At 36.7% G+C, this 122,951-nt stretch overlaps 5 protein-coding genes and 1 long non-coding RNA gene across 16 annotated transcripts; 2 read left to right on the forward strand and 4 right to left on the reverse strand.

The window, feature by feature from the left end:
• Window positions 1–2,798: 2,798 nt before the first annotated feature.
• Window positions 2,799–11,774, reverse strand: stau1 (staufen double-stranded RNA binding protein 1). Of its 4 annotated transcripts, none has more exons than XM_058403643.1 (16): window positions 11,589–11,774; window positions 11,077–11,151; window positions 10,657–10,965; window positions 8,287–8,408; window positions 8,007–8,187; window positions 7,523–7,673; window positions 7,226–7,397; window positions 6,770–6,865; window positions 6,413–6,625; window positions 5,552–5,695; window positions 5,325–5,471; window positions 4,995–5,070; window positions 4,506–4,819; window positions 4,283–4,405; window positions 3,755–3,834; window positions 2,799–3,600 (listed from the first exon to the last, which is right to left on the reverse strand). In XM_058403643.1, the coding sequence occupies exons 3-16, from the start codon at window positions 10,844–10,846 to the stop codon at window positions 3,513–3,515; spliced, it is 2,097 nt and encodes a 698-aa protein (XP_058259626.1). In that variant the 5' UTR covers window positions 10,847–10,965; window positions 11,077–11,151; window positions 11,589–11,774; the 3' UTR covers window positions 2,799–3,512. The 4 variants fall into 4 exon arrangements, with proteins under 4 accessions (XP_058259626.1, XP_058259625.1, XP_058259624.1 ...); XM_058403642.1 differs by having other exon boundaries at window positions 11,072–11,151; XM_058403641.1 differs by lacking the exon at window positions 11,077–11,151.
• Window positions 11,775–12,265: 491 nt separating this feature from the next.
• On the reverse strand, window positions 12,266–25,530 carry pbrm1l (polybromo 1, like). 4 transcript variants are annotated; one of them, XM_058403207.1, is made up of 30 exons: window positions 25,040–25,202; window positions 24,589–24,731; window positions 23,513–23,610; window positions 23,194–23,341; window positions 22,906–23,055; window positions 22,644–22,760; window positions 22,490–22,558; window positions 22,289–22,387; window positions 22,070–22,155; window positions 21,729–21,808; window positions 21,356–21,572; window positions 20,902–21,043; window positions 20,646–20,737; window positions 20,260–20,539; window positions 19,928–20,033; window positions 19,116–19,779; window positions 18,441–18,652; window positions 17,520–17,702; window positions 17,071–17,228; window positions 16,703–16,954; window positions 16,458–16,603; window positions 16,209–16,366; window positions 15,788–15,971; window positions 15,440–15,647; window positions 15,050–15,251; window positions 14,668–14,844; window positions 14,061–14,225; window positions 13,421–13,488; window positions 13,114–13,327; window positions 12,266–13,039 (listed from the first exon to the last, which is right to left on the reverse strand). In XM_058403207.1, exons 2-30 carry the CDS (start codon window positions 24,718–24,720, stop codon window positions 12,876–12,878), a joined length of 4,971 nt encoding a protein of 1,656 aa, XP_058259190.1. In that variant the 5' UTR covers window positions 24,721–24,731; window positions 25,040–25,202; the 3' UTR covers window positions 12,266–12,875. The 4 variants fall into 4 exon arrangements, with proteins under 4 accessions (XP_058259190.1, XP_058259191.1, XP_058259188.1 ...); XM_058403208.1 differs by lacking the exon at window positions 25,040–25,202 and adding an exon at window positions 25,385–25,530 and having other exon boundaries at window positions 12,267–13,039; window positions 14,752–14,844; XM_058403205.1 differs by lacking the exon at window positions 25,040–25,202 and adding an exon at window positions 25,385–25,530 and having other exon boundaries at window positions 12,267–13,039.
• A 1,170-nt stretch (window positions 25,531–26,700) lies between these two features.
• camk1a (calcium/calmodulin-dependent protein kinase Ia) lies at window positions 26,701–46,927 on the forward strand. 2 transcript variants are annotated; one of them, XM_058402082.1, is made up of 13 exons: window positions 26,701–26,860; window positions 28,981–29,094; window positions 34,351–34,482; window positions 35,837–35,911; window positions 35,993–36,131; window positions 38,539–38,665; window positions 38,889–38,964; window positions 40,072–40,184; window positions 40,407–40,485; window positions 40,599–40,686; window positions 41,824–41,995; window positions 42,112–42,186; window positions 43,495–46,927. In XM_058402082.1, exons 2-12 carry the CDS (start codon window positions 29,012–29,014, stop codon window positions 42,162–42,164), a joined length of 1,137 nt encoding a protein of 378 aa, XP_058258065.1. In that variant the 5' UTR covers window positions 26,701–26,860; window positions 28,981–29,011; the 3' UTR covers window positions 42,165–42,186; window positions 43,495–46,927. The 2 variants fall into 2 exon arrangements, with proteins under 2 accessions (XP_058258065.1, XP_058258064.1); XM_058402081.1 differs by lacking the exon at window positions 42,112–42,186 and having other exon boundaries at window positions 43,495–46,924.
• Window positions 46,928–47,762: 835 nt separating this feature from the next.
• On the reverse strand, window positions 47,763–58,485 carry si:dkeyp-67f1.2 (uncharacterized protein LOC556106 homolog). 2 transcript variants are annotated; one of them, XM_058401875.1, is made up of 11 exons: window positions 58,260–58,482; window positions 58,051–58,151; window positions 57,235–57,301; window positions 55,170–57,148; window positions 55,033–55,071; window positions 54,723–54,846; window positions 53,104–53,162; window positions 52,736–52,786; window positions 52,489–52,564; window positions 52,277–52,403; window positions 47,763–51,884 (listed from the first exon to the last, which is right to left on the reverse strand). In XM_058401875.1, the coding sequence occupies exons 4-11, from the start codon at window positions 55,279–55,281 to the stop codon at window positions 51,798–51,800; spliced, it is 675 nt and encodes a 224-aa protein (XP_058257858.1). In that variant the 5' UTR covers window positions 55,282–57,148; window positions 57,235–57,301; window positions 58,051–58,151; window positions 58,260–58,482; the 3' UTR covers window positions 47,763–51,797. The 2 variants fall into 2 exon arrangements, with proteins under 2 accessions (XP_058257858.1, XP_058257859.1); XM_058401876.1 differs by lacking the exon at window positions 58,051–58,151 and having other exon boundaries at window positions 58,260–58,485.
• A 1,103-nt stretch (window positions 58,486–59,588) lies between these two features.
• cfap20dc (CFAP20 domain containing) lies at window positions 59,589–92,400 on the reverse strand. 2 transcript variants are annotated; one of them, XM_058402200.1, is made up of 17 exons: window positions 92,379–92,400; window positions 91,993–92,035; window positions 91,807–91,893; window positions 91,499–91,592; window positions 91,048–91,120; window positions 90,488–90,602; window positions 90,245–90,398; window positions 89,910–90,056; window positions 86,296–86,445; window positions 85,716–85,829; window positions 83,195–83,529; window positions 63,732–64,088; window positions 62,508–62,687; window positions 62,289–62,360; window positions 61,645–61,706; window positions 60,301–60,392; window positions 59,589–60,138 (listed from the first exon to the last, which is right to left on the reverse strand). In XM_058402200.1, exons 2-17 carry the CDS (start codon window positions 92,011–92,013, stop codon window positions 60,026–60,028), a joined length of 2,166 nt encoding a protein of 721 aa, XP_058258183.1. In that variant the 5' UTR covers window positions 92,014–92,035; window positions 92,379–92,400; the 3' UTR covers window positions 59,589–60,025. The 2 variants fall into 2 exon arrangements, with proteins under 2 accessions (XP_058258183.1, XP_058258184.1); XM_058402201.1 differs by lacking the exon at window positions 92,379–92,400 and having other exon boundaries at window positions 59,590–60,138; window positions 62,517–62,687; window positions 91,993–92,121.
• On the forward strand, window positions 88,281–92,005 carry LOC131361221 (uncharacterized). 2 transcript variants are annotated; one of them, XR_009205978.1, is made up of 4 exons: window positions 88,281–88,894; window positions 89,774–89,808; window positions 90,266–90,611; window positions 90,837–92,005. It is a non-coding gene; the product is annotated as an uncharacterized LOC131361221 (long non-coding RNA). The 2 variants fall into 2 exon arrangements; XR_009205979.1 differs by having other exon boundaries at window positions 90,266–90,377.
• Window positions 92,401–122,951: the final 30,551 nt, after the last annotated feature.

Here is a 122,951-nt window from a genome sequence, read left to right on the forward strand (position 1 = left end):
GGAGGAAACCAGAGAACCCAGAGGAAACCCATGTGGACACTGGGAGTATGTGCACAGAAATTAACCAGAGAATAGAATTGAATCAGGACCCTGGAGCTACCTGCTGTGTAACCACTATTATTATTATTCCACAAATGTAAATTTGTTTACACTTATTAGGTGTGATGTGTAACTTGTGTATTAGATAAAGAGAAAGCTGCATACTAGGGCACAAGGTGCAGAAATCTTGACAGAGAACATGTCTCCAAAAGCCTTCTGCACTGTGGGGTACTAACACTGCAGAGAGAAAACCTTCTAATAGAAGAAGGGAACATGTTTAATGCCTTTTAAATTCTAAGGAGCACTGTTACAAATATACAAAACCTTTCTCAAAGCAGTTTTAAGCTTTTCGTTACCCCGAAAACACTATTTCTTCTAACTTGTCAAAAAATTTTTTTGAAAATTATTAATCATACACAGTTTTTTTTAACTATTAATAATACAAATTAAAAATGTTCTATACAAAACATTCATTATAACTATTTGTAGTTTCATCAGTCAGTGACGAGAAGGAAAACAAGACGTATGTGAAAGGACTCTCTAGTGCTTCATTTTCATGTTTAATTTGGTTTTGATTTAACTTTTATGTTTTCATTAACAAGCCCTGCAAAGCCTTGGAGTGTGGAGTGATGTTCTAAACGGCATTTATAATCCACCAACAGCAGCAAATTAACCACTAAATAAACCACTTTTTTTTCCTGAAATGCAGGTTTGGATTTAAACCATATTTCCAACATGTGAGAGAATTGTCTTACTGTGCCCTCTAGTGGGTCATTGTATTTTCTTTCTTCACCAATTTAGACAATACACTATACACTCTGTCTTTATTATTAGGAACACCTATACACACACGCATTCAAGCAGTTATTAAAACAACCAGTCATATGACAGCATCACAATGCATAAAATCATACAGATACAGGTCAAAAGCTTCAAAAAACAAATATCAGGAAAGTGTGATCTCTGTGGCATGGTTGTTGGTGCCAGATGGGCTGGTTTGTGTATTTCAGAAACTGATGATCACACACAACAGTCTGTAGAGTTTGCACAGAATAGTGTGAAAAACAAACAAAAAACATCCTGTGAGCAGAGGGTCTGCAGACTGAAACATCTTGTTGATGAGAGAGATCAGAGAAGAATGACCTGACTGGTTGGAATCTACAGGAAGACTAGTATAGTAACACAGATATGTAAATCTTGAGGAGGATGTGCTACAACAGCAGAAAATCAGATCCAGTCAATAACAGGAATCTGAGGCCTTTACAGCCATAACCTTAGACAGTATCAAGACTGGAAAAAGACCAGGTGATATATTTTTGTTAATCTTCAACTGAACAGCTTGGGTGATTCTTTTTCTTAGCTGAAAACAATGTGATCTGCTGTTGTAGCCCATCCATCTCAAAGTTCAATGCTTTAGGCATGCTGAGATGCTTTTTGGCTCACAGTGGTCGTAAAGAGTTAATATATGAGTTACTGTATCATTCCTGGCCGCTCAAACCATTCTGGTTATTCTCCTTTGAGCACTCTTTTCAGCAAGGCAATTCCATAACAGTGGAACCCCAAAGTCACTCCCTTAATGCTTATTGTTTCTCACACAATTCTGTGAAAACTCCAGGGACTGCTGTGTGTGAAACTCTCAGATGATAAGCAGTTTCTGAAATATGCCGTCCTGAAGCAAAGGCAGCAAAGCAGTACCAAATCACAATACTGCCACCTCATGTGCCACAGTTGGGATGAGGTTCAAGGTTTGGCAGTGTTGTTTTCTTTCTGGTTTTGTTGTTCAGACAAATATAATTCTTTTTATTTAAGTAAAAAGTTTTATTTTGAATCCACCTGGCCACAGAACATTCATCCAATATGATTCTGGCTTATCCCATTGATGCTGAACAAATTTCAGACAGGCAGCAGTGAACTTTTTGGAGAGAAGTGGCTTCCTTTGTGCTATTCAGTACTTATTCAGTAATAAGTAAATACTTATTCAGTATTTGCCTGATGATGGCTGCATGAACAGTGAAATTACTCAATGCAAGAGTGGCCTATAGGGCCTCAGAGGTTACCCTGGGCTACTTTGGAACTTCTTGTAATATCATTTGCTGTGCCCTTGGAGTAGTATTTGCTTGACGATCACACCTTGGAAGATTAACAGTAGTACTGAATTTTCTTCCTGGCAGTAGACTGGAAACAGCCAACCACTTTAGACTTCTTCAGGAACCTCTTTTGATTGAGGCATGGCAAAAATTCCATTGACCTGTGTGATGAAGAACAGATTGTGGCCTCAAAGACCCAGCCAAACTCATGCCTGGTTGACTTTAATGAACCCTTTAAATGAACTCATACCTATAAAGCTTCATATACTTTTTCTGACATAGCTACTTAATGTTGGATAATTTTGCTCAATAAATATAACTATAGTGCTTTTGTGCCATTTGTTTAATTGGGTTCTCTTTATCTGGTTTTAAAATATAATTAATGATCTGATTAAATAACCTCTAGTATTCTGTGTAGCCTAAATGAGTATGTTGGGGTAAGTGAAGCATAACACTAGTGTGCCGCTATGGTAGAGTGACAAAATCTGATATTCTGAAAACCATAGGATTTCATGTTAATAGACTGAGACTGGGACACATAATGACAGGGTTATTGACAAGATTGACCAAAGGACTGCATCAAAACCTTGATGACCACACCAGATGTTTTTAAACAGAACACATTCACAATTTCCTCCTCATTTGTTCTTTCCTTTACTCATGAAAAGAGACCAATTTTAGAATAGAATTTTACTTGCATTCCATGAGGGAAAAATGGGAACCAACTGGCAGAAAAACATGTTTACACTGAAGGAGAGATTGCATGATTTTGACTGTAGTAGAGGGTTTTGAGTAGTGCTTTAACCGCAACAACTAACAACCCTCACATATACACACACACACATATATCTCTCACACACACACGCCACAGGACACCACCATACATCAAAACGGGGATTAAGAAATTACTTTCCCAGTTCTACATGGAGATGCAACTTAATGCTTTTATGGTGGCCACCTTAAAAGCACTGGAGAAAATCCAATATGACAGAGAGCTCTTGCCTTAGCTTCATCATATCCTAGCGTTTCATACTGCACATCACAACAGCTGCACATCCTCTATACGTGCTCCTAATGAAGCATTTAAAAAAAAAAAAGACATTAGAATGGCTTACTTTTTAACAAAGAAATAAGCTGTCTAAGTTACAGGTCACATTTTTTGAACCCCCCCCCAAAAAATAAATTGGATATGATGAAGCAAAACAACTATGATTACAATTAAACATCAAGTAGGAAAAATCTCTCAGTTAATCTTGTTTAACTGAAACTGCAACACTTTAGAAAGGTTAAAATTCAGTGTGAACAAGGCTTTTGAAAGCAGCCAATTAGAACTCTGCCCCTGTTTTTTCTCTAGTGTTTCCTAAATGGCACCACCAATTAGATATTCTAGACAGTGCCGTCCACAGTTTTTCCCATGGTGCTTGAGTTAGCCGGTTTGAGCAATGTGTCACCTTCAAGGTCCTGTTTGCCGCACCTATATATGGAAAAACAAGGATGAAAATCAGATTTGAAATATATATTCAACTGCTATTTTCAATAGTAGTAGTTCTATTATCTATATTATAAATGAACAACATAGTGCATGACATAGCTTTCTCACTGAAAACCTTACAACCCAACTGACTGACCCAGAAATTGGTCCGTTGGCTGGCCGTTCACTGGACTGTTGGTCCAACTCTGAGAGCAGCTTCAATATGTTGAATGCAGCCTGTGGAAGAAAGTAACACAATAAAGTTTAAAACAGTTACATGACTGCACCAAATGGGATGGATCTAATTTAAGAGCTTTTATATACAGTAGCTTTTTATTTAAGTGGATTTGCCTCCCTAGATACCAAGATAAGGTTCCTGGATTATCAACTCATGTGACTCTGAACTCAGGGAAACAAGCGGAAACAGACTGATGACCAGAAACTACAAGGCTATTAAATGACTACAACGCTTGAAAACATTTAAGTGAATAAAACTATTTGCTGCGTTTGGTGGATTTTTTTTATATATATAAAATGTAATTAATGAAGTTATTAAACATGATTCAAATAATGGGTTGTGTGCCTTCAGTCATTACATACTAAGGGGTTTTTCTCTGCAAAAATGATTGTAATACATCTTAAAAGAAAAATTTTGAAGCTGTGTGGCGTCTGGTGTCGTACTCACCATGTCATGACAGGACTCCACGTCCTTGCCAATACCATGACTTATAAGAGGCGGCTGAGAAGAGCAGTTGATGAGAGACACAAATTCGTTCTTGTTGTTTTTTGGAAAGTCCTTGTATTCTACCTGTGGTGAACAGAGTACAACAATGAGTATCTTTCTTTTTATAGACTGGTAGTCACCACTTATTTGAGAATGGGTATATATGCTGCAGTTAATGGAGTACCTGTAAGCCTTGCACAGTGGCCAGGTATCCAAGCTGTTCAGATGGTCTAGTGAAGGGACCATGGGGTCTCATTGATAGATTTTTACTTCCCTTCAGAATGCCTTCAGCTGTGGCAGAAGTACCAGCATACAGCAGCTCGTTGGCAATCGTTGCTGTCAGTGAAGCCATGGCCTGGTTGGGGCGGCCATAGTCCTTGGCATGGGGTCCCTGGCAGACACCAACTGCCTGTGCCACCTCAGGCACCATGGGTAAAATGCCAGCAGGAAGCTGCTGATGGCTGAGGAAGGGCACACGGAAATCCTCCTCCTTCTGGACTACAAAAAAAACAACAACAAAAAAAAAACACATCCAGATGAATTTTTAAGGATACTTTTAGAACAAAACAACAAATTTGGGCACCTTAATTATGAATGAATACGAATTTAACAAAATGAAACTGGAGCACATGTGGAAGCTTTACATCTTTGGACTTTATTGTATGACACTTACCCAGACCCCCATCCTCCACAGAGCTTGGCTCAAAAAAGGTCACTTTTCGTCCATCTCCAGGTTTTTTCAAAGGAGGCTTTACAATAGGTACAAAAGAGAAAACAGGTTTTATACAAAGTACAAAAGACTAACAAGACCACAACTAAAACACTCTACAAAGCAACACTGCTAAAAAATAGCCAGTGGGTAACAGGTGACTAAAACCTCTTTCTGTCCAAAACATCAGTGTTTTATCTGTAATATTTGCCCCATTCCTTGGCTTTGATAGTTCTTTATTAGAGATAGGAAGGAATCTCACACAAATAAAAACACATAAATGTTTGAGTGAACCTTCTCCTCTGTTTTCAGTGCTGGTTTGGGAGGCTGAGGTTGAGGCACTTTAAATCCCAAGAGCTCCAGCATCTTCTCTGCTGCATTCCTTTTGGCCACCTTTTTACTTGGACCCATACCTTCTGCAATCTGACCAATGACTGAGACCTGATCGAGACAGCCGGATTAATGATTCAATAGCATTAAATTAAAGGTTTTTATTACCAAAGAAGGATGGGCTGACAAACCTGCATGACAAATTCCCTGCGTCGAGGCAGTCCTCTCTCTGTCACTAGGATGTACTCTGGCTCTTTCTCTTTCTTAGCCTGCTGGATTTGTGCCAGTCTGCTGATTGGATTTATTCCTTGTCCATATTCTGGACTGGTCTGCAACTACAAACATGAGAGTCGTTTTAATTAACTTCTTGCATGTACAATAAACATGCTAACACCTATACATAATAGGTGGTCTTGTAATTAACTTTATAGCTCACAAACTACTGAGAATAGCCTGTAGTAACTTACACTAGTTAAATCCCTAATGTAAATGTATGAATGTTACATTTATTAAACCTAAATAAAAGTGTAAGCATTAATTGATAGTTATCTGTTTTATTCTGTAGCCATTCGTTTCAGTCCATAGGATACAACAAAAAGAATGATCACAAAACAAAATACTAATAGACTATTAACAGTTTTTAAATAATCTATAGTAGTTTTGCTGCTCAATAGTTTTGTATGTTATGCATGTTCTTTCATTAATACTAATAACACCCAGTGTATTAAAGAGTGTTTTAACTTTCGATTCTCCGAGCACACGATCCACCCACCAACACTTTTAATGACCTTTTCTGCAAATGGTTTTTCTGTTTAGAATCTGTTTTGTTTATATCAATATTATTCACAGTAGGTCTTGTCTCCCCTTAACTCTTAACTCGACTACTGACTGTTAACAGCTTGAGAATCTGTCATTAGACACTGTATAAATGAACTGTTGATTCAATCCATGCAACATCTGGGTGATGTTTTCAGTAGGAAAATACCATTAAATTAACACAAAATTCTGGTTTGTTGATACATAATATGCATATCCACAACAAACTACAATACCTTTATAATTGATTTGGTTTTCTTTTTAATACGAGGTGGCATCTTGTCTGTGACTGGTAGTTGAGGCAACTTCCGCAACTCCTCCAGAACAGCAACGGCAGCTAGCTTCTTGGCAATTTTCTTGCTCTTGCCCTCCCCTTCTCCAGTGAACTCTCCCACAGTCACTTTCACAACAAAGGTCTTCATATGAGGTGGTCCTGCCTCTTTCAGCACCTGATCAGAAATTCTGCTTCATTATTGTGCCAGGTAAAAACAGATGTGGATTTAATTTGGTGAAAATAGAAATGTGCTATATAGCTGACAATGTGATTTTTATAATTCTATACATTTCTGGGCAAATGCAAGGTTGTGCAATACCTCAAAGTTCACAGGCATGTTCCGCTTCAGTGCAATCTCAAACACTTGGCTGATCTCAGATTTGTTGAAGTTTTCTTCTTCTGGTTGTTTTTTCGTCTATACATAAAAAAAGGTGAACACAGTGCATATAAAGAAAAGAATTAAACATTACAGAGAATAGTCTATCTCTAATGACAGTTTTATGACAACTAATTGTTGACATATTATGTTACCCTTTGAAAAGCCACAAACACAGGATTCAGTCTACAGATGGTAGAATTTACATGGATAACAGGTAAGAAATGTCCATGATACATATCCTAAACATCCAGTTTAAGAGACAGCTTATAACATAGATTAGAAGATATATCCTAGCCTTCAAAAACCTTCAGTCACTGTACTACTAACCTAAGCAAAAGAGGAGAGCAACCAAATTCAGTATTTAATGCCCTACTCAACTAACATTTAATGACCTACCTCAACTAGCTGCTGTAACAGTGGCTCTTTTTGCAGCGATTTGATAGCTTTTGCAGCAGCATCATGTTTCGCTGCTTGCCGTGTGCGGCCCTTTCCATGAAACTGCTGCCCTCCAATGGATAGCTCCATATGATACAGCACCGGTGCCACCGGAGGAAACGGGTAGTAATACCTGGTCAGGTAAAAACCAGAGGTCAAATATATTCAGATTTATTTGTGTTTATCAAATTGTATTCTCTCAAAAAGCATAAGCCTTATGTTAAACATCTGTACAGTGATGGCGCTAGAGGAACATACTGTTGCATGGAGCGAGCATAAGGCCCTGGTGCTCTGATATTGTAGTTGAATGTGGGTCTCATTCCTTGGTATGGGTCTATAAGTTTATAGATTGGCTTCTTCCCCAACTTCATACAAAGTGCATTCAGCTCCACAGTGTGTGTCATGCTGTCTGTTAAAAGAAAAAATTGAGAATAATATACAGAGAACAGGACATATATATAATATACAGAGAAGAATATACAGAGAACAGGACATATATATATATATATATATATATATATATATATATATATATATATATATATATATATATATATATATATATATAGTGCATTAGGTGCAGAATATTGACCAATGAAAAGCTTAATATAAAGTCAAAATGAAAAGAAAACCATTTGAAATCAGCAGGATATTAGTCCATTTAAATGATTTTAAGATACTTGAAATTAAAAGGCATATACATATGTAATAAAAGGAGTTGTATGTAAGTATCAGAACATACACTCAGGGCCTCTGTAGAACCCACCTGGGTTCCTGCCTTGGTGTCGCGGGATTCTGTTATTGGGTTTGGGCAGTGTGGTCTGGGTGAGAGCACAGGCTGCTGCAGAGTGCTGAGCTTTCTTTATACTGGTGCCCTCTGCATCCCAGTGCTGCTCCCCCAGAGTCAACTGCACAGTAAATATCTAGATGCAGAGAAAGAAAGAGCGTGATAAATAAAACTTTAGCAAGGAGAAATGTGTGTACACTAAGGCAGAACGAACATAAAAAAGTCAAAAGTGTACCTTGGAATGGGCTGGTCCTTGTTCACTGAGTAGCTTGTACTCAGGCTGGATCTTATTGTAACGGGCTAACTCATTCACCAAACACATGGGGGTCTTCTCTTTAGGGTTTGCCATGTTAGAAGCTACAAATTAATATAAATATTTTTTAATTTACAGTTCAATAATATAATTATAACAATTATATAATAATAATATACAATTATTAAGCATACAGTACAATCATGTTTTTATTATTGTTACAATACTTACTATAAATGGATTTTTCAGGTTTTTTTAAATGTTATAAATGTTTGCAAAATACATTATTCTTATCTGCAATATTATTTCCCTATAGTACTTAATTATTAATGCTCAATTAAGGTGTTTTCAGACTTTGAATGAACATTAGACATGAGATTTCTGCCTATATAAAGCCCCACAGTTGACAGTGCGTGCCAGTGCAAAAAGTCATGAGGTCAAACAACTTTGAACAGATGTCCAAAACAGGATAATGTCAAAACACACACATTGGCAAAGGAAAATTTCTGCAGCTTTGAAGGTCCTGAAGAACACAATGCAATTATTTTTTACAGACATTCACATCCAGTGAGACTTCCAAGGGCTGGTTCATCCAGCAAATCTTTGCAAGCAAGGCACCAAGCTTGGTGCATGCTAAAAATCACCTAAAGGCCACAGAATGTAGGATTCTGACCAGCACTGAATGCTTTAGTCTGAATACCAGGTGTTATAACTGGTCGACATCCCTCTTCACCTTGCCCATTCCATTCCTATGGTGAAGCATGATGGTGGCAGCATCATGTTGTGAGGATGTTTGTCACTCATTTTAGATACCTCTTAAAACAACCTATTTTATACTACTATATTAACATACATTGATCAGGAATAACATTATGACCACCTGCCTAATATTGTGTTGGTCCCCCTTTTGCAGCCAAAACAGCCCTGACCCATTGAGGCATAGACTCCTCTAGATCTCTGAAGGTGTGCTGTGATATCTGGCACCAAGATGTTAGCAGCAGATCCTTTAAGTCCTGTAAGTTTCGAGGTGGGGCCTCCATGTATCGGAATTGTTTGTTCAGGACATACCACAGATGCTCAATTGGATTGAGATCTGGGAAATTTGGAGGCCAAGTCAACACCTCAAACGGTGTTGTGCACATCAAACCATTCCTCAAACATTTTTGCTTTGTGGCACAGTGAATTATCCTGCTTGAAAGAGGCCACAGATATCAGGGAATAGTGTTTCCATGAAAGGTGTACATGGTCTGCAACAATGCTTAGGTACATGTCAAAGTAACATCCACAAGGATGGCAGGACCCAAGGTTTCCCAGCAGGACATTGCCCGAAGCATGACACTGCCTCTGCTGGCTTGCCTTCTTCCCATAGTGCATCCTGGTGCCATGTGCTCCCCAGGTACGCGACGCACGTGCTCCCGGCCATCCATGTGACGTAAAAGAAAAACGTCATTCATCAGACCAGGCCACCTTCTTCCATTGCTCTGTGGTCCAGTTTTGATGCTCACTTTGTTGCCACTTTTGGTGGTGCACAGTGGTCAGCATGGGCACCCTGACTGGTCTGCGGCTATGCAGCCCCATACGTTAAAAAATGCGATACACTGTGTATTCTGACACCTTTCTATCAGAACCAGCATTAACTTCTTCAGCAATTTGAGCAACAGTAACTAGTCCGTTGGATCAGATCACACGGGCCAGCCTTCACTCCCCACATGCATCAATAAGCCTTGGCTGTCCATGACCCTGTCGCCGGTTCACCACTGTTCCTTCCTTGGAGCACTTTTGATAGATGTTGACCACTGCAGACCAGGAACACCCCACAAGAGCTGCAGTTTTGGAGATGCTCTGATCCAGTCGTCTAGCCATCACAATTTGTCCCTTTGTCAAACTCACTCAAATCCTTACGCTTGCCCATTTTTCCTGCTTCTAACACATCAACTTTGAGGACCAAATGTTCACTTGCTGCCTAATATATCCCACCCACTAACAGGTGCCATGATGAGGAGATCATCAGTGTTATTCACTTCACCTCTCACTGCTCATAATGTTATTGCTGATCAGTGTATAATTCAACATCGCTACAGAGAGCTGAAAACAGCAGTACAGCTACATTCTCTTCCAGCCTGACCAGGCTTGAGCGGCTATGGAAGTTGACTGCAAAATCCAGCTGTGCCAAGCTTATATAAGAAGGCTTAAGGCAGAAATAGCTGCAAAAGGTACAGAGCCTGAAAGCTTGTGTAAACATGAAATTGTTGCATCTCGTTATTGAACCCATTTTAATGTAAGGCTTTAGGGTAAAAAAAAAAAGAGTCAGTTATTCAAACTTTCTCAGAGTATTAGGTTACTTTCACCTACCTGTAGGGTTACAGAAAGGTGTAGCTGAGGCAGAGGGCAGGGCGGAACTTCGTAGCGGGTGACTGGCACTTTCTGAGGGTAAGGAGCCAGTAGCAGAAGGAATGCTGAAGCCAGGTTGGGGTTGTGCTAGCTGTAAAGGAGCAGAGCTGGGTACAGGGCTGCCGGGAGACTGGAACTGAAGCTGGGACATTCTGGCTTATGATTAGGAATACACTTTGCAGTCTGGGACAGGATTCTCACAGGACAGTGATGAGTGTTTGTAAAAGCAGAGTAGGTGTTTCAGAAAAGTAGTAGACTGCAAAGCTCTTCCTGCAAGGGAAAGAATTAAAACGTGTGAATTGCAAAACTCTTCATGGCCACATTTTCACAAAGAGGCCACTGAAAAATTACAACATGGAAAGAAATGTAAATTTACGTTACTGATAGTAGAAGGCTAAATCAAATGTTTTGACAGCTGACTTGAAGTGGAATCTTTTGAGTGCGACATGTACATTTCTGTAAGATAAACCACAATAATATCAAACAATCAATTATCGAAATTGATCTCTTTTAGCTAATGTGTACTGTGACAGCAGAGTAACAATAAACGTAGCTAATATAAAAAGTAAACCAAGTGTAGCCTCCGCGAGCTACTGTTAGCGTGTACCCCAGATGCAGTACAGGTCATCGTTAGTCATTGTTACACCTACACGGGTTTGAATAAAAAATGATCTGAAAAATAAATACAAGCGCGAAGGAGTGCATGTGTGACAGAAACGAAAAGACGCAGAACTAACACGTTTTATGATAGATGCAGTATGTGACATTTTATCATTGGGGCCAGAAGAGGATCAGAAGATAAAGCTAATGTTAACAGCTAACTGTCTCGCAGGCTAGCGTCAACTCTGTAAACCAGAGCAAAGCCTCCTTCTCTCCCCGCCACAGCACCTCACCTCGTTTTATTTAGCTCCGGTGGTAAATTACTCCATGAGAAAAGCACGTTAACATTAGCGTCCAATTTTAGGGGAGTGAGATGGTGGGGGTTTGAATTAAAATATAGGTGAGGTAGAGCAGAGAAAGTAGACAGGGCAAACACTAAAGAGAATCGCCTAATGGTCCAGCCACTCCCGGAAATTACACCACTTCCGGGGGAGGTTTCAGAGAGCTGGTTTATTACTTAGATTTACGAATATTACAAATTCTTAAGCAAGGGCTTCTCAAAAATCCTTTGAACCCTTTAACTGTTTAAACCAATTTAATAAAAAATAAAACACACAGACGCTTCTCTAAACATTAACATACTATTCTATATTTTAGGCTTATTATTTAAATAGGTATAATATTTTGCCTATTTATTTCAATTTATTCATGGGCTCTTTTATGTGACCAATCAAAAATATTCTTCTTCTTCTTCGTTTGAGATTTCTAGCAGTAAAAACAGCCTTAAACCAATGACATACCAGCAACAGCCATATTTATATTCATAATAGATTATTTTTTCCCTGGCATTATTCAGTTAGAAACAAAAAAAAATCCTATAACTTCATTTAAAACATCACCCAGGTGAGTAAAAATCAAATCCACAATATATCTTTTGAATATCAAAATTTATGAGACAATCGAAACACAAATACAAAGCAACACTTTTTTTTTTTTAATTTTACCAAACAAAATGCAAAAATATTAAATTGTCCATAAAATAAAGATAAACCAAGCTTATTCTGACACATTAAAAATATTGGTAACATACAACTGCGTGTTACAGCTTGTCCACCTGATGTAATATTGTACCATAAATAAGACCTAAAAGTGGTTAGCCAGACTCATTTCTCCATTATATCAGTGTTTGAGGTAATTCCTCTATACATCCATTAAACTGGGAAAATTGTAACAGATAAAAATCACATGTGGTTAATTAAGCTGTCCTGCATAACCATATTTCATCTAAACAGTCCTAAAACTTCAAACTGTCATCAGGAACATGATCCGTATGTCGATCCATGACGTCCATCATCAGTAGTTATAAGTTAGCTAATGCATTTGTGATAATTCCAGTGCATCAATTTGAAACCATGTAAATGACTAAAATCTTCTTCTTCATTTTTTATACAAAAATCTGACATTATTATTGCTGAGGAACATACTGAACAAATCAGCTGATTTACAATGATGCTAGATTTGGCTGAAGTATGGTCTTGCATAAATAAGTGTCCTGAGTGTCAGGGTTTAAAGCGTAAAGGTTAAAGGTTGTAAGCTTGTCGGATGCTGAGCGTGTCTCTCATCATTAAATCTCGCAGTCGCCACAACGCATCCACCATTGTGGTATGAGCACCTTTGCTCTTCAGCCAGTGAGAAGGAAGACGGCTCTCCTGCTCTCTACTGAGGCGAGAGTCTTTTCTTTGAGCTATAGAAAGAAATTAGAAATGTTAGAAAACAGAGTATCCATTTTGGAAACAAAGTTTTTTTCACCCATCTCACCCTTAAGGCTCTGGTCCCATTTGCTGATAGTGGGACAATCTGCACTGAGCCCTTCTATGTATTTCAGGTAGGCTTCTGAATGCAGGAGGCGCTGTGGCCTGGGAGGTGGTGCTATGAACATAGGTGTGCCCTGTGGTTGGTGAGCAGACTGACCCAGCTGACTCTGACCTGGGTATGGAGGCGGAGCCACCTGCCCTGGGCCATATGCACCCATCTACAGAGGAAACAATTAGGACATGAGGACTAGAGCTCTCAACACAACCTGAATCAGAAGTAGTGATGAACTATAATTAAACATGATTTTCACCTGAACACCATAAGGGTTTCCTGGACCAGGACTTCCAGCCATACCATTAATACCAGGTCCCATTCCACCTGTAGAGAGGAGGAAAAAAAACATAAGAATGAAAACATGTAGCTGATTAGCAGGGAGGCTGATTATGTAATCCACCTACAATAGGTTTATTGGATTTAGCTCATGGAAAATTGCTGATTGAAGAAGTACATTATGTATTTGATATAATAGTTGTAGTGCATTAGATATCATTATTCTTTGGAAGTATAACATTTGAATTAGTTTGAAGTATTGTTTAATGAACCCTTAACCTAGTCTTAATTAAAACAATAACAATTTAGCAACTAGCCATTGTGATTAATCATAGTGATTCAATTTCAAAATACATACAAGACAAAAATTTCATAATAATTCATATTAATCAATGTGAAATAAGAAATTATCGTGAAACATTCGTTCAGATGGAAAACTAGCAGCCATCTGCAATCTGCAGTAGGACTTAACATCACACAGACCTACCATTACATGCCATCAGTTCCACACCACCCACCAATTCAAATTTACCTTAGATCTGATTAAGAATTTTTCTTGCAAGTTAATAATTGTCTCTGGTTTCAGCTGGTGAAGTTGCACACACGTGGATGCTTCTTACCAGAAGGGGGCATACCGGGGTACCCAGCCATGCCTGATGTAAAGTAGTGTTGAGGTGGCAACGCGGGCACCCCCATGGGGTGAGGAGGTGTGCCACCCATACCCATCATGCCATCAGGAGGTCCCTGCATAGGCATGAAGGGTGGGCAATAATTTCCCATCATGCCTTGGGTGAAAAGGGAGAAACAACACAAAAAGTATCCATGCGTATGTGACATGCAGATGTGTTTGGTCATGCACTACAAAATAAGACACTGCAATCTCTACAGGAGCAAGTTAGAGAGCGTAACCTAGGTAAAAGTGTCAAAGTTATCAATGATGTCAGTAGTAGAACTTCCATGTGTGGATGTTAATAAAAATAGTAATCATGCAAATAAAACAATAGAACAAGCATTATCTATTAAAAACATACAACCAAGAAGCTACAGTTGTGAATATGAATAAGATCTCATGGGGCCCTTAAGTGGGTTAGACTACAGAGATTGGTGGGCTGATGAGAATGAGCTGGGGTACGGATGGGGTCAGTAGGTGATGGAAGCTTTGGAGGGTGCCCGGATGCTGCATCTTGACTGTCTTGAGGAGTGGGTATAAGGGGGATTTGGTGTTACCTGACATAGGTGGCATGGCTTGGTTTAGCATCCCCATAGAGCTTGGGGGAGGCACCACCCCCATCAGAGACCCGGCTGGGGTACCTGCTCTTGGGGAAGCTGCCGCCTGTTGCTGCTGCTGCTGCTGCTGGAGGGCCCTTTCTCGTTCCTGCTGTTCTACCAGTTTTGCTGCCCGCTCTGAAAAGACAGCAGTATACACACTATTAAAGACCCCACCTGATTAGGCAAATAATCTTTGTTCCTATCACAGATTCCAATTAAGTTTAGTTCATTAAAGACATACTGTAAGAACCCACTGTAATGTAACCAAGACAACTGCCAGATAAGCCAGTAAAGCCAAAATGTTTTACATTTTTATGACATGGTTTTCATGTGAATTTACCTTCATACTCTGACTTCCTAGTAGATTCCAGGTTCCTCCACTCTGTACCCACAAGACGACTCAGTTCTCCAAAGGAGTAATCTGGGTGTCGAGCCTTTATGACAGCTCGCATCTCACTGCTAAACAGAATGTAGCCACTCATGTTGATCTTGCGCTTGGCTCCTTCTTTCTTGGATATACCTTTAATCGCCTTTGGTGTGGACTGTGTAGAATAATCATAGGCAATGTGCAACAATCATAATCATGTTTGAATGGACTATTAACTTTATCAATCCTCAGCTGAAGCACAAGCTATAATTAGGTGTAGACAGTTATAACATGACAGTGTTTATGTGAAGGCTTAGTGTATATGTATCTTTATGAGGATGAGTACAAAAGTATAAAATATACCTGTAGAGGTATGTTAGGAAGGTCCATATCGCTAGTCATTGAAGACTGAAGCTGGGGCAAGGATGGTGTTGCTGGTGCTTCATCATCCTCATCTTCCATCTCATCTAAATCTTCATCCAGGTCATCAATATCTGCAAATTTGGCCTCTAGCTCTTCAATCTTTTTATCGAGCAGGGGGGATGGTTCCTTGGAAGGCACAAACGGCTTTCTGTAAAAGGAAAAATGTCAAACATTAGCCTCTAGTTATGTACCTTCACATATTCAAGTACTGGCCCAAAGCCAAGACAAGTAATGTGTAGTAGCTTTTACTGTACAGACTGCCTAGTACAAACAGTAATACTAAAATACCTGAAGTAGTAGATTTCATCATCCACCACTTTGGCTGAAAGAGAAAATCGTTTGAGGCCTTTAAATTTTTTCATCTGCTTCTCGCTTTCAATGTAGCGGCTCTCACATACATGTACATTCTCCTCTGTAAACTCAGTTGGTCTACAGGAAATAAAGTCCTTAAAGGAGGAGACAACACACTTTCCTATGGAGAGAGAGAGACGAAGGTATCAAGATAAAATTGTACAATTGTAAAATTAATATTCATAATAATCAAGGTTTTTGTAGTATGTGGTTCATCTTAAAGCATACACTTTAACCAAATTAAACACTTTCTACATCTCTAAATATCTTTAGCACGTTTTTTCATGTAAGGACAAAACTAATTAATTTTATTACAGATCTCTGGACATTGTCGGTCACACAGCAGAATGGATTGTACCTAAAATGCACATCATGGGGGAGGTCTCCTCCAGGTTGCTCAGGAACACTTCACGCTGGTAAAACATCCTTGTGGGCTCATGTTCTGTCTCCTCAGGGTGGATGAACATTGGCCCAAAAAAGAAAGGAACTCCATCCTGCTCCCACATCTTCTCAATCCTGGCCATAATAATCAAAACAAAAGATTACTGTATAACAGTCATAGGGATGAGATTGGAAGGTAAGAGGAAAAATGTTACAATTCTCTTGCCTGCCAATTCGTGGACGAGTCAATCCATGTGATCGAATGTAGACACAATCACCCACTTTCAGCCACATGTTATTGTAGCATAGTTGTTCATAGTACTGACATCCAGGTTCACCATTAGCCACCTCTACAGGAACAGCCTCTCTCTCCTGTAGGTAGCAAGTATGAAAATTATAAGTGACAAACACTTCATCCTCATACAGTTTTCCCAATCCAACATTAATCTGTCAGTACATAAAGATACATACTTTCTCAATAAAGGTACCATGATCATCAGCAGAGTCTGCCATCTTGTCCTGGTCACGATTTACAGCACTGACAAACATGGACACAACTCTGACTACAGGTAACAGCACATCACGAGTGATTAATTTCACCGAGCTTGGAGGCGTAGTCCACAATTTGATCTTCTTGAAGGCCTTGGTCCGGGTTGTGTAACGAGACTCACAAACATAGACGTCCTCAGGCTTGAAGCCCTCAGGCTGGAGTTTGAAATAATCCTGGAAAAAAGTATAATGTTTATATATCTGTGATTTGTTGCAATATAGTCTATAATAAAATCAATATGATTTTCTTAAGTTTAAGGAAAGAAGAGAGAACGTTTTCATCCATTTACCTTAACAAATAGCACCATACACTTCCCCAGTATCTTACTGAATGGAACTTTATTGTAATAGTCACTCTTGAATACTTCCTTTTCCAGGAACTTGCGTGTAGCCAGGTGGAAGGTCTCACCTGGTCGATAAAACCAGCAGCCATACAGCCACTGCTCCCCTGCATCAAACAACCAGACAGGAGCTGATTTAACACATTCTGATATGTATTTGCTGATGTGAACAAGCTGGCCTGTAATAACTTTAATCTGCTGAGAATAAGCAACACTTGTTCAAAGCCTTGCCATCAGCCTGAACCTGAAGTGGGCTTTGAGAAATAAAAATTTGAGGTCATTAATGATGCATTCTGGAATGTCAGTCATTATCTGTCAAGCCAATTGTTTTTTGGAAGATAATTAATTAATAAATTTTAGATATGATTTTCCCTAAAAGAAAGAAAAAGCTTGCTCACCAGCCTCATCCTTCCATAGTTTCTCGATGCTTACAATGTGGGGCTGCAAGTTGGCTTCAGATGGCTGCACATACACATAGTCTCCTACACTGTAGGTGCTGTTCTCAAAGCTGCAGTCTTGACTATAGGTGTTCTGAAGGCTGGATGACCACTGTCCATCTGTAGCACCCTCTGTCTTTTCCTCTGGAAAAATCATCACTCATTAATATACAAACTTCCCTTCAGTCAAGGCTTTAGTGTGTCCTTAATAAAAAAAAAATTAGCCTTATTGCAGACAAATAGGGCAAATATATGAACATCACAGCCATATGTGGTTGTGCCCCAAATGGTTACCACAAAGTTGACAGTTGTCTAGAATGTCTTTGTACCCAATTAAGATTTCATAAGAACTAAAGGGCCCAAATCTGTTTCAGCAGTACAATGTCCCATGCACAAGGCAAACTCCATGAAGACTTGCTACAGAGGTAGTGGAATAACTGAAGTGGCCTGTACAGGACCCTGACCTCAACCCCACCAAACTCTCCCAGATGAACTGGAATGTGAAATATGCTCCAGGCCTCCTCGTCTGACATCAGTGCCTGACCTCATTAATTCTCTTGTGGCTGAATGGGCAAATCCCCACAGCCACTTTCGAAAATCTAGTGGAAAGCCTTTCAACAGTGCAGATTATTATAACAGCAAACAGAGACTTGTAGAGAGAAATATGATGGTCAGTACATATGGGTGTAATGATCAGATGTCTACATACATTGGCTATGTAGTGTGGTTTTAAACAAGGAAGACATTAAATAATAAAATGGGTTAAACAAAAATGTAATTAACTATACACGAATAATAAAATAGTTGACATTATTAGAGTACTACAACCACATGATAAGACTACAGCATAAGAAAATACACACAAAAAAAAAACTAACATACCTTTCTTGTCTTCCTCAATTTTGAGTCGATCTTCCTCCATTTCCTGAGGCAGTTTTTCTCTCTTCTCCTGCTCCACATCTGAATGCAGGTGCCTGGATGTGTAGCTCAGTGCTGGAGAGAGAAGGATCTCACCATTCTTGCATAGCTCATCTCGGATCTTCAAGAAGAACTGCTGCAGCTCAATTGAGTCCTCAAAGATTTCAGAATCCGTTCTGCAGGTACAGTAGTTAATTTTGTCAGTGCACTTTACCAAGTTATTTGTGGCAATTCTCTCTTAGCAATACTAATAACTTACTATTGTGCTCACTCCTAAGTTAACAGTACTTAAAATTTTCAAGTATTTTAAAAATTTTCAATAAATATTTTTAGAAAATCATTAGCATTACAGATTTCCCCATCCAAATTGTCCTGGGACTAAAATGGTAAAATAAGAGGTCTTTATCAATATGAAGCAAAATGATGAATGTTATATTCACACTACCTTTTATTTGCATAACAAACTGCAATCATAGCCATTGTTTAGTATGTATAGTGGTCTATTGGCTAACCCATACATTATAATATCATTTTTGCTCAAACACTATAAATATTTTTCACATTTCATTTTAAAAAATGGAACCCAACAGGAGAAATGAATAAACAGTGAACAGAAAAGGCAAATTGGTTGCTGCTGACCTGTTAAGGCGGCGGGCTTTCTCCAGCACCTCAAAGAAATGCTCCTGAAACACATCCAGCCTCCGATAGCGTCCACGCTCTATGTTGTTGCGGATTATCTCCAAGTTAAGAGGTGGTTCCTCTGAGTCTGTTGGATCCACAGCGGGCACCTCTGCAAGCGAGTCACTGTAGCAGCGGCCCTCGTCATCTTGATGGCCCATCACTGACACAAAGAGGTTCCGAATGAGCTCACAAACCAGTGGTGCTACGGCCACTTGAGATCCAGCTCTTTCTTCTCCCTCCTCTTCCTCCTTCTCCATGCTGCGGCGCGCATCAAGGAAGGCTCTATGGAGCATCAGTGCATCGCGGTAGATGAGCGACTCAGGCTCATTGTATGTACAGGCGTTGTTAAACATAAGTATGAAATCCTCAGCCATTGACTCAATGTCCTGATAGCGACCCTGGATCATGTAGCTGCGCACACGCTCCATATCAATAGGGCGTTTGATGGCAGCGTAGTAATCAGGCAGCTCAGAGCGTGATGGCAGACGCAGAAACACCGTGCTCAGGCGGCGTCCACGACTGTCCGTGAAAGTGCGGACAGCTTCATAGAGCTCGCCCAGTTTCTGCTGCAGAGACGTCTGAGAACGAGACTTCTTGGGAGATGCAGCACCCCCACTCCTCCCTGGATAAGCAACAGATGGTAGTAGCGTATAATAATAATAATAATAATAATAACAACAATAACAATAATAATAATAATAATAACAACAACAACAACATTTGTAACCAAATTAGTAAAATAGTCATTTTTTCATAATTACATAACGCACTTAGTTTGAGTTTGGGTGAGCCAACATCATCCTCCTCAGGTAAAGGTCCAAGTTCCTTCTGTTTTTCCTTTACAATTTTTTCCAGAATGTCTGAATCATTGTAAACCTGCAAGGAGCAGTAAAAAGTAAATAAAACAATTAGTACATTTCTAATTAACTGCAATGTTACAATATTAACAAACAGACTATATTCTACATTATAATAAAATATAATGCTAATAACAAAATCAAAACATTGTATGCTTTTATAGAAAAACAAATACAGTGTAACACAACCTTATCTTCATCCAGTTTCAGCCTTCAAACAAATCAGTTTCTAAATTTTGACCTACCTGAGAGCCTTCCTCGTTGTAATGGCGAGCGTTGCGGAACATGAGCTTCATGTCATTCATGAGAGCCTCCTCGCTGACATAGCGCTCACTGCGAATATTGCTCTCAATGGTGCGAAGGTCCATGGGCTCCAAGATAACCTGGTAGTAATCGGGATAGTCCTTCTTTGACGGCTTCACCATGAAGAGGTCACAGAGGCGCCGACCTGTACCTGCCTCTCGTGCCTCTGTCACTGCTGCATACAATGCTTTCATTCTGTTTTTCTTTGTGTTCTTCTTATGACTATGATGTTAGAAAATGTATTATTGGACAGAAGAAAGGCAACATTATTAGTAATATACAAATGACAATGTTGCATGAGAAATGCTTCATTCAGAATGGAACTGACCTTTTTCTCTTGGTGCTTCCGGTGTCAGGGGTCATGGTGGACAACAAACTGTCACCCTCATCATCATCTCGAAGTAGTTCTCTCCTTTTTAACTGGAAAGGAGGTTAGCCCATTTTTACAGCAAGATGTCTACAGACTGTATAGTATAATATTTACTGTACTGTATAGGTATTTTGTCTATATGCATTAACAATAAACTATACTTTATCTACAAGCAAGTTTTCTCCATCCAGCTGAAAATAAGAAATATATTCACCTGCATTATTTGCTGTAATTTCTGAGCACGCTTGTAAATGGCTGAATTGGGGACGTTGTAGCGTTTAGCATTCTCAAACATAGAATTAAGGTCTGATTCCATCTGCTCGACTCCCTCATACTCGCCACTTCGCATTTTTTCTCTGTAAAAAAGAAAAAAAAGCAAAAAAAAAGCATAAAGACAGTTTAAACAAAGGTCATGTTAATGCACTGTATAAAGCATATCTTATAAGGGATACTTCACTGGAAAAATACACCACTGTTACACTGATTAAAGTTACACTGATGTATTGGCAGCAAGTTGATAACCCCATAAAATTTTGATACAGTGACCTATCAGGTCTGATGCTTTAGAGAGAAATGTCACTCTAACTAATTGTATAAGTGAGTATGAATAAAAAAAAAGTAGGTCAATATAAATTGGGGATATGTTGTTTGAAAGAGTATGCAAGTACCTAATTTGTTGGAGAGAAATGGGGTGTTTGATCTGCTGGTAGTAATCAGGGTACTCTCTGCGTGAAGGTAACTGAAGGAACGGCTCAGCAAGGAGCTGACCCTGAGTGTTACGGGCCCCTCTGACAGCTTGATACAGCTGGAAGATAGGGTCACCAGTAGATAGTCGAGTGTGCCCACTTTCAGACTCTGCCTCCCCAGCATCATACCGCACAGAGCCTGTAGTAAAAGATAAAAAGACAGTAAGAAATTCTGTTAATGAGCTTACGGCCTGTAGGAAAGAGAAAAGACATATATAAAAGTGTCTATGAAAAAGTTAGACTGCAAATGCATTAAGTCCTTTTATGTTGATACTTGGGCAGGATGAGGGAATACCTGACAGAATGGAGTCTTCATCGCTCTCTGAGCCAGGCTGCAGAGACATGGTAATAGCACCCTGAGCTGACCTCCGATTCCTACCACAGAACATACAGGCGTCAAAGACAAACTACAAGGCAAAAGTACATTTACTAATCATCAGCAACAGCAACAATAAAACATCTGTTCAAGCCTCAGGACTGTTAGCTGCCACTGCTTGAACCTTGAATAATAACCTCTTATCCATTGGTTCTATCGTGGCTGATCCTGCATTCTGACCCAAACTTCCCAACAAACTGGGATATGTGAAGAACAAAATTTCACTGTGCTAAAAGCAAAAACCTGGGCGATATGGATACCTAATGCGGAGGCTGGATTTTGTTGGTTCTGCCTGCTCAAGTTCAGTCCTTCTCTGAATAAAGGCCTTCTTGATTGTGTTTGCATCCTTCAAACAACAGAAGAGAAGTGTTACCCCATGTTGTTTAACATAGAAATTAAGCCAAAATTGGATTATCCTGTTTTGCTGCAGGACATCAAAACTGACGTGAGGGATACTACAGAATGCAAATAGATTTTACCTTATAAACTTGTGATCCAGGTTCATTGTAGACTTTGGCATTTTTGGTCAAAAGATCAATATCCTTGGCCATGGCACTGATGGATTTGTAATGCCCCATCTGTGATGAAAAAAATAACATGCTTATCCTATTGTACATTTTTGGTCAGGTTTGGTTTAATATCCATTAACTACAATGATTATGATCAGGGGAAACACACACCTGTATCCTCTGAGCAATGGTTCGGAAATCTATTGGCTCTTTGATTATGGCATAGTAGTCTGGGTATTGCTGGATACAGGCAGAAGAAACGTACATGTTAACATACATTAAATGAGCAACTTAAACATATTGTAATTAAAGGAAAAAATCCTACCAGTTTAGAGGGCAGCTTCTGGAAAAGTTCACTAACTAATCTCCCTGAAGAGTCAGTATAAGATACAAGAGACTCCAACAGCTGCTCTAGGACCCCTTTCATATAGTTGGGTGACATCTGAGAAGTGAGGAGAGATTATCTGATAATGCTGTAGTGTGTGCACCATATACGCATGCACAGAGCTGTAAAGCTTTAAAGACTTTGAGCATCTCATTTTTCTTCACACTTCTTTTCTCATAACTGGATTATCAGGAAACTCTACCTCCTCCTCTGTGGAGACTCCTGGGTTGTCAGCATCTTCACTTTCCTCTTCTTCCTCATCATCCTCGACATCTCCACGAAGAAGGCTACTCTTTGTGGCTAGAAACAGATCCCACAACTTACAGGCAGCCCTGTACTCTGGACTATCAGTCTGGGGAGGAAAAAAAAACAACAACAACAAAAAAAAAAAAACATACATACAAAATCAGGCCCAGTTGCTTTTACAAATTAAGCAATTTAGGAACTTACAAAAGAAAACTCAATGAACCATAAATATTGTTAATTTTACCGAATAGTAAGCTTTGGCATTGTTTATAAGTAGCTTAAAATCTTCAGAGAAGTGCTCTGCATCTTGGTACTCTTCAGTCCTGAGCTTCTGTTGGATCTTCATCATGTCAATGGGCTGGCTCACCACCTCATAATAATCCGGCTGATTCCTAAACGGCATAGGCAAATACTAAAAAGACTAGGCAGAGAACAATGCGACAGCCAAAATCAACTATTCATTACACTGTATTATTTCATTCATGCCTGGAACAGCAAATATTCTGATTTTGAATTTTTTTTTTTAAATCAATGTAAACAAAGAGATGACAGCTGCTTCATACCTTCTTTTCGGAGCACGAACAAAGAGCTCACAGATCTGCCTCCCTTGCTCATCTTTGTAGTCCCTGATAGTATTGTACAGTTCACTGCAAACAGCAATCTAAAAGAAATTGAGTATGTGCTTAGTGTCTGTGCTCATAAAACCAATCTGTTGGACAAAATTCACACTAAACAGACATTGAGAAGCAGGTATTCAAAAGTTTAAGAACATGTGATGCCTTTTAATCAGTAAAAAAAAAATCTGTTCTTTCAGACATCTCACACTTGCCCAATGTAAAATATATCAATGGAAAGCTCTGGAAAAAAATGAGAGACCACTGCAAAATAATCAGTTTCTTATGTTTTTTCTTCCAGGTGCATGTATTGGTGAGATGAACAGTTTTGTTTCATTTTTTGTGAACTGCTGACAATATTTCTCCTAAATTCAAAATATAATTATTGTTATTTAGAGTCTATATTTAAAGGAAATGACCACACATCAAAATAACCCAAGATCATGCAGTATTTGCAGAGCTTTACTAACTCAAATAAATCAAAATGCAAATAATCTGTAAACAAACTGTGTTAATGCTTTGGCTAAATAACATTAAGAAATCAGTATTTTTGTGAAATAACCCCGATTTGCATGCGTTTTGGCTCCATGCTCTCCACTAGTTTTTCACATTGCTGTTGGGGAACTTTATACCACTCTTTTTGCAAAAAAAAAAGCAAACAGCTCAGCTTTGCTTGATGGTTTGTGACCATCCATCTTCCTCTTGATGACATTCCAGAGGTTTTCAATAGGGTTCAAATCTGGAGATTGGGCAGTGATCTCTTATTTTTTTTCCAGAGCTGTATATAAGGTCACGGATTGGGACACTATCGAGAAACAAATTCATTACATACATAGGAAAACAAAATAACCTACTTTTACATGAGAAAAATATAGTTGCAACTTCTGCCTTAACTAAACAATAAGGGCTCCCCTCTATGTATTGTTAGTGATTTGTCATAGTTCATTCACTAGAGGTTGAACATATAATCAAAGTGTTGTTTTTTGCATCCACCCAGCTGGCACTTACAACTTGTTCAAACTCACTTGATCAACAGCAGTGGCATTAGAAGTCCTCCTCCTTTTCCAGCTACTGGCTGGAGTTGATGAAGCAGCATCCTCAAACTCTCCACTCACACTGCTGGAGGGAGAAGCGATGCGTCGTCTCTTGGAGCCCATAGAAATAGTACCTGCATTTAAATATAATTATTCACTGATTAATGCAGAACATCTTAAATGAATGATCATGGATAGCATAATCATGGGCAGGGTCATCAAAACAAGCGTTTAACTAGGATGGTATACACGAATACTACGAGTGACACAACTAGTTGGTTAAGGCGAAAAAAATGTAGTATTTTTTCATAGTGTTATTGTTATTTTTCATATATATATATTGTAATGTTTACGGTTGATGCTACTGATCAATCACAATCTAACGAGAACACCGGCCTGGACTACATGCTGTTAACGAACTGAACACCACAAGTTTGCATACCGGTTAGCTGAGGATACAGGCTGTACTTCAAGCCAAGCCGGAACAAATATTAACTATCAAACTAAGACTAACACCCACGTTAGTCTTTCACGTATTATTTAACTCTCTTGTCTGTTGTGTTGCAACTTTCCTGTAGGAGCTCGTGTTACAGAGTCCACCAATCCTCACACACTACTACCGCTACTGCCGCTGAGGTTCCTTCTCAAACAAAAGAGCGCTCTGTGTACAGCACTACTAACCTCGCTAGCTGGTCTGCTAAACACTTCAGGCGAAAAGAAGCTTATACGTGTCTGTACGGTGAACTCCCATTCCAAAAAAGAGAGAGAAAACACTAATGTAACTCACCCGTATGAAATGTGTGGTTTTCTGTAAACAGTCAATAATTATCCACCAGAAAATAGAGCAACGGCTACAAATGTTAGCCAGTGAGCTAACGTTTAGTTTAAGTCCCGCCTCTTTTCATAAGCGGAAGTTTATTCAGTTAAAAGTCTTCCTGTTTTTCTGGCTTCCGTTCAAAGGATATTTGTTTAATCGCTTTTGTCTTTTATATCCATTTCGGTTTTTTTGTCTTGTCAAAACTGGTACTGTTATTCTAAAAAAATGTTTGTTATTTAAATAGTCGTAATAATAATAATAATAACATTATTATTAATTACTTTAATTAACATTAATAATAATAATAATAATATTATTATTAATAATAATAATAATAACAACAACAACAACAACAACAACAACAACAACAATACAATACAATACAATACAATACAATACAATAATAATAATAATAATAATACAGCTTTTACTGAATAAATTGCCTAAAACAGTAGTTGCTCTTAAAGGGTAAAGTGGCAATGGGCTATTTTGTAACCAGGTAGACCATAATAATGAATAATGAATAACTATATAGCAATGAGCGATCACAAGATTGGATATATCTGAATAAAAAAGTGTAAAAGGTTATTTAATCTAACTATAATTTGACAATCAGTAAATGGGAAGTTAGTCATGGGAATACATGTGTTATTAAGCCAATTATGTATACACTCTATGGCCAAAAGCTTGTGGAAACCTGACATTTGGACACATAAGTGCTTAATGAACATCCAATTCCAGATTCCAATTTCTTCCCCTTTGCTGTTAGAACAGCTTCCACTCGTTTTTCCCTAGATTTTGGAGCATTGCTGTGAGAATTTGTGGTCATTCTGGTGTTTAGTGGTGTTGACCCTTGGCAACCAATGTCTGTAAAGACCTCATTTGTGAAGCGTTGCAATACAGGAACAGGTTTGGGTCCTTTGGTTTCAGTAAAGGTGAAAATTATTATGCTACAAAATTCAAAAACATCCTCTACTATTGAGCGCTTCAAACTTTGTCAACAGATTGAGGAGGAACAACAAATCAGTGTGATTGTCAGGTGTCCACGTACTTGTGGCCCTACTGTGTATGTAATACATGAATGAATGAATGAATGAATGAATGAATAGACCGCTCTGCCGCAGAATTGGCCCATAGATTAATTTCTAGTGTTGGCTTTAACCATACTTACTGACATATATACTGTATACTATACTGAAAGTTTCATACTACAAAAACAGCTGTGAGTGTCTCGAATAGGTCCCCTAAGTATATACAGTTTCTAAGACTGTGTGCGCATTGTTCCAGATGTTGTCCATCCTCCCAGCTGGGATGAGGTCGGAACTTGCTGATTTTAGGATCCCTGCAGCGGCGCGTGTGACGTCAGAGCAGGTCTGGCTGAGCAGCGCGAGCGCGACATCAGCGCTAAAGACTGCAAAGCATTCAGCTCCGAGAGCAGGCGAACAGGTAGGCTCCTCATCACACACCTTCCTCTCAGAGGAACTGATGAATTGCTAAAGACTGGATGCTCTAGCCTAAATCTGGAACGAAATCCTTTTGTCCTGCATTGGTCAACCTTGCATCACTTGGCTTCATGATATACGCAGGCAATATTACCGAGTAAGGTTACTCACATAGGCTGTACTACATTGCTGCACCTGAATGCATGGAACCAGAGTGTTGTAGAATTTAGTTGCGCATTGCCCGCAGAAATTTGTAGCCTGCCATTGGACTTAATGAGGTAGGAGCGGGATTTGCTGCATTGGCCAAATCTTCAACTTGGTTTATATAATATTCGTCTTCGTTTTGTAGTGTAGAAATTCGCCTTAGAAACTGCGTAGGATTTTTGGTGTTGTTCAAACCCAGACGACACCTCTACACACGCAACAACAAAACGCAAAAAGGTTTCAAGATGAAAAGCAACCAAAATGCTTCATGCCTCACTCTACAATGCATCGCTTCATGTGCGTTTTTACTGCATCCTCCTCAACCCTTTAATCCTTACTGGACGTTTGAGACTAGGATGCGACTGAAGCAGTGTTCGTTTTAGACTGCGCTAGGGCGCATTTTTGATTGAGGCATCTTTTATTCCCATTATTACTCTCTTTATTTATTTATTTTTGATATCTGAGTCTTTAAAAGTATTTCATGTGACTGAAACATTTTGTATTGTACACAATTAGGTCTATTGCTATGGCACGCGCTCTCACAGATTTATGTCCTATCAATCCCCGAGTACGCCTCCTTCAGCACAACCCCTAAAACTCGAAAGTCTAACAAGGTTGCCAAAAAAATGAGCCAATTCTATCCAAACAGGTCAGGCCAAATTGTAACAATAGCAGTCCTTAAAAAATATTTTAAAATAATTGCAAACTAATAAAATCAGCCTACTCTACACGCAGGACATATTTTCCAACCCAGCATGATTCGAACTAGGGCAGTTATGCGGATAACTATCATATCTGGCAACACTGATGTCCATAAATGCAGGACATGGCTCAAGCTTAAAGTTATGAATCTCTGGACAGCAAGTTAACACTGTATTTGATCCACTCTCACTAATTTTGCTGAATGTATGGAGCGGATGTCATATACCCCATAATGTAGGCAGATAGATAGACAGACATATAGACAAAAACAGAAAGATGATAGATAGATAGATAGATAGATAGATAGATAGATAGATAGATAGATAGATAGATAGATAGATAGATAGATAGATCCAAAGATTAAAGTGTGCAAATAAGAGTGTTTATAATAAAAATAAATAAATAAGCAAATATATTCAGTACACAATTACGAAACATAGTATTAGATATAAAATGAGAACCTCAGAGATGTTAACCTTAGAGAAAATGAATGAGTAGTATAATATAGCTCAATTGGTGCAAAACAGTATGAAAGAAAGCATGGATAGAATCATGGATCTTGAGATACAGTATAACACATGTACTTAGTCCTACAAAGCCTGCTGTGGCTTCACTGAGTTCAAAACCTCAGTAAACATGACTTGATAGATCAAGTTTCAGTTATCCATGGTCGTTCAATGCATATTAGAGAATTTCTCATCCATAGTCAACCTTCCACTAAGCCCTGAAAGCTTTTTGGCTCCTCTAATTCATCCTGCTTTTCTTGCAGGATATTTGCATCATAAACTTGAACCCATCTAGTACACCCACGAGAAAATTCAATACATTGCAAAAAGCAAGAAGGCATTAACTTGATTAAAAAAGCAAGAAGGTATTAGTTTAATAAAATAAGGTCTGCTTTCATCCTGGCTGTTTAAGTGTCAGTCAGAAATTGATGGAAGTGAAATCAAGCCCTTAAAAATAAAACTCACCATAGAACTAATATATGGAGATCAGGGGTTTCAAACAGCTCTGGTGAAAGAAGTCATGACATGACTGGTACCCAATTCTGAATCCTATCTATATAATTTTATGCTATATAATATAATGTAAATCGATATGGATTGTTTATATGATGTGCCAGTGTTCCTGGCTCTTACTCATGCTCTCATTCTCACTCTCACCTTGCTCTCTCTCCCTGTGCTATCCACTGGGCTATCCTTAATCCTCTCTATTCAGCTTTCCAGTGGAGCATCAGCCTAACTATACAATGCCCTTAGAAGAAGGAAAAGGATGGAAAAAGAAGACCACTGACATCAAGGAAAATTATGACTTCAAAGAAGTTCTGGGAACGTGAGTGTTTCATGAAAGAAATCACTTAAAAAATTTTTTGCAACTCTACATAACTATGTCATTTCCTTCCATCATTTTTTTTTTTCAGGTGAAGTGATTATGTTCTGAGTCTTTAGCATCCTGAAATTTGTAACATCTGATAGATCTGGATAAGATTCAGGAATCACAGGAATAACAATGTGACAAATTAAGATTAAGGCAGTGATGCATTTATGATTTGGTCAGTCAGCCATGCTCGAGGCATTGCATGCATGGCAGGATAATGCAGCAGCACACAGTGATGTCAAAACATCATAATTTTTAAAAGGGTCCGTATAATTTTTGTAATATTTCCAATCCTGGAGCCGTCTCCAATCACTCTGTACTGATTGGCACTTTGCTTATTATGATTAGCGAAGCTGAAGCTCTCAGCACTCTGATGCTTCACAGATGACGAGACACATACTCACAATTCTCCTGAACACTGGCCCTCAGTCACTGTGACTATATTTATAGTGCAATATGCGTGGGTGAGTACCCATTTTCTGCCACTTTCACTCTGCATCCTCACAGTGTGTTAGTGTCTGCATTAAGGCATATGAGACAGAAAAAGTCTGTGCGTGCGTGCATGTATGTATGTATATGTGTGTGCTTGGGTTTACCTCCACGTGCTTGTTGTTTTTCTTCCATACTAGCTTCATTTGGAATTCAGCCAATGAATAGTGAGGGTGCAGGACTGCACAATGTGGGTTATAAGACATCTTGTTGTCTTCTGGCCATGTCTTGCGGTAGAAGTCATTAAATTGAGCTATGAAAATACAACTGCACACTAACACACATAACATGCCAGAATAAATAAGTACATGTACTCATTAAGCTTCCACTGTGGTTGTGTGTCACTTCCAGAGCTGGCAATGACAAGTGCAAAGTTTTTTTTATGGCCAGCCTACACTACTGCCCTCATTTTAGGGTTGCAGAGTTGGTCAAAACTCAAAACTAGCCTAGAATTAAATTAAATTAAATTAAATTTTATTTGTAACACATTTTAACAGTACACATTGTCACAAAACAATCTTTCAGATATGGATAAATTCTAGGAATAAATTTAAAATTCATGAATCTGTCACTAATGAGCAAGCCATAAGTGACGATGGGAAAGAAACATTATGAGGAACCAGATTCAAAGGCAACCCATGATTATCTTGGTGAAACCTTATAGTGTGATTATAAATAATTTCTCTTTCATACATATACGTACATATGTAACTCACTATGCATATGCAGCACATGGTGGTGCAGAATGTAGTGTTACCACCTTATAGAACCAGGATCCTCAGATTGACCCTGACCTCAGGTTACTGTCGGTGTGGAGTTTCTTTCCACCTCAAAAAAAAATGCATGTATGTGGCCAAGCTAGACTAATCTGACCTAGATGTGAATGATTGTGATTGTTTATGTATGCCCGGTGGCCTTCAATGGACTTGCATCCCATCTAGATTACTGAATATATCCACCTCATATCCAGTTCCTAGGATAGACTCTGAATTCACTCTGACCCTGACCAGGGGTTCTCAAGATGAATAAATGAAGAAATTAATGTTTGAAATAAAACACTCTAGATGACCTATTTGGTTTGAACAACATTCATATAAATATTTGAATTTATTCAAAACACACCACTAATTTATAAATAGTCCAATTCCACCGGAAAACCACAGAGCTGGTAACCTTGTCCCAATGCTAGCTGCGTGAGATGAATTTTTCTCCTACATAAATATGTGGACATCCACCAGCTCTGTGCATCTCTTCTGTTTTATGAAAATCATTTATCACTGCTATTGGCAGCATTCTTCTTGAACTATACAATGAACTTTAGGTATTGCTATGACCAGTGATTACCTTTGCACTCTAGTGCATATGGTACATTTCAAATGTTTAGCCAAATGCTTGGTTTAATATCCTTATTTTCAGAGGTGTTTATTACACTTTATACATTTAGTTTCACATATTAGTGCTGCTTTACAAATAGTATAATCTCTAAAGGGAGCGCCTTGCTGTGTCCTTCCTGTTAGAGGCTCATACAACAGCATTCCATGACTTGGAGTTTCTCAGAATCCCTGCCCAGCTCATTTCAGAGGGATTTACTCAACAGAAGCCCTCTTGTTTTTCTAAAAATGGTAATAAACTCGTATACGAGTAATCTGATTGGATACACTAGACATGTATATAATAGCTGTTCTTTCTGACAGATAATTCAACAGCTTTTTTTGTCTAGATAAAAACTAGATAAAGGTTAGTATGGGAGTAATAACTCTCAGTTAAGTCTCAGTTAAGATCCACATGAGGTGTTTAACTAGCTCTGCTTCGTCTATTAAGGACATTTCAGGAAACAAAATGTGTTGACATTTCACTTTGGCATCTCAAAAAGCTCTCAGATTTCAGACATGCCTTTGACATCATTATTTTGCCTTTGTGTTGGCCCAATCAGAGGAAGGTGTTTGTTTATGGAACAATCATGTTAGGGTCATTGAGGACTTTTTGCCCTGGTGACGGTATAGGAGATTTCTCTTAGGGCTCTAATGGTAGCTGTAGAGACCAAAGTTTGTTTTTTAGGGGACTAGGTGATGATGAATGAGATGTCTTTTCTGATACCATCTGCAAGGCCCCACTGTGGAATTCAGCTCCCAAAACAGCCAAGGGTTTCTAAGAAAAAAAAATTCACTGTTTGTTCTCAACCAATTAGAAAATCATAGGTAATGAAGCACGCTGAGATTATTAATTTACATTGAGCAATGATAGTCAGAGGTCAGTTGTAGTGGCTCATTTGTATTCATGACAAGACTGTGATCAATTTAATTGAGTTGTTTCATTAATTAATATTAATGAACTTTCATTTTACCGTAGCCTGGTTCACCACAGGGTGTAATAAGGAAATATTTGAAGTACTAATGGATTATTTGGAAACTAGAATCAAGAATACTTATAAATAACTCATTCATTAATTCTTCCATTTTCAGTAAATACTTTATCCTAGTCAGTGTCATAGTGGATTGTTAGCTTATATCAATGACACTGTATGAAAGGTGGGAGTACACCTTGAATAGACCACAGAAAACAAACAAACAAACAAACAAACAGACAAATACAAGGTAAGCAGAGGCGAGCACAGGGATTAGTGTTTATTAACACTCACAGTGACTGATCCATTTATCTTTAGTATTAAACACATGCATGATGCATGACTGTAGTCTTTTCTACTAGTTCATCATATGCTAGTTCTGCAGTTCTTCTTTCAAACAGATCCCTCTGTCTTAGTGTGTGTGAACAGGTAGGGAGTTGTCATGGGGAAAATAGTACCCCAGTGACATTTCAAGGGTAAAAACCTACATACACAGTACATACTACATAATGCTTTGGATTTTATACATCATAGCAAAATATATTATCATTAAACCTGTCCCATGTCCTTTCAGTATAGAAATCTAAGAAATGTTAACAAATTGTAGTCACTTACCATCGCCCCAGATCTTTAATCCCTTTCTTTTATTGTGACATGAGCTATACTCTGATATCAGCAATCTTCTCTCTCTCTCTCTCTCTCTCTCTCTCTCTCACCCTCTCTCTGTCTTATGCACACACACACACACACACACGTACACGTACACACACACACACACACACACACTTTATCTGCGTTACACATTTCAATGACCATACGTTTCAGGCCACAGGAGATTTAAAAATATCTGACACTGAAACATTTGATAATTGTAAAATTAATTTTCTTTCCTCTAAATGGAACATGCAACCACAATCACCAGTCCAGTCAAAGTCACATAGGCCTGCAGCAGTGTCTGAAGTTCCAGCAGGATGTTTGAAGGATGTTTGCTGTGTAAATAGATGCAAAGCTTTCTGTCCTGGCCACACATAATGAATTACAGAGCTGCATTAAGCCAGCAATGCAGTTCAGTAAACTCTATGATGTATGTACAGTAAACAAAACTAACATTGAATGTTTATACTAGCAAACTTTTCAGCCAAGAGTTTAAAGTCAGATGGATAATTAAGTTTTTCAATTTACATTAGTTGGAAAGATTATTAACTTTATGTTGGAACTATGTGACAAGTATTCTTTGTAGATGTTTATTGAGCTGGCTATGCTGTAATAAAAAAGTCTGAGATCAATTTTAATCAGTGTTTACCAGCTGCAGTTATATACACGGTATTAATAATGATTAAAATGGTTTTTAACTCTTTAAATAGTCAATAATGTATGATTAAACAATATGGGTATGTTATTAATTTCTGTGGTCTGGGAAATACTTGCTATACAGTATCTACAGTGTTATTATGTTTCATTATATGGTCTAGTTTTCATTAATCTACAACAAGCCTTTCTTTGGAATTATGTGTCTTTATGTTTCTGCCTGCATATCTCTCACCAAGGTCATTATTTTTTAAGGATGTATGCTGTAAAGGCAGAGCTGTTGTCCTGGTTTATGCAAAAACTAACTAAAAATTTCTATGCAATCCTTTATGACTGAAACTGTCCACAAAACACCAAAATGCATGTAAGCTCATATTCTGAGTATCAGACTGGTGATACTGGTCATGAAAATGTGTGCACCTGAGTCTGTGTCTCTCCGGAGAGCACCACTGTTTGAACACATTACTGCCAAGCCTGACAGCACTGAACATCAGCATAAAAAACATATAAAACTTAATTACTATATTAATTATAATGAATTATAATTATAATAAAAAACAGACAAATTACTGCACAGAATAGACACACAGCGTTGTACATGTTACCTACTTTATCCACCCAGTTCTTCATTTAAAGTGGTTATATGATAATCTTGTATTTTTTCCCAACAAACAAGGTTTTTCCTTAAATGCACAGTAAGGTTATTAGAAGTATATTATCACCTACAGCTTAGCTGTGAAACTGTGGTAACATGCTGCATCCATCTGAGACCAGTTTAACACTTTAGGTGTACATTTCATGCTGGTAACTCCTTATCAGTTGGAGGTGTTTAATCATTGCCACCGATTAAACACTGAAATTTTCCTTCACTGGCAACATTTTATGATTTGGCGGTTTTTCTACAGTCAGCAGATATTTTAGAACTGATATGAAGCAGCTCTGTCTGTCACTGTCACCCCTTAATGCAGTCCTCACATCCAGCTTTATTATCCAAACCTAGCACAGTCATAACAGCAGAAATGTTCTCACATGAGCTGTTTCCTTCCCCCTCTTCTTGGCTTCATTTACAGGGGGGCGTTCTCTGAGGTGGTGCTGGCTGAGGAGAAGAGCACTCAGCGCCTCGTTGCTGTCAAGTGCATCCCCAAGAAGGCACTGGAGGGCAAAGAGAACAGTATCGAGAATGAGATAGTTGTGCTACACAGGTTATGACTGTATTGATATAAAACACACAGTTAAATAAGTTGTATTGCTGGGTTTCATAAAAAGACAGAACAAACTTGACAGATGATTATCTCTTGGCAGTGACTATTATTTATGATGTGTCACATTTTAATGCAGAGGTGTACAGTCTGGGGAGACAATGAGATGTACACTGTACATCTGTGGAGATGTAGTTGCAAAGATGGCAATGGTCATTGTGGTTTCCAGCTACAAATAAAAAGTAGCTGTTTTTAGAATAGTATTTTTTATAGTAAAAATCATCATAGTAAAAAATGATGATTTTTTTGGAGTAATGTAACAATTATGTCTCACTTAATATGGGTCTTTTTTCATATGGTTTCATTGAAAACCATTCAGGCTCACGTCTGGAGGGAGAAGCTGTTGTAAAAGCACATGTCAGGGGTAAACAGTGTGGTGTTGCCTTGTAGAACTGGAGGAAGCATGCACTAGAAATGTCAGGAGTATTGGAGACAGGCCTATTTTTAGTGTCTCTGTTGCTGGGGAAACAGCACACACTGGGGTTGAGATGGTATGGAGGGTTCCCTCAGCACTTCAGTGAAGGGGTGGAGAATAAGAGTAAAGGGGGTCAGGCAAAATAGACAGAGCAAGTGTGTGTGTGTGTGTGTGTGTGTATGTTTGTGTGTGTGAGTGAGAGAGAGAGAGAGAGAGAGAGAGAGACTGTGTGTGTGTGTGTGTGTGTGAGAGAGAGAGAGACTGTGTGTGTGTGTGTGTGTGAGAGAGAGAGAGAGAGAGAGAGAGAGACAGAGAAAGAGAGAGAGAGAGAGAGAGAGAGGGAGAGAGCAATTAGAGTTAGATAGCTGGTGCTATGAGAAATACTGTCATTAAAGACAGAGAGATGGAGAGGGAGAGAAATTATGGGATAGAAGTAAACAGATTTGGGGCTCTGGTACATGCCAATGAAGGCAATTAAACAAGACTGCGATATTAAGAAAAGGAAATTAAGTGGGGCCAATGAGGAATTGAACTTAATAGCAAAATCAATATTAGAATTTGTATTAGATCTTATAGCAAAAATCAGTATTGGCAGCATTGTGTAGAGGCACCTAGTACTCATTTTATCACAAAAAGGCAGCCATGCCAAATATGAATGTGTATATGATACATTTTAAATTTTTAATTATTATTTTAATAATTAAGCCTATATTTATACCAAGCATTATACTTTGTAAGAATTCTGATTTCAGTCTAAAGTAAGACATGTTTAAAATGGCAGCACATGTAAAACATGCAGTGATTAAATGCATTCAGAATGCATAAAATGGCAGAAAACATAAAATGCTAAAAACATCTTATCTATTTTTCTGTCTGCTGCAGAATAAAACATAAGAACATTGTCTCACTGGAGGACATATTTGAGAGTCAGACACACCTGTACCTGGTCATGCAATTGTGAGTCTTAAGAATTTTCAAATCTAGTGTGCTCTACAATTATTAGAAACCATTAACTATTTTGAGTGTGTCTGTGTTTAGGGTATCTGGTGGAGAGCTGTTTGACAGAATTGTTGAGAAGGGTTTCTACACAGAGAGAGATGCCAGTAAACTCATTCGTCAGATCTTAGATGCAGTGAAATATCTGCATGATGTGGGCATTGTGCACAGAGATCTAAAGGTAAGGTTGCCATGTTATTTCACCTAAAACACTGAAGCCTGTCAGGACACAAAATTCACACTAGGGCAAATATGATAGGTAACATAGGTAACCATAGTTATAACCACTAATGAGCGGACTGCCACTGTGGCTTCCTTCTGTAACTAGTGGAGATTTCCTGTATGCTTGTTTAGCATCAACTCATCACGTCATCATCTCATGACAATGACAGCAATAAAAGGCCCCTTTTATCTCACGATTGTCCTCTGGCATTCCCATCAACTCAAATGACCCAGATGGTCTGGCAGTCTTCTACTTAGTTGTAGAAATGTGGTTTCAAGTGCAACTTCCTGTCATGCCTCCTTTAAGACTACCAGTGCTTTTTTCTTCTGGAACTAGTGGATACCACATATCAATCATCACAAGAGTTCATAACACTTCCTCATTCATTCTCCACACAGTGCATTCCTTGGACAGTGGGTACAATACTTGCTGCGATCTTTTTTATGGGTAATGACAGTCACTCAAAGCAGTGCTATTGGTCCCTTCTGAAAATGTCACTCAAGGTGGAACAATGAGAATCACTCAGTACTGCTACTGCCTTCTACTGAAGGAGAGATTCAGACACTGATTCTGATCTAAGTTGAGAACAAGGCTTGTTCAAGTCCTCATACTCTGTTGGAGAAAAATTCTTTCAAGTACCAGTTCTGTTTCCTACTGAAGATTAGAATTACTCAGGGTTGGATACTCTTTCTAAATGAGGGAAGTCACTCTAGCCTGTAGAAGCTGGTTATGATGTATTGTGAATTCCTTATCTCCATTTTACCAAATATATGTCAATGATACCCATAGTGGAAGCAGACACCTCTTTTTGTAGATTCCAGTAAGTGTGTACAATCTGTCTTTAGACAGAGAGGCTCTTTTATGTTACTCTCCAAATCACACAAGTTTTATCTGCAAGAACAGCTAGAACAAAATCTCTGGCAGAAATGCTGGCTTAGGCCATAGCATGGCATCTTATATTGAAGGCCAGCAAATAGGCATCTAAACCAATGCTATATCCCATGCATTATATTGGTTAATATAGCAAGCCTCACAAATTGCTTAGTGGTCCCACTTTGGAACCACTGCACTCTTTGAATTTACTAGTCTCTGGACACAGGCTTACATTTCTTCTATGCCTGCCCACATCTTTAGCACATCATTAGTGCTTTTGTGCCTCCTTTGTGGTTGATATAATATACCTCTGTAGTATGGTATGTCTGCAAGTGTAACTGTCTTCCTGAAAAAATTAGGTTTACCCTTTTTTTCCAGAACCCTGGCAATGATTTTTCTAGTGAAGTAGTGTGCTTCCATTATTCCTTCTAGTCCTGTATTTCATGCAGCATTAAAGAAGCATATTAACTAGACAACCACAACCTTATCCAGTTTATTCAACATCTTTGGCCAAATCTCCTTCATAGCAACTTCACCACTTTGATGGTTGCTAACCATCAGTTATGGAGATGGGCTCTAAAACACTAGAGAATTCAGGCACTGCTGTCTGAAAGGAATGAGTTCCTCAAAGTGATCCTTCAACTGCTAAACAATATCACCAACAGATGTCAACACTTCCCCACACTTGCTAGCAGAGCTTGTATATGGTCTCATATCTCTCTCTTGAGCCACCAAATGGTTTGCCAGAACATTTTATGAGGCCATGCCTGACTTTTACTTCTGCAACTTCCATTACCAACAGTGTCCACAAGAGCATGCTAGGACTGCTGCCATGACAGACACCAACAGCCTTTTGGCCACAGATTGTTGCAGCTGCCTGTATAATTGAGGACTTGAACATGGTTCATTTAGACCCAGTGTCCCTGACCTCACTCTGTACATGCCAGACCAAGCACACATCTGAGCAACCTTGTGTTTAAATGAAGTGTTTGTTATTGTCAGTCAGTAATTTTTTTTTTAATGAAGTTTAATAATTTAATTTGCCTCTAGACACCACCCCCAAGTTTGGCAGCAGGGGTGGATCTCTGTAACCCTAATCTTGGCAGGGTAGTAATTTTGTACCTTTTATGGGGTGGTTTAGATTACTCTTTGCCTGACCTCTAACAAAAGATTTGTTCAACTGGTTTAGATCTGGCCTGACTAGGAGCATAGCTACTGGCAATATAGGCCTGAAAGGGTCAACTTAAAAATGAAAAATGAAATGACAGAGAGACAAGAGCAAACAATACAATACAAATACCATAAACACATGAACCTTAATAGAAATATCATTTACAAAAGAGAAAAGGCTGATGTAAACAAAATGAAATTGAAATTCTAAAGTTATTCCAAATGAAAATGGAGTATAATATAGGAACCAGTAATATGTTAAATAATTCAAACCATAATTTCACTGATTTAATGTCTGTTTTCTTCCTATGACATGGTGCAGCCAGAGAACCTTCTGTATTATAGCATGGATGAAGACTCCAACATAATGATCAGTGACTTTGGGCTGTCAAAAATCGAGGACTCTGGAACTGTGATGTCAACTGCCTGTGGAACACCTGGATATGTGGGTATGATAAAGAGCTCTGTCTCTCTCAGCTTGATTCAGAATTTTGCTGAATACTCAATAATCAAGGGGATTTGAGTGAGACTGTTAGTACTACAAAAGTGCTCTTTATGCCCACAGCTCTTTACTGCTTCTCTTCAGAATTGAAAATGATTATGCTTTGAATATTGACAGCAGCATAGCATCTGGCACTCATCGCTTTCTCTCTTTCTTTCTCCTTTCATCAGCTCCTGAGGTTCTGGCTCAGAAACCCTACAGCAAAGCAGTGGACTGCTGGTCCATAGGGGTTATATCTTACATTTTGTGAGTGGGTGTCTATATGTGCACAAACCATATATATTTAATTCTATGTTTGCATAACAATTTAAATGTGCATTACTGCTTATATTTTTTGTCCAGTAGACATTACATTACAGTGGCTTCGGAAATTATACAGACCACTTTACCTTTCACACACTACAAAGTTGATATATTATACCCTATAGACCTCCAGGATCAAATGACATTGTGTGACAGATTTGGCAAGGGTATAAAATAATTTCTAAAGGTTTGATTTTTTCCAGGATTGTGAAGTTTAGAACTATCAGAACTTCTCAGTACAGTTGGCCATCCATCTAAACTCAGTAACTGGGCTAGGAGGGCCTTAGTCAGGGAACCAATGGCCACTCTAAAATGGCTTAAGATGTCATTTACAGAGAATCAGGTCTTTATTTTAGATCTGTAAAACAGGTACAGCTGATCAACTGCACCCATCCATGTAGTGAAGCTTGGTAGACGTTTGCTATGGAGTGCTTATCAGTGCTTGAGACAGGGAAGAAGGTCTGAATTGAGGGAAGGTTTAATGTCAAATATAGGAGTGCAGACAAGTGTCTGAATGGCCATTGATGGAACAGCTAAAGCCTAGATCTGTACTCCACAGAACATCTGTGGAGAGACCTGAAGATGGCAGTTCACAGGTGCTCTCCATCTAATCTAACTCAGCTAAAGAGGATCTGTCAGGAAATTGTCTAAATCCAGGTTTGCAAAACTTGTAGAAACTTACCCAAGAAGACCTGAAAATATAATTCTGTACAAGATGCTTCTACAATGTACTAAATAAACAGTGTTCTCACTTTGTTATTTTTGGTTGTAGACAGATGGGCAAAAAAGTAAACTGAATCACTTTTTACTGAGATCAATAATGTGTTAAAAAGAAAAAAACTGAATACGGTCTGAATACTTATCTTTTCCAAGCCACTGTAATTCATGGTAATTGATTTAGAGATCAATATTGCTCTATCTATACACAATCATACATGTGTATGCTATGGATACATTCTACTTGAAAGTACTTTACAAAAAATGTTCCTCAAAAGTCTAAAAACTAGGGAGTACAAAAATATGTTACTTATCACACAATGCATTTTCAAGGTTATGTGGATATCCACCATTTTATGATGAAAATGATGCCAAGCTGTTTGAGCAAATCCTGAAGGCTGAGTATGAGTTTGATTCTCCATACTGGGATGATATATCAGACTCAGGTGATTCTCCTGTTTGTCTCTTTTATGGCTTTCATAATGCTTTCAATGTGCTTACTACATACTGCAGTGTATGACAATATCTATGCCTATATGCAATATACCTGAGCCTTGACAATAAATGTTTTATGTTTTATGTTTTATTTCATTCGCCCTTAGTAACTGCTTTATCCTGGACAATAGGTTTTCCATTTTAATATTGATCCTTTTATCTTCATCTTCCAGCTAAAGATTTTATATGCCACCTAATGGAAAAAGATCCAGAGCTTAGATATACATGTGAACAAGCCTTACAGCACCCATGGTAGGGCACCTAACTTTTTTCTATTTCACAGTGCTTCTCTACATGTTAAACATGTTGTATATACTAAACAGTCTCAACTGTTTCCCTTCTGTCTATCTGTCTATGTTTTGAAGGATCTCAGGAGACACTGCTCTTGACAAGAACATCCATGAGTCTGTCAGTGCCCAGATTAAAAAGAACTTTGCCAAGAGTAAATGGAAGGTGAGTGCATATTTACATGGTTTCTGTTTCACAAGAGTTTCTTCTTGGCTTTCCAGTTAAAAGTGCAGTAACATAGGCTGCAGGGTTGACACAGATGCTGAAGTAATCTCCTGGAATCTGTGAAATCTATAATTCTAATATCACAATACTAATATAACAACTTGATATTACAATTTTAAAATGGCTAGCTTCATCAAACGGTAAATTGAGGTTTGGATGCGGGCCCAATAAAATATTTCACTGAACTATACTATGTGCTTGAAAAAATACCATAGCACAACTAAACAATATATGAAAATTCTGAACACAGTTCAGTGACTCGAGTTTTCTAAACATGAAGCTTCTGTTGCAGAAGAATGCATTTATTCCTCCTGTTTCAAGTTGATCTGTTTAAATGTATGCATGAGGATAATTAGCCATAGTTTAATACGCTTGAGGGACAAAGAAAGTCTATATTAATTAACATGAAAATGTAACAGTTGTTTAAAAAATATATTTGAAGAAATAGGACTTGTTAAAGTGCATTTTTATTACATTTTTGAGTTTTCAATCGGTTATAAGCGGATGAGTTGGGATAATGGATGTGAGTAGAAAACCTTAAACCTCTGTTTCTTAGTCTCTGGAGCTAGTGAAAAGTAGTAATGCGATATGTGCTGTGTAACAAAACGTACTTCAGATCAGCATTGTATAAGCATTAAAGGTAACTGGTGTAACCATTAGTTAGTCTGTTAGTTTTTTAACCAGAACATGATCCATACAAATGTAAACTGGACCTTTTTCAATTTTATTTGACTACTCCTGCTGCTTTTAGCTCAGTGTTTCTGACTGGCACGGTAACTAGTGGCCACAAGAGTTTGAGAGTAAATTTCAGGCAAGCATACAAACTACCTGTACATGCAAGTCTTACATAAACTTGCTTTGAAATAACAGACAAATGAAAGCAAATGCTTTAAATAAAGTATTATTTACTTTCATTACTGACGTTCAAGCATTGTTCTATTACATTAAAGTTTTGTTGGAATAGTGAAATTTGGAAGGTTTTTTTCCTTCCAAAGTTCAGTGCTAGCATTAAAAGGCTACTAAGAGATGTAGGTGATCATTTCTGATCCCTGTAATCTTGTGCTGGTGCGTTTCCAGCAAGCCTTCAATGCAACAGCCGTGGTGAGGCACATGAGGAGGTTACAGCTGGGCACCAGCCTGGAGGGCTCCAGTCAAATCACCACCACGAGCCCCTGCCACAGACATCTGCTTCTGCCTGCTAAAGAGCACAACCCAGAAGAAGATGTGAAATATGAAGAGGACGAGAATGGTGAGATAGATTGTATAGTCCAGGATTTTTTTTTCCCTTTCATGTCATGCTCCTGTGTTTCATCGAAATTGGCTTTACTGGTTGCTGGATGTCCTGTTCTAACCACTTTTTCACAGCTCAAACACACAACAGGCAAACTGAGCGTGTACACACATCTAATCATGAATAAACAAGACTGCAGTGTTTACATGGTACGTGTATTTACAGCTACAGTATTTGCAAGGTAGATTTTGTTTTACTGAGAAAGCACGTAAATAATGTTTGTGACCGCTGTAGAAATGCAGGAAGATTATAGAAACATGATCTCGCATCCCATTAGGTGATTTGTAGCATTGTTACAAAGGATGGCATCACATTTTTCTGCAGCAGAGATTTTGATTCAGATAAGTAAAATGATGAGGTATTAAGCACTGTATTTTTTGACTATTTATAATATTTAAAGTAGTACATTTAAATGGTGAATATCAACAAATGCCTGTCACCAAAATCAGTTTCTTGTTTGCAAAATAGAAAGAGCAGAGATTTATTCAAGCATTTTGAAACTGCTTGAATCGCAGTCTATACACTGGCTGATTGTCTGGAAATAAAAGGCCTTGGTGCTATGTAGAAAGCATCTTTCCTTAAGTAGGCTTCTTCCTTGCTTTTCTCTTTGTAATATCATCCTCCATCTCTTGAACAAACTCTAACTTATTGGTCAGCAGTAACAGCAGTCTTCTGTAGCCCTTTTTAACTCTCTCTCTCTCTCTCTCTGTCTCTCTCTCTCTGTCTCTCTCTCTGTCTCTCTCTCTCTGTTTCTTTTTCTTATTCGCTTGCCTAGCTGCAGTTGAAAACAAATGTACAAAGTCAGGTTACATATTCAAACTCACACACCAATAACATTTCTGAATTTATTCCACATTCTAACTCTACATTCATTTGCTTGGTATCTATTAACTGAAAGGTTGATAATGTGTGTCTAAGTGTAAATAAAGGCCCCTGGAAATGTGCTAAGAGAAATTATGAAATACACTCTCTGAGCAATCCGCGATAGCTTAGAAAAACTCCATTATTTTCCAGCTTCTTTCTGAAATGTGCCTGTAACCAAAAACTCTGTACTGACACAGGGATTGCCTTTGTGCAATTTGTTTCCCCTGATGGTAGAAATTTGTTAGTAGTAATATTAAGAGTGTGCAGGCCTATTTGCTAATAAACCACTCCGGGTTTAAAGTAAAGAAATGTTTACAAATCATGACACAAACCACAACTGTTTTTGTACTTAACAACAGTAATTACTGTTACACTAAACTAAGTTACTAAGTACACTGAACTAAAAATCAGTCCATTGGATTCCACAAACAATTCAAATTATTATCAGATTTCATTACTTTCCATCTTACATATGGCGAAATTGATCTTTTGCTTAATCTGAAACCACAACTGAAATTCAGTGTTTGAGCAAAATTAAATATGACTAACTGTCTTTGTCTTGTCTTTGATTTTATACTGTCATCTCTGACTAGGTTCTCCAGATATTGATGGTCGACGCAACAGTGCGGATCAGGACAGTGTCAGAAGCTGTGCATACTGCTGTAGACCAACCAGCAGGGTCTGAGACATACCTGCTAGCGTACCTAAAGAACCTAGAAAAGGCCCTCAGATCTCATTACACACATATGCCTATCACCACCAGTCTGGTACTGAACACAGAGCTTAATTAAACGTGTCCACCAGAGGGAGCTAGTGCAATGAGGAAGACAGCAAGAGAGACTTGGGGAGGAATGAGCATACCACCCCAAGCGTTCCTTTAACTGTGGTTCCTTCATAACCTTCATCTCACTTAGGTTTTGTCTGTTTTATATTTTTATCCCAACCAAAGAATCATAATTGTGTTCTACTGAGCCTGGAAATATTATTTTCCAAGTATATACTCTGAAAGCAGCTTAAAATGCTTGGGTATCAAATATTTATGAATTTAAATGTTGCAGTCTGTTTTGGTTCTGAAAACAGAGATTATGAAATTCTGATGCCACATAATATTAGGCTTCACTTTAAAATCCCCTGCCTTAATCCAAGGTGTATTTACTTGTTGAATGGTTTTTGCACTGTTCAAATCTCTGACCCTGCATTCTGTGTCAGACTGGTTTAACACCACAGCTGTGGTGATCCACAGCTTTAAACTAGAGCTCCCACATGCGTTTCTGGGACTAGGCTTTCCTTAGGCTGCTTTCACACTAGGCATTTTTCCCAAATCACCATAAGCTAGGCCAAATGGCACCTTATTGAAAAAAACAACTTCTGTCCATGTTTTTTTTCTGTCAAAGCAAAGTGCTTCCGAAAAAACAAGAAAAAATTTCAGAAAAGCACAGAGTGACATCAGGCACATTTCAGTCTCCTGAACTATCAACATGCAGCTGATGGGGGATTGTAAGCAAAAAAATAAAACATGGAGAAAAATAATGATTGAATATTCACTCATCTTCAGCAACCACTTTATCCTGATCACGGCCATGGTGGATCCCAAACCTTTTGTGACACAAGATGAGGACATTCCCTGAACACTTGCAGACAATTTAGTGAAACCAGTTTACTTATACCTTTTTTGGTTAGAGATTGGAGGAAACCAGAGAACCCAAAGGAATCCCAGATAAATATGGCGATAACAACTGTGAAAAATTTCACACCTTATCCTGAGCTCAAGATCACACCTGGGAGCTCTGGAACTATGAGGCAACTGTACCCACTTTGACACCCAAGACTGAAAATGAAATGCTTAAAGATACACTAAATGTGGACACCTAAACATCACACTCATATGTGGGCCTTCCTTAAACTGTTACTACAAAGTTTGAAAGCGAGAATTGCATTTGTACTTCTGTTTGAATTAAGAGGCTCAAATCCTGTTTCAGCATGGCACAAAGCAAGGACCATGAAGATGTGGTTGCCAAGGCTGGAGTAGAAGAACTGCACAGAGCCCCGACCTCAACCCACCTGAACATCATTGGTATGATCTGGCATTCTGACTGGTATTCTCACCTGACATGAGTGCCTGACCTCACTAATTCTCTTGTGGCTGAATGAGCAATTCCCCACACTCATGTTCCAAAGTCCAGTGGAAGGCCTTCGTAGAAGACTGGAGATTAATATAACAGCCAAATGCAGGAACAGAATGTTTAACAAGCACATATGGCTATGCTGTGTATGTTTAATCATAGATTTCAGTGTCAATATTTACAAATTGCAGTGCAACCTTGAGATAGCAAATATGTTGATTTAGCATAATTTATTGATTTTTGACATGACAGACTGGTCCTTGCATATAGTTATTTGAATGCTATTTAGTTACACTACTAAGTACTGTCTCTCAAGCCAAAGCTAAGGCAAGCTGCCTCCTCTTGATGATAGCTAGAACATGTTTCAATCTTTATTATCATTATTAATAATACTATTGGTGAGTTGAGCTGTACTTGCCATGGTATTGGGACTTGGTGGTAGTGTTGTTATAGTTACAGTGTGCATGTCATGTGTGTCAGTTTTTCTTTTCATATCAGCAAAGAAGGTGCTTCAACCAGTGCTCTCTATAGGAAAAAAAGGTCTAGTGTGAAAGCAGCCTTATTCCAAAGTCAAAGAAGTGGAACTGAATGGGTGTCCTTTTGTCAAAGCTCAAACTGAGATCCCTGTAGTACATCCTCACACAACACCAGCATGTGTGAACTAAGAGATTACAATTTATATAGTACATTATTATTGTTCTCTGACATGGTGTTTCTGTGAGAATTAAAGATGGATAGCACCTTGTGTCAGTGATGAAACTTACTAAATATTCTGAAGTGCTTTGCAGATCTGTTGTGAGCATTAGTGGTGTATTGAGGGATTTGACTGGCCTTGATGTTGAGCAGGGATCTCAGGTTTGAGTCACTGACCATAATCTGTACTGTGCTCCTTAAATGATGTTTAACGTTTGCATGACCTCGTAAATGTTTACATAAGCGATGACAAACAATAGATATTATTATTATTATTATTATTATTATTATTATTATTATTATTATTATTATTATTATTATTATTATGCTAATGTAACAAGACATTTATTGTATGATGTTGAAAACACAAAGTATTTTGGCATTGATGGAGGGCCACATTTGATTTCATGTCTTTTTTCCCTTAGTACTTGGACTATTCTTTGTATAATGTTGACAGACGTTTTCAGTGCTGATATGAAAGTCTCAAATGTTTCCTTTGGCCACATCTACTGATACTAAAAGAGTTTATATAATGTGATGAGCTTAGCACTGATTTGTCTTGTAATTTTGTTTCTTTTGTCACAAGAAGTCAGTCATTGGATAATACAATAAGCTTACAATTATTAAGTATTAACAGTGCTCCCACAGTTTGTAGTCTAGTCTATAAGGGAAAACAAATGTCTATAAATAACATAATCATTGAACCATTAATACTCTAAATAAATAAATAAATAAATAAATAAATAAATAAATAAAAACTTTGCATTAGTCAGCACAGAATTCTACCATTTCATGTGTGGAGAAACCCAGAGCAGTATTATGTATAAGAAATAGGAAAATTCCACACACTTTTATTGATCTAATGTCATGAAGTTATGTAGTGAACTTCAGATCAATTATACTCTAACAAGTCTAATTATTACTGATTTGATTTATACCCCTTTTTTAGATTTGATTACATTCTGTTGCACTGTATCAAAATTTCTAAATAAATAAATGTCCATTATTACAATTTAAGCATTGGAAGATTGCAAAATATCTTTTTTGTGTAAAAGCTGATTTGAGCTTACAATATGTGGATGCAATGCATCATGAGATATTGATGGATTAACAAACAGTAAAAGATTTGTATCCTTGAGGATCTTGTAGCAGGTTCTGAAATAAACCCTCTTGTCTATGCATTGTGTACTCTGTAAACTTTATATGTACAGTGCAAATAAAGTTCACATCAAAGTGCTATGCAAAGCGGGCCTATGATTGCTGTTTTCCAGTTAACTGATTCTGGGTGTGCCTGAACAAACACATACCATAGATAAGAATTTTAGCTCAATTAAAAAGCAGACATTCAAAGCTATTCACTGTTTAAAGTAATCAAACCTGATACAACAAGAGACGCCTGTCAGTCACATTTTCCAATATTTCTGATCACTTGAAATATGGATGAGTTCAAACAAAAAGTACCAAGTTATTTAACACTATTAGGTATAAGTATCAAGAAACGAAAGCTGAAATTCTGATCTATCATCATATATTAAAATGTCTTCAATGTAGAGCGAAAACAAAAGAATTGGCCTTCCAGTATTTTTTCAGAAGGCATGTATGTAGAAATCTATTTATTAACAAACCCACCTACCTCAAAGAAGAATAATGACTAGTCCTAGAAAATGGGTGGGGAAATCAAGTTTGCTTCTCCCTCAGTCTTTCAATCAATGACAAAGTCAGTCCTGTTACAAAGCTTTTGTGTAATATTCATCATTTCACAAAAAACCTTGAAATGCTTCCACATGGCCAACGTTAATTTTGTTCATAAAAGTGTTTACTTTGACTGGCACAGGGAAGCAAAGAAAACGAGCAGCATTCATCATCTACATTTCATTACCATTACAATTATTTTGTAAGTGGTAGTCCTACTGAATTATTTTTCTGTGAAAAAATATTTGACTGATAACACATACCAATGTATGCCAAGATTAAAATGTGGACCTCCTACACAAAATGTTGCATAAAAAAGGACTGCAAAAAAAGAGCACAAAAAGGTTGGTGTATTTTAATAAACACATTTATAAATTATAATCATTTATCGTTCTCTCAGCTTTTGTGACATATAATTTTCCTTAAATTGTTACTTTGGCCAAAAATAAACATAATTTACAAGCATTTAGCAAAAAAAAAAAGAAGAGAGAACATGATTTGATGTTACTTCATTGCCATCAATGGAAAGGTTTGTCATGTGTTTCAACATAGCTCATCCATCATCCATGAACAGCAGGAATATGCTTGTTAGTGAACAGTGAAGCCTATAAAAGAACATATTAGTCAAATCTCATTTCCCAGTTGTTAGTCTTCAGTGGTTGTTAGTGTATGTGGGTGAAAATACGATGGAAATGAGATGTTAAAAAAATGCAAAGCTTGTTAGGTCCATTTTTATATTAAACAAATCTAGGCTAAAATAATAATAAAAAAAAAGACTTACAATGAAAACATTTTGAGCAATTTAAGCTACAATACTGCTAGCCAGTTTAACATTATTCTGTGGTATCACAATCAATCTTACCTATTATCACATGCAAGTAGAGAGATCTATCTGGAGATTCTCTAGACATTCAGTAAAGCTGCTGTAATCAATTTAAGAAAACTTTGGCAAATCTGTATGTCTTACGGACATGATGAAAGAGAAAGCTAATGTCTGGTTATATCTCTAAGCACGTGAAGAGTGCAGCTAAAAATAAAGCACCCAGGATGGGATTAAGCAAGAAGGAAGACAAGAGTAAGGAATACATAGAGAATGTGTCTTTCTGGGCCTGTGGTGCTTATTCCACACCATTTCCCCTCACTGTCCAGGCACTCAAAAAAACATCAACAAATATAATCACTTTTAATGAAAAGTGCTATTTAGTATTTAAACCAGAAAACCTTGCTATGGATATAGTGTGAGAGACTGAAAGGTCAACACCAGATAATCCTTGCCATATGTGATTTTTGAATGTCTCATTCCAGATTTTGTCCTCCTCTTATAGGAAGAATTTCCATTAGATTTTGAAATGTGTGAAGATTTGTGCAGCATTATGTACTGATGCTGGTTGAGGAGGTGTGGTGTGGAGTCAATTCAAGTGCATTCAGTTCATTCAAAAAGTGTTCAGTGTGGTCGAGATCATTGCTTTGGACAGACCATTCAAATATTTCCACTCCAACCTTGGTAAATGACCAGTATAAGACTATAAATTTTTGCAGAATAATGCTGGAACATGTTTGGACCCATTAGTTCCAGTTAAGAGAAACTGTAACGTTGAAAGATATTCATTCATTGTGTGCTTCCAAAATTGTGACAACAGTTTGGGGAAGAACCACATAAGTGCGATGGTCAGGTGTCAACATACCTTTGCCCATATAGTGTATATGAATGGTCATGTCTTTTTTTTCGTTTGTTATGTGTTTTTCCTGAACCCCTCCTTTAATGTTTTTGTGCTCAGAGTGGCATTCCCAGATTTCTCACAGCATGAATAAGTAGAACTGATAAGTATAAAATAAACATACTTCAGGAAAGATTTTCTGGTACCAAATAAAATAATTGCATAAGGGAACTTATCATTTCTAATTCACAGAAATCTGCCAGACACCAAAATTAGAATTTGGTTAAAAATAAAAAGTAATAAAATAAGAAACCTGCAATAAAAAAAAAAAAAAGAAAGCCTGGGGATTTTCTAATACCATGCCTGTTACATTCTCTAGTGTGTGAAGGCCTCCTAAGCGGCTCACACTTTCACCCCTCAAGAGCCCTCTGCATCTCAGGCTTCACCTCTACTGCTACTCCTACAGCAAAACATCAGAATCAGAGGAAGGCACACAGGCAGATACCTACACAGTGCAGGAGTTTGAGTTTCACCACTGCCCTCTAGTGAGAGGACTTCCCATAATCAGACTCTGACGAGAGACATTTTCTAGCTGTTCTTCAAGCAGTTACTGTAGTGATATCTATTATATGAAGAAAATGGGTGAAATAAATAAACTAAGCTTATTGCCCTTTACTGTAGATCACACACAGGAATAATAATTGATCAAATAAAGTATGAGCCTCATAGTTAACCATTGACAGTGCTATTTGAAACATAACCCTATCATTTATTTCCATCTTCAACATGTTGTAACAGGTATGTTCAGCAACTAGTAAAGTAACCAACCACTTTTGAAAGTTCATGTTACAGCACAGAGTATTAGTAATCAGCACCATTACTGAACAGTTTTACTGATCAATAGTATTTTTTGGGAATGCTTTGCATATTTAGGCTGTGCTTGGCACCCATATGTGAATGATGAGCAGCTTCCGGGGGGAACTCCCAGTGGCTCCTGGAGGCCTTTATGTGATTTTTTTCAGCCTAATGAGCTCTTCATAATAGCCCTCATCTGTCTGCTGCAACAGCAGGTGGTTCTGGTCCAAATGTTCCCCTTTATCTCACAACAGATCAGAGCCTAATGCAGAGCTTAAATCCGAAATCTGAGTTTGAGTGATTTTCATAGCATTGTACTGTTGGAACCTGCACAGTATACTTTCTATTTTTGACAGCAAAGAGACTAGCTCTCAAAGCTGAATCCTGTTCACTCAGATCCATGAATATTCTAATACTTAAAAAAAATTAGATGCAGCTCCTGGTCTGATAACAGGTTAAGCACATCATGAATGCTGGGGCTGAAGGCTATAGTCATGTGCTCATGGAGAACATATGGAACAGAGAATGGAAATGCTAGCATCGCTCCAAGTTCTCTAATGGATTTGGGAAAAGTTTCAGAAATTTTTTTACATAAATTTGTGAATTGCTGCAGGCGTAATCCGTGATGCAGTAAATGTTTATATCCAAGTGGTGGTTTTCTCCAGATCATTTTCTTCTCATAATGGAAGCTTTTATCACAATAAGTATCTCACATTACATTAATGCAAATGACATTAATGTAATGGTTGTTATGTATTCGCCTCTTCAGCCGTTCCTGAAATATGACATTTTCGAGTATGGAAGTAAAAGAAAGTGATAAAGAGGATGGCATCCAAGTGTGCTGAGAGAAAACACGAAGAGGTAGTGAGTGAGTGATTAAGTGTGTGTGTGTGTGTGTGTGTATGCATCATTCTGGGTGAATCAAACTGACCTAACATACTTGTGGAACCAGCTGGCTGTCAGCCACCTCATTACTTACCCAGGCATATAATCTCTCCATCACTTTTTCAAAATGTGTTAGCATTCCTAACATTCTCTTATTGCAGAACAGGAAGCAAACTGTCTTTAAACTAAGCAATGTTAAGGCACAGAATGTTACAGGTGAGAAACATGACATAGGAGAAATTCAGAGGACGTTAAATGATAAGACAACCTGACATAACCTGTGCTTGAAGCAGTAAGGTAAATCTGTAAAATCTGTATCTGTTTAGAGAACGCCGATCAACCTACAACTGACTGGGGAAAGAAACCAGAGTAACCAGAGGAAACTCCTGAAGCACAGGGAGAACCGAACATCAAACCCACATCCCAGAAGTGTGAGGCAAACCTACTAGCCACTAAGCCATATTGCCCCCTGTGAAAAATTCTTGCATTCTTTACATGTTGGCTATGACACACACTGCTACCTCTAAGATGGGTCTGGGGATTTAGGGATACCTTCTGCACTTGCTTTGAGAAACATGAAGTACAGGAAATAAAAACACACCTAAAGGACAACTGAGGCCAAGAACAGCTACTGTAACACGATTGAGCTTTCATGCCAGTGGGGAAGAAAAAGAGGGCAGAGCTCTGCAGGTTTGTAAGCTAATCTAATTAAACAATATAATGAGATATGATCATATTTACACAGCATCGTTATAATATGGAAAATTCAAGAATCCTTTTCCCAGTGTGTGGGAGTGTGTATTGGATTAGATTTACTTCTGATACAAATTTAGATTCAAATTAAGGCCAATATATGGCTAATACATCCAGGCATCCATATGTGAATATTCTAAAACAGTTCAAAATGTTATGATTTACGTCCCTCAGTTGCAGTGTTCTGTATTTTAATGGTCTCCAGGTGGCTGGTGCAGCAGGCTCATTTAGTACTGATCAAACCTTTCTGGGAAAGCAGCCACCAAGCTCCCCCATCTCTGGCCAATCTCCATACGCATTCGTCTTCTGATCATTCACGATGAGCTGCATGTTTAAAGGAAGACTTCAGACTTTTTTTAGGATAAACTTTTTAAACACACATTACTTGCCATCTGTAAAACATTTGTTACAAATCTTAAGAAACAACATGTTTTAATCAGTAAATTATAATCAGTCCAATAATTAATTTGCTCAGCATGTTGCAAATGTGCTTCCTACACTGGCAACACCTTTGGGCAGTGCACACAGGCAATTTTAACAGCATGCACAGTAATCTCATGTGAATTTTGTTAATATCTCATTCCCATTTCTGCTGCAAGCAAAATGTTGTATGGCCTCAAAATGTCGCCAGTGTATTCATTTACATTATGAGTGCATTATTACTGTAGAACATTACCGAAAAAATGCCTCGAATAATTGATCTTGGAGGTTCATACCTTCTCAAAAGGACTCTCCTTATTCAGTCCACCTGCCCCTGCAAACACCCAGCTATCCCGGTACTTCACAGAGTAGACCATACTGCTACCCATGCCAGCAAATAGCTCTCTGACCTCATCAGTTAATCTGCAGCATAGACAATGTGTTGAGTGGGACAATATAACTGTGTTGCAGACTGTGTAAAAGGTGTCATGTTTAGTTTAGTACTCACTGTATAGAAGGGTCTGCATATGAGGCTACTAAAACTATATTTCCCTTTTGTATTGTCTTTAGAATGTCAAGCAATCCTACAACAGTACACAAATAATATTCGGCAGAGTTGTTAAAAGGTCTAGAAATATTAAAGGCATATTAAAAATGCATATTAATTAGTTTAGGTGTATAACATATCATTAATATATGTTATATGTTATATTAATATATCTTGTAAATAAAACACAGAGATACAGCAAACTTACCTTCAGTAATGAGCTCAAAGAAGTCACTCCTCAGTATATTCCCGGTTTCACCTATTAAAAAAATAAATAAATAAAAAATACACAGAGACACTAATACAAACTGTCAGGGGAAAAAAAAACTGACTCATGCAAAATGATTTTCTTTACTAAAATCTGGAGTATGGAAAGTGGGTGTAATTTTAGATTTTGTTTTTATTGCTTTATGTACTTTATTTACTGCTTCATGAATAATTATTAGAAATTATTATTATTGTTGTTGTTGTAGAAAATTACCTGAAATTGTCATCTCAGTACAAACAGTTTTCTACAAGAAACTGTGACAAGTACAAAATAAAGTATTTTGTCAGATTACCTTAAATTAAACTCACCATCCACTATGACCATGTTTACACCCAATCCAACATTGCTTTGTCCTCCTGACATAACACTGGAAAAATAAGCAGTGATATATAGTTACATAGTTGAGCACAAAGTTGTGTCCCTGATCTTTCTGTGTGTATTGGAGATGCACATCTAATTTTTATTATTTAAAAAAATAAACAGTTTAAAAACCTGCATTATTCATAAATATTCACAGTCTAAATTAGCAAGTTTTAGCAATCTAAATTAGGCCTAGCATTTCATTTTCGAGAGCTCACACTAAATATGTTAAGCAGGGTACACCTGTGTTCATTCCAAATTCACTTGTGTATGCTTGCACAATAAATATGACTGACTTTAGGAGGTTTCATGGCTAAAACCGCAGATCAGACTAATCTTGCTGTCCTGATGAGCAAGGAACAGCCCACGAAGCTGTGAGATCAAGTTGTCAGGAGAAAAAAAAACAAGCTAGTCAAAGTAATAAAAACATTGAAAAAGCTTTGAACTTTCTTAGGAACACAGAAAAAGATAGTACACCCAGACACTATCAAGATCAGCCCAAACTGTGTGATCAAGCAAGAAGGGCAATTGTCAGTGAAGCGTCCAAGAGTCAGCTACAACTCTAATGTGGTTACAGAGACCACTGGCTGAAATAGATGAACATGTGCAGACCTCAACAATATCATCATCATCATCATCATCAGTTCTTCACAGATCTCTCTATGAGAGAGTGACCAGAAGGAAGCCACTTCTGAGAAAGACCATGTTAGAAAAAAGATTTGGTAGAACTGGAATGGATGGAGACAAATATATGCAAGTTTGTTCCGGAAAACCTATTCCAATCAGCATTTATTGTAAAAAAAATATATGGTCCAGCAGGACAATGAGCCAAAGCACAAAAGCAGAAACAACAAAGAAATGGCTTGGGGGGAAAAATGTTTTTGAATGGTTGATTCAAAGCCCAGCCTTACATAAATCCAATTTAAATCTCCATTTAATTTGACATAGTTGGAGATAATTTGCATTGAGAAGTGGAAGAAAATTCCAAAATTAAAATGTGCAAAGCTCTTATAAACACCCATGACAACTCAAATCTGTAAATGACAAGTAAGGTAAATTTGGTAAGTGTAGGTAATATTTTTTTTTTCCAAAGAATTCTTAGCACATCTAAACACATTATAGTACATAATACATTTAATATTATTACCGTAGAGAGTCGCTTCAAAAGTATGTTTCAATACATTTAAAAAAAAATAAATATTCATGGTGGTAGGAATACTTTCTGGAGACACTGTATATAAAAAGGGAGTATTAAAACAGGTATAAAAAATAATTGTGTGGAGTTACATATTATACCAAATTTGATCCTAAAGATGTTTAGCGAATACACATGCAGTTATAAAGAAAAAATATGGGCCAAGGAGTCATATTCATGGCTTCCTTCTGTCATGAGTCTCCATTTGAGAGTAATACATGGTACACTGACATTACATTTTTGTTAGTTCAATGAAATTGTCGTCTCCGTTTAATTCCAAGGGTTTGAAAATATTTGTTTATATTTGCTTAACTGTTCATATACATTTTGATTCACTGGCATACAAGTTTCACTGATGAATTTAGGACTTACATCCTGTTGTTAAAACAGATCTTTGGCCCAACTGCATTGGCTGCCCCACTGCGCACAAAGAAGGGGAAGTGGTCTGCTGGGCATACTTTATGAGGACAGCAACCTGGATAAGCCTCAAACAAAGCTAAACGAAATGCCACATAATATTTACTTATAGCTGCCATGCAAACACACTAACAGTGCATTCTTGTAAGGTTTATATATAAAATTAGTAATAATAGTAGTAGTAGAAGTAGCAGCAGTATTATTATTATTAATAATAATAATCATCACAGACATAGTGAGCTACTTTACAGAAGATAAATCTCACCTGGAGAAACACAGTCTGAACTTTCCATTCCATGCACATCTGAATTAAAACACAGGTTTTAGAGAATAAAATCTGTGAATGCTGAACAGTCATGACTAAGCAAACAGGGTGAGGCATGATGCCTTAAACATACAAACATTTTGCATGCTCTTGTTGAGGTGTTTCCTTTAACAGGAACCCGAATATGAAGACAATGATGATCACAAATGTAACAGCTAAGCACAGCTCTGGAAATACAAAAAAGTCCATATTATAAGCGCCTATTGTAGAAGCAAATGATTGATTAACCAGGAACTTACAGGATCCTTACCTTTATGTCTTATCCTGCCTGTGTTCATCTTATCTATCTTCAGTACTATTTTAAGTATATTGTATTTCTGAAACTTGCCTGCCTACAGAATGGAGCTGTTTAAGAAGTCACAATGTAAAAAAAAGATAATCAGACCAGGAGGCACCAAACCTTGACACACCCTGAACTCTGTAAATATTTCTGTCATACAATTGTTTTCTTTGCAGCCATCCCTCTAGTTAATCATTTGACTTTCATTTTTACTATATAAACATTGTCACTCACTTTTATTAATTGTTTTATCCTGACCAGGGTTGCAGTCAATATGAATCTTATACTGATTTACAACATTTCATTTACAACATCTCATTTAAACCTAGAGGCTTTATCTTAGCTAATCCACCTACTGACATGTTTTGGGTGGTGGGAGGAAACCAGAAGAAACTTACGGAAACAAAGAGGCAGCATGCACGGAAACCTGAGCTCAGGGTTGAATCCGATCAGATGCCAAAGATCCCACCTGCCCTACAGTACCACCCACTATGTAAACAACTATCTTTTATTGCAGCAGAGTGTGTAAACTAAAAAATTTGAATAAACAATATGCTTTTAAATAACTTTAATCTTGAGTGGTGAATTTTCAGCCATCACTGATTAAACAATTTCAGATCATAAAATCTTTCAGTGTTTCAGAGGTACATATCAAGGCATACAATCTATTGCACAAGCACAGCAACCAAACAAAATTTATCACAAGGAAATCTAATCACATTTTCAGACAGCTTAATAAAACAAACAGAACACCACAAAATAATACAGAATGGACCATATTTAAGTTATTGAATAATATTGGATAATTCAAAACTGATTTAACATAATCATCTCAATTAATAATTAATAATAGAGGAGAGGAATACCAGTAGACCAACCCCTTTTTTTGTAACCTCTGTGCAAATAAAGAAAAACTAAAGAAGGTTTGTGCAAAAGCCCAATCATCTGATAAGACAGCTGCCCACAAATCTTAATATGAATAGGGAGAAATATGCAAAAGTGTTGTAACTACACTACATACAATAAATAAAGAGAAAAAAATGTCCAACATAAAGTCCCTTAAAATGAGTGGCAATACAGATTAAGGAGTTTAATAAAGCCAGTTCTGTATTGTTGTGATAAACTGTATAGCAGGAGTTTTCTAACAGCAGGAGACTGCTTTAAATTTAACTTTAATACATTTCATGGACCTCCTCAGTACAGATTTATTTACACATAATCCAGCTGTTCAAATAGACTTATTATTTAAATAAATGCAATCATATTTTGACCATTTATCAGAGCCATGTAGCTTTTTATTTCTGAAATTTCCACAGACTCAAATTGAGTTGTTTTTGAATTTGGGGGAATTAGACCAAATCCCAGTTAATTAAAATAAAAAGAATTACAGCAACTTTGAATCTAGAATCTATTTCCTGGACCAAGTAATAATAATAATAATAATAATAATAATAATAATAATAATAATAATAATAATAATAATAATAATAATAAACAAAGCAACTCACAGTCCCATTGGCTGTGTGTCAAAGATCCCCCCTTGAAATTGCTCCAATGTGGATCCTAAAGGCAGCTCTTAATAAATCATTTTACCATTCACAGCTATGAAGTTTACTAGCACCATGTGACTGTTAAAAACCTATAATGGTTTTGGCATTAAATGTAAGGACAGAGGGAAGATGGGGCTGAAAAGGACAAACTGTTTATGAAGAAAATCTGGAGAATTATTATTATTTTTTTAAATCCATGTCACCTCCGGTTTCACTCCAAAAGATCCTAAGAGGAATAAATACATAATCACAGAATTAGCATAAAGAGTAGTTCCTCTTGATCTCAAACAGTAAAGTAGGCAATATTCGTACCTCATCAGATTCTTCTTCTCTCTGCTCCTCCATCCGTCTCAGCACTGAGTATCTGTATGTGGCATCACTGCAATTTTAAAAGATTCACCTAAGATTATTTTTGGCTAAAGATACAAATAGAACTCCAACACCAAATGGATACCAATATACACCAACCAGGCATAACATTATGACCACCTGCCTAATATTGTGTTGGTCTCCCTTTTGCTGCCAAAACAGCCCTGCCCTGTCATGCACTGTGTATTCTGACACCTTTCTATCAGTTTGAGCAAGATCTGTTGGATTTGATCACACGGGCCAGCCTTACATGCATAAATGAGCTTTGGCCGCCCATGACCCTGTCGCTGGTTCACCACTGTTCCTTCCTTGGTCCACTTTTGATAGATATTGACCACTGCAGACCGGGAACACCCCACAAGAGCTGCAGTTTTGGAGATGCTCTGATCCAGTCGTCTAGCCATCACAATTTGTCCCTTTGTCAAACTCACTCAAATCATTACGCTTGTCCATATTCCCTGCTTCTAATACATCAGCTTTGAGGACAAAATGTTTACTTGCTGCCTAACATTTCCCACCCACTAACAGGTGCCATGATGAGGAGATCATCAGTGTTATTCACGGCACCTCTCAGTGTTCATAATGTTATGCCTGATCGGTGTATGTATTAAAGGACTAAAGCGGAAATTAAGCTCAACAGTGTCCAATTGCAGTCAAGTAATATGCACACACACACACCGTCAGTAAACACTTAAACATTAAATTTCAGTATGAGTATATACAGCCACGTAAAGAAACTGAAACTGTAGAAGTGCTCACCTCTGCGGGAAGCAATATTTTTTAATAATAAAAACTGCAGCCACTATTGCAGCAATTGCGACGATTACGACGGCTGCAACGACGCCGGGGTGCAACCTGACCTGCAAGTGTTTACATGTGTTTTAATGGAGCTATTTATTAACAAGATTATTCGTAAGGACTAACTCAATAAACTTCAGCAAAACAGAAAATAAGTTTGTGACGCTAACCCCTGGAGGTGGAGCTGTAGGCTCTTCTGTAACACTTCGAAAACTTCGCAAATACTTGATTTCACCAAGTCCAGATTTAGCTGAAGTCAACGTGCCGGTCGATTTTCCAAACAAAACACACACCGCTATATACATGAATAAATACGAGTAGTGTAACTTGTCCGTACAACGTACAGCCATTGTTGTTTACTTCCTGATGACGTGACGTCAGAAGCTTTCGCTCCTATCATTGGTCGATGCTAAATTCAGCACGAATAAAACATGAAGGTAAAAGAGATCTTATTACGAGTAGGTGTGTGGCAAATTTAGAGGACAGCTTATATTTATGGAGGTCAACCTATGAAAAAAAATGAATGTTTCCTTTTTAAAAAGATCTACATCTCTAAACACAAGGCCAAACCTTTAACAATGGAATGGCCAGCTATGACCCAAAACCTTAATTGTGGGATCTAAGTGGATCCCAATAAGACACTAAAGGCACACACCTAAACAAGAAGCTACAAAAAGTAATAACTAACATCTTATGAGGTACACTAGCTCTGTGAATTCAACATCATTATCTTAACAGGGGCTAATAACAAACTGCTTGGCCTCCAAATAGCCCACATTGATAATAAAAAATGACCATTGTTTGTTCACCTGTTTGTGGTCAGTGGAGCCAGGGAATAGTTCGCTTCAGTGTGATCTAGTTATAATTGCTTGTTTCTGCTTGACAGTGACTATAATCAATGTTGAAATGAGCTTTGAAATTTCACAGAGTGCAATTATTATTCAGACTAGTCTATCACAGTTAAATTGCCAAGTCATTCAGTTTCAAATCATATGACATTGACACCCACATTTATTATTATTATTATTATTAGTAGTAGTAGTAGTAGTAGTAAAAGTCATAGCAACCAATGCTAACAATGTGGCCATGCTTCAAGGGTTGACCCCTTAGCACCTATACAGCAATTATTATTTCCTTAAATCTACAAGACAAGGAACTAGTTGCACATAGGGTAAGTTTTATATCAATGGATATCACAGCAGATCTTTGCCAGTTGATTGCTGATATTCAAGTATTTATGCATGTTCAAAATGTTCAATTATGCAAACTAGTGATTTGTCTAATAAAATAATAAAAACAAATATAAAAAAATATATATAATATAGTAGTAGTCTTTTGGTGTTGTTAGAATTAACATATTTATTTCATGGTCAAGGAGGTCTGAAGAGGAAGACTTTTTTATATATATATGTTCTTTTTTAGTTCAATCAAGAGAAAAAATTGCACCACTATGAAAAAAATCTATGCAATTTTTTAAATATAAAATCTAATGGAATCCAACATTAATCAACATTTTGGGAAAATCCTCTTTAATATCTTTCTAATATGGATATAAATAAAAATGTCATATCATGAATGCAGGTCATCTAAAACCAAAGTGATTTATAGAAGAAATGTTTTAAAAATACAATGTGGCTTAATGTGTATCCATTCTAGCTTAAGCCTGAATCAAAAGTGGACAAAACAGTTTCAAGGTTAAGTTTATTTATTGCTACAATTTAAAATGAAAACATGTATGCAGTTAATCCAAGAATCTAACTGACATGACCAAAATCACTATTTCTACCAGTAGTGTCTTGCAATAATGTTAAAAAAAAAACTAAATAAAGCTGAAACAATTAATAATAAAAAAGATTTGTGTGCCTGTTATTATATGATATCTGAAATATATGGTTTTGTCAGACTATATGAATCCGTCTCTGTGATTTCTTCAAACTTAGATCAGCTCATAGTACTTCCCAGTCTGAGGATCAAAGTAGCAGTTCAAACATGAATCATAGAGCAGATTGAGAAACTCGTCCTCACTGCAGTTCTCCTCCAGCACAGACCCTAAAACACAATGCACATATCAGTCTCGCTCAATTGTTCTATTATAGATTTCTTTCTTTTTTATTTATGTTCCATCTCTGTACAATTGATAAACAGCCAATACACATTACAACTTTCTTAATGCAAAGCATAAACCTTAGTGTAAAATCACTGATGTAAAACCTTTGGTGGACATGTTGCTGTGGTCTCCTTTGCTCTCAGTCTGCTGTTGTCTGGGATGAATTATTGGAGGGCTGAGAACATCCATCCATTCCCTGTAGGGGGAGGAGAATCTCTGTTCTAGGAATAGCACTGAAATGTATATTCATAATGTATCTGGAACTGCTTCTTAATATTGTGTGTAATCAGTTGAAATGAAAAGACAAAAAAACTCAAGACTTTCTGGAATAAAGTAGCTGCTACCAGTGCTTATAGATTGAAGTACACTATAATATACATATTCCATAATATAATAGCAATAATTTCAAAATTCTACATCAAATTGTTATATATATATATATATATATATATATATATATATATATGGGTCGTATTCCAGGTGGCAGCTGACTGCCTCTGTCTACTGAACCTTGCACTTAGGGGGCTATGTGTTATGTGTTTGTTATTTAGAGCACTTTGGACACAGTATGCAGTAATAAAGTAACTAAACAGTAATATATTAACCAAGTTTTAAAAATATGTATGCATGATAAGATTTAAAATATGCTTTAGACCCAACATGTATATGGCCCACTTTTTCAGAAGTTCATTTACATCTAAACTTTTTGTAGTGCCATGTGGTGCTGACTGTCAGGTTCCCTATTGAGAGGGAGAAGAGGAAATGGATGACCTCCTGGGGAGCCCCCCCTGCAGGGGTGACAGCCAGGTGACACATGCAAGCCTTTAAGCATATGTGTGACAGCACTAGAAACTAGAGAATCATCATCAGCCCTGACAAGAATGCTTAATTAGTCACTTAGGTAGAGCACCTTCCCCTTATGTGTTAGATTTCACACTAAAGCAACAGTGCAGCATGCATATAACTAAAACAGCTGGATATGAAACATCCTTCACTTAAAATTTGTGAACTTTTATATTCATTGGTTTACATTATGGTTATTTACCCCTATTTATAATTATTTAGCAATATCATGTTCTCTGTATGTATAGTATGTATTTTTGAAGGTTTTATGTCAGCAAGTGAGAATTTCCTCAGTAACTTCTGTGGATGTCATCTTTGATGTCATTATTTTGATGTCATTTCTGTACTAATCACTTTCATTTTTTTTTTTAATTCACTGCTACTGCAAATGTTCAAACTTCTAAAAATGTTCAAGATAGATAACAGAAGAGAAAATAAATCCCTGAAGACATTTTGATTAAACTGCATCTGATGTCAGGAAAAAGGTATATACGTTGTCTGTCATTTTGACAGAATGAAGTGAAAGACAAGATAAAGGAAATCTGTTTTAACATATATGCTGATGTCTGAGGTTTCGTGTATGATTCAATTAAATTTCTTCTTACCTGGGATTAGAGTGGAGAAGTGGATTCATCTCTTTCTGGTAGTACTGGCCCTGTTCAGATGCCTGTCAGAACAGATATAAAGAGATGTATATGTTCTATAATGACACAGCTCATAGCATAACAATAACATTTTTTTTATTCTCAGCTAATCTAGCAAAAGATGGATTTGGATACTGTTAGTGTCTGTAAAAATCAGTAAGAGCAGGTGAGAGAGCAACAACAAATTATAAATTCACCAGAACACTATATAAAGTATAGCTCTGAGACATCTGCTGTGTCATACCTGCTGTCTGATGATGGCAGTATTGCTCATGCAAGGACAGGACAATGCTATCCTCTAAGACTGCTAATACACTTGGCTAAGCAGGACTGTAAGCATACCCCAAATCATAACACCTAGTTGGAAAACTTTATATAAATCGTGTATATTTTGAAGTTCTTGTGTTTTCTTCCCCCAGCTAAAAGCCATGCATGTCATCTTTCTCTAAGGGGTTCGTGAATCTCTCCTCATCTTAACAACCTGAGCCCGAGATTCAAGGACCATCCTGTAGGTCATGTATTCAAGTCAGTCTAATGAGGCTGAGCACTGAGATATGTCTTACACCAGAGGACATGCCCGTGTGCATGTGCAGATGGCAACTCACTAGAGGGATACACTGGGTCCATGTAGAAGTGTCATCACTGCTCATACTCAGGCTGACATTGCACTGCTGGACCTGACAACAGGGATTACATGCAGAAAGTTGTGCAGCTGTTTAAATCTAAAAAGTATTTTTTTTAAATACATCACTTTAGCAGCTTGTATTAAAGTAAAAATCACATATACAGTATAATAGTATAAAACGTATGCTTGTGTGTGTGACCTCTCCTACTTGTGATGCACTGAGGCCTGAGTCACAGGTCCCACCCTCCTCTTCTTCCTGCTGTCTTTTTAGACTAGCTAACATCCGCAGCTCTTCTTCTTCATCCTCCTCCTGCTCTGCTTTCTTAGATAAATCACATGTGCTAGAGCCCACAGGCATCCTCCTCATGCTCTCCCTCACCTGTAGATGCCAAGCAGCTTCATTATTCTCCCAGTGCCGCTCCTCAAAGTGAGTAGGCAGTCATGTGTTACAGTCTATAGCTAATTAGAAACCAATCCATCAGACACTGAAGCCTAATTGGCACTTTATTAGAGCAAAGGCTTCAGAAGTGTTTGCCCCCAGTGCCTAGGTGTCTGCTAAAAAGACAAAGAGTTGTTACTGACATTAACTGATATAACTGCATATGAAATGTTACTTTTGTTCACAAAGAAATGCTGAAGAAACAGAGAGTGTATAATAATGAGGGGAAAGAAAATCTAACATGACAAACTGTCCTGTCCTAAGAAAAAGCTGCACTTGCAGCAGTGGTTGAGAAGTACTTTTCAGATGCAAAGATTTATGGTCAGTATGTTCAGGACAACACCTGTATAAAAAGGGCATCTATGAGGGTGAAAAAAAGCACTTACAAACAAACCACTCTGCTTATGTAGGCCCTTTCATCTGAAGCACATGCTTCAGCTAATCTATTTCTAATAACATTTTAAGAGCCTTGATAATATGTGCTCTAGTGCTCCCTTGTACAATCATACTCAACAAGTATGTATTTTATGGTTTGCAGAACAGGTTGAAGATTGAATGTTGTTATTCATTTCCTTCCTCCAACTGTGATGCAAATAGCCATTAAAGAGAGTTCTATTCATTACTGGACTTTGATTTTCAACCAAGCCTTGCTCCTAAACATTTTCCATCGGGAAATGTAGGTATTTTTTACATATTGGAAATGACTAAAGTGTTCTCTACAAGTGTTTTTGCCCTAATAGCTTATGTCATTGATGACAAACATTGTAGTGAATAGAAAATACATCTGAGAGATACACAATTCAATGTACTAAAAAGAAGGAAGGACTGCTGTTAGCCAAGCAGCTTCTGAAATTGCAAAAGTGCTTGCTACACTCCTGTTTAACTGTCAGAGTGCAAGACACAGTATTATAAGAATAGATTCAATTCAGCTAGGGTAAGGCAAAATCTGGAATGAACAAGCTTCTTTTTGGAAAACCTGCTCACCTTGTGGAGCTTCACATCCTCAGGGGGAATTTCTCGAACAGATGTTCTATTAATGGATGTCCTCATATCTCCATCAGGCCTGCTTTGCTCAGGTTTGGAGTGTTGCTGTCTGCTCCACAGTTTGGCAGTGCATGGTGAGAGACAGCGGGTCGGTGCCACACACACCATCTCAGTCCTTCGGGACCCCTCTGAGGAAGACTGGGTGGATGTATGTGTAACAGTAGAGGCCTTAGTTGGCTCAGTGCAAAGCCTGGGTGAAGAGGTAGATCTGGGAATGGGAACAGAAGCCAGGGTAGGAGGAGCAGGACTGGTGTGTGCTGCAAATCTTTGAGAGAGGAATCCAAAGAAGCTCTGATCCTGAGAGAGAGAGAGAGAGAGAGAGAGAGAGAGATCATTCTGAAACAAGAACCCATGCCAAGTCTATGAGCCTCCATAGTTGATGGGAAAGCAGAGCAGCGTAATGCTTCATAGTGGCAAGTGAACACAATATACAAAATGCTGTGTATATTAAATGACAAAAACACAAATGGGCTTTCAAGGGCAAGCACAAAATCTGAAATTAAGCATAAAATCTGAATTAAAATATTTCATAGTCATTGTGTAAGTTTTAAAACATAGTTTAGAACAGTGGTCCTCAACCTTTTTGCAGCCATGGATCCCTTTTAACTGTAAAATAAATATATTAGAGTCATTATTTAAACATGTTAAATAAATTATTGGATATTTATTGGAGCCAGAAAGCTTTTATTCCCTGAACTTTTCATCATCCAAGCTGACATTATTTATAGGCCAATTTGTTTTTTTCAGATAGTGAGGTTTAGATCTAAACCATTAAATTCAGCTGTAAACTATAAGCCGTCAACTATGAGACGTGAATAATTGAAAAAATCTTTGAGTATTGTGGGTTGTGATTTCTTGAACTGTAACAAAATAGGCCACTTTTGCCTCAGAAAACACAAATGATTCACTTTAAAGAAACAATTATGATACTGCTGAAAGAGATCTAATAAACATAACATGAAAACAGCATGATTGGCATGTGCACAGCTAAATCAGAGTTACCTGCAATTAATCAGGGCACTGCAAGCTGTCTTTTGGCCTCTGCTCAGAAAGAGTTGAAGCTTTTTAAATTGTGGGCTTTGATCTAAACTAATGCCCTTAAACAGTGAGCAGTGCTTTAAGCTACTGATGACCCATACTTACATGACTCTGCCATTTCCTCCTGGCAATCTGCTCCAATAAATAATCTTTTTCATGCATATTGCACGCAATGTCCATATTGAAAGGTTCAATATTTAAAGGCACATCTGCTGCTTATGTTTTTATGTTTATGTCTTCTATAACAGTGATTTGTAAAATGCTGATTGTGCCCCCAGTCATCTGTGAAGCACAGCTAAGTGGTCTGTTTTTTTTTGTTTTTTTTTTTGTTTTGTTTTTTGTTTTGTTTTTATTTGGTTACAGTGGTGCAAATCAAAACCTACTATTATCAAAATGAGTACAGTAATTATAGAGATCTCATAATTAATAGCTTGTTTGTCTGGTCAATTAAATGGGTTTAATTCAAACCTAAAACTAATAATGTAACATATAAATAATGGCACTTTGGACCTAATGTGTTTTGTTGGTGGACAGAAATAAATAAGCAGAACATTACTGCAAGCATTTGAATTGTTGGATGATGTTCATTAAATAAATCTTTTCTGAGAAGATCCATGGACCTTATTTTACATTTAAGAAGTTCTTTGGCTGTGACCTCTACTCTATAACACACTCTGTTATGCAAAAAAGAAAGAAAATGGATGATGTGTCTTCTTTATCAAGGCTCTTCGAAACAGTATTATAGCTTAAAATTGGCTAGATGTAATACATTAGTATTTAAGTATTAAGTCTTGAGTGCATTTTAACACATTTAATCCAGTACATCTTTTTCCAGACCGAAGGTTGTTTGTACTAAGAGTGTGAAAGCTGCTTTAAAATATATGTGAAGTTCAGGAAACATATTGCTAGTCCACTTGAAAACGGTGGTCAGGGGCTTGCTTCAAGTGAACCCTGGTGAAAACTACAAAATGTTTGAAAGCAATCTGTTCCCAGGGCCAGGCAATGAATAACATGAGCCTGTTATATTGCTTCCTCTTTCAAGTTTCACAATGGCAGAAAAAGTGTGATAAGAGACAGAATGTTTTCTAGATACATGGAGTGAAGAAGGAATCTGAAGGCAAGCAGCTATAAAAAAAACCCATATAAATTCTGAAATCTGTCTGAATATAAGTGGCAGCTTATATCAGACAGATATAGCTAACTGAAAGGTTTTACCTGGATTAGTACAAGAGTAAAGAAATATCAATTCTATAAATACAAGCCTGCACAAGAATTGTTTACCAGTATAAAAATTAAACAAAGGGACATGGTAATTAAATAAAAATGAATAAGCATATCTGCATATCTTATCTCAGTAGATCGTAGCAAAAAATACGAAATTGTTCATTAGAAGGAATCAGACATCAATTTACCAGCACTGATGACACCCTCCCACAAATGAGTCCAGAGCTAATCAAAAGTTAAAAGTACTTCATGTACATTCATGTCAAGTGTGAAAAAATCCTTACTATCTTTTTCTTGTGGGCAGTGATATGAGGCAAATTATCTCACTTTATCCAATAAAAACTTTTGCCAGTCAAACACCAGTCGAGATGTATTTAGCATAGGAAATTAACATGTTTGTTCTAAAAGAAGTCATTTTATTTTCTAACATCCTGTTGTATTGATTGACAAGGAAAAATATACATTTTCCTCTCTACAGGGACATGGTAATGTGGACTGGGAGATCTAGGCTAAGGCTCGTCTGCTATATACACCACTTTCAATTTCATTGTCACTTTCATGATGCTCTTTACACAATTACTTAGGTATTTGAATAATTAATACTATTTGCACTGTCACTGTGTTACTTATAAAATTGCACATCAAGGGCTGCACTGCAATTAACCTCATTTCTTTTATTCGCCCCCCCTTTTAAATTGTGATTTATATACATTATTTATATGCTTCTTATATATCTTGTAGTTTCTGTTCTTAGCATTGCACTAGTAACTGTATACTGGCTATTTGTATAATGGCTATTTGTATACTGGCTATTTGTATACTGGCTGTTTGTATACTGGCTGTTTGTATACTGGCTATTTGTATACTGGCTGTTTCTATACTGGCTGTTTGTACACTGGATATTTGTATACTTTCTGGTTGTAAACTGGCTATTTGTATACTGGCTATTTATATACTGGCTGTTTGTATACTGGCTATATATATACTGGCTGTTTGTATACAGGCTGTTTGTATACTGGCTGTTTGTATACTGGCTATTTGTATACTGGCTATTGGTATACTGGCAATTTGTATACTGGCTGTTTACATACTGGCTATTTGTATACTAGCTATTTGTATACTGGCTGTTTGTATATACTGGCTGTTTGTATATACTGGCTATTTGTATACTGGTAATTGGGATACTGGCTGTTTGTATAATGGCTGTTTGTATACTGGCTATTTGTATACTGGCTATTTGTATACTGGCTATGTGTATACTGGCTGTTTGTATACTGACTGTTTGTATACTGGCAATTTGTATACTGGCTATTTGTATACTTTCTGGTTGTATACCGGCTGTTTGTATACTGGGTATTTGTATACTGGGTATTTGTATACTGGCTATTTGTATACTGGCTATTTGGATACTGGCTATTTGTATACTAGTAATTGGTGTACTGGCTGTTTGTATAATGGCTGTTTGTATACTGGCTATTTGTATACTGGCTATTTGTATACTGGCTATGTGTATACAGGCTGTTTGTATACTGGCTGTTTGTATACTGACTGTTTGTATACTGGCTATTTGTATACTGGCTATTTGTATACTTTCTGGTTGTATACCGGCTGTTTGTATACTGGGTATTTGTATACTGGGGATTTGTATACTGGCTATTTGTATACTGGCTATTTGGATACTGGCTATTTGTATACTAGTAATTGGTGTACTGGCTGTTTGTATAATGGCTGTTTGTATACTGGCTATTTGTATACTGACTATATGTATATTGGCTATTTGTATACTGGCTGATTGTATACTGGCTGTTTGTATACTGGCTATTTGTATAATGGCTATTTCTATACTGGCTGTTTGTATACTGACTGTTTGTATACTGGCTATTTGTATACTGGCTGTTTGTATACTGGCTGTTTGTATACTGACTGTTTGTATACTGGCTATTTGTATACTGACTGTTTGCATACTTTCTGGTTGTATACCGGCTGTTTGTATACTGGCTATTTTTATACTGGCTATTTGTATACTTTCTGGTTGTATACTGGCTGTTTGTATAATGGCTATTTGTATACTGGCTGTTTGTATACTGGCTATTTGTATACTGGCTATTTGTATACTGGCTGTTTGTATGTACTGGCTGTGTGTATATACTGGCAATTTGTATACTGGCTGTTTGAATAATGGCTGTTTGTATACTGGTAATTTGTATGCTGGCTATTTGTATAATGACTATTTGTATACTGGATATTTGTATACTGCCTGTTTGTATACTGGCTGTTTGTATACTGGCTATTTGTATACTAGCTGTTTGTATACTGGCTGTATGTATACAGGCTGTTTGAATACTGGCTATTTGTATACTGGCTATTTGTATACTGGCTGGTTGTATACTGGCTATTTGTATACTGGCTGTTTGTATACTGGCTGGTTGTATACTGGTTGTTTGTATACTGGCTATTTGTATACTGGCTATTGGTATACTGGCTATTTGTATACTGGCTGTTTACATACTGGCTATTTGTATACTAGCTATTTGTATACTGGCTGTTTGTATATACTGGCTGTTTGTATATACAGGCTATTTGTATACTGGCTGTTTGTATAATGGGTGTTTGTATACTGGCTATTTGTATACTGGCTATTTGTATACTGGCTTTTTGTATACAGGCTGTTTGTATACTGGCTGTTTGAAAACTGGCTGTTTGTATACTGACTGTTTGTATACTGGCTATTTGTATACTGGCTGTTTGTATACTTTCTGGTTGTATACCGGCTGTTTGTATACCGGCAAATTTGTATACTGGCTATTTGTATACTGGCTATTTGAATACTGGCTATTTGTATACTGGTAATTGGTATACTGGCTGTTTGTATAATGGCTGTTTGTATACTGGCTATTTGTATACTGGCTGATTGTATACTGGCTGTTTGTATACTGGCTGGTTGTATACTGACTGTTTGTATACTTTCTGGTTATATACCGGCTGTTTGTATACTGGCTATGTTTATACTGGCTATTTGTATACTTTCTGGTTGTATACTGGCTGTTTGTATACTGGCTATTTGTATGCTGGCTGTTTATATACTTTCTGGTTGTATACTGGCTGTTTGTATACTGGCTATATATATACTGGCTGTTTGTATACTGGCTGTTTGTATAATGGCTATTTGTATACTGGCTATTTGTATACTGGCTGTTTGTATATACTGGCTGTGTGTATATACTGGCAATTTGTATACTGGCTGTTTGTATACTGGCTGTTTGTATACTGGTTATTTGTATACTGGCTATTTGTATAATGGCTATTTGTATACTGGCTATTTGTATACTGCCTGATTGTATACTGGCTGTTTGTATACTGGCTATTTGTATACTAGCTGTTTGTATACTGGCTGTTTGTATACTGGCTGTTTGTATACTGGCTGGTTGTATACTGGCTATTTGTATACTGGCTGATTGCATACTGGCTATTTGTATACTGGCTGTTGGTATACTGGCTTTTTGTATACTGGCTGTTTGTATACTGGCTGTTTGTATACTGGCTGATTGTATACTGGCTATTTGAATACTGGCTATTTGTGTACTGGCAGATTGTAAACTGGCTGATTGCATACTGGCTATTTGTATACTGGCTGTTGGTATACTGGCTTTTTGTATACTGGCTGTTTGTATACTGGCTGTTTGTATACTGGCTATTTGTATACTGGCTTATTGTATACTGGCTGTTTGTATACTGGCTGTTTGTATACTGGCTATTTGTATACTGGCAATTTGTATACTGGCTGTTTGTATACTAGCTGTTTGTATACTGGCAATTTGTATACTGGCTGTTTGTATACTGGCTGTATGTATACTGGCTATTTGTATACTGGCTATTTGTATACTGGCTGTTTGTATATACTGGCTGTTTGTATACTGAATATTTGTATACTGGTTATTTGTATACTGGCTGTTTGTATACTGGCTGTTGGTATACTGGTTATTTGTATACTGGCTGTTTATATACTGGCTATTTGTATACTGGCTATTTGTATACTGCCTATATGTATACTGGCTGTTTGTATACTGGCTGTTTGTATACTGGTTATTTGCATACTGGCAATTTGTATACTGGCTATTTGTATACGGGCTGTTTGTATCCTGGCTGTTTGTATCCTGGCTGTTTGAATACTGGCTGTTTGAATACTGGCTGTTTGTATACTGGCTGTTTGAATACTGGCTGTTTGTATACTGGCTGCTTGTATACTGGCTATTTGTATACTGGCTGTTTGTATACTGGCTATTTGTATACTGGCTATTTGTATACTGGCTGTTTGTATACTGGCTATTTGTATAATGGCTATTTGTATACTGGCTGTTTATATACTGGCTGTTTGTATACTGGCTATTTGTATACTGGCTGTTTGTATACTGGCTATTTGTATACTGGCTGTTTGTATACTTTCTGGTTGTATACTGGCTGTTTGTGTACTGGCTGTTTGTATACTGGCTGTTTGTATACTGGCTATTTGTATACTGGCTGTTTGTATTTACTGGCTGTTTGTATACTGGCTGCTTGTATACTGGCTATTTGTATAATGGCTATTTGTATACTGGCTGTTTGTATACTGGCTATTTGTATACTGGCTGTTTGTATACTGGCTGTTTGTATACTGGCTGTTTGTATACTGGCTATTTGTATACTGGCTATTTGTATACTGGCTGTTTGTATACTGGCTGTTTGTATACTGGCTGTTTGTATACTGGCTATTTGTATACTGGCTGTTTGTATACTGGCTGTTTGTATACTGGCTGTTTGTATACTTTCTGGTTGTATACTGGCTGTATGTATACTGGCTATTTGTATACTGGCTATTTGTATACTGGCTGTTTGTATACTTTCTGGTTGTATACTGGCTGTTTGTGTACTGGCTGATTGTGTACTGGCTATTTGTATACTGGCTATTTGTATACTGGCTGTTTGTATACTGGCTGTTTGTATACTGGCTGTTTGTATAGTGGTTATTTGTATACTGGCTGTTTATATACTGGCTATTTGTATACTGGCTATTTGTATACTGCCTATATGTATACTGGCTGTTTGTATACTGGCTGTTTGTATACTGGTTATTTGCATACTGGCAATTTGTATACTGGCTATTTGTATACGGGCTGTTTGTATATACTGGCTATTTGTATACTGGCTATTTGTATCCTGGCTGTTTGTATACTGGCTGTTTGAATACTGGCTGTTTGTATACTGGCTGCTTGTATACTGGCTATTTGTATACTGGCTATTTGTATACTGGCTGTTTGTATACTGGCTATTTGTATACTGGCTATTTGTATACTGGCTGTTTGTATACTGGCTGTTTGTATACTGGCTATTTGTATACTGGCTGTTTGTATACTGGCTATTTGTATACTGGCTGTTTGTATACTGGCTGTTTGTATACTGGCTGTTTGTATACTGGCTATTTGTATACTGGCTATTTGTATACTGGCTGTTTGTATACTGGCTATTTGTATACTGGCTGTTTGTATACTGGCTGTTTGTATACTGGCTATTTGTATACTGGCTATTTGTATACTGGCTGTTTGTATACTGGCTGTTTGTATACTGGCTGTTTGTATACTGGCTGTTTGTATACTGGCTGTTTGTATACTGGCTGTTTGTATACTGGCTGTTTGTATACTTTCTGGTTGTATACTGGCTGTTTGTGTACTGGCTGTTTGTATACTGGCTATTTGTATACTGGCTATTTGTATACTGGCTTTTTGTATTTACTGGTTGTTTGTATACTGGCTGTTTGTATACTGGCAATTTGTATACTGGCTGTTTGTATACTGGCTGTTTGTATACTGGCTATTTGTATAATGGCTGTTTGTATACTGGCTATTTGTATACTGGCTGTTTGTATACTGGCTGTTTGTATACTGGCTATTTGTATACTGGCTGTTTGTATACTTTCTGGTTGTATACTGGCTGTTTGTGTACTGGCTGATTGTGTACTGGCTATTTGTATACTGGCTATTTGTATACTGGCTATTTGTATACTGGCTGTTTGTATACTGGCTGTTTGTATACTGGTTATTTGTATACTGGCTGTTTATATACTTGCTATTTGTATACTGGCTATTTGTATACTGCCTATATGTATACTGGCTGTTTGTATACTGGCTGTTTGTATACTGGTTATTTGCATACTGGCAATATGTATACTGGCTATTTGTATACGGGCTGTTTGTATATTCTGGCTGTTTGTATACTGGTTGTTTGTATACTGGCTATTTGTATCCTGGCTGTTTGTATACTGGCTGTTTGAATACTGGCTGTTTGTATACTGGCTGCTTGTATACTGGTTATTTGTATAATGGATATTTGTATACTGGCTGTTTGTATACTGGCTATTTGTATACTGGCTATTTGTATACTGGCTGTTTGTATACTGGCTATTTGTATAATGGCTATTTGTATACTGGCTGTTTGTATACTGGCTGTTTGTATACTGGCTATTTGTATACTGGCTGTTTGTATACTTTCTGGTTGTATACTGGCTGTTTGTGTACTGGCTGTGTGTATACTGGCTACGTGTATACTGGCTATTTGTATACTGGCTGTTTGTATTTACTGGCTGTTTGTATACTGGCTGTTTGTATACTGGCTATTTGTATAATGGCTATTTGTATACTGGCTGTTTGTATACTGGCTGTTTGTATACTGGCTATTTGTATACTGGCTGTTTGTATACTGGCTATTTGTATACTGGCTGTTTGTATACTTTCTGGTTGTATACTGGCTGTTTGTGTACTGGCTGTTTGTATACTGGCTACGTGTATACTGGCTATTTGTATACTGGCTGTTTGTATTTACTGGCTGTTTGTATACTGGCTGTTTGTATACTGGCTGTTTGTATACTGGCTGTTTGTATACTGGCTGTTTGTATACTGGCTATTTGTATACTGGCTGTTTGTATACTGGCTGTTTGTATACTGGCTGTTTGTATACTGGCTGTTTGTATACTGGCTCTTTGTATACTGGCTCTTTGTATACTGGCTATTTGTATACTGGCTATTTGTATACTGGCTGTTTGTATACTGGCTATTTGTATATAGGCTATTTGTATACTGGCTGTTTGTATACTGGCTATTTGTATACTGGCTGTTTGTATACTGGCTATTTTTATACTGGCTGTTTGTATACTTTCTGGTTGTATACTGGCTGTTTGTGTACTGGCTGTTTGTATACTGGCTGTTTGTATACTGGCTATTTGTATACTGGCTGTTTGTATACTGGCTGTTTGTATACTGGCTGTTTGTATACTGGCTGTTTGTATACTGGCTATTAGTATACTGGCTGTTTGTATATATTGGCTGTTTGTATACTGGCTATTTGTAAAATGGCTATTCATATAATGGCTATTTGTATACTGGCTGTTTGTATACTGGCTATTTGTATACTGGCTGTTTGTATACTGGCTATTTGTATACTGGTTATTTGTATACTGGCTATTTGTATACTGGCTGTTTGTATACTGGCTGTTTGTATACTGGCTTTTTGTATAATGGCTAGTTGTATACTGGCTATTTGTATACTGGCTGTTTGTATATACTGGCTGTTTGCATACTGGTTATTTGTATACTGACTATTTATATACTGACTATTTGTATACTGGCTGTTTGTATAATGGTTGTTTGTATACTGGCTGTTTGTATATTGGCTGTTTGTATACTTTCTGGTTGTATACTGGCTGTTTGTATACTGGCTGTTTGTATACTGGCTGTTTGTATACTGGCTATTTGTATACTGGCTGTTTGTATATTGGCTGTTTGTATACTTTCTGGTTGTATACTGGCTGTTTGTATACTGGCTGTTTGTATACTGGCTGTTTGTATACTGGCTGTTTGTATACTGGCTATTTGTATACTGGCTGTTTGTATACTTTCTGGTTGTATACTGGCTGTTTGTATACTGGCTGTTTGTATACTGGCTGTTTGTATACTGGCTATTTGTATACTGGCTGTTTGTATACTGGCTGTTTGTATACTGGCTGTTTGTATACTGGCTGTTTGTATACTGGCTATTTGTATACTGGCTATTTGTATACTGGCTATTTGTATACTGGCTGTTTGTATACTGGCTGTTTGTATACTGGCTGTTTGTATACTGGTTATTTGTATACTGGCTGTTTGTATACTGGCAGTTTGTACACTGGCTATTTGTATACTGGCTGTTTGTATACTGGCTGTTTGTATACTGGCTGTTTGTATACTGGCTATTTGTATACTGGCTATTTGTATACTGGCTATGTGTATACTGGCTGTTTGTATATACTGGCTGTTTGTATACTGGCTATTTGTATACTGGCTGTTTGTATACTGGCTGTTTGTATACTTTTTGGTTGTATACTGGCTGTTTGTTTACTGGCTGTTTGTTTACTGGCTGTTTGTATACTGGCTGTTTGTATACTGGCTATTTGTATACTGGCTGCTTGTATACTGGCTGCTTGTATACTGGCTGTTTGTATACTGGCTGTTTGTATACTGGCTGTTTGTATACTGGCTGTTTGTATACTGGCTATTTGTATACTGGCTGTTTGTATACTGGCTGTTTGTATACTGGCTATTTGTATACTGGCTGTTTGTATACTGGCTATTTGTATACTGGCTATTTGTATACTGGCTGTTTGTATACTGGCTATTTGTATACTGGCTGTTTGTATACTGGCTGTTTGTATACTGGCTATTTGTATACTGGCTATTTGTATACTGGCTATTTGTATACTGGCTGTTTGTATACTGGCTATTTGTATACTGGCTGTTTGTATACTGGCTGTTTGTATACTGGCTATGTGTATAATGGCTATTTATATACTGGCTATTTGTATACTGGCTGTTTGTATACTGGCTGTTTGTATATACTGGCTGTTTGTATACTGGCTGTTTGTATACTGGCTATTTGTATACTGGCTGTTTGTATACTGGCTGTTTGTATACTGGTTATTTGTATACTGGCTATTTGTATACTGGCTATTTGTATACTGGCTGTTTGTATACTGGCTGTTTGTATACTGGCTATTTGTATACTGGCTATTTGTATAATTTCTGGTTGTATACTGGCTGTTTGTATACTTGCTGTTTGTATACTGGCTATTTGTATACTGGCTGTTTGTATACTGGCTGTTTGTATACTGGTTATTTGTATACTTTCTGGTTGTATACTGGCTGTTTGCATAGTGACTATTTGTATACTGGCTCTTTGTATACTTTCTGGTTGTATACTGGCTGTTTGTATACTGGTTATTTCTATACTGGCTGTTTGTATACTGGCTATTTGTATACGGGCTGTTTGTATACTGGCTGTTTGTATCCTGGCTATTTGTATACTGGCTGATTGTACACTGGCTATTTGTATACTGGCTATTTGTATACTGGCTATTTGTATACTGGCTGTTTGTATACTGGCTGTTTGTATACTGGTTATTTTTATACTGGCTATTTGTATACTGGCTGTTTGTATACTGGCTATTTGTATACTGGCTGTTTGTATACTTTCTGGTTGTATACTGGCTGTTTGTATACTGGCTATTTGTATACTGGCTATGTGTATACTGGCTGTTTGTATATACTGGCTGTTTGTATACTGGCTATTTGTATACTGCCTGTTTTTATACTGGCTGTTTGCTTACTGGCTGTTTGTTTACTGGCTGTTTGTTTACTGGCTGTTTGTTTACTGGCTGTTTGTTTACTGGCTGTTTGTTTACTGGCTGTTTGTATACTGGCTGTTTGTATACTGGCTGCTTGTATACTGGTGATTTGTATACTGGCTATTTGTATACTGGCTGTCTGTATACTGGCTGTCTGTATACTGGCTATTTGTATACTGGCTGTTTGTATACTGGCTATTTGTATACTGGCTGTTTGTATACTGGCAATTTGTCTACTGGCTATTTGTATACTGGCTGTTTGTTTACTGGCTGTTTGTATACTGGCTGTTTGTATACTGGCTATTTGTATACTGGCTGTTTGTATACTTTCTGGTTGTATACTGGCTGTTTGTGTACTGGCTATTTGTATACTGGCAATTTGTATACTGGCTGTTTGTGTACTGACTATTTGTATACTGGCTGTTTGTATACTGGCTGTTTGTATACTGGCTATTTGTATACTGGCTGTTTGTATACTAGCTGTTTGTATACTGGCAATTTGTATACTGGCTGTTTGTATACTGACTGTTTGTATACTGGATATTTGTATACTGGCTATTTGTATACTGGCTGTATGTATACTGGCTATTTGTATACTGGCAATTTGTATACTGTCTGTTTGTATATACTGGCTGTTTGTATACTGGCTATTTGTATACTGACAATTTGTATACTGGCTATTTGTATACTGGCTGTTTGTATAATGGCTATTTGTATACTGGCTGTTTGTATACTTTCTGGTTGTATAATGGCTATTTGTATACTGGCTGTATGTATACTGGGTATTTGTATATTGGCTGTTTGTATACTGGCTGCTTGTATACTGGTTATTTGTATACTGGCTATTTGTATAATGGCTATTTGTGTACTGGCTGGTTGTATACTAGCTATTTGTATACTGCCTATTTGTATACTGGCTGTTTGTATAATTGCTATTTGTATACTGGCTGTTTGTATACTTTCTGGTTGTATACTGGCTGTTTGTATACTGGCTGTTTGAATACTGGCTGTTTGTATACTGGTTATTTGTATACTAGCTATTTGTATACTGGCTGTTTGTATACTGGCTGTTTGTATAATGGGTGTTTGTATACTGGCTATTTTTATACTGGCTATTTGTATAATGGCTTTTTGTAAACAGGCTGTTTGTATTCTGGCTGTTTGTATTCTGGCTGTTTGTATACTGGCTGTTTGTATACTGGCTGTTTGTATATTGGTTATTTGTATACTGGCTATTTGTATACTGGCTATTTGTATACTGCCTATTTGTATACTGGCTGTTTGTATACTGGCTGTTTGTATACTGGCTGTTTGTATACTGGCTATTTGTATACTGGCTGTTGGTATACTGGCTTATTGTATACTGGCTGTTTGTATACTGGCTATTTGTATACTGGCAATTTGTATACTGGCTGTTTGTGTACTGACTATTTGTATACTGCCTGTTTGTATACTGGCTATTTGTATACTGGCTATCTGTATACTGGCTGTTTGTATACTGGCTATTTGTATACTGGCTGTTTGTATACTTTCAGGTTTTATACTGGCTGTTTGTATACTGGCTGTTTGTATACTGGCTGTTTGTATACTGGCTCTCTGTATACTGGCTGTTTGTATACTGGCTGTTTGTATATTGGTTATTTGTATACTGGCTGTTTATATACTGGCTATTTGTATACTGCCTATTTGTATACTGGCTGTTTGTATACTGGCTGTTTGCATACTGGTAATTTGTATACTGGCTATTTGTATACTCGCTGTTTTTATACTGGCTGTTTGTATTCTGGCTGTTTGTATACTGGCTGTTTGTATACTGGCTGTTTGTATACTGGCTGCTTGTATACTGGCTGCTTGTATACTGGCTGTTTGTATACTGGCTGCTTGTATACTGGTTATTTGTATACTGGCTATTTGTATACTGGCTGTCTGTATACTGACTATTTCTATACTGGCTGTTTGTATACTGGCTATTTGTATACTGGCTATTTGTATACTGGCTGTTTGTATACTGGCTATTTGTATACTGGCTGTTTGTATACTGGCTATTTGTATACTGGCTGTTTGTATACTTTCTGGTTGTATACTGGCTGTTTGTGTACTGGCTCTTTGTATACTGGCTGTTTGTATACTTTCTGGTTGTATACTGGCTGTTTGCATACTGGCTATTTGTATACTGGCTGTTTGTATACTTTCTGGTTGTATACTGGCTGTTTGTATACTGGCTATTTCTATAATGGCTGTTTGTATACTGGCAATTTGTATACTGGCTGTTTGTATACTGGCTTTTTGTATACTGGCTGTTTGTATACTGGCTGATTGTATACTGGCTATTTGTATACTGGCTATTTGTATACTGGCTATTTGTATACTGGCTATTTGTATACTGGCTGATTCCATACTGGCTATTTGTATACTGGCTGTTGGTATACTGGCTTTTTGTATACTGTCTGTTTGTATACTGGCTATTTGTATACTGGCTATTTGTATACTGGCTATTTGTATACTAGCTGTTTGTATACTGGCAATTTGTATACTGGCTGTTTGTATACTGACTGTTTGTATACTGGATATTTGTATACTGGCTATTTGTATACTGGCAATTTGTATACTTTTTGTTTGTATATACTGGCTGTTTGTATACTGGCTATTTGTATACTGACAATTTGTATACTGGCTGGTTGTATACTGGCTGGTTGTATACTGGCTGTTTGTATACTGGCTGTTTGTATAATGGCTATTTGTATACTGGCTGTTTGTATACTTTCTGGTTGTATACTGGCTGTATGTATACTGGCTATTTGTATAGTGGCTGTTTGTATATACCGGCTGTTTGTATACTGGCTATTTATATACTGACTATTTGTATACTGGCTGTTTGTATACTGGCTGTTTATATACTGGTTATTTGTATACTGGCTATTTGTATAATGGCTATTTGTATACTGGCTGTTTGTATACTAGCTATTTGTATAATGACTATTTGTATAATGGCTATTTGTATAATGGCTATTTGTATACTGGCTGTTTGTATACTTTCTGGTTGTTTACTGGCTGTTTGTATACTGGCTGTTTGTATACTGGCTGTTTGTATACTGGCTGTTTGTGTAATGGCAATTTGTATACTGGCTATTTGTATACTGGCTGTTTGTATACTGGCTGTTTGTATAATGGCTATTTGTATACTGGCTATTTGTATACTGCCTGTTTGTATGTACTGGCTGTTTGTATACTGGCTGGTTGTGTACTGGCTGGTTGTGTACTGGCTATTTGTATACTGGCTGTTTGTATACTGGCTGTTTGTATACTGGTTATTTGTATACTGGCTATTTTTATAATGGTTATTTGTATACTGGCTATTTGTAAACTGGCCATTTGTATACTGGCTATTTTTATAATGGCTATTTGTATACTGGCTATTTGTATACTGGCTATTTGTATACTGGCTATTTGTATACTGGCTGATTGCATACTGGCTATTTGTATACTGGCTGTTGGTATACTGGCTTTTTGTATACTGGCTGTTTGTATACTGGCTATTTGTATACTGGCTATTTGTATACTGGCTGTTTGTATACTAGCTGTTTCTATACTGGCAATTTTTATACTGGCTGTTTGTATACTGGCTTTTTGTATAATGGCTATTTGTATACTGGCTTTTTGTATACTGGCTGTTTGTATATACTGTCTGTTTGTATACTGCCTGTTTGCATACTGGTTATTTGTATACTGGCTGTTTGTATACTGGCTGTTTGTATACTGGCTGTTTGTATACTGGCTGTTTGTATACTGGCTGTTTGTATAATGGTTGTTTGTATACTTTCTGGTTGTATACTGGCTGTTTCTATACTGTCTGTTTGTATACTGGCTATTTGTTTACTGGCTGTTTGTATACTGGCTGTTTGTATACTGGCTATTTGTATACTGGCTGTTTGTATACTGGCTATTTGTATACTGGCTGTTTGTATACTTTCTAGTTGTATACTGGCAATTTGTATACTGGCAATTTGTATTCTGGCTATTTGTATACTGGCTGTTTGTATACTGGCTATTTGTATACTGGCTGTTTGTATACTTTCTAGTTGTATACTGGCAATTTGTATACTGGCTGTTTGTATACTGGCTATTTGTATACTGGCTGTTTGTATACTGGCTGTTTGTATACTGGCTATTTGTATACTGGCTGTTTGTATATACTGGCTGTTTGTATACTGGTTATTTGTATACTGGCTATTTGTATACTGGCTGTTTTTATACTGGCTGTTTGTATACTGGCTGTTTGTATACTGCTTATTTGTATAATGGCTATTTATATGCTGGCTATTTGTATACTGGCTGTTTGTATACTGGCTGTTTGTGTATACTGGCTTTTTGTATACTGGCTGTTTGTATACTGGTTATTTGTATACTGGCTGTTTGTATACTGGCTATTTGTATACTGGCTATTTGTATACGGGCTGTTTGTATGCTGGCTATTTGTATACTGGCTTTTTGTATACTGGCTATTTGTATACTGGCTGTTTCTATACTGGCTATTTGTATACTGGCTGTTTGTATACTGGCTATTTGTATACTGGCTGTTTGTATACTGGCTATTTGTATACTGGCTATTTGTATACTGGCTGTTTGTATACTGGCTGGTTGTATACTGGCTGTTTGTATACTGACTGTTTGTATACTGGCTATTTGTATACTGGCTGTTTGTATACTGGCTATTTGTATACTGGCTGTTTGTATACTGGCTGTTTGTATACTGGCTGTTTGTATACTGGCTGGTTGTATACTGACTGTTTGTATACTGGCTATTTGTATACTGGCTATTTGTATACTGGCTGTTTGTATACTGGCTGTTTGTATACTGGCTATTTGTATACTTGCTGTTTGTATACTGGCTGTTTGTATACTGGCTGTTTGTATACTGGCTGTTTGTATACTGGATGTATGTATACTGGCTGTTTATATACTGGCTATTTGTATACTGGCTGTTTGTATACTGGCTGTTTGTATACTGGCTGTTTGTATACTGGCTATTTGTATAATGGCTATTCATATAATGGCTATTTGTATACTGGCTATTTGTATACTGGCTATTTGTTTACTGGCTGTTTATATATTTGCTATTTGTATAATGGCTGTTTGTATACTGGTTATTTTTATACTGGCTATTTGTATACTGGCTGTTTGTATAGTTTCTGGTTGTATACTGGCTGTTTGTATACTTTCTGGTTGTATACTGGCTGTTTGTATACTGGCTGTTTGTATACAGTCTGGTTGTATACTGGCTGTTTGTATACTGGCTGTTTGTATACTGGCTATTCGTATACTGGCTGTTTGTATACTGGCCATTTGTATACTGGCCATTTGTATACTGGCTATTTGTATTCTGCCTGTCTGTCTGTCTGTCTATCTGCCTGTCTGTCTGTCTGTCTGTCGACTGCAAAGATTTATAAGAATGTGCCAGCAAATTGTTTCTTGCTGTCTAGGTGGGAGTGATGGTGTTACTCTCTCCCTTGTTGATTGACAGAAATGTACATAACATTTTCCTCTGAGTGTTTTTAGGTGCTCATTCTGCATGAGCCACAGTTTCAGAGGCACTCTGTGCTAACTTTCACCTTCCCCACTCGGTAGCTTTTGTGTGATAGGTGATCACTAGTTTGGGAACTTGCAAAAGGCTAAATTGGGAGAAATTGGTGTTTAAAACATTTTAGCAGACGGAGGAAGGGAAGGAAGGAATAAGTTAATGAATAGACCCAATCTAACTGTCAGTGTATTATTAAACAGTCAGAACAACATAAGTGCAGCATTATATGCATACTAGAGATGAGACTGATTTCCCGATAAGAAAGGAAATAGAGCGTGAGAAAAAGGGATGCGTTCGTCACAAAATTCTGAAGTGAAGTGCTAGCAACAGAGCTGAATACAGTGTCAAAAGAAATGAAGCAAAACGTTTCTGCATTGACATAATTGAATCACGAGCCCTTGGGGAGCTGGGATGTGTGTCCTTGTAAGAGAACTGAGGAAAATAAAGTCTACGTCTGTATTGACAATATACTGCTGTTTCTGAGCAGAAATGATCCAGTTGTGCTAACTAGATATCTGTTACTGCGGTGTTAAAGGCTGATGAAATCTTCTGTTCTGAAAATCTGTTCAAGCCTCATCTCCACCCAGTTTCTGTTTATTTCATCTGGATAGTTTGAGTTTTAAAGTCAACATTTGTTGTACAAAACACTGTAGTTGCATGTTGCTGTCTGAATAAATGTTGGATAGCAGATAAATACTATTTACACACAGGGCTGTTGAAGTCTCAATTCTATTTGGTCAGAAGTTTTAATTAAATATTATATTGGTTTGCAATAATATGTTGGTTCTACTCTATTTTTCAATATGAACAGCTTAGAAAATTTCATGGTTAATGCTTCAAATAAACAGATTAATTAACATATAATATCTGAGTTATCCATGAGGACATTCATATTAAATATTTTTAATACAGAGTCAGTCTTGTCCACCTTTTATAAAGGTTTAGGTAAAGCTGTGATTTTAGGTTTTCTAAGATTTATTCAGGACAGGTGGCTTTGTGTTTGTCATTATCTGAATCATATTATCTGATGAAGAGAAGTGTAGAGATTCTCGTAAAGGCTTGACTGTTTATAGACGCTATAATATAAGTGCAAGTAAATGAAACTAACTTGTTTTACAGATGTTTTACATCATTATTATACTCCCAAAATGAAATAAATTTATAATGTAATTCTTAAGTTAATAATTTGTGAAATTAATGAATGATTTCAAATTGTTGGCAAGAAATAATGTAATCAAGTGTTTGTTAAAAAAAGCATCTGGGAAATCAACTTTTTAAAACAGTAAAGGATTGCAGAGCATGTAATACCCCCACTCCTTTGAGTCAAAATTACCATTTCCTTCTTGCAGTCTTTTTGTATAAATTTGTGACATACACCTTGAGGATCCCTGAAGGATGGGACCATGACTTTATTCAGCTTTACAAATTCATTATCACTGTTTAATAATTGTGTTTGTTCTCAGCATTATTGGCCTCTTTCTGTGATATCCCCGTAGAGTAAACATACAAATTACTTTAACAACACATTGAGGGTTCTGAAATTGGATAATTGGGCCCAAGATGCATACATAAATGTGTTAATTGCTGTCAAAGCCCTGAACTGGGCCTCTCAGTTTGCTCAAGCACTGGGTATGCTTTTATTTGATTGCTAAGCAATGAAACCAAGCTTTATCAAAGGGTATAGGTGAAAATGCTTCAATAAGTTACAAGTCTTTATTTGCTAAACAAAAAATAATCAAACTGGGTTTGGTTTAGCTAACTGGGCTAACTGGGCTTATTTATTTATAACTTTATATGTTTATTTAAGCATTTGGCAAGTTTGCTGTAGTTTGCCTTTGATGAAATAGTTTGTGTATGTTTGTGTGTGCGTGTGTCTACCTCTTCACCCTCACTCCCTATGAAGTCATCCTCCAAACATGCCTCTTTCCGTTCCCTTTCCCACCCAAGGTCATCAGCTTTAAGGTCAGAAGATAAACTCTTAAAGGCGACGCTGAAATGTTGACCCCTCCTGGCTGAGTGAGGACATGAAGAAAAAGTAAAGACCTCCTCACAATCCTCTTTTTCAGCTTCATCAAGACTGAGTGGAGTTGAAGTCCTTCTGGTGGCATCATTTCCATTCTCAAAAATATGCAAATCAGGGGGTGAATCAGATGGAGGATGGCATTCTGAAGATCTGGGTATTGTCTCAGGAAAATATGGACTACCTGTCTGATCTGTAAAACAAGTGCATTTTGAGTTTTGAATAGCGCATAGCTGCACTGTCTTCATTGCACAAGGAGCGACTGTAAAGTAAACTTTTCAGTAAAAAGCATTAAAGCTAGACTTTCAAGACCTGACTATAAATAATAAATGGCAAGCATGTCACCCTCCTAAAACACATAGATACACCTAAATGATCTGAATAGGCAGAACAGTTATATTTGGAACATTAAAAAAGTAATGTAGAACCCTTGTAAAGAGAAAACATTTAATCTGTCAAGAACCATTTAAGTTTATGTGTGCTCTTTCTGAAGTACTTGAAGTAGAGGACAAAAACATCTTCTGTCATTTCTATCACAAATTTGATTTAATGGAAAACACGCTGCAGTGTTCAGTCAGAGAACATTAACCGCTTGTTTCTCCTTTAGGAAACTCACATTGACTTAATGGCACAAAGCAGATCAATAATAGAGATCTAATTACTACACATAATGTCTCAGCATTCATTTTTCATACTGAAGCTCATATTCCTTTCCTGAGTTCATTTTAATGAGCATATGCAAATAAGTGGATAATCACGATAAAGCAGACTGCGATGAATGCTGTGATGCTTGCCAGAAGCTGCGGGTGAATTTATAGGACATATCCAGTCCTGTTTTCACGCAACATTTGGTAATTGCAACATTATGCTTTAATGAACTCTTAAAATATGCCTAAATGCAAGTGAAGCATTGAAATAATGCAAATTTATTATTAGTTTTATTTTTCAATCCTTCGAGAAGACAAGGAAAAGAGGGTAAGAAAAAAACATCATTAGCTACTAGTGTGTGAGTATGTGTGATGGGGTAGGGGAGCTTTGTGGTTTTCCCGCTGGCACACAAACAGCATCATTAGTAGATGGGGAGCACTGCTTCTGCAAGATCATAATTCAAATCCAGCTATATCGGAGCCTGTGGGGTCTGTGTGCCCTTGCATTAAAGAGAAAAGACACCCAAAGAGAGGCAAGCCAAAGACACCGCCGAGACCAAGGTGATGAATACAGCGTGTGCGTATGTGATCTATTTCAAGCAAATGCACAGCACTTAAGTGCAACTGTGGGAGTGTAGATGACCTGTGAAGTTAATTTCACCTTGAGTGAAGGCTGTGGCACCCATGAACCTTATTTCCAAACAGGTCTTGAATAGTACATGTACCTTCATTTTGTGAAATATAAATGTCATGTTTCTGGTTATGATTATGGCATAGCCTCCTAGAGAATTATTCACCAGGGTCTTCTAATCTGAGGACAACATTTGTACTATTGCTACTTCTTTATACACAGAAAACAAATGAAAGCTATAATGGCTTTACCATCAAATGTTATGTATTTTGTTTTCTGAATGAACAAGACTGTAGCATTGTCCACTCTAAGCTGGACCCTGTAATTGACAGACACTTACACAATGCCACCTAAATGAAGGTCATACACCACTGGGATATTACCTTTCATAAAACCAAATTATTTAAAGACGTAATTTACACTCTGAATGCTCATTTCATAATGAGAATGCTCAAAATTATCTATTAGGCACTACTCAGCCTCACCTTTTCAGGAGTCACCTAATTAAACCACAAACAGTCGCAAAGTGCTTCTCGAGTGTAGCAGTGACTCCAACTCCTCAAAAGGGCTTTGCAGAATTAAATTCAATTTAAATTCACATCACGTTTTTGAAAAGACTTACATTGTAATCACCTCTTCTAATTGCCAACAGTTCATGCTGGCCTGAACCCTTGAGACTTCTATCTAACCCACATAGTATATTTAATGTCCTTTTATCACTAATGAACTTTCTCTGCTTTTCCTGTTTTGTGAGGGAGGATGGAGGTTGTCCCTCAGTGCTGAAGTGTACTGCACATTGCATTTTACTACACACTGACATTGGACTCGTGAAGACAACAACATTTAAAATAAAATTGTGCAGGATATAATCAACTGATATAGTTTATGGTATTATACTGGATATTAATTATAATTAATTATCCAAAAAAGAGATAATGGTATAAAGAGGCACCATCCGTGCAAAACATTGGTGTATCATTATAGTCACTCTCATGACATGTGCTGATCTGTTTGTTGATGTCTTTGCTAAACAGGATTACTTGGACTAATGTAATTATGATTACATTTCAGAAATCTAATAAAGAAATATAACATCCTTACGTGTAACTATTTTCTCTTTCTGTACATTAAGAACCTGCTTTGGTCCCCCAGACCCTGTCCTTTCAGAAGATGCCTGTTCAGCTGGTGGTTGTGTCTTCAGTCTTCCACTTCTCCCTATGTTCATGAACACAGTAATTAGAATAGATTTGTTTATGTTGCTTGTATTTATTAGATAACAACTCCAATTAAATGTCAGTGACAACATGTTACTTGGCAGGAAGATCTGCAGCTGCACAAAGAGTGAGCCATAACTCTTAAAAGCTGTTTAAATAGCTGTGAAAGTTTTGAAGTAAATATAACTATGTGGGAATTCGTTTATTAATTTCATTTATACAGTTTAAGATTTATGTCAACAACTCTGCAATCCTCATTTTAATTTCTCTCTTCAAATAATCAGATGCTTTTGTACAGTACATTAACATAACTGCATTAGTCTTCGGGAAGACAGTAACTGTGTTTAACTGCGTAATCAAGGCTAGTATCAGCTGTAATAAGACAACCAGGCTTGGCATAGAAAAGCTCAACATTATGAGCAACATCTATCAGATGTGTTTAAATGCATGTTTTCTTATGCATTTACCTGAATGAGTTTTGTGCTCTGTCCCATTTGCTAATGAACTGCCCTTTCTCGCAGTGAGAGGAGGCCGTCCAGTGACTTTTGAACCAAAGGCAATATGAGAGCAGTCCTGGTTTTTAGGACCTCGAGTGACTCTCCCTGTGCTCAGCTGTTCTAGAAGTCATAGAGAGTCAGAAAAAATACATTATTATGCATACACCTTCAATGTGAAGCAAGCATTAAAGAAATCTTAGTTTATGATGAATCACTGCATCAGAACTGATATTCTAATATTAAATCTAATATTAATAATATTAATACAAGATATAAATACCTATGTAGATGCCATATTGGCTGATTCTTTTAGCGAGTTTAGCATCAGCACTACGTTGGAGTGTTATATAGCAGACTTTACTTAAACAAGGCATTACATTTCACAAGTATGTGTTTTATTGTTGTAATATACAGTATGTTGCTGATGATGATCATGTTGATCACGATTGTCTATGAGGCACTATGCATATGTAGTCTAGTCTCTATACTTGTTGACATCACGCACTTGGACACAAAGTATCTACTAGAAGAACTATACATTCTTACTAGAAGTCCCAAAATGTTCAAAAGAATAAAAAAAATTAACATACGTGGAGAGTAAAAAAGAAACATGCATCATGCTTCACTTTGCATCAAGTTTATTTTTATGTATGGTGCAGGAAATGTAATATGCTGTGAAACTGTAAAAACTCAAAAAGAGCTCAGTGTGGCATCTGTTTAGGATACCTTCTGAGTCACTGCTCCCTTTTTTATTGCCATACAATACATGAGAAAAAATAAGTTTTTCTGGCATTATTTCAAAAAGCATTTTTAAAGTGTCAAGACACCATTTTAGCAGCTTTATCCAGGGACCGCTAGTATGAATTATAGAATAAAATCAGCTAAATTAATAAAAAAGCTCTAGATTTGTGCATTAATAGATACTACTGATGATAGATGTGTTGCAAATGTTTAATGTGAAATTGTGCAACAGACTGCATTAACTGTATAGTGAAAAATCGAAATAAAATATTTATTTGTCTATTATTCAGTCACAGAATAAACGTGCAGTATTAACTAAAGCATTTTCAGCATCTAATACTGCTCCAGTATAGCTGATCTCTCTCAACCAGTGATCTGTCAACACCTTATCAAGTTAATTGCAGTAAATATTTGATTTGATATGTATCCATCCATTTGCACCACTTCACTGTCTCAGCAATGTTAGTTAAACATTGGCCTAATGGAATATGTGAGCAGTTCATTGGTAATATGTAACAATTTATTTTAGGTTCATTCTATTGTTCATTGTTAAAAGACTCAAATGTCCTATTTGGATGCACAATATTCATTTTAGTGATCCTGATAAGTTGTTGATAATTTAAAATTGAAAAAAAAAATAGAATTATATTTTTTATCTGTTACTTGCAGCAATACTGCAATATTACAAAAGAGTGAGGTCAGGTCATCTTGGCAGCTTGGCATACAAAATGCTGTGTCATTATAAATTGGCAGCAAGCTACATTCAATGGGGTTTGAATGAATGTGGGCCAAAAGGTTTTGAAACTGAGTTGCTAAGAAACAGCAATATCTTGCCTAAGCACACACTGGGGTTCTTCGCTTGTCCTTCTAAGGGCAGAACGATGTAGAAAAGATGTAGAACTCTACAACAGAGTATGTGCCAGAAAGAGTCATAAAGGGTTCCAAATAAAAACCCTTAATGAGGAATGAGGAACCCTTAATTATCCATGAACCTTTAAAAACCCTTAAAGAATTCTGGAAGAACCGATTATTTCTATGAGTGTAGTCATTAATGGAGAATGATAAGCAATGGTAAGACAGCTACATTTGTTTTTAAAATCTGTATCCCTTTAATCAAGAAGATGCAACTCATTTGAAGAGCAGTTTTATAGAGCTAATAGATCACATAATTTCAGGAGGTCAGAAGTAAAGTGCTACTGCCACAGGAGGGTAAAAGACACGCACATCAAGAGAAATGTAAAACTGAAAGCGTTTTCCTGGAATAGAAAGGGCAGGTACATGACTAAGAAGACAAGATGAAAGCATGCACACGGCCAAGAAGTGGGATGCCATCAAGTCCCCAGGCTAAAAGCAGTGAGAGGGCTCACTAAAGAGATTCAAACATTTGACAATGCTGATTCAGTCCCATCGGCGCATGGTCATTTGTAGGGATTCGGTGTACTTTTATTTTTTTGGTTAAAAATGAATACAAACATAATTATTGAGTCAAGGAGGCAAAAATACTTTTGAACATGGCGTTCCTGAGCTTTTGTGACTCACACGGACAATCCTGTAATATTAATTCACCATAAGTGTTGTGTGAAGGGTGTCTGGTATTTTGGCAGTATCAAGCTGAGATGCATGAAAGTCATCACGCCCCAACTTCTGGCATGAAAGGAGTCTGCAGTGTGGTGATTTGTTCGAGACACAGCCAATCAAGAGAGAGAAAGAGAGGAAGAACATCAGAGAGTCCATAACAAACAGAATAGGGAAGTGAAGGAGTATAAGAGTAGATTATGACTATAATAAAATGAAGAATTCTGGTTCGAGGTTTTTTCTTGCTGAACAGGTATTTGTTCTCTAATTTTGTATATATGAAATTCATGTTAATTTATCTTTTTTGTGGAGCAAGTATTGTTATGTAGTTACTGAGCTAGAGAATTCCTGATGGCTGATTATTGATTAACAGGAGGTGTCTGAATAATAAATGGTATTGTATTGTATTGTATTGTATTGTATTGTATTGTATTTTTGTATTTCAATTGTGGTTATAGCTGCCTAGAAAGCCAGAGGAGTCAGAATATCTGACCTGGGCCCTTTTAGTTTTTACTAATGTGTTTTAGCTAGTATGCTAAGACTATTGGATGGATACCAAGCATTTACACAAATTAGATCATAAAATACACAAAGAATACAGACAAACTAATAACAATACACATATAGGAAATAGCCAGATTTGTTCTCTACAAAGTATTTTTTGCTAGCATGCTAGAGTGAGCGGACTAGCTCATGTCTATTGTTTTTGCACATGCACGCAGCCTTAGTATATAGTCACCCTACAGTTTAACACAATCCACAGGAGGGAAACCAAGAGGTTTTGCTCTTCCACCTGGTACTCATTAACTGTGTCTTATAAAGCTGCTGTAATACTGAGAAAACATAGCAAATAATTATATCCTCTGAGTCATGAATACTTAGGCCACGTCCCAAACCACATACAATCATACTAATTCATTTTTCACTACTCTATTGGTGTGCTTACTCTTAAAGCACACTACTTTGTGTCCATTATGTGGTGTAGCTAACAGCCTTGAATTCTCTCTTGATGTGTATTGACTTGGTACTCAAAGCTTAAAGATATAAGATTAATCTGTGTGGTGGATAAGAGAGCACAATCCCTGTTTACTAAATTTTCTTCAGTAATCAGCTTGCAATTTTTTTTCACCAGAGAGGGAAATTTCCAGAATCATCCATCCAGCAGATGTAAGTATGGAGACCATTCATTATAAATCAGCAACTTCATTTATTAAATTTGTTATATATGTTATATATTTGTTTAAAAGATGAAAGAATTGTACAGTTACCAGATTCTGAGCTGATAGATACGCTTCTCAGATCAGCCTGTCTCAGTCTTTCCATATTTATTAGCTGTGTAATGTGCTGAACCTCGGTAGGAAACTGGCAGCTTTTAGGAATCTCCTCTGTAGGATCATTTCTTATGTCAAAAGGATCTAGAATAAAAACAAAACACATATGAAAACAATTTTGTTATTTATCTAAATATACTTGATATGTGCTTCAGAAGATTTTTAAGTTTCTAAAAATATCTATAAATATTTCTAAAAAGATACTGAATATATATATAATATATAGTTACTAATGCATGCGGTTAAGTTCAAATTGGATAAATTTCACTAGCCTCTGTCCACATGGTCTGCAGGTTCACTCCTCATGGTGAAGATGCGCCTGACTTTACAGCAGGCTGAGATTACGATGCCATCCAGAGACAGGAACACAGCTCCTCGGAACAGCTCAGTGGTGAATGAGCCCAGGTCAATGCATAGGTTACACCACTAAGTACAGTTGGGAGCAAAAAAAACTCATTGTAACACTCGGGCATTTGAGTGATGTTGTCGGTATTGCAACTCCTCTGAGCACTCACAATGTTTCGTCTGAGGCAGGTAAGCGGTATTCTGGCATGCAGAGGGGTAGATGAGAATTCCTTATGGACAGTGGACAAGTAAAGCCTTCGTTTCAAGTGCCCTTGATCTGTTATACTGAATGAGGTACAGGACGGTTAAAAATAGCAATTTATTTGGAAAGCAAATGGGAAACAGGTTTACACTGTTTCCTGTGAGAGAGAGAGAGAGAGTGTCTGTGTGTGTGTATGTGTGTGTGTATGTGTGTGTGTGTGTGTGTGTGTGTGTGAGAAAGAGAGAGTGCACACATCAACGTGTGAATAGATTTAATCTACATGCTAATTTGTCTTTAATCTCATTTATCTTTTACAGTTTAACAGAAGAAAAGGACTAAAAGTATAATACAAGCATGGAAACACATTAGCCATTATAGCAAAGGTCCAAAAAAATTACATTCTTTAGCAAATTAAATTAAGGTAATGTCAGTGTGTTTATGCATTGATTGATGAATCTATTTTGTGTGTTTGTATATGTGTGTGTGTGTGTGTGAGAGAGAGAGAGAGAGAGACAGACAGACACCTACACAAGCTCAGTTGAGAAGTCTTTACCAGGAGGAACATTCACCTGCAGGACCAGGAACTTCTGAATCAGGAGAACTAGAGAAATGAGATACACTTTCTCAACCTAGGTCAGCCAAATGTAACAGATTTTAAATGCTCTTTAAAAGCTCTCATGTCTAATACCTTTCTATCATTTCTATCAAATAAAGCCTATATTCTTTCAATAGAGATGGAGGTCGGTTCAAAAAAGAACTTATCAATACAGAACTGTGTTTGTTTATTTATTTATTTATTTATTTATTAAGTGATTTAGTCTGGTTATAAGAGTATTAGCATCTGTAACTGACACAATGACATGGTGGTGGGGTGCAACAATAATTTATTATTTATTTATTTATTTATTTATTTTTCTTTAGCTAATTGTAAGTAACTCCTAAAACCTAATTCCAAGTACAATATTCTAACTATACTTACGAGGCATCTTTCCATCTTTGGGTAACTGCATCCTATGTGTTTGACTGCTGCCTTCGAGGCTGTACACAAAACCTTTCATTTCTTTATCAAACATCTGTTTAAGAAAGAAAGAAAGAAAGAAAGAAAGAAAGAAAGAAAGAAAGAAAGAAAGAAAGAAAGAAAGAAAACATCAATAACCTGAATATATTTTCGTGCACTATGGACATGTGGACTTATATTTACTCACGTAACTGTTGTTTTTAATTTGATAACACGTGGAGTCTCCCTTATTGCCTAAAAGTGACACTTATTAGGTTATATATGCCTACCTTACTTATTGACGGCTGGCCGCTAAGTTTCCATTTTGCAACAGGATCTTTTCCTTGTGCACTGAAGACCTCTACAACGGCACCCCCCTTCATCATAAAACAAACAAACAAACAAACAAAAACAAGCTACTTATAGAGTATACAGTAGGTTTCGTGTAAATATTAGCTGTGTGCTCTGAGCCTTACCTGATACTCGTTCTTGAACATTCCCAGATATTTTTCAACGTGTCTAAAGCGATATATTTACAAAAATGTTCACTTTTCACCGAGCTTTAAAACACACATTAAGTTGATTGTATTTACTCTGAAGTTTACTAAAAAGGCATTATTTGATGTGTAAATAGGCATAATGATCATTCATTAGAAAGACAAGTCCGTAGGTGACGTCAGTCATTAGCTGGTCTCACCGCAATGAAAGGATAAACAATCAAACAAAAGAAATGCCAACAAGCCTACACAAAGTGCATTGAGATAATCATCTAAGGTGTATATATATATTATTATATATATATATTAGGTTAAAGGCTTTTATAAAAACAAGTAGGTAAAACTAGGAAGTGAATAAAGCTCACAATGCGCAGGTTGCAGCAGCACCGTTCCTATGGCAACGTGACGCTAGACAGCAGGGCTGCGCGTGCACAAAAAGAGCGCAGCCCCTGAATTCCGGCTCTTGTTAGTGAGTCAGTTCATTCGGTTCAACTCAGCAGTAAGAGTCGACTCTCTCCCAGACAGGTAGTTGCCTTTTTCCTCTATACCGGAATATAGTATTATTTTAACTTTGTGATTATTTTCTTAATTTTCTTTAACTAAATATGTGTGCAACTGTGAAGTTTTGCATGAATTTAGCATGATATGAGCTCAATTTAAACAAGCAATATAAATATGGAGCATCACTGCATTAATGTTATGCATCTCTGTGCACCATTAAGAAGATTTTTTTTTAAATATACATGCTAAGTAGACACTAAAAACAAAGTCTTTTATTTATTTGTTTGTTTGTTTGTTTGTATGTATGTATGTATGTATGTTTGTTTACCTATTTATTTATCTGTTTGTTTGTTTGTTTGTTTGTTTATTGCCCAAACTTTACTATTAAAAAGTTATGGTACTGAAGATAGACAGTGTCTTCCTGTCAAATGAACAGTCAAATGAACAGAAATTTGTGTTTGCTTTTATAGGAAAACTGTTAAATATATGGTACTGCTGTACATTAAATTGAATTACTTTTATGTATTTTATGGTTAAATGATCGCAGCTATAATTGACAGTGATGTAATATATAAAGATTCTATTGCCATTCCCTGTGTACTTCTATACTGTAGTTTCTGTAACTACAGCTATTTTTCTGTGGGATACTTGCAGGTGTGAATCCAATAAGTATTTTCTGTAAAGAAATGGCAGATACAAACCACTACAGTGGTTAAATTAATATTGCTATGGTGCATATGGTGATATATTAGGCAGCAAGTGAACATTTTGTCCTCAAAGTTGATGTGTTAGAAGCAGAAAAAATGGACAAGTATAAGGATTTGAGCGAGTTTGACAAGGGACAAATTGTGATGACTAGACGACTGGATCAGAGCATCTCCAAACTGCACCTCTTGTGGGGTGTTCCCGGTCTGCAGTGGTCAGTATCTATCAAAAGTGGTCCAAGGAAGGAACAGTGGTGAACCGGCAACAGGGTCATGGGTGGCCAATGCTCACTGATACATGAAGCGAAGGCTGGCCCGTGTGATCTGATCCAACAGATGAGCTACTGTTGCTCAAATTGCTGAAGAAGTTAATGCTGGTTTTGATAGAAAGGTGTCAGAATACACATGCATGACGGGTCAGAGCTGTTTTGGCAGCAAAACGTGGACCAACACAATATTAGACAAGTGGTCATAATGTTATGCCTGGTCAGTGTATAAGGCCTACTGTAAACAATGTTTTAATTTTAACACAAACATCAATAAAAAAATTAAAAAAAAAACAGAAATAAGAATTAAGCTTTTTTTAAAATCTATGGCATGTACAGAAATAAGGAACGCAGTAAGATCAGATTCAAATGATAATACATACAGTATAATATAATTCAGAAATGCTAATTCTCTTCTTTATCCTCTAAACAGAAGAAAAGAATGTTTCATATAAGACATGTGAACGACCAAAATAAGAAATGATGAAGCAAAACAGTGGCAATTGTGTAGGAGAATGTTTATTTCCTATTATAGAGCTGAGAGTGGTCTATCTGTGTGTGTGTGTGTGTGTGTGTGTGTGTAATTACCAAAAAGAATGGCACTGACACAATTTAGAAAAGACATTACAAATAAATAAATAAAAATCTTTGAAATATATTTTTAAATGAGCAACACTGAAAAAAATATAATATATTTTATATAGTACAATGTAACTATTAAAGCTCTCTATATGGACACATTATTTGTGGTTTGTCGTTGTTTTCTTATTGTATGGTATTTTTTCATGAAAGATCCACTGACTGTGTATATAACAGTGTGTTATTTGAAGATAAAAGTGTTTTAGCAGCTGAATTTACCCTATACCTTTGCAAGCAAACAGTGTTTTACACAAAAATTTTGTTATGTTTAGAAAATGCCTCATATTACAAAGCAAGATTTAACAAACATGCTTTGGTCTTTAAATACAAATGCAGAAAGGAGGAGTGAAAGGATCAACACATCCAGGGTTATTTGATTCATCTTGCTGGAGCATGTGTGCATTAAATGCTGGATGTTGTGTGCATTAAATGGTGTTTTTATGAATCAGGGGAAGAAGGTGGACTGGGAAACAGAACATCACTTAACCCGACTACTTAGCATGCAGGGATATTGATTTAATGCACTTGTAAGTTGTCAATTTAGTGCTCATATAAATGTAGAAATTAATGTTTTCTTTTTTTCTTTTTAGTGTTATGCTGCTTCTGAAAGAAATAAATTATAAAATATAACTTACCATTTAGTGGGGGTTTTGCAGGGATTTGTCCTTTTGCTCATACTGAATTTTGGAAAAAGATGAATTTGAAAAATATTGAAAATTTTATAAACTGTGTAATTGTTGATATTACTGTAATAAAAGAATTATAGAATGTTAGATCAATTGATTAATACGTACATAGTAAATTTTACATAGCTCACATTTTGCATAGTTCAATGTTCATGTAATTTGGAGAAAATGTTTTAAAATCATGTTTCTGAAATTGGATTTATTGACACTGTGATGAAGTATTCTTCAGATAAATAATAAACAAATGTTTGAAACATGTAAATGAAGATAAAATAAAAATGGGTTTTAGTCATTCTTGAATCATCTTTAGAAAATGTTGTTGTTCTTTTGGCTGCTCCCTGTGTGGGGTCACCACAGTGGATCATTTGGTCTGCATGTTTTGATTTGGCACAGGTCTTACACCGGATGCCCTTCCTGACACGACACTCCCATTTCATCCAGGTTGGGACCGGCACTGAGAGTTAACTCTTCAGTGGCTGGGTTAGCTCCCTGCCTGGGAATTGCACCCGGGCTGCAGCAATGAGAGCATGGGATCCTGACACTGGACCACCAGGAGGCTATCCTCTTTAGAGAATCATATAGGATAAATATATTTCCTAGTACATGTAAATAGTCAATGTCTTGCAGTTTTCAGACATGTATAATGTGTTGGGTATATTTATAGATTAATGGCAAGAACATTTAGACAATGTGGATATTTTTCCCAATAACTTTCACAACATACCTGACGTCACCTTACATCTTCAACACACAGTGCAGTGAATCTCATCTCAGTTCCCTCTCATTCTACTCTGAAAAATAGAAAAACAGCTCATGAATGAAAATCAGCTTTCATCTAAAAGTGAACTCAATCAAGAATATCACTAGTAGTAACCTTCACTGACAAATGATGCAGTTGAAGCTTTAAACTGGTAGCTGTTGTGTAACAATGAGACTACAGCTCAGAGCATTCCATTGTAAATTATTTTCTCTCTCTCTTTCTCTCTCTCTCTCTCTCTCTCTCTCTCTCTCTCTCTCTCTCTCTCTCTAAGCTACACATGTATCTCCTGTTGCCTGATGGAAAGCTGCTGCCTGATACTGACACACTTGAGATTACCGTCAAGATTGCTCTGGATAGTACCATTTGGACATCTTAACAATTGCACTCACCAGAGACAGATTATGTTCAAAACTCAGTCATTCTCAGTGAATAACTTCATCTAGATACTGTACACTTAATAACCTCACCTTACGGTACGGTACCTAAAAAAAGACCCTCTTGCTCATAATGAATGTCCTCTCAATGCTCTCAGTACACTTTGACCTTATAACATACGATTACAGAAGAGTAATGACTTATTATCCCTCTTCAGTGTCATGCAGAAGAGGAAGGGCTCCCTTTTGATGCTGGTGCATCGCAAGTTTTCTGTCTTAGTGAGCGTTTCCTTACCAGTGTCACTTTTAAATTGCTAATTAGGGATCAAAATCTAAATCTACTCCTGTGTGTTGTTAAAAGTGAAACGTGATTTATAAATAAAAATTGAACTGAAATAATTGGGGCTGAAACACATTCAGATACTGATGCTCGTCGATTGGAGCAGTATGTAGTCTGGGGTTAAAAACACTTTCTGACAATACCCTTCCCTCTTTAATGTCAGAAGGAACACAAACCTTTATACATATGTGGCCAATATAATATTATCTAAATGAAGATTAATAAGAATAAAAAGAATTCATAAAATATATAAAAGTAAATAATATTAAAAACAATTACTATAAATTGTTATATATGTACAATATTTAAAGTATATACATTTTAAAACCGCATGACAGCAAAGGTCTCTCATAGCATACCTTAGCAGTGAAAATAACTCTTCTGTATGTGAAGGTTGGATCTGCCTGCATGTGCCAACCCAGTACTCTTCCTACGTATGAAAAAAGAGAAATGGAAACCCAACACTATATTCACAACCCAAAACAAATAAGTCATATGATTTGATCAGCATCTTAATTAAAACATGACACAAAGCAGAGGGTTTATTTGCACACACATGACACCAAGTCCTGTCAAAAGCAAAGAATCAGTTGCAAGAAAGACTCAGTCCCAACAGCATGCTGAGAAAAGGAGAGCAATTGAGAGACAGAGTCGTCCTTGTACAAAAATAAGCAATGGGGAGCAGCACAGGCGTCAAAAAGAAGCACTAAAAAAAGCATGCAGAATAGAAGTTTTAAGAACTTTCAAAGTGAAGCGAAATCCTGCAGTGAAAAGAATAAAAATGTGTATTAACAAAAGTAATCTATATTATAGAAAAAATAAGAAACAGTGTCTGACCTGTGCGGGGGACCGTTGGCATGCCACAAATTGAGCTAATGAAAGCAGCGCTTACATTCCATGCACAAATTTCAGGTGAAATTGACATTGGCAGCTTGTCAATCAATAATCACAAGCACACATCCTTGACAGTGAATTAAAAATATAGTAATGTGGCCTTTAGAAAGAGACATTTTCTACTTCACTGAGCAGAAAATTATACGAGTATAAATACATTAAAGTAAAGAAAGGCAACACTTCAGAAATTCAAAAAACAAGGCTCAAGAAGAAGTCTGGTAAAAAAAAACAGTCAATAGACTAAATGCCTAAATTTATATTCAATAAAGAAAGCATAAAAAGAAAAAAAAAAAGAGTATGTATATATTCACTTTAGCCAAGACAAATATGCTTAGTAAACAATTAATCTTGTAAATTAAAAAGTTTAAATAGACTTTAAAATAGTCAAATCAATTGAGTAAAACATTTGTAATTAGACTTGTATATGATTTATGATCTATCTGTTGCTTTAAATGGAACATACGTTCAGTGCGATGGACATGGCAGCAGATGAAAGTGAAATATAAAAACATACTACAGAAAGGAAAGTGTAAATCTGATTTTACAGAAGAAGATTAAGAGGGAAACTGCTCTATATTTTTGCAGCCAAAAAAAGAATCTGATTGTAGTACCACTCAGGGGATGCCTCCTACAGGGGATCTGACTTCAGTAGAAGAGCTAGTCCTGGAGCAAAATAGCAGGCACCCCATCTTCAGTGGCTGTACCCCCCAGTGAAATCTGGTCTAATATACAAAGCAGTGTTTTGCCCGTTTCGCGCCTCCATTTTTTTCTATTAACTCATTGGGCTTATGTATTGCAAAAGTGACAAATATACTGACTCTTCAGGATCCTACATGGATCCTGAAGATGATGCAAGTGTCTTATGGCATTATTATGCTAGGAAAAGTAATGTTCAGCATCACTTATCTTTTTCAGAGTGATGCTGGACCACCCAGGCAGCAGTAAGAGGATGAGAAATGCCACTAGAGTGGTGCAATAGAAAAGCATCCAGAAACTGCAATTTTGAATCCCAACAATGTCACAGCCATAAAACTGTGGATCAGAAAAGTATCACAGTAATTGCTAAGAAGAACTGGCCATGTTCTCAGAAATGGTAGGGATGGTATTACTCTCTTTACTCTGCCAGTAAGCATGGTACTAGGCCATTGTGGGCATTTATACTCAGGCATGCAGAATTTTCCTCTGAGTGTATTATGTTGCCCTGTGATGCTGTTTGTAATGATATGGAAACCACATAAGGGGTGCAGGGTAAATTGGGGGGTATAAAAAGACGGATTGCTCTGAAAGGAAAGCTGCAAATACTGGTATAAATTCTTTTCAGGGCATGTGTACTTCATGAACCCAATCAATATCTCTTGTTTACCAGGTGAACAAGAAGCTTAAGGCACCCAACTTCTGATATCTCACATGGCAATTGCTTCAAGAAACTGAAGGGAGGAAAGTAGACTATTTCAAAAAAAAAAAAAAAAAAAACCCTGAAAAATGAGAAAACTGGAGCAGAAAATAAATTAAGAAGTAATCAGAGTTGAAGTTGACTTAAGTTTTAACTGAGATTTTCCTTTCCAGCTGCTGAACAAGATGATTAAATTCACTTTCCCTCGGCAAAGGATGAGAAAATCACATGTGGACATTTTCCTTAAAAGAGTAAGGTGAAGAGTAAAGTGTAAATGCAAACAAAAGTAGGATTAACTCACACTTTGCGAACTGTGTGAAACAAGTCATCCATAATGCAAGGAACAATTTGTTTACACGAGTGATCAATATTTACATTAACAGTGGCTAACACAATGTCGTATTATACACACACATGCATGACCTTCAAATGCTGACAGTGATGTAAAATTTGCTATAAATACCTTCACGCTATGCCATTTCTTTCCTGGAACATACTCACCCACTGCCTATACAGTCAGTGGTGGGTGTGACAATGGCAATTTTAATGACAATGTAAATGCAAATTCACCCCATCTAATCACCAGGGACAGCATTTAATTAAATTCAGTTTTATTTGTATGGGGCTTTTAATGATGGACATTGTCACAAAGTAGTTTTAAAGAAATATGTAAAGAAAATGCAGATGAAAATGCAAATCTTTCATGAAGTCAGTGCTGCTACATATTGATGGTGTGCATGCTTCCGAGGTAGTCTTATTCCCAATTTGTAGCTCAAATGCTACTAATTTAGTTTTTACACCTTTTACGTTTTAATTTTCTAGTGGTCTGTTTTAAGGTGCATCTGTGGATGTTATACCAGCATGTTAATTCTTTCTTTCTAATTATTTTTGCTTTTAAGTGGAGCTACATTACCTAGAGTGAGGAGGAACATTAACTCAACTGCCTGATCAAGTTCTGTGTGGTCAGACAGCAATCCAATCATAGCTGGTAACTCTGAGAGATTATTGATAAAACTGTGCAGTAGCTGACATGACTGTATGTTTGACATGGTAGCATGGCAAAGTGCATATTTTATGACTAAGATACATTTTGAGATAATGATCTAAGAAAGCTTCAGGATGTAGAAATCTGACTATATTTTCTATGTTTAATTTGAATGTTAGTATTAGATCAAGATTGTGACAACCATTATTTTGGTCTAGGTTTTTGTGTGATGCCTAAATCATCATTATAAATAACTGCTCTACCAGTTAGATGCGGCTGATGTATCTGGGAGGACAAGTCCATGTTTCTTTTAAACACATTACACAAAAAACAGTACACATTTCTGTTAACACATAGTACAATATTTAACAGTCCTTGCTCCAAAGCTGCTGAGTGCATTCTAATTTTATGATAATCAGGCTACTAAAAAACTTTCTGAGAATTTCTACATTTTTACTGAGCTCAGGTAATAGACACAGTCTCAATATTGTTGAAATTGATTAATAGCTCAGTGCAGCAGGCAAATGGTTATTATAAACTGCTTGTCTGCTCCCTGGATTTGGCTTTGTATTGTCTCTGATTACAGTGTGTTATAAGACAATGTACTATGCTGCAAGAAATGAAAGCACCACATTCTTGAGTGGGATGGATACCATCCCAACATTATAGGCCAGCCTTGCTCTCAAAACTGCTTCAATTATCTATAAACCCCAAAGTGTTTTGAAGCAGCACCTGTAATTGCCTATCTAGAAGTTCAGTGCCACACTGGGATGGGGCCAGAGTATATTACTGCATAAAACATTGTTTTTGCTAATTTACACACCTCCACAATGATACTGTTAGTAAACTCTCACTGATGAAGGTGCATATCATTAGTTCTTGTGTCAAAAACTGAATCTCTGAATATCTTTGTTTGCTTAAGACCTTAAGCTTAACTGCTACCACCCTGGCTCCAGACATACGACTAACTAATGCTGCTGGTTCCCCTAAAGGCCTAGCTAATTTCATGTGCCTTCAGATAGAGTTTCCTATAACCAGAGCATTTTCAGGAAACACTCAGCAAACCTATTAAACACATGAAGTGGAGAGGAGTAGTGGGCCCATAGGGGAGCTTTAGCGTTAGTTGTGGTATTGAGATTATGCTGCCGAGTCATCACCCATTCACACCACTGTGAGGGCTCTAATGCTGTAATTTGGGGATTGCTAACACCACCTAAGGCATCCAGAACTTCCCCTAAAGAAACTATATGCTGCTTTTACTTTCACTAACAATCTCTAGCACTGGATGTGCAGCTCTAATGTTGCAGTTTTCTCCATCAGAGATCTAACTAATATACACTTATCATAAATAAAGGTATTACTAATGATGGAGGATGAACAGCTAAACATCCTGATCCTAATCTTAAGTGGATGGCCTCTCCTTGCTGTCTTTAGACAAAAAAAGGGTTCATTGAGAAAAGTGAAAAATATGAAGGCATGGAACATGCAACAAACCAGTATTAAACATTTAGGTGTCCCACTACTACAAGGTTATAAGATGAGGTCTTGGTGATGATCATCAGGCTTACACGCTTAGAAAAGGTGATGTTGTCCTTGTAGAATTTGGAGGTACACAGTGATGCCAAGTAACTTCAGAGTAACCCTCTTGGAGTGGAACACCTATAGTGCCCTTCACTCCTTGGTTATTAGCTGGGAATCCAATCTGTTCATAGACCATATGATGACCTCCATCACCCAGTGGGCCAGTCTTTGCTTAGACAGGCTAAGACCCTATGTCTTTGAACCATGATAGATGACTGAATGATACACTGTGCACTGTGTTAAATGAATGAAAAGCTGCCTTGTGTGGAGACATAGTGTGGAATCTGTAAATAAACCCTTGCACTTGAGTTTTTAAACCTATGGCATGTCCATAAGGATCACAAATCTGATGCATTTGCTGCCCAATGTGTGATGTTTTTGACCCCTGGCCTTCACTGAAGGGTTCTATAGGGTTCTATGAGTGTGCACTCATGAAATTTCTTAAGAAATCTCATGAAATTTTATATCATCATTTGCTAGGGTCAGAATTTGGCATCAACAATATGAATCTTTGGACCCAATCTTCCTTGTGTCAACAGTTTCAGGTCTTGGGGGTGGTGAAATGTTGTTGTCCTTCAGCTGCTCCTTGTTCAGGGTCACCACAGTGGCCCATACAAACCATATATTTTCATTTGGCACATAGGTTTATGCCAGATGCCCTTCCAGACACAACCCTCCCACTTTATCCAGGCTTGGGACCACCACTGAAAGTTAACCCCTCAGTGGCTGTGTGGTTCCCTGCACTTTCTTCCAGTTAATACCAAACATTACCAATCATTGTTATCGAACCCAGGCCACAGCAGTGAGAGTGTGGGATCTTGCTTCCGGACCACCAGGGACTGGAGTGGTGTAATGCTCTCTGACATTTTCTTGACATTGTAATAGAATAAAGATTTGTAACATAAAATTACAGTTTTGGATGTTTGTTTTGCACTTACATCCACCTTGGCCTCCATTTTGTGGAGGATGGACACATGGATGGAACCACAGACACAGTAAATCACAGTAAGACACAGAAAACACACACAGATAACCCAAAATATTAATGCCTCCACCAGATTAAGGTTAATTTGCAAAGAGGCTTTTTTTCAGGTTTTATTTTTGGATCTATGCACACATTTAGGAAAACTTCACAGATACACTCAAAAATAATAATCGGAAAAGAATAAGGTGTTCTTGCGAGCTGCATCTTTTTAAGCATCTCTATAGTAAACTATTTTCCAAATCAAATTTTAGAGGATAAACAATGTAAATTAGGTTTTCCTCAATGAAAGATCCAATATATTTAAATATTTTTTTTAATATTGTATAACCTACCTATAGTCCAAATCTCTTAGTAAACAAATGAATGAATTAACAAAAATACCAGCACTAAAAACTGTAGCTGTGTTAAACCTTTGGCTGCTATTACACCTGTAATTGCCTATCATGCTCCACATTTCTGGACTAATGGGTTACAAATAGTCATTATGTAAACCTGTGTCTTGTTTTTCTGTAGTCCTTGTATGCCTCTTTGACTTTACAAAGTTCCTAGTGAGGTCAGAGCTGTTTACCAGTGATTTGTTTTTGTTGTGACTGTGACTGTGCTGTTTTATAATATAACAGTATGCTTAAATGTTTGACCAATGTACTGTTTTATCATGATCTCAGACTTTGGAATAAATAGCTTTTTTTGTAATTAGATAAAAGTGTTATCTTTTAAGTGTTGTTTTCTAAAACTTTCCATTGATTCTTTTCACTGCCTATTCTAGTGGATTGCTGGGAACCTTGAGTCTATCCCAGGAGAATCACAAGGCAGTACAAGACAGAGTACATCCTGGACAGGATTCCAGTCTATTACAGGGCACACTCACACACATATCCACACACTATGGACAACTTAGGGATGCCAATCAGCCTAAAGTGCATGCATTTGGACTGGAGTTGGATTTTTTTCAGAATTTTTCATTTTCCACTGTGAGATTTCAAGCATCAAGGATAAAAATTGCGTTTAACAGATTTTTTCAGAAAGTGGGGCAATGGTATTTTGTTACAGTTAGCTAAACACACTTTCAGTATCAACATATCTGATATCTATACACAGAATGTAATTAATTTTTAAAAAATTAAAATTTAATTAGTAAAAAAAAAAAAAACAGGTCTTAGCTATTTTGTAGCTACACCAAATAGAGTTTAGGCAACTTTGTCAGAGAAACAATTAACTGTTATGTGAGTTATAGGTGTATAGAATATTTCATTGCTTTATATCAAACTTGTTTAACACAGCTTTATTACTTTTAATTTCAGCCCTATACTCCTGGGTGAAGTAATAGCCAGTGTGCTGCTCTGAATACCTGCAACTCAATGGTAGAAGCTACAGTTTACATGAGGAATACATTTTTGTGAGACTGTGATACTTTAGTGCAATAATTATTAAGTTATTTTTGGCACAGCACTCCATACATAAGATGCTCACCTACAATAAACCCCACCACCATTAAGTATGTGATATATAAGCACATAAAATAAATTACACAAAAGGTCTAAACTCTACAGTGCAAAAATCCAAGTTTGAAGTTTAATAAGATTTTCCACAGTTCCACAGGCACATTCTGATTACTATTGCTTTGTTAGAATCATGCTATAGGCACCCCAAACCTTCTTTGCTAGCGCATTACTGAATCATCCAACTTTTTACATTTACTGAACAGGCTTTTAATGAAAGCAATAGTAAATAAAGCTGCTGTCAAAGTTGTTAAATTATTCCAGCATGTTGGTCCCCCGATGATGTCAAGCTGAGTGAAAGCTGTTTTTCTCAGCACCACACTGCATATGCACCACACTGCTAATAAAGTGTAAATTATTCACTGACAGAAAAGCAGACTTCTTTTTAACAGATAGGAGAGTGGTCCAGAAGGGAGATAAGTCTCTTGGAGACATTAATAATTTTCCAGTCTGACAGACGTGTGAATTGCTCTTTCACCCATGAAATGTTCTGAAGCTTATTACAGACCTCTGTTAATGATAAATATTTTCTCACACACACCTCTTAAAAAAATGAATAGTTGTTTTTGTTTTTTTTGTACAGTTAAACAAGCATTTTGTGTTGAATTTTGAAGACAATTAATTAATGAATACTGCTAGTTAATTTATGGTTCAGCTACTCGCATTTAACACATATGTATATTCATCATATTGAGTGTATATGGATAATTTACAATAGAATGTAGAAACACACATATATAAATGACAAGTTATATTTTCCATCTGTTTGTGCAATATACAAGTTAGGGAAAAAGATGAAAAAGTCCATGGAAGTAATAAAATACTGTAAGAGAGCAAATGTATTTACATCTATATATTCTCAGTATAAGGCACTCTGCTGTCATTTTGAAGGGTTTGCCATTACTGTCTATTGAGCTAAAGAATTTTTAAAAATAGCTCAGAATTCGACAGGCTAGACAACAGTGAAGTTCGCTGCTGTGGAGGACTTGACAGTTCAATCTAAAGCAGTGATAAAAGCAAGTCAGCACTTAAGACTCAAATACTAGTAACTGGCATTAATGAGATGTTCTTCCACACCAAATTTTGTCTACCTCCTCAATCATTAAATGTGCTATACTGTCTAAGTTTCACATAAATAACCTAGATCTGTCTCAAGACATTACATGTGAAGAAAAAACAATACACTGCACTTTCCCATCACTTCATGGAATTATTTCAATCATTCAGATGGATTCAGAGATAAAAAGCTACCATGTCAGGCATGACAATAGACCAAAGAGACATTTTTATTCTCTAGCAACTTAATAGGCCTATGTGTGGGCACACTTTTCACATACAAAAGAATTTTAACTCTTTATGCTGAATTTGACTTATACTTAAATATTAAAAAGTCTTGTTGAATTGGACTAGGGGTTTAGGGGTTTATATTACTTTAGGCAACTCATTGGGCATGTTTCCTTTAATATGCAAAGTCAAATGCCTAAGCACTAAATATAAACCATTTTGTGCATTACTACATGACACAATGACAAACATCAGAATGTAAATGTTTTTGTGATGTGTATGTTTGTTTCCAGTTGGGTATCGAACACAGTAGATTAAAGCAGAAGACCTTTACAAATTCAAAATGTCAAGTCTTAGTAGAACATTTTTATAGCACTACCTCTAGAAGAAATTTATAAAAATCTTTTCACTTTTCCACCTTTTTCACTAAAAGCTAAAAGTTTGGATCTTTATGCAATAACATTATATGCATATGTGTGAATACATATCAAATACAATTTGAAATAATAAGTCATGCTATTATCCTCACACAATGCTCCTGACTCAATGTTGTCTATACCTTTAGATTCATGCTTTTTATTAAAGGGTCATTATGTTTAGGTATTTTCAGACTTCATCAGAAACACACAGCAGGGTGTATACTAATAGTTCATCCCGAAAGAGAATATAATTAAGTAATTAATTAATATGTACAGTAATTATTGCAAATATTGCAGATTTTTGCTATGAATGTCCTAATTCTAACCCTTTACACACGAAATACAGTAACAGGTCAGGGATTTGTAATTGACTGCAATAGTATTTGGTGTATTTTCACTTTTTCATTTTTGCTGTACTCAGACATTTGTCTACAGTTGTGCTGTCTTTCCAGTCTCTTCAAGGAAGTACTTGTTTTTACGAGTGATGGACAGATTTTGCATGCATGCATGTGCATATTTGTTTCCTAAAACTTTTATAGTGCATGTGAATGAATTTGGTCTGCATCACATAAACTATATAGCCAAAAGACTCCTCAGGCGTTCACAAATCTGACACCTGACTGTTACCGCAAATGTGGAAGCAACTGTTTAGAATGTCTTTTTTTAGAATGTTTTTTGTTTGACCCTCTGCATAAAACAAGATCCATGCAGCCATGGTTGGAGGTTGCCAAGATTGGAGTGGTGACTCGAGTGGCCTGCACTTAGACCTGACTCACCATTTAACACATTTAGTAGAACATGAAATCTGAATGCGCCCCAAGCCTCGACACCTGGCATCAGTGCCTGACCTCACTAATGCTCTTGCGGCTAAATGGACAAATCCCGATAGCCTTCCTAGAAGAGTGGGGTTTATAATTGCAAAAAATCTGGAATTGGATGTTCAGCAAGCACAAATGGGTGTGAAGGTCAGGTGTCCACAAACATTTGCCCATATAGTGTATAATGAGAGATTTCCCTCTTTGAATACTTAAAAAAAAATCCCTCCATTTTTTACCAGACTTCTGCCTGGGCCAGTTGAGACTATATGATGAACTCATACCAATAATCCATTGGTAACCCAATGGAAAACAGAAATAACTTTACTACTACTTTAGTTTTCACCATTTATATTTTGGCAAATTCAGTGTCAGTCTTGGACTGGCTAGTATTTTTATCCAAACAGTCATGTGATTTAACTGTGTAATACACTTTGCTTAAGCTTTTTACCTAGTATGTAATTACACAAATAAAAACACAGTTACGGAAAGCAACAGAGTGCAATAACAATTAAGGTAACACATAATTCCTGGCTATGAGCTCCTCTCTTAAAGCTTTTATCAGTACTTGACTGTCTTTAAGACATGACATTACCAAATGCTGAGCATATTCCTAATACTAATTTATTTTTTGCACTGCTGCTTAGCTGGATGTCCTACTTTCAGGGCATGTTTGATAAGATAAATGGTCAGTGATTTTGCCATATATGGGTTTAGCAGATGATGATATAGTGGCGACTGTCTTGCCTTCCTTAAAACACATATCTTCCAGAGAGTTGTATTTCACATGCAAAGAAAAAATGGATGTATTACTGGAAACATTATGGCACACATTTATCACAGAATTAAATTTTCTCTCAGAGCAGTCATTTAAAGCATTACTCCCCATATCATCTCAATTTTTCTGGCCGAGGGCATGCAACCTTTGTCTTAAACTCCATATGAACTCCTTGTATTGCAGTTTTTAGAGTAATTTGCGGTTTGCCAGCATTTGAAACAAGCAATGGCTACAGAAAAATTCTTTACAGAGGATTGTTCCCACGATGTAACTAACTAGTAAAAAAACATTTCATGTGAGTTTGAGTTTGACTATTCAGGCACTGAAGAAACCAAATCTTCCACAAACTTAGGACTAATTTTTATATTCAAAAATTATTACATAAACTCACTGAACACTTTATTAGGAACACTGGTACACTGTGCACTACTCATTCATGCAATTATCTAAGAAGTCAGTCATGTGTCAACAGTGCATTGTTTAAAATCAAGCAGATACTGGCCAGTAGCTTTGTTGTTCATATCAACCATCAGAATAGGGAAAAATGTGATCTCAGTAATTTTGACCACGGTATGTGTTAGCACCAGATGGGCTGGTTTGAGCATTTCTATAACTGCTGAGCTCCTGCTATTTTCATGCACAGCAGTCTCTAGAGCTTACTCAGAATGGTGCAATAAAATAAACACATACAGTGAGTTGCAGTTATTCTATGGGGAAACGCCTTGTTGAGGAGTGAGGTAAGCAGAGAAGTGCCAGACTGGTTTGAGCTGACTGAAAGGCTACAGTAACTCAAATAAGCACTCTGTACAAATGTTGTGAGCAGAATAGCATCTCAGCATGTCAAACCGTAAGGCAGATGGGTTTCAACAGCAGAAGACCAAGTCGGGTTTCATTTATGTCAGCCCAGAACAGAATGCTGAGGCTGCAATGGGCACAGATTCACCAAAATTGGACAAATGAAGAGTAGAAAAAATTGAAAGATGCATGGGAGATGCATGAAAGTGCACCTGAAAAAAAAAATTGCAGTAATTGCATGATGCAATCATGATGGCATAGACCAGGATTTCAGTGGATTTCATTGTGGAATCCATGCCATGAAGAACTGAGACCAACAGGAGGACCTGCAAAGTATTAGTGTGCATTGGTTAGTGTGTGTGTTTTTACAAACTATTAATATAATTACTTAAATAAGTGGAATCCTTATTCTTGTAATGCAAAACAACAACTAATTTAATTCCAGCAAAGCATTTACTTATCCTTTCCATTTTTAGTTAATTTTTATGCTGTATTAAATGATAATGATGTGCACCCTAGAGCTCAAAAAGTGCCTTTTAATACAAAACTGGTCACAACAGATTTCATTATGCCACTGTGCAAGGATATAAATTGAAAACAAAAATAAAAATAAATAAATAAATAAATAAATAAATAAATAAATAAATAAATAAATGAATGAAAGAAAGAAAGAAAGAAAGAAAGAAAGAAAGAAAGAAAGAAAGAAAGAAAGAAAGAAAGAAAGAAAGAAAGAATTTTACCCTCATAGTTTTGTGCAGTTGAGAGTAGAACTGGCTTTATTTAGTCTGTAATTTTTCTGACAATCAAAGTACATTTGATATTTTTTCTTTATATTCTGCCTACACTCCCACTCCTTAATGCCTCTCTGTTTTTTCCACCCTCAGTGAATGTAAGCCTGACCAGTCATTCTCTCAAATATATGTATATATACTTTGATATCAGATGTGTGTGATATGGTACATATATTGTATTGTTAATACCATGTTATACACATCTGCTGTAGCTGTATCACAGAACTAAGAGACTAGGAAAAGCCCACAGAGACAGAGAGACAAATGAAAACAATAAAGCAAACCATGTGGGCAGGGTGGGGTTCCTTCCAGAGGAAAACTGGAAGCCAAACAGGAAAGCTTGGGCACAAACATTAGTGTAGATTACTTTCAGATGTAGTGTTAGACATAAGGATAAACATAATGGGGGAAAACATTAAACGGATGAGCACATTAATTAATTCAATTCAATTTTATTTGTATAGCGCTTTTAACAATGAACATAGTCTCAAAGCAGCTTTACAGAACAAGAGTTCTTTAGAGTATTCTTTAGAGTATTCTCAAACAGGAGTAAAAAGACCTTTCAGTTGGAATGCACTTTTACTGGAGTTACAGTGCACTAGAGTACTGCCACCTGAGAATCTCCCTGACACTACAGCTGCACAGTTTATGCTTACATTTGCAATTCTAGACATTTGCAGAAAGATAATAATTTACAAAAGACATGTGCACATTTAAATCCTGAACATGGATTTATAATACTTTAGTTTTTCCCAAAATTTAACACTCACTTTTATGCATGTTTTAGCAAGCTTACATTTGAATTGATCTTATAAAGAAGTGTTTTATAGAAGTATATATGTGGTTTCGAACTAACCTAGTTCAAAGAAGATTGTGTATGTCTCTGAAATAGACACTGAAGCATTAGATTCACTTCAAAAGTATAGCAGTAAGGACGTAAGCATTTCCCAAAGCGAGGATCTGTCAAATATAAAATAATTACCTCACATGCATCAATCTTTAGGGTAGTAAGTTTACTGCTGTATATTCTCCCTCAACATACCAATCAATGAAAGCAAATGGACCTCACAATGTAGCAGTCCATGTCTAGTGAAGTGTGTAAGATGAATTTTGAGCCGGAGGCTCATTTCTCCTGAATTCTCCTCTTTCCTCTGCTACACTCTGAGAGCCCTTTCTCTCTCTCACTTTTGCCCAGGAGAAGAGTAATGTCTTGTCTGCAGCTGCCAGCTTTACAGAGGAGAAACGGTGGCTCCAGAATGCAGGCTGACCTTTTCACCACCATTCCGGTTTACTGTATATATTAACATTACTGGACGCAACTGATGACCGCTGCTCGTCATTCTGCTTCAAGGTGACCACTGGGGGTGGGTGAAATAAGATCTTAATAAGACAGAATTCCACAAAACAGACCAAAGATCACAATATCATGAAAAATATTAAGCTTTAAATCTTTGCTGTAGATATATTCTCTCTTCTGATACTTAATAGAATAGAGGATTGAAATTGCTCAGAAGTGGGGTACAGAAGTGAAACTGAAAACATTTTTTAATTAATAAAAATTATTGTATAAACACTGATCAGCTGTAACATTATGAGCACTGACAGTTGACGTGAATAACACTTATTATCTCCTCATCATGGCACCTGTTAGTAGGTGGGATATATTAGGCAGCAAGTGAACATTTTGTCCTCAAAGTTGATTTTGTCCTTAGTGTGCCCATGCTGACCCCTGTGCACCATCTTGGTGCCAGATACCACAGCACACCTTCAGGGATCTAGTGGAGTCCATGCCTCGACGGGTATATATATATTTTTGACCATTATGACCACCTGCTTAATATTGTATTGGTCTCCACTTGTTAAAAATATTTTTCTTAGAAAATAATACCACATACTGTATATAGATATGACATTCCAGAGGTTTTCAATAGGGCTCAAATCTGGAGCTGTATATATATATATATATATATATATATATATATATATATATATATATATATATATATATACAGATTTGAACCCTATTGAAAACCTCTGGAATGTCATCAAGAGGAAGATGGATGGTCACAAACCATCAAGCAAAGCTGAGCTGTTTGCTTTTTTTTGCAAAAAGAGTGGTATAAAGTTCCCCAACAGCAATGTGAAAAACTGGTGGAGAGCATGGAGCCAAAACGCATGCAAATCGGGGTTATTCCACCAAATACTGATTTCTTAATGTTATTTAGCCAAAGCATTAACACAGTTTGTTTACAAATTATTTGTATTTTGTTTTATTTGAGTTATTAAAGCTCTGCAAATACTGCATGATCTTGGGTTATTTTGATGTGTTGTCATTTCCTTTAAATATAGACTCTAAATAACAATAGTTATATTTTGAATTTAGGAGAAATATTGTCAGCAGTTCACAAAAAATGAAACAAAACTGTTCATCTCACCAATACATGCACCTGGAAGAAAAAACCTGTAAGAAGAAACTGATTATTTTGCATGGTCTCTTATTTTTATATATATATATATATATATATATATATATATATATATGTATGTATATATATATGTATATATATATATATGTATGTATATGTATATATATATATATATATGTATATATATATATATATATATATATATATATATATATATATGTATGTATATATATATGTATATATATATATATGTATGTATATGTATATATATATATATATATATGTAAAACACAATAATGTTCGTACTATGTATGCATGGACATGCCCTTCTTGATACAATGCTGCTAGGCCAGCTTCAGCTGTTCAAACCGACAATTTCATTATATTCAGGCTTCAGATGAATGAAGATAAGAGAAAGATTGACTAAAAAAAAATTACAAGCAAGTTCAAGATATTAAAGACGTATCTAAAAAGGAGACTATCCAGTCATGTTTTGCACACCAAGAAGAATCGTTTGAAGACTGTGACTCTTCGGACATCTACATCTTCATTCCACCACCTTGGTGCCAGAACAGAAAAGAGTCTAGATGTATACCTACCACTTACCCTGAGAGATGGTGGGAACAGTCTAGCAGTGCTAGTAGATCGGAGGGAGCATGGTGCAGAGCGAGAAATGATAAGAGATTTGAGGTAAGAGGGTGATGGTCCATTTTTGGCTTTTAGGCAAGCATCATTTTTTGAATCTGATGTGTGTAGCTACCAGAAGCCAGTGAAGGGAGCACAGCAGTGGGGTGGTGTATGAGAACTTAGACAGGTTGAAAACAAGTCATGCAGCTGCATTTTGGATCAGTTGTAGATGACGACTTGCATTCAGAGGTAGACCTGCCAGTAGAGAGTTGCAGTAGTCCAGTCTCGAAATGATACGAGACTAAACAAGCACCTGAACAGCCTGTGTGGATAAAAATGGCCGAATCCTTCTGATTTTGTAGAGAAGAAACCGACATGAGTGTGTCACATTAGCAACATGTGAAGAATAGGAATAGGTTGTGAGTAGTGGCCGAAGGGGAGATCAGAGCATTGTGTAGGAATATCATAAGATCCTGGCCTGAGCATGAATCACCTGGGATGACCAGCAATTTAGTTTTGCTGGGATGGAGTTTCAGCTGATGAGCCTTCAACCATGATGTTATGTCTGCCAGACATGCTGAGATCTGGGTAGAAGTTGATTATAGTCAATTATAAACAATGTGTTCAAGAATTTTAGGAAGAAAAGAGCAGGAGGTCTTGCAAGATGGTCTGGAGCATAGTGATAGGGATTGGATCCAGTGGGCAGGTGGCAGGATTGCAGTCTGGATGATTTGTAGAATCTCTTCTGCTGCTACGGTTTAGAGATGTGACAATGAAGGAGTAGGGGAATCCTGGCTGTGTAATGTTTAATATTGCTTTTTTTTTCACCTGGCATTTTGAACACTTGCATATACTGAAAGAAATGATATCCTAGCAAGTAAATTATGCCATATTTAGTTAATGTTTTTGTCTTTTAAATTGTTTTCAAACAAATATAAGAGTATTAATATTTCTAAAATGCTTACTCATTTACAGCTTGATACTGTCTCATTCTTTTAGCAGGTAATTTTGCTTGTTTCCAGCATTTATTTCTGGAAAGAAGCATTGAATTATTTATAAAAAGTTTTAAATTTGCTATACAATAATCTCAGAATGAGAAACCTTAGACAACATTTTCTTCTTTCTATACAAATTTGATTTGTTTTCACTTAATTTTTTCCTGTATCCTGGATTTCCATGAAAGTGACATGTGATTGTCTTACAAGGACAGTCTGGATTAAAGCTGTATTAGTAGTCTGTAAAAGCGCTTATGGATTTGTTAAAAAATAAATAATTTTTTCACCATTTAGAGAACCAATATATGCATTGTTTTATTTCATGAGCCATTTGTATTTCAGTCAATTATAATTCTGCTTCACAATGGGAAATGTGAGCTTCACTCAGCTTACTGAAGTATGACAAGACTCGTGGCAGAATATTCGCCTATGTACTTTCTCAAAATCATACATATATACAATAACTATTAAATCAACAAGCGGCTTTCCATCTTCACAGCAGGCCTGCTTTTATTACAAAGATGAATACAATCAATAAATTATTAGCTATTATTTTACATTCCAATGCATTTGGAGTTACAAGAGCAATTTGAAATATATTTTCTATTCTATTATACACATATTCTAATGTGATTTAAACATTCTCACATAAAAATACTTCCACCTAATTGTTAATCAGCATACATTCTTACCCAATTTTATGTGAGGTGAATAATTAAGAATGCTGCAGCATTTAATGTTTATCTAGTAGTTTATCTATAGGAGTTCAAGTGGTGGTATCTTATTTTGTTTTATTCATATTCCTGCATCATCTGCATTAAGTGACCTGTGAATTAAATGCTATATGAACCGTCACAGATGTCAGCTATGCTAAAATGACAGTACAAAGAGCTCAAAGCAAATCCTACTAGATAATAGATCATAGATGGTATAATGGTATAATAAAATGCTGTTTTTATAAGTATTTTGCCTGCTTGATGATGTTATCAGGTGGTCATAATAAACTACAAGATACATTCTTGTATTTATTAGTCTAACATATTTATATATATAAGTCAAGCTTTTGTTGTCGTTTCTACCATGGATAGCTGTTGCAGTTCAGTTAGCAGCATTTTCTAGCAGCATTACGTGATGTGCAAAAATTGCAGTGTGAGTGCAGAGATGTTCAGTAGTGTCAGTCTGAATGGATAGTTTCGTAAAGTGGAAAAAAAAAGTGAAGTAAAAAATTAGTGGCTGAGCTGTGTTGTCCAATCCTTGACATACACACACCCGAGACCACATCACAATAACTGAGTTCTGTTATAAACCAATATAAGTGCTCTGACTGCATTGTAATATTTGTCTGTTATATTGCTTAGTAACCAATGCTTAGTGCAAACAGATACACTGCTTTGGGGCAGAATTGTTTATTGTTTATTTATTGTTTATTATACTTACACTATGTACAGAATCTTGTGTGTCTGTGCTTTGGAACTGTCACAAAGATTTCTGCCACTGGTTTCTAAGGAGTTGTTTTATTCACATAGAGAGAGAGAGAGAGAGAGAGAGAGAGAGCTGATGATGGAATGACTACTTATAAATGCTGTAATATAAATGATAAGAGTCTTGTGGCCACTCCAAAACAATAATTGAAAATATAAACTTAAGAACAATTTTAATAGCTTTTAAACTACGGTCGTATATGATGAATATAAAGCTTCAAGATTTGTTGTTATATGAAAGTAATATATTTCAGAGTACTAATGGTCCCCTCTTCTTACCTTCCTGTAACAGAACACCCGTTGTGTTTTATTCTTTATATGTCTAAAGCCTAGCAGTAAAACAGATCTTTGGAAGACTTTTAACCTTGGTCACTGGCACTGATCCAAAAGAATATGTTCTAATCCTACTCTGAGTTTTTACCTTTTGATTATAGTTCTACAACCTGGTGCAATTCAGAGTAAAACTGGTTCCCCTTTGAGTTTTGACTCTTCTCAAAGTTGCTTCATAACCCTCAGGGAGTTTTTCTATTGCTCATTAGGTGCCCGTTTGTCTCTGGATCCACATTCTGCTGCCTTGGGATGTTGTGTGTAGTAAAAAGGAATAGAAAAGTCTAAGTGAATTAAGTTTAAATTATTTCTGAATACATAAAGTTCACAATTTAGTCATGCAGTTGATCTAATTCTTCTTGTTCCTCTTTTTTATTTTTTTAACATAATCCTATTAAAAGTTTTGTTCATTAAAAAACAAGACTTGTAGAAACATGATGACAGTTTGCATGCTCTTGTTTATACATAATTAACATTTAATTGTCTGTAAAATGCGCATCGGAGACACAGATTAAAAACTTAAGTTTCCATATGCTCCACTAAATGATCTTTGTGCCACAGATGACAGCTTGAGACATGCTATGATTAGTGTAGCATAAACTCATAAAGTTTACCCCATGGATTTGTGGGTGATGAAGGCATGCAGCAGGTGATGTTGGATTTTTATCTTCTCATTGTTTCAGAGTGCATAAATGTGCTCAAAGTTCATTATGGTTTTTATTTCCTTTTTGCATATGCTTCATTTGAAACTAAAGTTGCATTACATGAACACGAAAAGTTCAGAAAATTACCATTTTTCTGAAAAAATAAATAAATAAACAAACCTTTCAGTCTTTTAATAACCCTGTTTGCTAGAAGTCTAAAATCTATCAAGGGTGCCTTATAGTCATTACTAATCCGCAGAAGTGTGACTGACAGATCATAATTAACCTGAAACATCCAATTCTATCCATAGCTTTGTTCATTAATCTTTCGCACACCCTCCTTACAATTGTAAATCAGATGCGTACATGGAAGGAATTATTCAAATATATTCAAATATAGTCAGACTATTCAAATGAGCAGGGCCAATGGCTAAGTGACAGTGATTGCAATATGAGTTTGTGCACTTTTCTATCTGTGGCTCTTCCTGAAGTACAACAAGAGCATAAAGCCAAGAAAGGAAAAAAAAAAAAATTTCAGCAATCAAACTTGTCATTTCACTTGTCCCGTACATTTAAAAGGTGTCCACTTCTGAACAACAAACTAATCAGAGAAATATCCACAGCATACTTAAATGGAATTGTGCTACAGATTGCTCTCACCGGGTCTCTCTCAGCCATGATTACCCTGAATAACAAACACCAAGGATGAAAGTCAATGAAGATCATTTTACTGCTGGAAGACAGCAGCCTGATCTTCCATTACACATACACTGCAAATGTTCTACATGACCTGCAATCACCAAATGCCTTTAGAAACAGCACTGATTCATCTAGTCCACGGAAAGCTGGGAGCATTGGCAATTGAAAAGGGTTAAGGGGAAAACAGAATGAAGCATGCAAAAACCCCAAAACACACAATAAAATTCATATTACTAATGATGTGCAGGGGTTGACATCAAGATAAGCACTGTATATTTCTGTAATAATAAAGAGAAAGGTCCATCTGCAAGAACCAGTAGGGAAGGCTAGGATATGCATCTCTCCCTCTGAAAATGTCAAACTGAATATTTTACGTAGAACGTCATTTAAATTATGCTGATCATCATGAGATTTCCATAGTTGCTAGAGGAGTATGAGTTCTTACAAGCCATTTGATTATACTGATTTTGTGACACTGACAAGCCTGAAATACCAGGCAAAAAAAAAAAAAAAACAATGTGAAAAACAACAACAACAAAAAATAGATATAGATTTGGATTTTTTTGGAGTTTCTCATTCCTTATTATGTTTAATTATTTACAGGCAGGTTTGACAGGCTTCTTGCTTTAATTTTATCCTCTGAGCAGCATTTCTATTCACCCAGTACATCTTGTCACACCACCTGCAAACGTTTGTTAAGGAGAAGTACATATGGGTTTGTGCTTGATCAACAATCATCCTTTTTCAACTCTCCTCCCAAAGGCTCATCTTTAATTGAGTGTAACCAGCCATTCTCTACATGCAAAGTAATCCATAGTCTTGACTAAGCAAGAGCAAAGCAAACTCTCAAGAGCATCATTCAATTATACCTAACACCCATTAATACCCTCTGCCACACAACAAGCAATGTTCAGCTTTATATACCTCAACTGGACCTGCTGGTGTGTTTTTGTTCGCTATGCAACTCTTAACTCTTAACTGGGTGTTTCTCCGTGCAAAGCCCCTTTTTTTATTAACACTTTTCTTAGGTAATCAGGCCTGGTTTGGTCCCTAAGGCGTATTTGACTCCCACATCAAGAGGAAACTGGAAGGCATTGCGTGGAAGACCTCAAAAATAATTGGACTTCCCTGTACATAAAATATATCTAGAATAATGTCCTCTGACCCCTCCTATCCAGCTCATGTCAGAGATACGGACTACTGCTTCTACTGGTTGCCCTGAATATTATTGCATCTTCTACTTGTAAAATCTGCTTGTGGTTAATTTTCCCAGTGATTCAACATGGTCATTCAATGCACTTTTATGTTATTGTCCTGTTTTGCAGGACAAAAACCAGATCATAACCAGATTATATTAATAATATTAAACCAGATTACCATCAACACTGTTGTGTGGCAGTGTCGAATTTTGTATCTTGTATCTTGTCTCAATAGCACCAAGCTGTATTCACATAGCCTGTCACATAATTCCAGCCAGCTGCATTTCAGGCTATTTGATGTCTAATCCAGAGGTTCTGAAATCCTATTCCTTAAGCTTTTCAAAGCAAAGCTCTTTATTCTGCGTTAATCTTTAAGAATATGAATCAGTGAATACTATGAATTATTAAATAACTACAGAAAAGGTGTGTAATTATGATAATGAAGAAGTCTGTAGCAATATTAAGTTAATTTCTAGTATATATTGCCCTATTATTATTATAATTATTATTATTAGTAGTAGTAGTAGTAGTAGTAGTAGTAGTAATAGTAGTAGCAGTAGTAATAGTAGTAGTAGTAGTAGTATTGGACAGATAGTTCCTGTCCACTAATTTGGTTGGACAAGCAGCATTCCAAGAGTGCTGATATTTATTGTATATTTCTGATATGTCACTGGTATATTTCAATGTTTGTATCACTCCTATATCGCTATAATATTACTGTAATTATATGACTGTAAAATCCCATTTCTAGCAATAAGTCTTTACACTGAAACTGTCACTACATTTTCCATGGGCTATCAGTCAGTCTGTGCCTTAACATGTAATGCTCTATCCATCTGTGGCATCGTGGACAATTGTTTTTGCTCATGGAACAAAAATTAACTAATTATTTGCCAACACGGTGTCTGAAAGAAGGTGGTTACTTGGTATTAATTTCTTGTTAATAGAACTGTTGTTATATGACTGTTATATATAAAATTGTCCTTGTGGCTACAGCCGAATCACAGTGATAATAATATTCAGTACAGCAGCACTTTCACTCATGTGATAATGTTTCATTCCTCACAGTATTCCTCACAGTTTTTCACAATATTAAAGACTGGGTTTCTTAAGCACAGGCTGGGCTGCATGCTATATATGAAGTCTGTGGATTGACATTTTATATTGAAAATTAAATCTTAACTGTCTCAAGGGAATAAGATATTCATGATTAATAACTACTTTCTCAGCCTTGAAATTTTACTATATCCCAAACATATAGGTCAATGCATGTACTGTTTGACACTAACTATCAGATTTATCTGGTATATACCTAATGATATCACACTCTCCGTTTGCTTCCTTTGTATATTAGAGCTTATAGAATAATTTTAATTAATCAAATATATTTTAATAATTGTATTTAAATACAATTAGATCTTGTATTTAAAGAAGCAAATGTTTTACCCAGAACGTGATTGTTTTATTATTCAAATAAGGTTGGGTTGTGCTGTACCATCCTGACTGAAAGTTTTTTTATTTTTTTTATTTTCAAAAACCAGTGAGCGACTTAGACTCCAGCTTGATTAACGCAATTTTTAGACACTGGGCTCTAATTCACTAATCAGACCTGCATGTATCCCCCTCCGAGGTAGCATCTGATAAAATTATTGCTTTGCAGTGCATGTTTCAGGTTCAGATATTTTAACAAATGCAGAATTTCTTTATTACACCCTACATTGATTTAGATTTTCTTTCTTTTTTTTTATTATTATTTTGCTAATCATTTTACTGAAACAACTTACAAGAGAGCCTGGATACAATCTAAGCAAGTGACCAGCAAGTACAAATCTATTGCAGGAACAAAAGAAGGAAGTACCACTGAACACAAGTGGCTGAATTCAGACCTGTCTGTGTATTGAGGAGTTAAAATCAAAATGTCACACATCAGTGTTCAGACCTTGTACGTAACTGTGGATTAACAGTACATGTTTACTTGCAGAGTTTGTGGCTGTATGCTGCAAAATCCTAATACACTGACCTAGACTTATTTTTGACAAATCAAAAGTTGGGGCATCATTGGGTAACAGTGATGCCTCATAGCACCAGCATCCTGGGCTCTATCCTGAGTTTAGATTACCATCTATGTAGATGTTGACATTTACATCCCTATGTTGGTGTGGGTTTCTTTGAGTTTCTGGGTTTGCTTTCATTATCCCAAAAAATATAGATAGGACGACTGGTTAGAACAAATTATCTAAAAAGTAGTTTGTGGAAATTAGTAGAAATTGTGAGATTATTTTCATGTTTTAACAAGCTTACCTGTAGCTGGTTGTAATGATGAATGTTTGGCAGTTAATGTTAGTTATGTTAATGCCCTCCTTGCTGGCTCACTAACCATGTTAAAAACTGTAGTGTTTGTTGCCAAATATTCAAGCTAGTTCGCAGATAAACTGCCTTACTGTTTAGTGAGATAGCACTGACTACAGACTAGGAGTTATAGAAATGTAGATATACATATCCATAATTCTGTGTGAACTCATAAAAAGGATGGAAAACCTACTGCATGCTCAGGTCTTACAGTGTTGTAAATAAAACTGTGTCTGGAACATTACTCAGCTTATTTATGCTCCTCTCATGAACATGTACGTGTCATAAAATACGACCTCAACAGCCGTGAATGGAAGTGCAGATTTATTGATAAACGGTGAAAACAAACTAGAAAATAGAAAAAACAAGTATAAAAAAAAAATCAAATCAGAGAAGCTAAAGAGAAAATAAAATTTTATTAACAATGAGAAATGTTTTTAAATACAAAAAAAAAAGACAGAAAAGTATATCCACATCTGTGAAAAAAGGCTGTACGGCTATAAAAACCACGAATGCTGGTTATTTACACCTGCTTTTGAGGCAGCAAATCAAAGCAAACATTTAATCAAAAAAGAAGTGTGAAGGCCAAAATAGATGAATGATAGACTTTCTAATAGATGAAAAGCACATTCTTGTTGCATTTCAGAATTTGTAGAATGTTAAGAATTCCTTCTTTAAATATCTTCTGTCATTGATTCACAGGGTTTATCCATAGATTCACCTGTGTAAATACAGAATGTGGCTACAGAGACACACTGAAAAATCTTTTGCTTTAGCATTATTTATGAGTCCTTAGGCCACATCCTTTTCCTCCAGCTAATTCACTGGCTTTTCTATGAAAGCAGTTAGTTGTACACTTTATCCATGTTCTGTGCTAGAACATTCATGCTATTCACATTCCTGAAAATGAATGGGTTCGTTCTAATCCTGGATTTGCCATTAACATCCATCACACTGAATAGGATTATAGTGGCCGGCATATATCTTGAGCAATTTGAAATTACAAGTATGACGGCCCCATACTTAGCACTCATAAATTCAAACAGGAAGAGTTATAGATCATGCTCTTCCTGGCCAATGGGATGAGTCCTAACTCTCATTCATTAGCAGCGGTCTCTCTCCCTGCACACATGCAAAAATGTATAAACTAAAATTTTCTGCTAGTAGCCCTATATTATATCATCCAATGAATGTGCGCATTATTAGGAACACCTGTACCATGCACATTCATTCAATTATTTAATCAGTCAATCATGTGGCAGCAGTACAATGCAAAAAAAATCATCATTTACAGGTCAAGAGCTTCAGTTAATGTTCGCATCAGAATGTGGAACAGTGTGAGCTCTGTGACTGTAACTGTGGCATGGTTGTTGATAGCAGAAGGTTTGAGTGTTTCATAAACTGCTGATCTCCTGGGATTTTTTCACATAACAATTTCCAGAGTTTACACAGTTTCTTAAAAAAAAAACAACAACAACAAAAAACATTTCATGAGCTACACTTCTGTGAGTAAAATGCCTTGTCGACGACAGAACTTGGAGGAAAATGGCCAAAGTGGTTTGAGTTGCAGGAAGCGTTTACTAACTTACGTAATCACTCTTTACACACTGTGTGTCACAGAAAAGCATCTCTGCATGCACAAAACCTTGAACCTTGTGGTGGATGACATCAGGTTCCACTCCTGTCAGCCAAGAACAAGAACCTGGGCACAGAATCACCCAAACTGAATCGTTGAAGATTAGTGTAGAAAATCACTTGGTCTTTTACTTCAACTTTCTTCACCTGTCTACTTTCAGTGAATCTGTGCCCACGATAGTCTCAGAATCTCATTCTTGCCAGACAGGAGTGGAACATGATGTTTTCTTTTACTGTTGTAGCTCATCCACCTCAAGGTTTGAGGTGTTGTGAGTGCTGAGAAGCTTTTTTGCTCACCATGGCTGTAAAGAGTGCTTAATTGACTTACTTTTGACAATATTTCAAGCCATTCTGCTCTGATTTCTCTCATTAACAAGATGGTTTCAGCCTGCAGACTCTCCACAAACAGGATGTTATTGTTAATGTTTAAACTCTAGAAATGTTTGGTGTGAAAGTCCCAGCAGATCAGCAGTTTCTGAAATACTCAAACCAACCCATTTGGTACCATCAGCCAGGCGAAGGTGAAAGTCATAAAGGTCATAATTTCCTTCATTCTGAAGACTGACGTGAATTTTAACTGAAGTTCTTGACCTGTATCTACACAATGCTTTGCATTTCACTGCTGCCACATAATTGGCTGATTAGATAACTGAATGAATGTAGAGGTGTAAATGCATTCCTAAAATGTGAATGGTAAGTATACATGACAAAGCAAAGAAATAAAAGAATTCTTGGTAAGGATATTTACAGATTCTCTAAAAGAACTGCTTAGATGAAATGGTTTTAAATACTATGGCTGATTGTTACAGTCCTTGTAAAATCCACAAAAATGCTGGAGTCTTCACATGAGGTCTGTAACAGTGCCTATCATACCAAAATAGTCCTTTAACCCAAATAGTTCTTTCATGAGTCATATTTCTGGTGGCATATCAGTCTCAGGATGTTATGGCGGTGAGGCATACACTGTGATTTAATGATGGAGATTTTCCCATCATCAGGAAGAACTGAGGAAGCCCCTCTATGTCTGTCTACAAAGAGAAATATATTTCCTTTTTCTTTGCTTAGTATTTTATGTATTTCATGTATTTCAGTATTAACTGGTTTATCTATTCTGTTGTATTTCATATCTATTTGTTTTTTTTTTTAATTCTGAAGTATTTATATATTTTATTGCATAATATAGATGTTCACATATGAATAAACTTATATAGTTTTTAACTACTATTTACTATTTACTTATAGAGTTGTATAGTTTATAGTTTTTGAACTCTGATTAATATACTAATTAACAGCATCAATTTAATACATCATTTTTAAACAATCATATATGTAAATGTTGCATTTGGTTGTGAAGATTAAAATGAACTGGATTATTTAACATAGACATAGACACCTAAATACATTAGAGAAAAGTTTTTCATAAATTTTCTGATTAAAATGCATGGAACACACCATTTATGAACAACCCGGAAATAAATAAATAAATAAATAAATAAATAAATAAATATGTTCTATAGGTGGGTCATAGTTAATTGAGTGTTAAAGTTAAAGCAACAAAGCATCTTGATTTCTAGACATAACCCAACAGTGCAATCCAATTTACCCCGAAATGCGTATTCTCATACGCTGTATATTGCACTGGGCTATAGAAAAACTCAAACTGGGTTACATATAACACAATATTTTTCAGAGTGAAGAGAATGTTATCTATTGCACAGAGGTTTAATGTTAGAACTTCTATTTCTTTCACTCTCAGTAGCAATCCATCTTGTCTACTTAAGGGAATTAGTTTTCAATTAACTGTTGCCAACTCACTTGAATGGCTATGTAATTAAGAATGATGATATAATCTTGGAAGCCAATTTTACTAGTGAATAACTCCAAATGCCATCAATCACTATATAAACTAGGAATAAACTGGTTTGCATTGTACCATGATGAAAAACAAATGGACTTTAGCAAAGTTTTTCTTGTTGAAGATGACATTTTTGCAACATGTATATCTCACAATGTATTGTTTTATGTTTAGCAAATTAAGAATCACTGAAAAGACCGAAGTCTTTCAAA

This window comes from Hemibagrus wyckioides, linkage group LG11 (genome assembly GCF_019097595.1).
Source record: "Hemibagrus wyckioides isolate EC202008001 linkage group LG11, SWU_Hwy_1.0, whole genome shotgun sequence".
NCBI classification, from domain to species: domain Eukaryota; kingdom Metazoa; phylum Chordata; class Actinopteri; order Siluriformes; family Bagridae; genus Hemibagrus; species Hemibagrus wyckioides.

What these genes read in the sequence shown, in the direction of transcription:
- stau1 (XM_058403641.1), bottom strand. Translation starts at nt 10,846, where the DNA reads ATGTCCCAGCTTCAGTTCCAGTCTCCCGGCAGCCCTGTACCCAGCTCT. An exon ending in GTTCTACAGAGGCCCTGAGT is followed by an intron (nt 7,674 to 8,006) that starts GTATGTTCTGAT and finishes TTCTTTTAACAG; the next exon opens with ACAGCATGACACACACTGTG. An exon ending in CACTGAAAACAGAGGAGAAG is followed by an intron (nt 5,071 to 5,324) that starts GTTCACTCAAAC and finishes CCTATTGTAAAG; the next exon opens with CCTCCTTTGAAAAAACCTGG.
- pbrm1l (XM_058403207.1), bottom strand. Translation starts at nt 24,720, where the DNA reads ATGGGCTCCAAGAGACGACGCATCGCTTCTCCCTCCAGCAGTGTGAGT. An exon ending in ATGCCACTGCTGTTGATCAA is followed by an intron (nt 23,611 to 24,588) that starts GTGAGTTTGAAC and finishes AATTTCTTTTAG; the next exon opens with ATTGCTGTTTGCAGTGAACT. An exon ending in TAGGAAGTCAGAGTATGAAG is followed by an intron (nt 14,845 to 15,049) that starts GTAAATTCACAT and finishes CTGTCTTTTCAG; the next exon opens with AGCGGGCAGCAAAACTGGTA.
- camk1a (XM_058402081.1), top strand. Translation starts at nt 29,012, where the DNA reads ATGCCCTTAGAAGAAGGAAAAGGATGGAAAAAGAAGACCACTGACATC. An exon ending in TTCAAAGAAGTTCTGGGAAC is followed by an intron (nt 29,095 to 34,350) that starts GTGAGTGTTTCA and finishes CTTCATTTACAG; the next exon opens with GGGGGCGTTCTCTGAGGTGG. An exon ending in GGGGTTATATCTTACATTTT is followed by an intron (nt 38,965 to 40,071) that starts GTGAGTGGGTGT and finishes TGCATTTTCAAG; the next exon opens with GTTATGTGGATATCCACCAT.
- si:dkeyp-67f1.2 (XM_058401876.1), bottom strand. Translation starts at nt 55,281, where the DNA reads ATGGACTTTTTTGTATTTCCAGAGCTGTGCTTAGCTGTTACATTTGTG. An exon ending in TCAACAAGAGCATGCAAAAT is followed by an intron (nt 55,072 to 55,169) that starts GTTTGTATGTTT and finishes GTTTTAATTCAG; the next exon opens with ATGTGCATGGAATGGAAAGT. An exon ending in CTTTGAGCTCATTACTGAAG is followed by an intron (nt 52,565 to 52,735) that starts GTAAGTTTGCTG and finishes GTACTGTTGTAG; the next exon opens with GATTGCTTGACATTCTAAAG.
- cfap20dc (XM_058402200.1), bottom strand. Translation starts at nt 92,013, where the DNA reads ATGTTCAAGAACGAGTATCAG. An exon ending in CCTGCCTCAGACGAAACATT is followed by an intron (nt 90,399 to 90,487) that starts GTGAGTGCTCAG and finishes AACTGTACTTAG; the next exon opens with TGGTGTAACCTATGCATTGA. An exon ending in GGACCCAGTGTATCCCTCTA is followed by an intron (nt 61,707 to 62,288) that starts GTGAGTTGCCAT and finishes CTGTTCTGACAG; the next exon opens with GCATCTGAACAGGGCCAGTA.